Raw genomic sequence first — 107,964 nt, 5'->3', positions numbered from 1 at the left:
TTTTAAAAAAATATCAAATATCAAATATCAAAGAGCGAAGCTTATAAAGAGGAAGCACCAGATATATTGAAAAGCACTGAAAATTTGATCACAATTTTTTTTCTGAAATGGCCAAAGCCAAACATTTTCAACTGAACGAACGTTAGATACATAAACATGTTCATCAGCTAACTTTACCTGATAATATTTAAAAAATAATAAAAATAATTTGTTGTTCGAAACAATTCAGCTTTATCGATTGGTATTGTTCAACAAAAACAAGCATTTAAATTTCTCTACATCTTGTTTTACATAACTGTATAAAATAAGAAATGTCGGTGCTTGACCAAGCAGTATTCGATAGACCAAGTAAAGTTCGAGAAAATTTCTATATTCGAGAAAATTCTATATTGAACCAAACTCAATTACTGGAAACCTCAATATATATTTTTTTTTTGTAATATTTATCATCTAGACACGACTGCTGCGGACAACTTAAACAATTTCCAAAGAATTGCCCCGACCCTTTCTGTGTTTTTATCGCAAACCTAATTCAAGTGAATCCTCAGTTCTGCAAGACCTCGCGGACGTAATGCCGAGTCAATATCATTAATGGCTATGTCTAATGAGGAGTCTTATATCACTATTGATTAAGAGCAATGATGATGTATTTTTTTTTCACTGAAAACACCTAGTCCTGTTGTCCTGTTTTGGCTCATCTAAGACCTGACAGACGAAATGTAAATCTTGGCCAATACTTGGATATCAAAATGCAGGTCTTGATTTAGTGTTTTGCAAGATTTTTTGACGTTTTGACATTTTAAGGTAAAAATAGTGTTCAAGATCTTGATTATCATTCCACTGAAATTGGAGTCAATTTTTGGTCAAAATGTTTTTTTTGATAGAATCAAATGTTTTTCGGAAAGATATTTCGCGGGTGAGCGAAAAAAATCTAACGGTTTCAAATCGTTTCAGAGTTTTCAACGCACAAACGTAACTTGTCAAAAACCTGATCGTTACAGGAAAAAAAGCCAAAATTGTAAAAATCCGTATAATAACAAGCAAAAAAGACCCCAATTGGCTGAAGACGACTCAAAATAGCTTAAAAACCTAAAACTGTACATTTTTTGACACTGTGCTACTCATCCATTGTTTGTAACGGTTTTGGGTTCTTTCGCAAGATCTTCGGAAAATGGTAGAAAAATTTCTCAAAAAGTTGGCATGTTCCAAAACTATTTCGAAATTAAAATTTTTTGTTGAATATTTTTAAAATTTTTTACTGTCATCTGAATCAACTTATAACGTTTTTTGAGTCTTGATATTAACATGCGAGACCTTGATTTAGACTTGCCAAGTACTGAAAAACGATAGTCTGATTTGCAATTAGACGTTCCAAATACTTGCATTGATTCGAAGCAAGCTGCATGCGTGTTTTATAAAAAGAAAGATCAAAACAGTTTAAGCAGGGGTAACGGAATCCGCAGTCAACTTTTTCTGTGAGTTTTGACATTTGAGAGAAGTCAATACAAGAAAATCAAATTGTGAAAACTGAAAAATTAAAGTAATCTATTGTCTGCCTTGAACTGGTCCGATCTCAGGTTGAATTGGTCCGATCTCAAGTACTCAAATAAATTTTCCAAGAGCTTTGCTAATAGACCACTCAAATTTCAGCACTTATAATAATTTGGTTTTTATCATAGTGAAAGCTAAATTGTAAAAAAAAATGCACAAGGAATGGCTAAAAAAATATTTGCGAAACTCATTTAGATTGAATCTTTTTTATTAGTAGCTAAAGTTGCAGGTCCAATTGGGTCTCTTCACCCAGTTTCTTCACATTGCAAACATTTGTTGTCTATTCAAAGTGTACGTATATATTTCTCAACAAAATTTGGATCTATTTGTGCCGCAACCAACACCCCAAGCTTAATGGTTGCATTTTAACTGCACCGCCCAGGCGCACGTGCAATATTTTTACAGAATGCCATATAAGGACCCATGCTGTGTAACTGGAGGAACATACTGGGAGGGGGGACACAAACGGAAAAGATACAAAATATTTCAGAAAAAATCTTTACTTTCTTATTCGTATCATTAATTAAATTTTTTACTACAAAATTCGAAATTGAAAGTCGTAGTTGCCATGAAATCCATATTGATTGCTATAAAACTCTCCTTAATTTTCTCATAGGATTTTTACCCATTTTACCTCTCCTCTTTGCGAAGCTTTAAAGGTCATTTTTCTGTCAGGCTATAGATGATACTAATAAAAAACTTTAACGAAGCAAAAACGAAGCGAAAATCAAATGCATATAAGCCATATCTCATTAGAAACATATTTCACGAGTGTTCCTTTAAACTGAAAATAGAATTCTCCATTTCATTATAGAAGATGAAAACCAAAGAACAAAAAAAAAGTTTAGCACGCTCTCCCAATTGAGATAATATTCCATCAGAATATTTCATACAAATTTTATACAAATCAGGACTGAGAGCTATTGCAGCTTTGCATCGCACAAAATATTGCAAAGAAGGTTAGTGTTTATGCAAATAGCCCAGATATGAAAAATTATCCTGAAGGTTATGGGTTTTGAGGGAAGAGATTTGTGAAAATTGACCGTTCTCTGTGTTTTTCTCAGGAACAAACATGGCGGATAATTGTTTTGATTCATTTCCCAACAAAATTTAAATAACTTCCGTTTGTGCCCCCCAGCTTATACGCAAGCTCCCGCAGATGACCCCAGACTCATGTGTCGTGTTTTTACAAACACATTAACTGTGTAATGACACGTGCTCTGTAACTGGGTGAAATTCATAACAAACAGGGGGAACAAAAGAAAAAATACAAAAAGTTTTACAAAAGAAAAATAGAACGTAGAATAATTGATGAACGAAGGAAAAACATAAAATTAACTTAGGAAGCTTGAAGCGAGCTATCCGAGGTTGAACATTTCATAGGAAGGTAACAATTGAGCAGCGGACTCGGAAAAACAACTAGTTTAACGTAACGCAAGTAAATTAATACTGCCATGATCATCTGCTTCTATCAATCATCGTTCTCAAGATGGTGTTTGAGTCCCTAGTGTGATCTGTGTTGCCACGTCGAATCACTTGCCATGGCGTCTCAATACTTTTCGCTTAATGGCTACAAAAATTTTGTTTGTCTAATTGAGTTTTCACCAATATCCCATCCCCTACTATTAAGTTCAATTTCACGAGAACGTTTAAAAAATATTAAATCAGATTCAGAAGGTGCGTAACTGGGACACCATTGCAAGTGATGCCGCTACCCCTGCTGTTTGGTCATTCTCTTTATAATACATGAAAGCAGCTCGCTTCGAGCCAATGCAAGTATTTGGTACGTCTAATCGCAAGTTCGCCAAAGTTTTTCAGTGTTTGGCAAGTGTAAATAAAGGTGTTGCATGTTTGTACAAAGACTTATGTATTATTTATCTGCCTTATGTATCTGCATTTCTTGAAAATATAATTGATTTTGTAAACATTTATCATCTAGAAACAACTGCAGCGGGCAATTAAGCACTATATAGCGTCGGCTGGATTTCGGAGTACCGTCTTTAATGTTTTTTTTGGTGTTCGCCTAATTTCCTTAATACTTCCACAAAATTTTTTCTTCAGCTATTAGGTATTCGCCTAATAGCTAAAAACACGTGCTTGCCTAATCGAGTTTTTGCCTAATATCCCACGCCCCCTAATATTTTCAGAAATTTTCATCAGCCCGCGATTTTTATGCGTTTTGATCAGGCACAGGAACGAGTGTTACAAAACGCGGAAAATCAACAATTTTCTGTGACTCTTGACGCTTGAGAAAAGTCAACACATGGAATTCAAGTTGTGAAAACTGAAAATTAAGTTTATCCATTGTCTGCCTTATGTTGAATTGGTCAGATCTCTGCTAATAGAGCTGCTTTGCTCTATTATTAGAAAAGCTCTTTGTAAGGGCTTTGCTAATAGACCACTCAAATTTCAGCACTTATAATAATTTGGTTGTTAAGAAGGTGAATGCTTAATTGTAAAAAAACGCACAAGGAATGGCTAAAAAAATATTTGCGAAACTAATTTATATTGAATTCTTTTTATTAGTAGTTTAAGTTGCAGAACCCAACTGAGTTTCGCCTCCCAGTTTCTCTACATTTCAAACACGTGTTGTCTATTCAATGTGTACGTTTCTTCTCTCAACAAAATTTAGATCTATTTGTGCACCAACCACCCCCCCCCCCCTTCAGCTTAATAGTTGCATTTTAATAGCAACGCCCAGGCGCACGTGCAATATTTTTACAGAATGCCATATAAGGACCCATGCTGTGTAACTGGAGGAACATACTGGGAGGGGGGACACAAACGGAAGAGATACAAAATATTTCTGATCAAATCTTTACTTTCTTATTCGGATCATCAATTAAATTTTTTATTACAAAAACCGAAATTGAAAGTCGTAGTTGTCATGAAATCCATGTTGATTGCCATGAAAGTCTCTTTAATTTTTTAATAGCAGTTTATCCCATTAAAACATTTATTGATTTATCCCCTTTTTGCGAAGCTTTAAAGATCAATTTTCTGTCAAGCTACAGATAATACTAATAAAAAACATTCACTCAAAGTTATTGGGAATTCAAACGAAGTGAAAATCAAATGCATATAAGCTATAACTCATTAGAAATATATTTCACAAGTTTTCCTTCAAACCGAAAATAGAATTCTCCGTTTTTATATAGAAGATAAAAACCAAAAAACAAGAAAAAGTTGAGCACGCTCTCCCAATTGATATAATATTCCATCAGAATATTTCATACAAATTTTATACAAATCAGGACTGAGAGCTATCGCAGCTTTGCATCGCACAAAATATTGCAAAGAAGGTTAGTGTTTATGCAAATAGCCCAGATATGAAAAATTATCCTGAAGGTTATGGGTTTTGAGGGAAGAGATTTGTGAAAATTGACCGTTCTCTGTGTTTTTCTCAGGAACAAACATGGCGGATAGTTGTTTTGATTCATTTCCCAACAAAAATTTAATATTTCCGTTTGTGCCCCCCCCCCCAGCTTAGACGCAAGCTCCCCCAGATGACCCCAGACTCGTGTGTGATTAACTGTGCAATGACACGTGCTCTGTAACTGGGGGGATTTCAAAACAAACTGGGGTCACAGAAGAAAAAATACATAAAGTTTTACATAAGAAAAATAAAACGTAGAATAATTGATGAACGAAGGAAAAACATAAAAGTGGAAGCGAGCTATCCGAGATTGAAATTTTTATAGGAAGCAGCGGACTCAGAAAAACAAATAGATTAACGAAACGCAAGGGAAATAATACTGCCAAGATCACGTGCTTCTATCAATCATCGTTCCCAAGATGGTGGGTGAAACCCTAGTGTGATCTGATCAGACTGACCTTCGTCGTGTGGAGTACCAGACCAAGTCGTTCAAATATGTCTCTGAGCAGATCACCTTGAGTTCCACGGGGGTATCAGATCCGCTTGATTCAAGCACTGGGTTTGGGTGGATCACTGGCGGTGCCAGACCGAATTGAGGAGCGCAATGGGATTACCCCGTGCCCGTAACTATTGACAAACAGTATTCAATTTAGAATTCATTTACGTAATTTTATATATGATTTTTGAGTTATTGAGTATAAAATATTGGTTCCGAATGAAGAAAATTTCAGCTCAACAGCAATTAATAAAAAATTAGTCTGCAGTGTTTTTGATGGTCATCCTGTGAGATTTGGAAAGGTTCTCCAAAAAATGCAGTCCCCTTGTGGGTTAATTATCTCTGGAAAGAATTTTGTTCAGGTTACCCAGATCATACCAGAAAACAATCCAAAATCTGGACCACGCTATGATCGCACTGTCCACACCCTAAACGGTCCTCCAATTACATTTGATGGAGTCTAGGAAGTGCGTTGATCAGACCGAGCGACGTTTGGGCTCTGATCAGAGTTTTCAGGCCAAAGTTAGTCTGGCTAAACTCTGTGTAAGGGTCAAGGTTTACCCTTTGTGCGTGACCCTTGCCGACCCTGATGAGAGCTGTACGGAGTCACGCTTCCTGTTTTGATTTGTTAACATTATCAATATCTTGCAAGAAGGTGCAGAAAACTATAAACTATATTACAATCTGCCAAGTTTATAAAAAATCTTACAATACAAAATTCTGTGTCTCTCGTTTACATGTCCTCTTTGGGCTAAAAACACAGAATTAGATTGCAGAAATTGTGAATTTGTAAATCTCAAGAAATTGTGAAATAATAAATCTGATTTAAAGCAAATAAAAATGTTCAATAAAAGTGGCAAAAAGAAACTGTATCAATTAGTAATGGTACAGAATTACTCCGAAAATCGACCCCATTATTCTTGTCTAAATAAAGAGTATTATTCTGACCGTCAGAATTAACTTAGCATGTAGTATATTAATGTGGCAAAAATTGCAATTTCGATCTTCCTTTGCTCTATTTATCTTTAACTGAAAAAAAAACTAAGGAAACTTAGAGCTGCTGACATCGTATTCCGTGCGGTGGCAATGATTTCGGGAAAACACAAAAAAACTTTTTCATACAGGAGAAACAATTGAATTCATTATTTTTATATTGGCTTTAAAAATAAAATACTTATTTTTCCTTTTTTCAGCTTTTAAAAAAGGAATGAGCACTGGCGTTGCAAACAATCGTCTGCAAACGATATTTATATATTTAAGTCCCAACTGTATTTCTTTTTTAAATATTGTACTGTGGTGACGTTTTTGAGCTCAGTAAACTGAAAGAACATTAAAAAAACTGATAGTTTTCAAATAAAGAGCTGCGAATAAAGTTTTTTTAATAATTTTTGATTATGAAAACAATTAACGTCTCTCAAATGAAAGACTGGTGTAGTTTTTCTTTGTGAGAGATTGAATTGAAACTAATATTATACTGATTTTTGTTCTGAATAAACAAAACGCATAATCTTCTATGTACGTCTAAACAAAACCCTGCAGCAAGACACTGATTTTATTCAGCAGCTAAGGTTAGAGAATTAAGTGTGAAAATTGTCCGGCTCAAAAGCCTACCTTTAGGTTATCTTCACCTTTGAGTTTATATATATATATATATATATATATATATATATATAAATTAATATATAAATTCAATGATGAAGATGACCTAAAGGAAGGCTTTTGACCCGGACAATTTTTCACTCTTGATTCTCTAAACTTAGCTGCTAAATAAAATTAATGCCTTGATGCAGGCTCAAGGAAGACCAATGAAAACATGGTTGGCACCTAAATTCTAATTTTTTGGCTTAATCAGTTTAAGTTTCTTGCCTGACCTAGCTACCCCCAAGAGCAGGCATCATTTAAATTTTGACCTTTTCTCATCAGTCAAAAAAAGTGCCCTTGTACGCTTTTGGTTCCTTGAAAAATTCAAAACATAAATTGAAGTCCCCTGAAAACACGTATACGTTTTAGAATGCCAGAAATTTGCACTGCCAAAAATAAAATGCCAGAACTATTAATAATAATAAATAATAAATTGTTCGTAGTGCCATTCCCATAAAAAAGTAGCAAAAATTACATACATTGTATGTAATTTTTGCCTGGCCTTCCTATGTACCTGGCTAAACGTTGACTTCCTTTAACTTTCGACATTTTCAAACTTGCAAATTGCGTGTTTTAGTTAAAGGTGACTCTGTAGAAATCACTTCAAAATTCAGGCTTAACATCTCGAATAGCAACGCGGCTATTGGTGAAGGCTTGAATTTCTTAGTGACTTCAGGCAGAGTCACATAACACATACTTCAGACATTATACCTGACAATCTGGCCCTCTGGTCATCTCATACCAGGACATTATGTCCCTCGGGTGACTAAAATTCATGCTTAAACGAAAAGGTGACTCTCAAATAAACATTTTTCCTTACCAATTGACTTCTACACCAAGCACATAAAATATGCTTAAAAAGAGCAAAACAGAAAGAAAATTTCGTTGAATCTCATTTGCATTTACGAAAGTGAGTAATTGATTGATATTGGATTTATTTCGTTTTTTCTCCCTAAAACGTTCACTGCCCATAATATCAATAGAATGCTTGCGTAGTAATGTAAACAAATAACATGTGAACGTGGGGATTAACATTTAATGCCCACCAAACTGGAACACTGAAAGGGAAAAGATCCAACATTTCGACAGATATCATTTAAAGTCGCGTCAAGGTGAGTTAAATAGTCAATTCAGTGACAGTTATGTGTTTATTGTAAAAGAAAATAAGGGTCTTTCCCATTATAGCCCCCCCCCCCCCCAGCTTAGTGGTCAAGTAACCTATAGATAATTATTTCATAATGGGGGGCTGTAATTTCATGGGGGGGTGGCTATAATGGGAAAGACCCGAAAATGATATGCAGTTTTTGTGAAAAGTTTGAGTTTCATTTTTTCAATTTGTCATAACTCGATAATCTTTTGAAGAAGTATATAAAATAACTGAACAACTGAGAAAATTTAGATTCAATCTGTTTAATTGAACTCCCGAAAAATATCGGCTCAGTGTTTGTTGGTGTCAAATTGACAGCCTTGGTTTGTGAGCATAATTTGCTTAAGTTTCGTAAATTGAACTATCTATGATTGATCAAGTCTCAAAGCAAATTTCTAAATGTGCTCTAGTATTGGGCAAGTCTATTGTCAAGTCCCGCAAGTCTGTCAGGTCAGGTCCTCTGTGTATAGTTTGCGGATTGATTTCCAAGTGAAAAAAAAACTTTTCAAAAAAAAACAATTTTGTGTCTAGGCTTTGGGTAATAATTCTCCGACAGTTTCCCGGGACGTTTCTAAACTAACCCAGATCAAAACCAATCGTTGAAGTAACATCCCTAGTACAATTATTTGTTTTTACACTGGTGTCAGGACAATTTACCCAATTCCATTTTACCCAATGCCATTATACCCAATGCCAGGTGTCAGGACAATTTACCCAATTCCATTTTACCCAATGCCATTATACCCAATGCCATTTTACCCAACCTGCCATTTTACCCAATGCCAATTTACCCAATGCCAACTTACCCAATTTAACCCATTGCTAAATTAACCAGAACGACTATTTAGCCGACTAGAAAATAAATGGCCCTTGGGACTTGATGTGAAACTATCACAACCGAACATGAGATTATATTGTCCACGAACATTTTAAATCATCCCTCTAATAGCGATTGCTAATTTGTAATCGGATAATTGAAATTGGATAAAGATCAAAGAGCATTGGGTAAGTTGATATTGGTGAAATGGCATTGGGTAAAATGGAATTGGGTAAAATGGCATTGGGTGAAATGGAATGTTGGGTAAAATGGCGTAGGGTAAATTGGCATTGGGTAAAATGGAATTGGGTATATTGTCATGTAACTGTTGAAGTAAGATCCCTGGATTTTCCAACCTTTCTATTTTCGACCATCTTCGACGTTCATTAAAAATTTTTGACATTTCAAATTTTTTTTATGGGGCTTCACCAGTACTTAAAGTTAGAGGAGTAATTGTAACAGCTTTTTTAAAATTTTCCTAAAACTAACAATTTGTTTGTGTTAATGAGATTTAAAAGAACTGAAAATACAAATTTTTTAGTAGCATGACTAATATTAAATTTGCGTCCAATCCGTGTGGATACAATTGCAAATGGTCCGTGAAAACGGCAGAAGTAGAAACAAGAAATAAATAATTGAGAACAATTGAATAGGAGAGATTAGATTCAACTCTAGATAAAAATCTGAACAAGCAACAATAAAAACTTTTTAATTGAACTCTCAGAAAAGAATGACAACATTTAAACACGTGATAGAAATTTTGGAGCCACTACCCCCACATAATCAGAGCAGAGTAATTATGTTAAATGGGGGGGGGGGGTGGCTCTAATGGAGACTCCGGAGATAAGTATCTTTGAACGCACGAAAGACTGGGTCTAGATAATTTCCGTCATGGGCCGTCTGGACATAGACATGATCTGGCTGGTACGGTCTGACTTACCACATTCGATCTGGGCTTCCCCTATTCGAGACCAAAAATGTGAAAAGACTGTGCTCGACCGAAACTGGCCATGAAAAGAATTTGAATTGACTTTGGCGTGAGCCCCGACTGTATATGGACCCGATAAGGTCAACTTAGACAGCGTATTGACCCATAGAGCAAATCTTCACAATGAAACATTGTCTGGACCAGGTATCGAATCGACTTAAAAAGAAAGCTCGGGTCATGATAAGTTTCATAATGTTTTAATGCACGGTCTCTGCATGCTCAACAGGTATTTCTGGTATCTCTGGGTTAAACAGAGTTGATTTCTCACAGATACCTTCAAACTACTGAGTACCCCTTATTATATAACTATACGATATTTTTTTAAATTTCTTCAACGCTTCCCTTGTTTGTTCAGAGTCGATCAACGCAAAGTTTACAATGAAAAACGCTCCAGCACAACAAGCAACAACGGGCAAGGAGAACCAAATCACGACCTCAAACAACAACAGCATAAACAACAATAACGGCATGGATGACAGTGGTGTGAACAACATAATAACAAACAACAAGACTGACAGAAACGACTTAAATGTTATGAGGAAAAGAAAGGTGTTGCCTCCCTTCCATACAAGGAATATTTTTGACATAATCACAGATGGAATCAACAATCTGCCATCTCCCAGGAAGGGACAGCCTGATCGGAAAGGTTTTTTTAACAGATAAATTTTTTCCTGGCAAGATTATCTCTTTTTCGAAGTTATGCAAATTAATGCTGTATATTGAACATAAAGTTTGCGCATGGTTACAACTATAGTTTTACAAATTGGTCGTGAAAAAGCCAGACAAATTTTTAATTTTTGGACTTTGGCAACATAATGCGATATGCGTAATGCGTTCTATGACATTTGAAAAAAGAAACAGATATTCTAAGCAAACAAAAAGAAGGCACCAAACAGAGTGACTTGAAACGCTATCAATATTTGTCAGAATTGGACAATAGGGCTCGGAAATAGGTAATATAAAAAACCCTTAAAATAAAAATCTCAAAACAATCTGAGACCGGTCTCTTCTTCGAGTCTGAGAGGAGATGAAAAATGCAAAGCCATTTTTTGTGTAATTGAGATGAAAGTGATTTTTCAGGAGATGAAGCATTTTTAAAACCCACTGAGGTCGGACCTCACGAATTACAGAAGAGTCCAACGACAGTTGCCTTGATGCAACATCGTACAAACAGACGAACATCTCTACCTGTGCCCACATCAGCCTTGGGTCACGTGACACAACCGATCAGATCTACAGCTGAGGACGAGTTTCAAAAAACACGGTTCGTTTTTTCTTTTGGCTCTCCCAGGCTCACGCCCCGCACCAAAAGTCAGTAACTCAAGACCATGTTTTACGTTTGAAAATAACAACAACAAGGTTGAGATCCCAGACCAAAACGACCTCTAATAAGACCGTCCCAAACGAACTAATAAGGCAGACCCGATGTGAGCTCCTTTTACAGCCTTAAGGTATAAAGAGCTACCCGGGTCGAGGTGTCACCACTAAAAATCACTAAAAGATGTAAGATTTGCGGTGAATTTGAGTAAAAGTGTAAGATTTGCGTTCAATGCGATGAATGCGGTGAAAAAAAACTTTTAAGCGGTGAAAAATTTTTTTTCAGCGCTTAAGCGGTGAAAGAAAATTTTTCACCGCTACAAGCAGGATGCGGTGAAAGAAAATTTTTCACCGCTACCAGCAGAATGCGGTGAAAAAAACTTTTTCACCGCTAAAATTGCAAATCTTACAAAAATTCACCGCGCTAATTTCAACTCTTATCTTATATTCACAGGAAATAACATCGAAGTAAGTGACATATGGCGCAGTGGATTACAAAGTTGGTCACACGCATGAGGTAGAGGTTCGAACCCTTGAACGACAGTTTCTTCTTTGTAAGAATTCCGGTGAATGCGGTGAAAAAAAACTTTCACCGCAAAATTCAACGCTATTCTTACAAAAATTCACCGCTTTCAGCGCATTCAACGCTAAAAGATGCGGGCGTTTTGCGGTGAAAAAAGTTTTTTTTTCACCGCTATTCACCGCTAATCTTACATTATTTTTTGTCAAAACCTCGACCCGGGTAGGGCTACTTATTTAAGCGAGCGAAGTAGGCTTACCTATATCTCTCAGACTAAATGATTCAGTAAAACACTGAAGATAGACTTCAATTATAACGGTGGTAATAAAGTACAGCACCGGAGTCAAGAGTATACACATGGTGTATCTAACTAAGAGACTGAATATAGTTAGTGAAGTTCTCTCTATATAAAAGAGAATATTGTCTTCTCAGTCTCTGATTGGATGGAGGTGTACATCCAGTATTTCTACTGCTACACTAAATCCCATGATTACACTTTAACTGACCAAAATGACCTCTAATAAGATAAGTCTCAGACTATTGTCCAGACTATTCTGCGATCGAAACATTCCCTGATCACAACTTCTAGTATTTTCTTCTAACACCGTTAGAAGGATCAACACCGTTTCTTCTAACACCGTTTCTGATCAGGACTAGTATTAGGGCATTTGCTAAATAGAAAAATTTTAGAAAACCTGTCGTTTCAAGGAGCGGTTTAAATAGAGCCATATTTTAAGCAAAAATGGTCTTTCCAACTTTCAACATGAAGAAGGTTTAAATTGATTTTTTTAAGTTCTTTTGCTTGACTTTTCAAAAGCTAGGAAATTTTAGCCAATTATATGAAGCTTTGAAAACAACAAGAATGTTCCCTTTAACATTGCTGGAGAAATATTTATGTCGCATGTTTTTGACCAATGTCTCATGTATTTATTCCCCAAAATAGATGAGAAAACACCACTCCAAATTATTGGAAAAATTTAAAAAGTTGTTTGTCAGCAGCTTCTGGTATATCAAGCTAACATTGTTGATTCATGGTCGTTTTTTTTATTCAACGGTAGCATACCTTGGCGTTCTTTGGGATATAGGAGGTTCGTTTCCTGTTAGCTTAAACTCATTAGCAGAATATGGAGCTAGCTAATACCAAGTTAGTTAATACCGAGATAGCTAATATGGAGTTAGCTAATACCAAGTTAGTTAATACCGAGTTAGCTAATATGGAGTTAGCTAATACCAAGTTAGTTAATACCGAGTTCGCTATTATGGAGTTAGCTAACACCAAGTTAGTTAAAACCGAGTTAGCTAATATGGAGTTAGGTAATACCAAGTTAGTTAATACCGAGTTAGCTAATATGGAGTTAGCTAATACCAAGTTAGTTGATACCGAGTTAGCTAATATGGAGTTAGCTAATACCAAGTTAGTTAATACCGAGTTAGCTAATATGGAGTTAGCTGATACCAAGTTAGTTAATACCGATTTAGCTAATATGGAGTTAGCTAATACCAAGTTAGTTAATACCGAGTTAGCTAATATGAAGTTAGCTAATACCAAGTTAGTTAATACCGAGTTAGCTAATATGGAGTTAGCTAATACCAACATAGTTAATACCGAGTTAGCTAATATGGAGTTAGCTATTACCAAGTTAGTTAATACCGAGTTAGCTAATATGGAGTTAACTAATACCAAGTTGGTTAAAACCGAGTTAGCTAATATGGTGTTAGCTAATACCAAATTAGTTAATACCGAGTTAGCTAATATGGAGTTAGCTAATACCAAGTTAGTTAATACCGAGTTAGCTAATATGGAGTTAGCTAATACCAAGTTAGTTAATACCGAGTTAGCTAATATGGAGTTAGCTAATACCAAGTTAGTTTATACCGAGTTAGCTAATATGGAGTTAGCTAATACCAAGTTAGTTAATACCGAGATAGCTAATATGGAGTTAGCTAATACCAATTTAGTTAATACCGAGTTAGCTAATATGGAGTTAGCTAATAGCAAGTTAGTTAATACTGAGTTAGCTAAAATGGAGTTAGCTAATACCAAGTTAGTTAATACCGAGTTAGCTAATATGGAGTTAGCTAATACCAAGTTAGTTAATACCGAGTTAGCTAATATGGAGTTAGCTAATACCAAGTTAGTTGATACCGAGTTAGCTAATATGGAGTTAGCTAATACCAAGTTAGTTAATACCGAGTTAGCTAATATGGAGTTAGCTGATACCAAGTTAGTTAATACCGATTTAGCTAATATGGAGTTAGCTAATACCAAGTTAGTTAATACCGAGTTAGCTAATATGAAGTTAGCTAATACCAAGTTAGTTAATACCGATTTAGCTAATATGGAGTTAGCTAATACCAAGTTAGTTAATACCGAGCTGGCTAATATGAAGTTAGCTAATACCAAGTTAGTTAATACCGAGTTAGCTAATATGGAGTTAGCTAATACCAACTTAGTTAATACCGAGTTAGCTAATATGGAGTTAGCTATTACCAAGTTGGTTAATACCAAGTTAGCTAATATGGAGTTAACTAATACCAAGTTGGTTAAAACCGAGTTAGCTAATATGGTGTTAGCTAATACCAAATTAGTTAAAACCGAGTTAGCTAATATGGAGTTAGCTAATACCAAGTTAGTTAATACCGAGTTAGCTAATATGGAGTTAGCTAATACCAAGTTAGTTAATACCGAGTTAGCTAATATGGAGTTAGCTAATACCAAGTTAGTTAATACCGAGTTAGCTAATACGGAGTTAGCTAATACCAAGTTAGTTAATACCGAGATAGCTAATATGGAGTTAGCTAATACCAAGTTAGTTAATACCGAGTTAGCTAATATGGAGTTAGCTAATACCAAGTTAGTTAATACTGAGTTAGCTAAAATGGAGTTAGCTAATACCAAGTTAGTTGATACCGAGTTAGCTAATATGGAGTTAGCTAATACCAAGTTAGTTAATACCGAGTTAGCTAATATGGAGATAGCTAATACCAAGTTAGTTAATACCGAGTTAGCTAATATGGAGATAGCTAATACCAAGTTAGTTAATACCGAGTTAGCTAATATGGAGTTAGCTAAAACCAAGTTAGTTAATACCGAGTTAGCTAATATGGAGTTAGCTAATACCAAGTTAGTTGATACCGAGTTAGCTAATATGGAGTTTGCTAATACCAAATTAGTTAATACAGAGTTAGCTAATATGGAGTTAGCTAATACCAAGTTAGTTAATACTGAGTTAGCTAATATGGAGTTAGCTAATACCAAGTTAGTTAATACCGAATTAGCTAATATGGAGTTAGCTAATACCAAGTTAGTTAATACCGAGTTAGCTGATATGGAGTTAGCTAAAACCAAGTTAGTTAATAACGAGTTAGCTAATATGGAGTTAGCTAATACCAAGTTAGGTAATACCGAATTAGCTAATATGGAGTTAGCTAATACCAAGTTAGTTAATACCGAGTTAGCTAAAATGGAGTTAGCTAATACCAAGTTAGTTAATACCGAGTTAGCTAATATGGAGTTAGCTAATATCAAGTTAGTTAATACTGAGTTAGCTAATATGGAGTTAGCTAATACCAAGTTAATTAATACCGAGTTAGCTAATATGTAGTTAGCTAATACCAAGTTAGTTAATACCGAGTTAGCTAATATGGAGTTAGCTAATACCAAGTTAGTTAATACCGAGTTAGCTAATATGGAGTTAGTTAATACCAAGTTAGTTAATACCGAGTTAGCTAATATGGAGTTAGCTATTACCAAGTTAGTTAATACCGAGTTAGCTAATATGGAGTTAGCTAATACCAAGTCAGTTAATACCGAGTTAGCTAATATTGAGTTAGCTAATAGCAAGTTAGTTAATACCGAGTTAGCTAATATGGAGTTAGCTAATACCAAGTAAGTTAATACCGAGTTAGCTAATATGGAGTTAGCTAAAACCAAGTTAGTTAATACCGAGTTAGCTAATATGGAGTTAGCTAATACCAAGTTAGTTAATACCGAGTTAGCTAATATGGAGTTAGCTAATACCAAGTTAGTTAATACTGAGTTAGCTAATATGGAGTTAGCTAATACCAAGTTAATTAATACCGAGTTAGCTAATATGTAGTTAGCTAATACCAAGTTAGTTAATACCGAGTTAGCTAATATGGAGTTAGCTAATACCAAGTTAGTTAATACCGAGTTAGCTAATATGGAGTTAGCTAATACCAAGTTAGTTAATACCGAGTTAGCTAAAATGGAGTTAGCTATTACCAAGTTAGTTAATACCGAGTTAGCTAATATGGAGTTAGCTAATACCAAGTCAGTTAATACCGAGTTAGCTAATATAGAGTTAGCTAATACCAAGTTAGTTAATACCGAGTTAGCTAATATGGAGTTAGCTAATACCAAGTTAGTTAATACCGAGATAGCTAAAATGGAGTTAGCTAATACCAAGTTAGTTAATACCGAGTTAGCTAATATGGAGTTAGCTAATACCAAGTTAATTAATACCGAGTTAGCTAATATGGAGTTAGCTAATACCAAGTTAGTTAATACCGAGTTAGCTAATATGGAGTTAGCTAATACCAAGTTAATTAATACCGAGTTAGCTAATATGGAGTTAGCTAATACCAAGTTAGTTAATACCGAGTTAGCTAATATGGAGTTAGCTAATACCAAGTTAGTTAATACCGAGTTAGCTAATTTGGAGTTAGCTAATACCAAGTTAGTTATTACCGAGTTAGCTAATATGGAGTTAGCTAATACCAAGTTAGTTAATACCGAGTTAGCTAATATGGATTTAGCTATTACCAAGTTAGTTAATACCGAGTTAGCTAATATGGAGTTAGCTAATACCAAGTTAGTTAATACTGATTTAGCTAATATGGAGTTAGCTAATACCAAGTTAATTAATACCGAGTTAGCTAATATGTAGTTAGCTAATACCAAGTTAGTTAATACCGAGTTAGCTAATATGGAGTTAGCTAATACCAAGTTAGTTAATACCGAGTTAGCTAATATGGAGTTAGCTAATACCAAGTTAGTTAATACCGAGTTAGCTAATATGGAGTTAGCTATTACCAAGTTAGTTAATACCGAGTTAGCTAATATGGAGTTAGCTAATACCAAGTCAGTTATTACCGAGTTAGCTAATATGGAGTTAGCTAATACCAAGTTAGTTAATACCGAGTTAGCTAATATGGATTTAGCTATTACCAAGTTAGTTATTACCGAGTTAGCTAATATGGAGTTAGCTAATACCAAGTTAGTTAATACTGATTTAGCTAATATGGAGTTAGCTAATACCAAGTTAATTAATACCGAGTTAGCTAATATGTAGTTAGCTAATACCAAGTTAGTTAATACCGAGTTAGCTAATATGGAGTTAGCTAATACCAAGTTAGTTAATACCGAGTTAGCTAATATGGAGTTAGCTAATACCAAGTTAGTTAATACCGAGTTAGCTAATTTGGATTTAGCTATTACCAAGTTAGTTAATACCGAGTTAGCTAATATGGAGTTAGCTAATACCAAGTTAGTTAATACTGATTTAGCTAATATGGAGTTAGCTAATACCAAGTTAATTAATACCGAGTTAGCTAATATGTAGTTAGCTAATACCAAGTTAGTTAATACTGATTTAGCTAATATGGAGTTAGCTAATACCAAGTTAGTTAATACCGAGATAGCTAATATGGAGTTAGCTAATACCAAGTTAATTAATACCGAGTTAGCTAATATGGAGTTAGCTAATACCAAGTTAGTTAATACCGAGTTAGCTAATATGGAGTTAGCTAATACCAAGTTAGGTAATACCGAGTTAGCTAATTTGGAGTTAGCTAATACCAAGTTAGTTATTACCGAGTTAGCTAATATGGAGTTAGCTAATACCAAGTTAGATAATACCGAGTTAGCTAATATGGATTTAGCTATTACCAAGTTAGTTAATACCGAGTTAGCTAATATGGAGTTAGCTAATACCAAGTTAGTTAATACTGATTTAGCTAATATGGAGTTAGCTAATACCAAGTTATTTAATACCGAGTTAGCTAATATGTAGTTAGCTAATACCAAGTTAGTTAATACCGAGTTAGCTAATATGGAGTTAGCTAATACCAAGTTAGTTAATACCGAGTTAGCTAATATGGAGTTAGCTAATACCAAGTTAGTTAATACCGAGTTAGCTAATATGGAGTTAGCTATTACCAAGTTAGTTAATACCGAGTTAGCTAATATGGAGTTAGCTAATACCAAGTCAGTTAATACCGAGTTAGCTAATATGGATTTAGCTATTACCAAGTTAGTTAATACCGAGTTAGCTAATATGGAGTTAGCTAATACCAAGTTAGTTAATACTGATTTAGCTAATATGGAGTTAGCTAATACCAAGTTAGTTAATACTGATTTAGCTAATATGGAGTTAGCTAATACCAAGTTAATTAATACCGAGTTAGCTAATATGTAGTTAGCTAATACCAAGTTAGTTAATACCGAGTTAGCTAATATGGAGTTAGCTAATACCAAGTTAGTTAATACCGAGTTAGCTAATATGGAGTTAGCTAATACCAAGTTAGTTAATACCGAGTTAGCTAATATGGAGTTAGCTATTACCAAGTTAGTTAATACCGAGTTAGCTAATATGGAGTTAGCTAATACCAAGTCAGTTAATACCGAGTTAGCTAATATGGAGTTAGCTAATACCAAGTTAGTTAATACCGAGTTAGCTAATATGGATTTAGCTATTACCAAGTTAGTTAATACCGAGTTAGCTAATATGGAGTTAGCTAATACCAAGTTAGTTAATACTGATTTAGCTAATATGGAGTTAGCTAATACCAAGTTAATTAATACCGAGTTAGCTAATATGTAGTTAGCTAATACCAAGTTAGTTAATACCGAGTTAGCTAATATGGAGTTAGCTAATACCAAGTTAGTTAATACCGAGTTAGCTAATATGGAGTTAGCTAATACCAAGTTAGTTAATACCGAGTTAGCTAATATGGAGTTAGCTATTACCAAGTTAGTTAATACCGAGTTAGCTAATATGGAGTTAGCTAATACCAAGTCAGTTAATACCGAGTTAGCTAATATAGAGTTAGCTAATACCAAGTTAGTTAATACCGAGATAGCTAATATGGAGTTAGCTAATACCAAGTTAGTTAATACCGAGTTAGCTAATATGGAGTTAGCTAATACCAAGTTAATTAATACCGAGTTAGCTAATATGGATTTAGCTAATACCAAGTTAGTTAATACCGAGTTAGCTATTATAGAGTTAGCTAATACCAATTAGTTAATACCGAGTTAGCTAATATGGAGTTAGCTAATACAAAGTTAGTTAATACCGAGTTAGCTAATTTGGAGTTAGCTAATACCAAGTTAGTTATTACCGAGTTAGCTAATATGGAGTTAGCTAATACCAAGTTAGTTAATACCGAGTTAGCTAATATGGATTTAGCTATTACCAAGTTAGTTAATACCGAGTTAGCTAATATGGAGTTAGCTAATACCAAGTCAGTTAATACCGAGTTAGCTAATATGGAGTTAGCTAATACCAAGTTAGATAATACCGAGTTAGCTAATATGGAGTTAGCTAATACCAAGTTAGTTAATACCGAGATAGCTAATATGGAGTTAGCTAATACCAAGTTAGTTAATACCGAGTTAGCTAATATGGAGTTAGCTATTACCAAGTTAGTTAATACCGAGTTAGCTAATATGGAGTTAGCTAATACCAAGTCAGTTAATACCGAGTTAGCTAATATGGAGTTAGCTAATACCAAGTTAGTTAATACCGAGTTAGCTAATATGGAGTTAGCTAATACCAAGTTAGTTAATACCGAGGTAGCTAATATGGAGTTAGCTAATACCAAGTTAGTTAATACCGAGTTAGCTAATATGGAGTTCGCTAATACCAAGTTAGTTAATACCGAGTTAGCTAATATGGAGTTAGCTAAAACCAAGTTAGTTAATACCGAGTTAGCTAATATGGAGTTAGCTAATACCAAGTTAATTAATACCGAGTTAGCTAATATGGAGTTAGCTAATACCAAGTTAGTTAATACCGAGTTAGCTAATATGGAGTTAGCTAATACCAAGTTAGTTAATACCGAGTTAGCTAATATGGAGTTAGCTAATACCAAGTTAGTTAATACCGAGTTAGCTAATATGGAGTTAGCTAATACCAAGTTAGTTAATACCGAGGTAGCTAATATGGAGTTAGCTAATACCAAGTTAGTTAATACCGAGTTAGCTAATATGGAGTTCGCTAATACCAAGTTAGTTAATACCGAGTTAGCTAATATGGAGTTAGCTAAAACCAAGTTAGTTAATACCGAGTTAGCTAATATGGAGTTAGCTAATACCAAGTTAATTAATACCGAGTTAGCTAATATGGAGTTAGCTAATACCAAGTTAGTTAATACCGAGTTAGCTAATATGGAGTTAGCTAATACCAAGTTAGTTAATACCGAGTTAGCTAATATGGAGTTAGCTAATACCAAGTTAGTTAATACCGAGTTAGCTAATATGGAGTTAGCTATTACCAAGTTAGTTAATACCGAGTTAGCTAATATGGAGTTAGCTAATACCAAGTCAGTTAATACCGAGTTAGCTAATATAGAGTTAGCTAATACCAAGGTAGTTAATACCGAGTTAGCTAATATGGAGTTAGCTAATACCAAATTATTTAATACCGAGATAGCTAATATGGAGTTAGCTAATACCAAGTTAGTTAATACCGAGTTAGCTAATATGGAGTTAGCTAATACCAAGTTAATTAATACCGAGTTAGCTAATATGGAGTTAGCTAATACCAAGTTAGTTAATAGCGAGTTAGCTAATATGGAGTTAGCTAATACCAAGTTAGTTAATACCGAGTTAGCTAATATGGAGTTAGCTAATACCAAGTTAGTTAATACCGAGTTAGCTAATTTGGAGTTAGCTAATACCAAGTTAGTTATTACCGAGTTAGCTAATATGGAGTTAGCAAATACCAAGTTAGTTAATACCGAGTTAGCTAATATGGAGTTAGCTATTACCAAGTTAGTTAATACCGAGTTAGCTAATATGGAGTTAGCTAATACCAAGTCAGTTAATACCGAGTTAGCTAATATGGAGTTAGCTAATACCAAGTTAGTTAATACCGAGTTAGCTAATATGGAGTTAGCTAATACCAAGTTAGTTAATAGCGAGTTAGCTAATATGGAGTTAGCTAATACCAAATTAGTTAATACAGAGTTAGCTAATATGGAGTTAGCTAATACCAAGTTAGTTAATACTGAGTTAGCTAATATGGAGTTAGCTAATATCAAGTTAGTTAATACCGAGTTAGCTAATATGGAGTTAGCTAATACCAAGTTAGTTAATACCGAGTTAGCTGATATGGAGTTAGCTAATACCAAGTTAGTTAATACCGAGTTAGCTAATATGGAGTTAGCTATTACCAAGTTAGTTAATACCGAGTTAGCTAATATGGAGTTAGCTAATACCAAGTCAGTTAATACCGAGTTAGCTAATATGGAGTTAGCTAATACCAAGTTAGTTAATACCGAGTTAGCTAATATGGAGTTAGCTAATACCAAATTAGTTAATACAGAGTTAGCTGATATGGAGTTAGCTAATACCAAGTTAGTTAATACCGAGTTAGCTAATATGGAGTTAGCTATTACCAAGTTAGTTAATACCGAGTTAGCTAATATGGAGTTAGCTAATACCAAGTTAGTTAATACCGAGTTAGCTAATATGGAGTTAGCTAATACCAAGTTAGTTAATACCGAGTTAGCTAATATGGAGTTAGCTAATACCAAATTAGTTAATACAGAGTTAGCTAATATGGAGTTAGCTAATACCAAGTTAGTTAATACTGAGTTAGCTAATATGGAGTTAGCTAATACCAAGTTAGTTAATACCGAGTTAGCTAATATGGAGTTAGCTAATGCCAAGTTAGTTAATACCGAGTTAGCTGATATGGAGTTAGCTAATACCAAGTTAGTTAATACCGAGTTAGCTAATATGGAGTTAGCTAATACCAAGTTAGTTAATACAGAGTTAGCTAATTTGGAGTTATCTAATAGCAAGTTAGTTAAAACCGAGTTAGCTAATATGGAGTTAGCTAATACCAAGTAAGTTAATACCGAGTTAGCTAATATGGAGTTAGCTAATACCAAGTTAGTTAATACCGAGTTAGCTAATATGGAGTTAGCTAATACCAAGTTAGTTAATACCGAGTTAGCTATTATGGAGTTAGCTAATACCAAGTTAGTTAATACCGAGTTAGCTAATATGGAGTTAGCTGATAACAAGTTAGTTAATACCGATTTAGCTAATATGGAGTTAGCTAATACCAAGTTAGTTAATACAGAGTTAGCTAATATGGAGTTAGCTAATACCAAGTTAGTTAATACCGAGTTAGCTATTATGGAGTTAGCTATTACCAAGTTAGTTAATACCGAGTTAGCTGATGTGGAGTTAGCTAATACCAAGTTAGTTAATACTGAGTTAGGTAATATGGAGTTAGCTAATACCAAGTTAGTTAATACCGAGTTAGCTAATATGGAGTTAGCTGATAACAAGTTAGTTAATACCGATTTAGCTAATATGGAGTTAGCTAATACCAAGTTAGTTAATACAGAGTTAGCTAATATGGAGTTAGCTAATACCAAGTTAGTTAATACCGAGTTAGCTATTATGGAGTTAGCTAATACCAAGTTAGTTAATACCGAGTTAGCTGATGTGGAGTTAGCTAATACCAAGTTAGTTAATACTGAGTTAGGTAATATGGAGTTAGCTGATAACAAGTTAGTTAATACCGAGTTAGCTAATATGGAGTTAGCTATTACCAAGTTAGTTAATACCGAGTTAGCTAATATGGAGTTAGCTAATACCAAGTCAGTTAATACCGAGTTAGCTAATATGGAGTTAGCTAATACCAAGTTAGTTAATACCGAGTTAGCTAATATGGAGTTAGCTAATACCAAGTTAGTTAATACCGAGTTAGCTAATATGGAGTTAGCTAATACCAAATTAGTTAATACAGAGTTAGCTAAAATGGAGTTAGCTAATACCAAGTTAGTTAATACTGAGTTAGCTATTATGGAGTTAGCTAATACCAAGTTAGTTAATACCGAGTTAGCTAATATGGAGTTAGCTAATACCAAGTTAGTTAATACCGAGTTAGCTGATATGGAGTTAGCTAATACCAAGTTAGTTAATACCGAGTTAGCTAATATGGAGTTAGCTAATACCAAGTTAGTTAATACAGAGTTAGCTAATTTGGAGTTATCTAACAGCAAGTTAGTTAAAACCGAGTTAGCTAATATGGAGTTAGCTAATACCAAGTAAGTTAATACCGACTTAGCTAATATGGAGTTAGCTAATACCAAGTTAGTTAATACCGAGTTAGCTAATATGGAGTTAGCTAATACCAAGTTAGTTAATACCGAGTTAGCTATTATGGAGTTAGCTAATACCAAGTTAGTTAATACCGAGTTAGCTAATATGGAGTTAGCTGATAACAAGTTAGTTAATACCGATTTAGCTAATATGGAGTTAGCTAATACCAAGTTAGTTAATACAGAGTTAGCTAATATGGAGTTAGCTAATACCAAGTTAGTTAATACCGAGTTAGCTATTATGGAGTTAGCTAATACCAAGTTAGTCAATACCGAGTTAGCTGATGTGGAGTTAGCTAATACCAAGTTAGTTAATACTGAGTTAGGTAATATGGAGTTAGCTGATAACAAGTTAGTTAATACCGATTTAGCTAATAAGGAGTTAGCTAATACCAAGTTAGTTAATACCGAGTTAGCTAATATGGAGTTAGCTAATACCAAGTTAGTTAATACCGAGTTAGCTATTATGGAGTTAGCTAATACCAAGTTAGCTAATACCGAGTTAGCTAATATGGAGTTAGCTAATACCAAGTTAGTTAATTCCGAGTTAGCTAAAATGGAGTTAGCTAATACCAAGTTAGTTAATACCGAGTTAGCTAATATGGAGTTAGCTAATAGCAAGTTAGTTAATACCGAGTTAGCTAATATGGAGTTAGCTAATACCAAGTAAGTTAATACCGAGTTAGCTAATATGGAGTTAGCTAATACCAAGTTAGTTAATACCGAGTTAGCTAATATGGAGTTAGCTAATACCAAGTTAGTTAATACCGAGTTAGCTAATATGGAGTTAGCTAATACCAAGTTAGTTAATACCGAGTTAGCTAATATGGAGTTAGCTAATACCAAGTTAGTTAATACCAAGTTAGCTTATATGGAGTTAGCTGACACCAATTAGTTAATACCGATTTAGCTAATATGGAGTTAGCTAATACCAAGTTAGTTAAAACCAAGTTAGCTAATATGGAGTTAGCTAATACCAAGTTAGTTAATACCGAGTTAGCTAATATGAAGTTAGCTATGGGTTGTAGCAGTTAAACTGGTGAATTTTATGAATTATCTCTTGCTATCTTATTTATAATTTGATGCAGTTTTTTTGCCGTTGGCTCATAGTGACACTTTTTAGACGCTACTTAGCTATTTTAAAATTTTGATCTAAATCGCTTACAAGTACTATCGTGCGCTCAAAATCGGCTCTGATTAGACGTTCATGCGCTCTAACGTCACCTGTGATCAGATAATAGACCCGGTTCGAATGTCCTCCCGAAAATCCTCCCATTTTGATGTAAGAGTGGGGGGGGGGGGTAAATTGTCTAGGGGGGGGGGGGGCAAAATTGATGTTAGAGTGTGGGGGTTATTTTTTCAGAGGGGGTAAAATGATGTAAGATTTGGGCTACAATGGGAGGACTTTTGAGGAATTACCCCCTGACTGAAATTGCCATGTAAGAGTGGGCTGCAATGTGCAGCAATGGGAGGACTTTTCAGGAATTAACCCCCCTGACTGAAATTGCCATTTAAGAGTGGGCTGCAATCGGCTGCAATGGGAGGACGTTTCAGGTTTTACCCCCCTGACTGAAATTGCCATGTAGGAGTGGGCTGCAATGGGCTGCAATGGAAGGACTTTTGAGGAATTACCCCCCTGACTGAAATTGCCATGTAGGAGTGGGCTGCAATGGGAGGACTTTTGAGGAATTAACCCCCTAACTGAAATTGTCATGTAGGAGTGGGCTGCAATGGGCTGCAATGGGAGGACTTTTGAGGAGTTACCCCACTGATTCAAATTGCCATGTAAGAGTGGGCTGCAATGGGCTGCAATGGGAGGACTTTTCAGGAATTACCCCCCTGACTAAAATTGTCATGTAGGAGTGGGCTGCAATGGGCTGCAAAGGGAGGACTTTTGAGGAAATACCCCCTGATTCAAATTGCCATGTAAGAGTGGGCTGCAATGGGCTGCAATGGGAGGAACTTTCCGGAATTACCCCTCCCCCCTAACTGAAATTGCCATGTAAGAGTGGCTGCAGTGGGAGGACTTTTCAGGACTTACCCCCTGACTGAAATTGCCATGTAAGAGTGGGCTGCAGTCGGCTGCAATGGGAGGAATTTTCAGGTATTATCCCCCTGACTGAAATTGCCATGTAAGAATGGGCTGCAATGGGCTGCAATGGGAGGACTTTTGAGGAATTACCCCCCCCTGCCTGAAATTGTCATGTAGGAGTTGGCTGCAATGGGCTGCAATGGGAGGACTTTTGAGGAATTACCCCCTGATTCAAATTGCCATGTAAGAGTGGGCTGCAATGGGCTGCAATGGGAGGACTTTTCAGGAATTACCCCCCACCCCTGACTGAAATTGCCACGTAAGAGAGGGCTGCAATGGCGGTAAATTGGTGTAAGAGTGGGGCTGCCAATGGGGGTAAAATGGCGTAAGAGTAAGGGGGTAATTTATTCAGAGGGGGGTAAAATGATGTAAGAGTCGGGCTGCCAAGGAGGGTAAAATGGTGTAAGAGTGAGGGGGTAATTTGTCCAGAGGGGTAAAATGAAGTAAGAGTTGGGCTGCCAAGGGGGTAAATTATTGTAAGAGTGAGGGGTTAATTTGTCCAGAGGGGGTAACATGAGCTAAGATTTGAGCTGCCAAGGGGGGTAAAATGGTGTAAGAGTGAGGGAATAAGTTGTTCAGAGGTGTAAAATGATGTAAGAGTTGGGCTGCCAAGGGGGGTAAAATGGTGTAAGAGTGAGGGGTAATTTGTTCTGAGGGGGTAAAACGACGTAAGAGTGAGGGGGTAATTTGTTGAGATGGAACAATCCTAACAAGTATTATTCATAAATATATATATATATATATATATATATAAAATATATATATATATATATATATATATATATATATATATATATATGTATATATATATATATATATATATATATATATATATATATATAGACCGTCAAGGGTTGGACAAAATTTGATGCTCTGGAGGATAAGGCGACGCAGCTGAGGGTACAGAGGTTGTGGGTTCAAGACTGGCAGTCTTCAGGTATTGGGGCTAAAACAACGTAAGGTTGAGGGTGTAAAATGATGTAAAAGTTGGGCTTCCAAGGGGGGTAAAATGGTGTAAGAGTGAGGGGGTAAAAGACAAATTAACCCCCCACTCCTACATCTTTTTTGGTCTGCCAAGGGGGGTAAAATGGTGTAAGAGTGAGGGGGTAAAAGACAAATTACCCCCGAATTCTTACATCGTTTTACCCCATTTTGCAGACCAAAAAAAAGATGTAAGAGTGGGGGGTTAATTTGTCTTTCACCATTTTACCCCCCTTGGAAGCCCAATGCAGCCCAAAAAGACGCAAGAGTTTTGAGCTGCATTTTCCTAAAAAATCCTCCCATTGCAGCCCCACTCTTACATCATTTTGGGCGGAAAAATTCAACCCGGGGAGCATTCAAAACAGTCCCTGCGCCCAAAATTTGCTTCTATCAGAATGACTTGCACTCGATGGCCACCCCTGATCAGAATAGTTTGCCTTCGAACCCGCTTCTGATCAGACCATTTCACTTTGGCATGTGACCTCAAACTGGGTACTGACGATATTCTTATATTTAATAGCAAATAATAACGACAACATTGATGACAAAATGAAAGTTTTCGTTGTTGTACGATGATGCTGACTAGTTTTTGTCTAGAAATTGGAGAATTTCCAGCTAAGGCAAAGATGAACGCAGTTGATATTCGAAAGTACATATCCTGAAAACAAGCGTTTTGCTGCATAACTAGTCAAAGTTTTTAATATGACCTGTTGATTGAAAAATATTACCCGGCTTCAATTCCCAGACCACGAAAAAAACTTTCGTCCGATAATTCTTTGCCCAGAGTAAAAGGGTTTAATTTTTCAGTCTGGGCCTCGTTAGCATGAGTCAGTTTTGTTAATTGCTGAGCTTAGAAATGACTGGACAGTAACCCAAAGGTAGTTGCACCATTTCAGGGCTCAAATTCACACTACGCAGAAGTGTCGAGTTGACCACCAACTGAAGAAACACAATGCACATGAGAATCAAACAAAAGGTGATTTGAAATTGAACAGGAAATGGGTTTCAACAAGCCAATTAAACAACCGGAGGGAGAATGACGGGAGCAAGTTCAGTTACATACCAGCTGCGGGGAAAAAGAGCGACTTTTATGCAAATTAGAGTGGTTTCGCTCCGGGGGGCATAAAATAAACAGCTTATAAGGCGGTGTGATGAACAAGCATTTTTTCTTTTTTTGGCGGTTTAGCAATTCAACCGACGTTAGTCGGTTGTTTTTCAAAACCTTTTTTGCTTTCATTTGTGATTTTTTTGGGTGATCTGCTTACTAATCAACTTATAGTAAACTGTCTATTGGAACTCATTTACAATTTGTGGTCAATGAATGTATAAACAAAAACACGTTTCCTAATATTTTGAAAACAGCGCATGTTACACCTGTCTATAAGAAGGGAGACCGACTAGAACCAGAAAACTATCGACCCATATCAGTCACACCAACTCTAGCAAAAAATTATGAGCGATTACTACTTGAACAACTAACTCACCACCTAACTCTTAATGGTCTGATTAACAAGAATCAATTCGGCTTTCAAAAGCAAAAGTCCTGTCCCGATACTATCATTTCATTAACTGAAAAGATAAACCAATGCGTTGACGAAAACGAAATTGTTGTCACACTCTTTTTAGACTTAGCAAAGGCTTTCAACTCAATATATATAGATGTTTTTATGAACAAAATAAAAAGGTATGGAATTGGAGAAAATGCAAGAATCTTATTAAACTCTTTCCTTTGTGATAGAAAACAGTGTGTAAAAAATGGGATAGCAAAATCATTGGGTTGTCATAAATCACGGTGTTCCTCAGGGAACTGTCTTAGGGCCTCTAATTTTTATACTTTATGTCAACGATTTCAGTGAAGCTGTATCAACGAATTGTGATGTATTACAGTTTGCCGATGATACAGCAATTCTATGTCATGCAAAGAATGAAGCAAATTTGCAGCTAATAGCTGAAGATACATTAAACAAGACAGATCAATATATGAAACAAAACAGGTTAACTTTGAATGAGAAAAAAACGGAGTTAATGGTGTTCAGGAATGAAAAATTGCCGATCATTGAAACTGTCGATTTCAAGGGACACCGATTGGAAGCATCTGAAAAATGTAGATATTTAGGTGTAATAATTGATAGGGAACTGACATACCAAAATCAACTAAATAAGGTTATCAGTAAAATGGCTTCAGCAATCAGATCATTATATTTGGTTCGTTATCAGGTACCGCTAAAAACAAGAATAAATCTTTTTAAATCACTAGTTTTGTCTCATTTAGATTTTAGCGCATTTTTTTTTTCAAAATTTACCATCTTACTCTATTGACAGAATTAACAAACAGATAAACTGGGGAATAAAAGTTTGCTTTATGTAAACCAAATACGATACTGCCAGAGATCTACTTCTGGAGACTAAAATTCTTCCAGCAGAGGTCCAAATAACACGGGTGTCTTTAAATAGGTTTTTAAATATTCTCCAACAAACAAGAAATTGCTCTAATAAACATTTCAGATTTATAGAAAACGTGCCTATTTTTGTAAACAAACGAACCCATAACCTTTTCTTAGAACAAAAATGTAAGTCAAAATGGAGTAATGGTTCATGTGTTCGTAACTTTATTCGAAAATGGAACACACTTCCAATTACAATTAGAAAAGAAACGTCGAAGACCAAATTTAAACAAAAAGTTACAGCGGAAATGCTTAAACGACACGAAAGAGTTCCAATAGACAGAAGGGTTGCAGGATTTAAACATATTTTTTATTAAATTATTTTACGAAAACCGAACCTTAGTTTGTTATAAATTAGAAAACAAAAATGTTTGATTAATAAATAACTAACATGTAACATTAACCAAGTGGTTAGTTTAATTTACATGTTTGCAGATTTAAAAAAAATTAGAAACTCATTGAAACAAAATTGCCAGCCATAGCATGATTTTAAAGAATTTGCTAAATTTTTTCTTGGCCATTGTCATGCCTCTCAGTCGCTGTGGGATTTAAGCCCCGAGATGTTGGTGCCAGAGCAAATCAGCGCTGAATCAGTTTAGAGATATATTTTTTATAGGATGGCTAGTACTCTGTACATGCCACAATTTATACTGGCCAGTCTTGATTTTTGAGTAAAATTTTAAAAGTTGCTGCATGAAAAATAATATGTTGAGCGTAACTCCTGCCAACAAGGTTTGTTTTTTATGCGATTCGAACTTCGGCGTGATTACTTGTAATATTTAATTTGCGCAGCAAGTCGACACAACTAAGCTAAATGCGCTTTGTGGTAACATTCCACAAACTAATTTATGTATAAATAGTGTGTATTTTACTTCTCAATATTTTTGAAATTCGCTGTCATGAACAAAATCATTCAATGTCGGATTGGGTTGGATTGAATCGCAAAAAATAAGTTTGATGCATTCGGCTGAGTTATTTTCTTATGATGACCTTGACTTACATTAAATATCCTTCGGAAAAGTATATATACTTGCACTTGGCACTGTTTTAAGCGATGTAAGTCAATCGATTAACCGTATTTTGTAAAAAAAAAGGCTTCAAAATCATGAATTAATATTTTGAAAAAAACACGTAGTTCAAAGACTAATACATATTACAACTTACTTAAATGTGTGCTCGTGAGAATTTTTGCATCCTAATGGCATCATATAAATTTACGCGAAGCGATAGTGGCTAATATTCGGGACATCGTGTTTTTTACAATTCAAAGAATTTGAACTGCATTGGGGCGCTGTCTTTTTTTAAAGATCTGTTCACACATTTTCAAGATTTTTGAAGTCAAATTGGAGTAGTGATTTTGATCACGCCGAAACAGGAAATGGAGCGAAAAAGCGAGTGGTTTTGCGGCGTGAAATTTGTTCACTCTAATGTTAAAGTAGAGTTAGAAAACGGTGTTTGAACAAAAATTCGCCTTCTCGCTAGTGGTTTTTTGTTCACACGCGGCAATTGCAATTTACCTCACTTTCGAAATGACTCAAATGTTTTACCTCACTGAAAAATGACTTCCTCACTTTGAAACTGACTTGTCACTCTAACTGAAGGATATTTGAGAAGCAGCAGTAACTTATACGATTCTTAATCAAAATATAACATCTTACTTTTTATTTGAAGGATTAATTTTTGGTGTCTTTTTTACTGTTTTTTTTGGACTGTCTTTTTGACTGTTTTTAGACTGCAGATCTACGAGGCTAATGCGGCTGTTTTCTGGCGATCTGCTAGCACATTTGCATTATTTTTGAAGTCAAACTGGAGTAGCGATTTTGGTCACGCCAAAAAAAGGAAATGGAGCGAAGAAGCGAGTGGTTCTGCGGCGTGATATTTTTGCTCTTATTTTAAAGTAGGGTTAAAAAACTGTGTTTGAGCAAAAATTCGCATTCTCGTTTGTGGTTTTTTGTTCACATGCGGCACTTTCACTTTGGTTTTTACTTTTTTTCAGGTTTTTGGATCAATTTTTTTTTCTAAATGGTTTTCAGAATCCTTTCATAGTTCATTCTAGGCATAGATTTTAGTTGGAACCAAATTCCCATTTCTCATTAGTGGTTTTTTGTTCTCGATAGCGACATTTTGACATTGTTTTTCTCTTTTTTCTTTTTTTGAATTAATTTTTTTAGAAATGGATTTCCCAATTCACTCATAGTCCGTTCTATGTCTTGTTTTTTTATTAACCAATGAAAATTTTTTGAATTGTACGTCAGGATTTGCCCTGCTATGTTTTTTTTTCCTTTCGCGATTTTTGTTACAACCATATGACGTCACAACCACTTCAAATCTGCTTTTTGTTCATTCGTTCATGCAATTTCAACTGAATTGCATTTGTGATGCCATTTTTTGCTCTTAGTGGAGCGAGTTTTTTATCAATCGCGTGATTAAATTTTTGGTCGCACTTGACTTACCTCACTCTCAAAAATGACTTCCTCACTTTGAAATTGACTTTTCTCTACCTAAATTCAAAGAGATAAGGCCAACCCAGTGCTAGTCACTCTATCTGAAGGGTATTTGAGAAGCAGCAGTAACTTATACCGATTCTTAATCAAAATATAACATCTTACTTTTTATTTGAAGGATTAATTTTTGGTGTCTTTTTTACTGTTTTTTTTGGTCTGTCGTTTTTACTGTTTTTAGACTGAAGATCTACGAGGCTAATGCTTCTGTTTTCTGGCAATCTGCCAACTATGTTTTTAGGATCTGCTCGCATATTTGCATTACTTTTGAAGTCAAATTGGAGTAGTGATTTTGGTCACGCCAAAAAAAGGAAATGGAGCAAAAAAGCGAGTGGTTTTGCGGCGTGATATTTTTGCTCTTATTTTAAAGTAGGGTTAAAAAACTGTGTTTGAGCAAAAATTCGCATTCTCGGTTGTGGTTTTTTGTTCACATGCGGCACTTTCACTTTGGTTTTTACTTTTTTTCAGGTATTTGGATCAATTTTTTTCTAAATGGTTTTCAGAATCCTTTCATGGTTCATTCTAGGCCTAGATTTTAGTTGGAACCAAATTCTCATTTCTCATTAGTGGATTTTGTTCTCGATAGCGACATTTTGACATTGTTTTTCTCTTTTTTCTTTTTTTGAATTAATTTTTTTAGAAATGGTTTTCCCAATTCACTCATAGTCCGTTCTTTGTCTTGTTTTTTTATTAACCAATGAAAATTTTTTGAATTGTACGTCAGGAATTGCCCTGCTTTATTTTTTTTCTTTCGCGATTTTTGTTAGAACCATATGACGTCACAACCACTTCAAATCTGCTTTTTGTTCATTCGTTCATGCACTTTCAACTGAAATGCATTTGTGATGCCATTTTTTGCTCTTAGTGGAGCGAGTTTTTTATCAATCGCGTGATTAAATTTTTGGTCGCACTTGACTTACCTCACTCTCAAAAATGACTTCCTCACTTTGAAATTGACTTTTCTCTACCTAAATTCAAAGAGATAAGGCCAACCCAGTGCTAGTCACTCTATCTGAAGGGTATTTGAGAAGCAGCAGTAACTTATACCGATTCTTAATCAAAATATAACATCTTACTTTTTATTTGAAGGATTAATTTTGGTGTCTTTTTTACTGTTTTTTTTGGTCTGTCTTTTTTACTGTTTTTAGACTGCAGATCTACGAGGCTAATGCGGCTGTTTTCTGGCAATCTGCCAACTATGTTTTTAGGATCTGCTCGCACATTTGCATTATTTTTGAAGTCAAATTGGAGTAGTGATTTTGGTCACGCCAAAAAAAGGAAATGGAGCAAAAAAGCGAGTGGTTTTGCGGCGTGATATTTTTGCTCTTATTTTAAAGTAGGGTTAAAAAACCGTGTTTGAGCAAAAATTCGCATTCTCGGTTGTGGTTTTTTGTTCACATGCGGCACTTTCACTTTGGTTTTTACTTTTTTTCAGGTTTTTGGATCATTTTTTTTTCTAAATGGTTTTCAGAATCCTTTCATAGTTCATTCTAGGCATAGATTTTAGTTGGAACCAAATTCTCATTTCTCATTAGTGGTTTTTTGTTCTCGATAGCGACATTTGACATTGTTTTTCTCTTTTTTCTTTTTTTGAAAATGGTTTTCCCAATTCACTCATAGTCCGTTCTTTGTCTTGTTTTTTTTATTAGTAAAGGAAAATTTTTTGAATTGTACGTCAGGAATTGCCCTGCTATATTTTTTTTCTTTCGCGATTTTTGTTACAACCATATGACGTCACAACCACTTCAAATCTGCTTTTTGTTCATTCGTTCATGCACTTTCAACTGAAATGCATTTGTGATGCCATTTATTGCTCTTAGTGGAGGGAGTTTTTTTATTCATTCGCGTGATTAAATTTTTGGTCAAACTTGACTTACCTCACTCTCAAAAATGACTTCCTCTCTTTGAAATTGACTTTTCTCTACCTAAATTCAAAGAGATAAGGCCAACCCAGTGCTTGTCACTCCACCTGAAGGGTTTTTGAGAAGCAGCAATAACTTAAACCGATTCCTAATCAAAATATAACATCTCACTTTTTAGTTACAGGATTAATTTTTTGGTGTCTTTTGTACTGTTTTTTTTTGGGTTTGTCTTTTTTACTGTTTTTAGACTGCAGATCTACGAGGCTAATGCGGCTGTTTTCTGGCCATCTGCCAGCTATGTTTTTAAGATCTGTACGCACATTTGCATGATTTTTGAAGTCAAAATGGAGTAGTGATTTTGGTCACGCCAAAAAAAGAAATGGAGCGAAAAAGCGAGTGGTTTTGCGGCGTGATAGTTTCGCTCTTATTTTAAAGTAGGGTTAAAAAACTGTGTTTGAGCAAAAATTCGCATTCTCGGTTGTGGTTTTTTGTTAACATGCGGCACTTTCACTTTGGTTTTTACTTTTTTTCAGGTTTTTGGATCGATTTTTTTTCTAAATGGTTTTCAGAATCCATTCATAGTTCATTCTAGGCCTAGATTTTAGTTGGAACCAAATTCCCATTACTCATTAGTGGTTTTTTGTTCTCGATAGCGACATTTTGACATTTTTTTTCTCTTTTTTTGTTTTTCTGAATTAAATTTTTTAGAAATGGTTTTCCCAATTCACTCATATTCCGTTCTAGGTCTAGTTTTTTGATTAGTCATTGAAAATTCTTTGAATTTCACGTTAGGATTTGTCCTGCGAGGATTTCTAATTCATCGTCTCCGTCGATGATTATTGCGACCTGATTTCTTAGAATTGACTTTTTCAATTTCAGTGATTTCTACTGCTTTGCAGTTAAATTTTGTGTGCATGACGTCATTTGTTCTGTTTTTAGGTCAATTGCAGGGCTTACCTCACTCAAAAAATTGACTTCTGAACTCAATTAATGATCCTTAAATTCTTTGAACATTAACAGGTTAAAAGTCAACAGTGAGCATCCAAGTAGTGCCAAACGTTAATGCCCTAATTCTTGACTATTAGAGACTTGAGTTTTTGATTTCAAATAATAATTCTGAAAAAAATTCCATTAGTGCTTTTTAGTAGCCGCAGAGCGATAGCTGGGGCTATTATAGGCCTTCTCTTCATTTTTTTTAAAGTTCAAAATTGTATTAGAATTGTATTAGGGCGTTGTCTTTTTTAATGGCCGCACAGCGATAGCTGAGGCTATTATTGGCCTTTTCTTGGTTTTTTGATTTTGTTGTCGCGATGTTTGATACCACTATATGACGTCACAACCACTCCAAACCTTCTTTGTGTTAATTCTTTCATGTAATTTCAACTGAAGTGCATGTTTGTTCACGCGCAGCAATTTCAGTTTGATATTTAGTGTTTTTTCGATTTTTTGGATAGGATTTTTCTAAAATGATTTTTCCAATCCATTCATAATTCATTCTAAGCCTAGTGTTTTGTTTGAATAAAAACCTACATTTCTCGCTATTGGTTTTTTGTTCTCACTAGCGGCATTTTGATATTGATTTTCGCTTTTTTTGTTTTTGTTATATGATTTTTTAAAAGTGGTTTTCCCAATTCACCCATAGTCCATTCTTGGTCTAGTTTTTTTCTTTGGTCAACAAAAATTCTTTGAATTGTACCTCAGATTATGTCCTGCTATGTTTTTTTATTTCGTCGTCGCCATTTGTGTTACGACCAAATGACGTCACAACCACTTCAAATCTGCTTTTTGTTCATTCGTTCATGCAACTACAACTGAAGAGCGTGTGTGACGTCATTTTTTCTTCTTATTGAAGCGAGATTTTTTGTTCATTCGCGTGATTAAATTTTTGGTCACACTTGATTTACCTCACTCTCAAAATTGACTTCCTCACTTTGAAATCGACTCTTATTTACTTTAATTCTAAGAAATAAGGTCAAATGGGTGTGCGTCATTCTAAGTGAAGGTTATTTGAGAGCAGCTAAGAGAGTCAGCAAAAACTTATACAGATTTTAAATCAAAATATAACATATCAGCCTTCAATGAAAAGACGAATTTTTTCGGTCTGCCTTTTCTACTGTTTTTTTGCGACTACAGATCTACGAAGCTATTGCGGCTGTTTTCTGGCGATCTGCCAGCTATGTTTCCTTATAGAGCGTATAAGTCTCCTAAAAATGACAGTCAGAATCTAATGAAAAAAACCAGCTATCTATTGAAAGACTGGTGGTCAATCTGTCTATCTTATTTCTTTAGTTGTTTCAATTCATGAAGGCCACAAGCGTCCATCGCGGCTATTTTCCGGCAATCTGCCCACTATATTTAGCATTTTTGCTTAACGGAAGACCATATTCAAAATCAAGAGATCTTTATTAAACGGAAGAGAAATTCTTTATCTCTGTGAAAGCTCCTAAGCAGAAAATAAAGATAAATATTTTTATAATTTCAATTCAAATGAACCTATTTGTATTAATTCCTTTCCAAGACTTGCATGACATGACAGGGTCCGTTGGGTCCTTGATAAGTTGAAGTTTGCACAAGCAAATTATCAGGTACTTGACAAGATCTTAGCAAGGTTCCTGTGATTGGGGAAGAAAATTTTTTAAGGAGAACTATGGAGCAACTTAAGTTAACGGAATTCAGATTAAGGTGGTGATATATCAAATTTTCTTTTTTTTCGAAATATTTTGCATAGGTCGAAATTTCCACCAGTTCGTTTCCAGGAACTCGACAACTTCTTAACATGGTTCAATAAACGAAATTCTTTGTAACTTTAGAGCTTACCTCGGATCACATGGATAATAAAGAGAATGAACAACTCAGGTTAGTCAATAAAAACATGATTGACAATAGCAGACGATACACGCTCTGTGGTCCGTCAGGTGACAGCCAATCAGCTACTTTTAATTTCAACCAATTGGAGAGCAGCTATTCGAAGAATTTCAAACCGTGGAAAAATTTGAATTCTGAAGCGCCATTCGAGAGGTGAGATTACACCGAGTGCGTATTTCATTATTTGAGGTTTTAAGAAAAATTTTTTTTTGGTTCTATAAAATATGGTTCATATACTTCTGCATTGGAAATTCATCATGATTGTGAGAGTAAGAAATTAAGTTGGTTTTGTCTCGTTTTAAATTAGTTAGTGATTTTGTTCCGTTTATAACTTCTTCGGCAGTTTCAATCTACCCTGACCCGGGCTGGTAGTTAATCTCACAAGATCTTGCAAAATTCCTGCAAAAGTATGTTCCGCTTGTAAAATCTTAAAATACGATGTTAGTATACGATCTTAAAATACGATCTTAAAATAGATGTGTTTCAACATCATCTAATTTCATTCAGGTCGAGCTCTGTTTTCAATGGTTCTTCTTAGAGATCGTAAGTACGAATTATAGTTATGTGCGTTTTAAAAGATAAATTGAAACAAATTAATCGAATAAAAAACTACTTAATTTCTGTTAGCTAAGGATAAATCGTAACTGTTTCATTAAAAACTCTAACACAATTTAAGAATAACTTGAAAATTTGGAATTACTCCTTTGTATTGTAGGGATTCACACAAATAAATTTCAAATATATTTCTTTGACTTTTTGGCCCTTTGGATGCGCTTTGGTTGATATTCTTGCAAAGTTGAGTGCCAAACCCGACTCCTGTAGAAATAGCTGTTATATTTATATCAGAACAATATTCATATAAGGACCAAAGCGGTGAGAAAAAACCTCCCATTTTGGAAAAAAAATATATCTATTTTAAAAATGTCAGGTCTCTGAGCGGGAGGAGAGCAAGTTGCAGCCACTGTTACGATCCTAGGAGACTGAAACCCACAAACTGGCAGTTTACAATGGTACCCTCTTACAGACAACCAGAGTGCCATACAAGGATAATTGAACAACAGAACACTTCATCCTGTAACTACTTAGTTCATACTTTTTTTATAGCTGCGAAGCTGTAAGCTGAGTGAAGCTATATTGCGGTGCTCTTGGTTTTTTACAATTCAAAGAATTTGAATTTATTGGGGCTCTGTCTTCTTTTTTAAGATCTGTTCACACATTTTCATGATTTTTGAAGTCAAATTGGAGTAGTGATTTTGGTCACGCCGAAACAGGAAATGGAGCGAAAAAGCGAGTGGTTGTGCATTTTTTAACTCTAATTTTAAAGTAGAGTGAGAAATGGTTGTTTGAACAAAAATTCGCTTTCTCGCTAGTGGTTTTTTTTTGTTCAGATGCGGGAAATTCACTCTGATTTTTACCGTTTTGTGGAATTTTTGGATCGGATTTTTTTCTGATGGTTTTCCCAATCCATTCACAGCTCATTCTATGCCTAGTTTTTTGTTTGAGTTAAATTTTCATTTCTCGCTAGTGGTTTTTTGTTCACATGCGGCATTTTGACATTGATTTTCCGTTTTTTTTCTTATTTTTTGATATGATTTCTTAAATTGGTTTTCTCTATTAACTCATTGTGCATTCTAAGTCTAGTTTTTTTGTTTGGTCGTTGGAAAATTTTTGAATTGTGCGTCAGGACTTGTCCTGCTATGTTTTTTTAAGATCTGTTCACACATTTTCATGATTTTTCAAGTCAAATTGGAGTAGTGATTTTGGTCACGCCGAAACAGGATATGAGCGAAAAAGCGAGTGGTTTTGCGGCGTGAATATTTTTACTCTAATTTTAAAGTAAAGTAAGAAATCGGTGTTTGAACAAAAATTCGCTTTTCGCTAGTGGTTTTTTTGTTCACATGCGGCAATTTCACTTTAATTTTTTCTGTTTTTTCAAGTTTTTGGATCGGATTTTTTTCGAAAATAGTTTTCCAATCCATTCATAGTTCATTCCAGGCCTATTTTTTTGTTTGAACCAAAGTTCCGATTATCGCTAGAGGTTTTTTTGCGCACATGCGGCATTTCGACATTGATTTTTTATTTTCTTTTAAAAAATTTTTTGACCTGATTTTTTTGACATGGTTTTCTCAATTCACTCAAAGTCCGTTTTAGGTCTAGTCTTTTGTTTAGTCAATGAAAATTCTTTGAGTTGTACTTCAGGACTTGTCCTGCTATGTTTTTTTATGTTTCGTCGTCTGACGCTCTTTTTTTCGTTTTTTTTATTTGTTCACACAGCAAAGCTGAAAAAATCAAATTTGCTGAATGACTTCTTCCTCTCAGTAACGTCAATTCTCACTCGCTTTAGCAAATTTTTTAGGTTATTTGCGTGATTAGATTTTGATCATACGTGACTTACATCACTCAATAAAATGATTTTTGCACTTTAAAACTTAAGTTTAGTTTGAATTATTTTAAGCTCAAAGGAACTCATTTGTGCAGTAAAGGTCCCTAATAAGAGGCTACTGTGGAATGAATTTTAACAAGCTTTATTAATTTATCGCTAAAAGTTTTTACGTGGTTTTTGAGCGGCGTTGATTTTTTTTCAATTCAGATCTGTATCTGTCTCTATCTCTATTATATGGCACGCAGGTCTATTCTTTCGCAGCTATTCCGGCAATCAGCCGGTTATGTTTATCAACTTTTAGTGATAAGAACAGTTGCATAACTAGTCGGTAACAAGGTAACGCCCTAAAACTAAGAAATCTTCTGCGTCATTAGACTATCAATTTATCACAGTCTTTTATCATCACTGCTACAATATAAACAGTAGCGATACAGTGCGATAGATTGTGATAAAGAAACAGTTGCATAACACTGTGATAAAGTTAAGCAACTTTTTCAATAGCAACAAAAAATATTTAAATAATTACCACACCAATTTGCTCCCCTACGCTACAGGTTTAACCTCATAATCAAACTTGATCTAGCTGCTGTGCAAGTCAGCCGCTTGACCCTGCCAGTTGTCTGGCAACATTTCTTCAGAGCCATCCGTCCGCTGTAATTTTTGGCGCCTATTATACATTCTCATTATTAATAGCCGCTTCAGCAATTCCAGGCGGCTATTATAGCGCTCCTAATGTATATATGTATGTATGTATGTTTGTTTGTATGTATGTATGTATGTATGTATGTATGTATGTATGTATGTATGTATGTATGTATGTATGTATGTATGTATGTATGTATGTATGTATGTATGTATGTATGTATGTATGTATGTATGTATGTATGTATGTATGTATGTATGTATGTATGTATGTATGTATGTATGTATGTATGTATGTATGTATGTATGTATGTATGTATGTATGTATGTATGTATGTATGTATGTATGTATGTATGTATGTATGTATGTATGTATGTATGTATGTATGTATGTATGTATGTATGTATGTATGTATGTATGTATGTATGTATGTATGTATGTATGTATGTATGTATGTATGTATGTATGTATGAATGTATGTATGTATGTATGTATGTATGTATGTATGTATGTATGTATGTATGTATGTATGTATGTATGTATGTATGTATGTATGTATGTATGTATGTATGTATGTATGTATGTATGTATGTATGTATGTATGAATGTATGTATGTATGTATGTATGTATGTATGTATGTATGTATGCATGTATGTATGTATGTATGTATGTATGTATGTATGTATGTATGTATGTATGTATGTATGTATGTATGTATGTATGTATATATGTATGTATGTATGTATGTATGTATGTATGTATGTATGTATGTATGTATGTATGTATGTATGTATGTATGTATGTATGTATGTATGTATGTATGTATGTATGTATGTATGTATGTATGTATGTATGTATGTATGTATGTATGTATGTATGTATGTATGTATGTATGTATGTATGTATGTATGTATGTATGTATGTATGTATGTATGTATGTATGTATGTATGTATGTATGTATGTATGTATGTATGTATGTATGTATGTATGTATGAATGTATGTATGTATGTATGTATGTATGTATGTATGTATGTATGTATGTATGTATGTATGTATGTATGTATGTATGTATGTAGGTATGTATGTATGTATGTATGTATGTATGTATGAATGTATGTATGTATGTATGTATGTATGTATGTATGTATGTATGTATGTATGTATGTATGTATGTATGTATGTATGTATGTATGTATGTATGTATGTATGTATGTATGTATGTATGTATGTATGTATGTATGTATGTATGTATGTATGTATGTATGTATGTATGTATGTATGTATGTATGTATGTATGTATTTATGTATGTATGTATGTATGTATGTATATATGTATGTATGTATGTTTGTATGTATGTATGTATGTATGTATTTATGTATGTATGTATGTATGTATGTATGTATGTATGTATGTATGTATGTATGTATGTATGTATGTATGTATGTATGTATGTATGTATGTATGTATGTATGTATGTATGTATGTATGTATGTAGGTATGTATGTATGTATGTATGTATGTATGTATGTATGTATGTATGTATGTATGTATGTATGTATGTATGTATGTATGTATGTTTGTATGTATGCATGTATGTATGTATTTATGTATGTATGTATGCATAATTTTTTACATTTCAAAGAATTTGAATTGTATTGGGGCGCTGTGTTTTCTTTTAGGATTTGTCCACACATTTTTCAATGACATTTATGTATGTATGTATGCATAATTTTTTACATTTCAAAGAATTTGAATTGTATTGGGGCGCTGTGTTTTCTTTTAGGATTTGTTCACACATTTTTCAATGACATTGATCTTTCGAAACGGGATAAACAGGTAAAGCCCCGCGGGCATTAAGTTTCATTAGTGTTCCAAAGTGGGCTTCAGTATTCTTTCAAGCGCATAGAGTAATGCAGCTGCTGGGATGGCCTTAAGTTAAGGTTAAAAGGTCCTTTTTAAGAGTTTATGGGCTAAATTTGGTGCAATTTTTAATGCTTTTGTGATTTCTTTTGAGTTTTTTGTTTGATTAGTCTTAGGTTGAAGTTTTTAAAAGTTGATAAAGGCCTTTTGTGAGTCAATTTTACTTGTTATGGCCATTTTATGAGCTATATGTGTTGTTACTACAAACACAAACACGCAAAATGATACTAATTTTTGCATGGTTGTTAGTTTCAATGGATTTGTTTTCAACAACTTAACCTTTCGAATTTTAAGAAATTTTTTGATAATTTTTTCCAAAATATTTGTCTTTTTTTCAGTGTCGCCTGACGCAGTAGTCAAGTAACATCGGCCTATCGATCTTTGCCTATCGATTATTGCCTATCAAAAATTATTGCCGGTCGATCTTTGAGCCAATGATTTTTTTGAGGCTTGGAATTGGGTTACTGGATAGCCTCTAGAGACACAGAAATTATTCTGAAGATATTAATATCACGATTTTCAGCAAAATTAAAATTTGCAATTGATTTCATTTTTCCTAAAGTTTTTTGGTAATTTTCAAGTTAATCGATCTTCAAGAGCCTATTAAATTATTTCAGGTCTTGCAGATATTATACTGGACCGATTCCGTAAACAAAAATTGGTTTTGATTTCTTTTTTGAAATAGGTATAATTAAAGGCATCAAATTTTGTCTTATGGATAAAAACTTCATGAGCTTTAGCAATGAGTATATTTTTGTTTTGTTTGTTTGATTGTTTTGGTTTCTAAGTTTTTTGGTATATTTTTGTTTGTGTTTTGGCTGGCATTGTTCAATTGATCTGCTGGTACTTCTATGTTTTCCATTCATTTCTTTGAATTGTACTTCAGGACTTGTCCTGCTATGTTTTTTTACTTCATCTAACAGATTTTTGTTTCGTCTGACCCTAACATTCATGACTCTGATGACATTTCATAAATTTGAGCTTTCAAAACGGGATAAACAGGTAAAGCTCAGCGGGCAACTAGTTTCATTAAAGGCCCTTAGCCGCGTTTGGTAGTCCTTCAAGTACTTAGAGTGGTGAAGCTACTGGGAGCCTACATCACTTAAAAAGTAACTTGATGAACTTTAAATTTTTTGACAATTTATCAGTTAAAGATCAATAGTGTGCATCTATGTATTGCCAAACCCATTTTCCCTAATTTTTGAGTATTAGCGTCTTGAGTTCATGGTTTCGGATATTATTGTTGAAAAAGCTCCCTTAAGGCTTTTCCTTAAAGAGCGTATGTGACTCATAAAAATGACAGACCGGATCTAACCCAAAAAGTCTAGTGGTCTATTAATGGACTGGTGGTCAATCTGTCTATCTTTTTTCAGTTGCTTCAAATCCATGGAAGGCCTGAAGCATCCTTTCCGGCAGTCATAATTATAATCTGTTAGCCAGCACAATCCTGGAGAAATAAGATGTTGTTTTTTGTACGATAATTTTTTGGTTTGAAAACTCAAAACAGATCCTGAGATATTTTTGAACGAATAAGATAAACCTGGCTTGCCTTGGCTCCAAACATTGAAAAAATGGTTTGCATATTTTTACAGCTTTTGATTTCAAAGAAAAATTTGCTGTCATTGATGATTTTTGGAAAAAAAACACATTAAAAAATACAAAAAAAGCGAATTGTTCTCGCGCAAAACGATTCAAATCAAAAGCAGGACAAATAAAGGGGTGGCTTCTTTGTTACGTCAATATTAGTTCTTCAGAAGATAGATCAATTATTGTATCTTAACGACACCTTATTCAGGCTTCTCTCTTCATTGATGTATATCATGGCTTTAATAACGCCAAATGAAAAATTGAGTGAAAAGAGGGCACGATTACGCTAGGCCAAAAGTTTTTACTCCAAATTGGAAACTCAGCAAACGTGTTTGAAAAGAAACGCAGTGCCGCATTTATCTTCACTCACTGTTTCTCCTGACAAAAATTTTAGGTTTTTTAAACAAATGATGTAATATAAGAGTTACACTCCCGTTAGAAAAAGACAAATGACAAAAAATAGAAAAAGAGAATCCGATAAGGCACAGTCTGGAATCCTTTCTGTATTACCTGATCAAAGTATATTAAAGTAAATACAAAACAATATTGGGCATTTTTTGTGGACCAATTTAGCGTCTGTGTTCCGCAAAATGAGAGCAACTGTGGACTAGGTAGAGAAAAAATTGGGTTCTTCATTTTTTCTCTTATTTTTCATATGCCGGTCAATATATACCCAGACTGTACGTCAAATCTTAATCAGTACTGATCCTGTGAAATTGCATGTGTTGGATCAGTACAGTATCAGAGCTCTGAGCAAGACAATTTTTAGACTTGGCACGTCTTAAATCAAATCTTAAGTCTTGGCAAGTTTTGAGTAAAGTGTTGACCAAAACTTGACAGGTCCTGCACAAGTCTTGAGCAAGTCTTGGCCAAGAAATGACATGCCTTGGGTCAAGTATTGAGCAGAGTTCTTAACGTTGGTTGCTTCTGCTCCGTAATGAAAGGATGAGGCCGCCATTTACAGTGAAATGACAAAAATCTGATATCGCCCAAAGATACTATCCACGGCCATTTTTCCTGTCCATTGAAAAAAGGTTGGCTTCGAAGAAAAGATATGTGACATTTTAAGTTAGCATAAGCTCAATTCAGAATTAGCTTGGTTAGATTAGCAAATTTCTCATAGAAAATTAATTTTTAAACAATTTTTGCTAATTTTGAAATGCATTTATTATAAATAATGTCCTATTAAAACTTTTAAGATCCAGACTCCTAACTGCACAATGATCAAGACTTGATTAAGTCTTAAGAGTTTAGATAAGGCGTGATCAGTACTGATTTATCAAATCAAAACGTGTATTCCACTGGAGAAGTAGTGATCAAAACTCATTCCGGTATCCCAACATCGGTCACTGCGGTCGACGAAGGTCACTCTTAAAGAATCTGCTGTCTCCTTTTTCACTTTCATTGCACTTTTTGTACCTGTACATGCCTTGGTTAAATCAAGCTACATACGCAAAATTGTTTTCTTACTTTCCAACTTTACACGAAATCAGCGATGAAAGATTTCATGGAAATTAATATAAAAGTAGAAAAAATACGCCCCTTAAAGATTAAAATTAGAGTTATCTAGATAACCTGGATCAAGATGTCCTTGAGATCGGGAAAACGGCAACTGAGTTTGGAAATTCGTCTTCCTCCGTCATCAGCACAACACTGAGTGACGATTCGAGTGAGGCTGCCAACAAGACATTCATGTTGGCTAATTGTGACAAAATCACTTCTTACAATAATGGTAGGAAAGTTATGCTGGTTTGTTTCTTTTTTCTTTTTCAACATCTTATCAGCTTTTTGTTAGTTTGGCAATGATGAGAAATAGTTTGAGAAAAAGTGAAAAAGTGAGAGTAGCAATTTTTTTGTTTTGAGGAACTAAATCTAAAATCCAAATTTTAACCCCAGAATGTAGATGTCTTTTGATTGAGTCAAAATACAAGATGGTGTTGCATTTTCTGTTCTAGCCTCATCTTCAATTTTTCCCGATGATTTGAGAAAGTTATAATTAAGGGAACGAATTTTCAGTAAATAAGTCAATTTGGTCAACCGAAATATTGATTTTATCAGGGGAACGTACTGAACTAACCCAGTTGAAGAAAAAACTGCCCGTGTTCCACTACGACTGTCAGATTGAAAAAGTTGACAACTTTCTGAAGAAGTTTGACGACCCAAATCAGAGGAAGCGGGAACAGAATAGAGGAGGCCTAAATGCAACTGAGAACAAAGTGAAAGGGGCCGAGGATACGATTGACAAAGTCATGGCACAGAACCAACAGCAACAACAACAACAGCTTCAAATTGATGCAGGATCTGGTAAGACTAGTTTTACACCACCACTACAAGGAGAAGTTTTTGACAGGCCATAACTGTCTCTTAGAACATTTTAACTTCATATTATGGCGTCTATGAAAAGTTGTAGTCATAAAAATTTTATTGAATGATAGTTTTAAGAAATAGTTTAAAGTAATCCGAAAATGAGCAAAAACAAAACAAAAAATTTATTTGAAAAAATAGAGCAGATGAAATCAGAAAAAGGTCAATTTTTGGAGAAGTAGTCATAGAATTTCCATTTGTGACAAAGTTCTCAATTTTTATAATTATTTTTTAAAAAAATTTGATTATAGCTGTGGAGCTGTAAGCTGAGCGGAGCTATATTGCGGTGATATTGTTCGTTTTTACAGTCCAAAGAATTTGTATTGCATTGGTGCGCTGTCTTTGTTTAAGATGTGTTCCAACATGATTTTTGAAGTAATGTTTTTGGTCAAGCCGAATCAAGAAGTGGAGCAAAAAAGCGAGTGGTTCTGCTGCGTGGTTTTTTTCTCTAATTTTGAGGCAGAGTGAAAAACCGGTGTTGGAACAAAAATTCGCTTTCTCGCTTGTTTTTGGTCACATGCGACTTCAATTTTTGATTTTTTAAATGGGATTCTTGCAAATTCAATCATTTCTTAGTCAGTTCTATGTCTAATTTTCATTAAGCCCATGAAAATTCTTTGAGTTATTTCAGGACGTGTCACACTATTTTTCAGGAAAATGTTTTCACAACCCCTTTTGCCAAGACTTTTGAGCTTTTGTAACGGGATAAACATGCAACGCTCGGCAGTAGTTAGGTTACAATAGAAAACCTCAGCTGACTTTAGTTAAGCTTCAAACTTTTAGATCGCAACAGCTGCCGGGAAGGTCTTACTTGAAACTTAAAAAGTGGTTTAAAGGGTCTTCTCAATCACCTGTTTACTTTAACTTGCAAAATGATACTATTCTTTGCGATTATTGTCTATGTTTTTGAAAATCTTTGTCATTTGTGGAAGATTCTCAGCTTCAAGGGCTGGAGACATGCCTCTACAGTGTGATAGCAGCCGACTGCGCGGTTTTTGAGGGCTAAGGAAATGTATTTATAATTTTACAATCTTTGAAAACCTTCTGATAAAAACTCTTTTAAAACTCTTTCTGATAAAACTTGCAATTTTTTGTCAAATTTTTTTAATTAGCCGCCGTTAGATCCTCAACGGCTTATATGTAAGCGAGCTCTATCCCTTTTTCTTAAGTTTGTTGTTCACTAACAGTTAGCGCTTTAATTTTCTCAATTACTAGATCTTTGCCCTCGACTAGATCTGAGTTTCTTAATAGCTCAGACGGTGCAGCATTTCTTTTTTTTAAAGCTCTTTCAAATAGATATAAGTTTTTATCATTTGGATAGCTTTCAAAATTGTTACCATAGAAACTTTTATCATCGAAAGAATCTAAACCTCTTTTAGTTGTGTTGACTGCAACTATAACCCCGCGTATCATCTGTATTCTATTTTCAACTACAGTTCTTCTTTTATCATACATTAGCGCTTAGCGCATTTATTCATTTATTCTTCATGTTTAGCTCTTTTCTCTTTCTTTATTCTTTTCTCTTTAGCCAACGAAATCTGCTCATGGCATGCCAAACGATATGTTTTCGATAGTAATACAAAAAGAACTCATTATTAACTCTACTTCCAAATTCATGTTTGAATTTGCCAGGTAACCTATTATTAGTTTTGATATGGAGAATACTTAGATCCCTGTGCTTGTTAGAGACATTACCTTAAGTAAAGATTATTATTTAATATCAGTATCCATATAATGTAATTGTAATCTTTAAGCGATGGTTGTAGAACATTATTGAATACATCATACATGGGTAGTTTACTTAATTCTAATACAGTAGCACCTAGACGTATTGGCTGGTCATATTTTTTTTCTTTATTAAAAAACTTTACTATGGCTGCGTTCCTGAATCTAAATAAATCTTTAAGTGTTGTCTTAGAAACTGATTTAAGTATTTTATGTTCACCTGTTAATACTTTAGCTTCTATATGCTTTAGAGGGCCCTCACAGGTTTTACCAAATAGTGAAATCTTTTTTAATTTAAAGGTGTCTCTCTCAGGTTCGGTTTTGCTACTGCCCTCATTTCAGTTTAAAGATTAACATAGTCTCTAATTATGTAATCTTGTTAATAGCCGTCGTCTGCCTCTAAAAATGCTATTATTTAGGCGCCTTCCTTTTTGCTAATTTCAATTTGCCATTTGATCAAGTTTTTCGCTTTACGTAAGTCGCGATATTCATGCTTGACATCTCACTTACTTCAGCCAATTTTTCCCTGCTATATTTTTTGTTTCATCAACCGAACTTCAACTGAAAGTAATTTATTTTTTCAATCGTTTGAGAAAATGAGACAATTAGAAAATGATTCTGTCGAAATTAAGATTGTTTTAAACCCGTTTTGTCTCTTTCGTGTCACATGTATATATTGTATTACCTGTTTAATAGCCGCCGTCAGCCTCTCTAACGGCTATTATTAAGGCGCTCTCCTTTTAAAAAAATCGCTTTACCTTTTGATCAATTTTATCGTTTTACATAAGTCACGATTGTACGTTTGACTTCTGCCTTACAATAGAAAACCTCAGCTGACTTTAGTTAAGCTTCAAACTTTTAGATCGCAACAGCTGCCGGGAAGGTCTTACTTGAAACTTAAAAAGTGGTTTAAAGGGTCTTCTCAATCACCTGTTTACTTTAACTTGCAAAATGATACTATTCTTTGCGATTATTGTCTATGTTTTTGAAAATCTTTGTCATTTTTGGAAGATTCAAGGGCTGGAGACATGCCTCTACAGTGTGATAGCAGCCGACTGCGCGGTTTTTGAGGGCTAAGGAAATGTATTTATAATTTTACAATCTTTGAAAACCTTCTGATAAAAACTCTTTTAAAACTCTTTCTGATAAAACTTGCAATTTTTTGTCAAATTTTTTTAATTAGCCGCCGTTAGATCCTCAACGGCTTATATGTAAGCGAGCTCTATCCCTTTTTCTTAAGTTTGTGGTTCATTAACAGTTAGCGCTTTAATTTTCTCAATTACTAGATCTTTGCCCTCGACTAGATCTGAGTTTCTTAATAGCTCAGACGGTGCAGCATTTCTTTTTTTTAAAGCTCTTTCAAATAGATATAAGTTTTTATCATTTGGATAGCTTTCAAAATTGTTAGCATAGAAAATTTTATCATCGAAAGAATTAAAACCTCTTTTAGTTGTGTTGACTGCAACTATAACCCCGCGTATCATCTGTATTCTATTTTCAACTACAGTTCTTCTTTTATCATACATTAGCGCTTAGCGCATTTATTCATTTATTCTTCATGTTTAGCTCTTTTCTCTTTCTTTATTCTTTTCTCTTTAGCCAACGAAATCTGCTCATGGCATGCCAAACGATATGTTTTCGATAGTAATACAAAAAGAACTCATTATTAACTCTACTTCCAAATTCATGTTTGAATTTGCCAGGTAACCTATTATTAGTTTTGATATGGAGAGTACTTAGATCCCTGTGCTTGTTAGAGACATTACCTTAAGTAAAGATTATTATTTAAATATCAGTATCCATATAATGTAATTGTAATCTTTAAGCGATGGTTGTAGAACATTATTGAATACATCATACATGGGTAGTTTACTTAATTCTAATACAGTAGCACCTAGACGTATTGGCTGGTCATATTTTTTTTCTTTATTAAAAAACTTTACTATGGCTGCGTTCCTGAATCTAAATAAATCTTTAAGTGTTGTCTTAGAAACTGATTTAAGTATTTCATGTTCACCTGTTAATACTTTAGCTTCTATATGCTTTAGAGGGCCCTCACAGATTTTACCAAATAGTGAAATCTTTTTTAATTTAAAGGTGTCTCTCTCAGGTTCGGTTTTGCTACTGCCCTCATTTCAGTTTAAAGATTAACATAGTCTCTAATTATGTAATCTTGTTAATAGCCGTCGTCTGCCTCTAAAAATGCTATTATTTAGGCGCCTTCCTTTTTGCTAATTTCAATTTGCCATTTGATCAAGTTTTTCGCTTTACGTAAGTCGCGATATTCATGCTTGACATCTCACTTACTTCAGCCAATTTTTCCCTGCTATATTTTTTGTTTCATCAACCGAACTTCAACTGAAAGTAATTTATTTTTTCAATCGTTTGAGAAAATGAGACAATTAGAAAATGATTCTGTCGAAATTAAGATTGTTTTAAACCCGTTTTGTCTCTTTCGTGTCACATGTATATATTGTATTACCTGTTTAATAGCCGCCGTCAGCCTCTCTAACGGCTATTATTAAGGCGCTCTCCTTTTAAAAAAATCGCTTTACCTTTTGATCAATTTTATCGTTTTACATAAGTCACGACTTGTTCGTTTGACTTCTGCCTTACCTCACTCACCATTTCAACTGAATTGTTTTTGAAGTTAATTCTTTCCATGTGCAAGATAGTGAATGCAGTCAAAGTCAAAAGATCAAAATCAAAAGAGATGGGATGAACCGATAAAGCCCGGTCATTAAGTCATTGAGAATTAGGTTTTCAAAGTTCATTAGAGTGTTTGCTAGCTGAGATTGGTATTAAGCTTATTAGCTTTCTGTTCCAAAGCTGAATCAATTATAATTTTAGAATCCAACCAAAACTGCACTTGGAATTAGAACATTTTTTGACACTGAAAAAAATAAAAATTTGGTCAATTTATCTCTTCTTTTTCTTTTTCTGTTTCAATCCCGATGTGCATCAAGCGCGTCAAGGGCAGCTATTTTCCGGCAGTCTGCCGTCTATGTTTGTGCTTTTGTACTTCTACCTGTACTCCTTTTTGTTGATTACATTTTTTTGTTGCTTACAAATGGTGGAAAATCACAAAAGTTTGTTTTTATAAAAAAAAAAACAAGATATTTCTGTCATTTCTTTAACTTTTATCTGATAATCATGCTATCGTCGTCATCACTGTTCACAATTTTTTGCGACCAAAGCTGTTTCTGATCAGCCTATCATGCGGCCCGAAACCGTTTCTGTTCAGACACACTTTGGCATAAAAATGTCTCTGATCAGACTATCCTTTGCTCAAAGCTGTCTCTAATCAGACCACCCCGCATTTGAAGCTCATTTTGATCAGACTCAAACCTGTGTCTGATCTGACTCAAGTGCACTCGAAACTCTCTAATCAGACTGAAGTGCTCTCTTGAGTTCGAGAATGTAATTTCCAGCGCAGAATGCACATTTGTGCACTTAACTGAGTGTGATGAGATTTGATTTTGGTTTGCGACATCAGCCTTGGCTGCGCGCGAACTTTGATAGAGTCTTTTTCGTCCTCTGGATTTAAAAATTTCGAAGGCGAGGTCTAATCAATCCAGATGTCACTAGGTCCTATTTTTTAACCAACTAATGGCTTTTTGGACAAATTTTGTATCGTTTAAGGCGATGGAAGAGATACTTCAAACTCAAACAGCGCTCGGAATAGCTCTGCTTTGCAAATGGGAAGACCCCAATACTCTAACATGATCAATAACAATAATAATGGCAAGGGCTCTCTGGGACTGACAACAGGTGCACCCTTTCACTCTTCTCTCATCAGTATTGAGGAGGGAAGAGAGTTGGGACAGGTATGTAGGTCACTGATTCTGGTGTTTTTATCTAATATCTGATCAAATTCTGACAGTTTTTAATTGCTCTTGATTGAAGTTCATAGCAATTATTGTGAACGTGTTTATCATTTTTGTGCAGATTTTTCGCTTGACCTTTTTGCGCTTTTCTTCTAGAACATTCTTTGACTTCTCAAGTGACTTTTTCGCGTTATTCAGTTTTTTGAGTGATAGCTATTGCTCTCACTCCGAACTAAAGCTTGTTGCTAATCGCAAGTGGGATGCAGAATATCACAGTCGGCACTGCATAACGCTATGAAGGTGGAGGTCAGTTGTTCGAATCCCGGTGGGGTCAAATGTTTTTCCACCCGGCTGTCGTTCGAGAGCAATTCTTCCGACTTTAGTCGGTTTATGTTTTTTTAAATCTCACCGGCACTTCTTAGCAATCTCTAATTATAAAAAAACTACCCTCGATCGAAAAGTGACGAAGAGACCGTGCTCTAGCAAATAGCCTATGAAATGAGCTTCTGCTTGACTTTCGCGAATGAATTGTCTGATTAAGACTTCGAAGAAAAATGTGTCAGCTTTTGTCAGGTCCTAACCCTAGTGGGCATAGGTTTGAGAGTTGAAAAAAGGGAAGAGAGAGCTTAGGGTTGAGGATATATCGAGGAAGAGGGTGTTGGGTATAGCTACCCAGGTTGAGGTGCAGACCCAAATATAGTATAGCATAATACTATAGTATAGTATAATATAGTATACTTTAGTATACTATAACATAGTATAATATAGTATACTATAGCAAATATAGTATAGTATAATGCAGATTTTATGAAAGCGAGATCGGAACGATTCTTTTGAAAGATTGAAACTTATTGAATTTAACATTAAGAGCATTCACTTTGTGGACATTCTCTATAAAAGAAAAACACTACGAATTTTAACCTTAGTTGTTTCTATTTTTTGTTAAAGGAGGAAATAGCTTCTGAATCGACAATTGGAGAGAGCAGAGCCAAGACACAACAACATTATCACCATCATCACAATAGTCATCACCGTGAATTTGCGTCACATCCAGCAGTTGCATGTCAACAGGTAAAACAACTCTAATAGTTAAGCACAAAACGACCAGACGAACTTAGCTGAATGAATCTTCTGAAGGGCTTACCGGCAAAAAAATGTTTTGCCTTATTAGACTAAGCATGTGATTAACCGAAACTGTTTTGGAGACAGATTTTCATGGTGTGAAGGGTGAGTAATTGCTCTCGTAGAGAAGCAATTATTGTAAACGTGTATGTCTTTTTTATGCAAAATTTTCGCCTGACCGTTTTGACTTTTCGAGTGACTTTTACGCCCTTGACCTTTTGCGTTTCGCGTGATTTGAAATTCTCTCTCAATCACAATTTCAAGCAGCTGAACTCAATTGGCGGCAATTTAATACTAAAAGTCAATTGAAAATTGCGCCGAAACTGGTGCCGTTTTTCACTTTATATCTTGATAGTGGTATATTTTAACCTCTAATGTGGTTATTTGAAGTCCACTATTGAACTTTTTAGCCCATTTAGACCCCCGTCCTTCCCTCCCCACCCCCCCCCCCCCATTGAAGGAGGATGCAACTGATTAGAACTCCCACTGGTCGTTCGAACTACTGCGTCCTACCTCCCCTCCTCTCCCGTGGACGCCTCTCTCCGCCTAACCTGACCCCACTGCGCTCTCCGATCCACTTTAATTATGTTAAATTATCCTTCCTAAACCGTTGCTAGCTACTGAAGAAGCCAACCGCTCGCCAGTCCTTTGAGAGCATTTTACCCGACGTTAGTTAATAACATTAGCTATCTGCCATAAGTTATTGAGCAAACACTAGAAAACAAGATCCATTTTCTTTTTTATGTTCCATAAAACTTTTATAACTATAACTTCTAAGTTTCCCGATATTTTGAGACCATTTCAAGCTAATGCAAAAAAAAGCCAAAGGCTAATTTTCAGTCGAATTATTCTCATATTGATGATTTATTGCATCTGTAGAAAACAAAAGATAAAGTCAAGGAAAAAACTTTAAGTTTTCAGTTGACCAAAAGAACTTTGCAACTCGAAAACTGTCGAGAGATTTTCGCATTTTGAAATTTTTTTCTCTGCATGCATGCATCAAACTGAAGTTCAACAAAACACCTTATCGACGGCAATGTCGCTTCAAATTTTCATTTAATTGCAATCAAACAAATTTTTCAGCAATTAAATTAGTCCTGCAATCTTTCTAAATGCATTTTTTTGCATGAATAAATTCTCGTCTAACTCTGTCAACTCTTCGTTTCCAAAGATTGTATTACTCAGAGGGTAATAAGTTTTCTCAGGGCCTTACGCCTAACCAGTCTCTATAAATGCGATTCACAAAAACCTCCTGTTTTGAGAAGACAATTTTATTTTCTGAAGAGCGCTTCCTAATCTTGACGGATTGACCACCAAGTATTCCCCCTCACACTCATCCGTTGCAAATTTTGAGAAATTTTGTCCAATTCTGGTCAGTTACGTTTTTTTCTGATAATCTGGCGGTTTTCTTCAACACACCCAACGTCCTCTCTCTTCTACCTCGCGGTTTGTTCCTCCCCTCGTATAGAACAACCTTCCGAAGCCTACCCCCTCCTTAATCGCTGAACGCCCCTATCACTTTCCTCCAATTATTTCATTAAAACCAGTACCCCTGGTACCAGCATCTCTGAGCCACGGGTGGTTACAATCAAAATCAGTCGCTAGGCTGTTGTTCGAGAGCAATTCTCCCAAGTGTATTCGGGTATGCTTTTTCCGTTAGCTTTAAGAGTTTTTTTAGTTAGAACTTTTGACCTTTAATAGTAGATTTACGGCAAAATTCTGCTCAGCACCAAGATTTCCTGTTCGGATATCCATTTTTTTTGGTTTCACATCATTTTATTGTGCTTTTTTTCTGCAGTTTTTTTTTCACGAAAAACGGCAATTTTAAATATAGAATGAAACTTTCATCAACAAAATGTATACTGAAATTAAGGTCCTAAGATACATTCATCTTTGAGCCAGCATGCTTGACACACACCCCCGCAACCCGTGCGTCCCAACTCCCCTCGCCTCCCGTGGACGCCTCTCTCCACCTTATCCAACTCCACTGCGCTCTCCGATCCCATTCAATTAAGTTAAATTATCCTCCCAAAACCGTTGCTACCTACTCACAAAGCCAACCTCTCGCGAGTCGTTTGAGAGCATTTGACCCGATGTTAGTTGATAACATTAGCCTTCTATTGTAACTTACTGAGCAAACACAAGAGATCATCATGTTTTTTCAATTTTCTGTTTCTTAAAACTTTATTCTGACCATCACAAAACAAAGCGAACAAAGTCTAAAAGTTAATTTTCAGTCAAATTATTCTCATATTGATGATTTATTGCATCTAGAAAACAAAAGATAAAGTCAGAGAAAAAACTTTAAGTTTTTAGTTGACCCAAAAAAACTTTAAAAAAATTAAAAATCGTTGAAACCTAAAAATCGTTGACTTAAAAATCGTTAACCCAAAAAAAACTTAAAAAACTTAAAAATCGTTGACACTTAAAAATCGTTGACAGATTTTCGCTTTTTGCACTCTTTGTTCTCTGCAAGCATGCACCACAACTGAATATCAACAAAATTGTTATGAACATCATTTTTGATTAAAATTTCGGTTTAATTGCTATCAAACAAATTTTGTAGCAATTATATTAGTCCTGTGGTCCTTTTAATGCAATTTATTGCATGACCGATTTTTCGTCGAACTCTGTTGACTCTTCGTCTCCAAAATATGTATCGCTCGGCGGTAATTAGGCTCTCTCAGGGCCTTAGGCCCAACCAGTTTCTAAGAATGCGATTCACAAAACCTCCTGTTTTGAGGACAAAATTTTATATTGTGAAGGGCGCTTACTAATCTTGAAGGATCGACCACCAAGTATTCCCCCTCACACTCATCCACTGCCTTTTTTTAGAGAAACTTGTCCAACGTCTGTAAGATACGTTATTGTTTACTAATAATCTCGCTGTTTCCCTCAAAACGCCCACCATCCTCTCTCCTCTACCTCGCGGTTTGTTCCTCCGCTCGTACAGAACAACCCCTCCCAAGCCCACCCACTCCTTAATCGCTGGACGCCCTTATCACCCTCCACTGAACATTCCATTAAACCATTCCCCCTGGTACGAGCATCTCTGAGTCGGAGGTGAATGCAATCAAAGTCAGTCGCTCGGCGGTTGTTTGAGAGCAGTTCTCCCGAGTGTATTCGGGTATGTTTTTTTTTCCGTTAGCTTGAAGAGTATTTTTTGTAGTTAGAGCTTTTGACCCTGATTTAACAGCTAATTTTACGGCAAAATTCTGCTCAGCACCAACATTTCTTATTCGGATCTTCATTTCGTTTTGGTTTTACATCATTTTTTTGTTCTTTTTTTGAAAAATTGCAATATTAAATAAAGAATGAAATTTTCACTAACAAAATAACTGCTGAAATTAAAAATACTACGGTACATCGTTTTATACTCAAACTAACTGACCAATTTTCAATTTTTAAGATTAACATTATATAAAACTCATTCTTTATATAGTAAACAAAATTCGGTTTAAGCCTATGTCTATATAGGTAACTATTATTTTTGCTAATTGAACGTCAACATAAATGTTCCCCATTTAAAACTGAGGTTGTTGGATGAAGTGGGTAGATACGCATGTTGAAGGACCCAAGAAAACGGAGTAGTGATTTCGGTCACGTCGAAAAAGGAAGTGGAGCAAAATGCGAGTGGTTTTGCAGCGTGAATTTTTTTTCGCTCTTTTTAAAGTAGAGTTAGAAAACGGTGTTTGAACAAAAATTCGCTTTCTCGCTAGTGGTTTTTGGTTCACATGTGGCATTTTCACTTTGCTTTTTACCGTTTTTTTAAATTTTTTGTTTCCAGTTTCTGTTTAGTCAATGAAAATTCTTTGAATTGTACGTCAGGACTTGTCCTGCTATGTTTTTTAGTTCGTCGAATAAAAGTTTTCGTTTTACATCATTCTGCCGCCTCTTTGACATTTTGCGTCAAATCTTTTTGACTTATCTGAGCTAGTCTCACTCTTCTCTCATTCTGCTAAAAGTGTTTTTAGACAGCAGTTGCTCATTAAAGCAATTCAAAATGATCAGATTCAGTATAAAAAACAAATGAAAACGGGATAAAATCATAAAGCCCGATTTTTGATGCCGGTTACTCGAACTTTATTCTTAGTTACCATATCTAATGCTTATTGGTTTCATACTAATCCATGTGTGGTCTTAATGCGAAACAAGAGCATGTTCAGCTCCAAATTGACATCAAAATACTTCGCACTTTAAAATTGTTTATGCAAAATTCATTTTTTCACTTGTTTTCTCTTCTTCCAATCCCAATCTTGGTTATTGGAATCAACGGCGACTATTTTCCGGCAATCTGCTGGGTATGTTCAATTGCTCTTGAACGAAGTTCATTGCAATTATTTTAAACAAATGTGTCTTTTTTGTGCAAATTTTTGCTTGACAGTTTTGGGCTTTTCTTCTAGAACGTTCTTTGACTTCTCAAGTGACTTTTTACTTTTTCGTTCTTCTGTTTTGAGTGAGCTCTTTTGCTCCGAAGTAAAGCTTGTTGCTAATATAATATTGGTTGCAGCATAGCAGACGTACGTTGGTTATAGCGCAGTGGTAAGTGCGGGTTGCTATGGAGCGGGAGGTTATGGTTCGAATCCCATTAAAAAAAGGATCTAGGCTACAGTCCCTGAATTAAATTGTCTCGTCAGTTGTTCATGAGCGATTCTTCCGACATTTGTCGGTTTATGTTTAGTTTTTAATACATCATGTCTGTATATATTCGAAAAATATACCAGGGAAACTTTTTTTTAAAAAGGAGTACAAAAATGTTGAAAGATTCGGGAGGCTTTCAACACTGCAATTCGCTTCTATGATTCTTAACCGAATAAACGGTAAGCTAAAGTAACTGATGAATTTTTACTGCTGAACTTTGTTTTGTTTGTAAAAAAAAGACTTGATATAATTTTGTTTAAGAACTTAAGAACTGTTAAACTTAGACAACATTCTCGGATCTTCGATGCTGTAAATTAGTTTACCATACTTGTTTTTAGTTTTTTGCAGAAGTTACTCGAATCGGGCAAGAAGGCTAATTTCAAAATTGAGAGCCGTTTACAAAGATTGTATTGCTGTTAAACAATTTGTCAAAAGAAACATCGAACAATAAAATTATCAATAAAATGGACATTTTTATGCAATTGACCTCCTAGCATCCTGCGATACCAACAAATTTGACGAGTTTGTTTGGAAAAATAGGTTGCATTATGTTATAATAATTTAAATAAGTTTAGGTGAGTAGTTTTGGCGATGTTGACTCCAGACAACAAATGCCAAAGGAATCGGAAGATAAAAGAGCGAAGTCTGCTGCTGATCTCAATCTGTACAATAGAAGACATTCCCTAACGTCTTCTGAATTGGGTATGTACCAACTGAAGGGGTTACATTACGACGCAGAGGTATACCGATATCTTCACGGGCAAAATTGCCCGATCTGTGTATCTCTTGTTCGTTTTTCCTATGTTTATACATATAAATTGCAAAAATATTTAAGAAAATAGATACTTTAGTAGCAAAAACAGGCGAAAATGAAGGCAAACCGTGTTCGCAAAAGTGTCCAAATTTGAACCGCGAAATTGCGATGCAAGCTATGTATCCTATTTTTTGCTCGCTACGTATCAGGAATCAGCTCGATTTATGTATCTCTTTTCCGCTTTTGCATCTGCAATATGCAAATGGACCGAATTTAATGAGCGTTTCTTAATCTCTAAAAGTGGTTTAAAGCTTTCGTATTTGATAGGAATTAAGTGATTAAAAGTGGCTTACAGAATTAAAATATACCATATCGTACAAACTTCATGGTTTTTCAGGCTTTTACTTGAATTCAATCGTCAACGTTTTGAGACAATTCTATGAAAAATTTGAAATAAGTTTATTTCTGATAAGTCCCTCATTTTCAATTTAGAGAAATGGAAAATTAAAGTACCATCAACTGATACTCTTCAACGTCCTCTCATTTTTTCTTCATGGTTTTTCAGGCTTCTATTTGTATTCAAGCATTACTGTAAAACTAAGTTTAAATGAAAATGAAATTAACATCAATTGAGATTCTAACTGTCGCTCAACTACTTCCGTAAATTTTTCCATATATAAAACGATGGTTGTTCCTGTAGAAAGTTCATCACTCTTCTTTATAAAAAAAGATAAATTAGACAGAAGAAGATTTTGGTAAGAAACCACATGTGAAATGATTAAATTTTTCTTCCGGAATTTGATTTAATGAACGATTCCCAATTGCCTTCAGCAGATGAATATGTCAATATGAAATTTGTCAAAATTTTCTTGTCTGTTTACAGGTTTTCAAGTGTATAACAATTTTTTTTGTGCTAAATTCATCAATTCTGCGTCTGTTTTATATGTCAAATACTTATTTTTGAAAAATCCCTCCATTCAATGACTAAGTTTTGTGCTTATTCACAGGTTTACAGGTGTCTATTAATCTTTGAATCAGTATTATGTTGCGTCTATTTACAGGTTTATAGGTGTTTACTTACCTTTTCCGTCTATTTTCATGTCTAAAACTGTCTAAAAAATTTTTCCCATCTATTCTGATTTGCTATCCCCCCGTATTTTTTACGCCCCAAATAAAAATTATTTGTTGTTATGTAGCACGTTACCATGTACAAAAAAAGCACGTGCAACTGGGGTGCGTAAAAGATATAAGCCACTAAGCTGAAGCAGGGGGAAACAGAATAAATCCATTTTTTCTGGAAAATCTCATCATTTGCTCCCTCTCTCTCTATAAACAAATCTCAAAAACAAAAACTGAGAAGCGATACTTGCAGATGCTTACAGAATTTTAAATTAACGACAACATTTCAAAACAATTATATATTGTATCACTAATTCCACCCTTATAGCACTTCAAAGCTTTCAATAAATTATTGCATGCTCAAAAATTGGGCTTTAAATCATGTTTGCACGCTCAAAAGCTTGCGTTTATTTAGGCTAAGTTGCGGATTAGAGATACAATTAATACGAAATATAGATAAAAAGAAAACGAAAACCTGCTAAAAGACTGACTTTTCACCTATTTTGCAATTTTAATTCGCAAAACTGGCATATCCACTTTTGCGAAAAAAGATACGAAATTTGTCTCCTAATTTTATGCATCTATTTTTCGAGCAAATTTGACTAAGGGAGATTTTGAGGAATACCTCGGCGGCGTAATGAAATACCTCCAAATTTCTGAGCATGATATTTTTGCTGGTTGAGTGAAGACTGAGTGGAGATATCATGAGGGCGGTTCTAGATCAAGTTGGAGACTTCCGTTAACATGGACTACGATACTGGCTAACAAAGAGCTCTTATTAATTGTTCTTGAACGAAGATCATAGCAATTTCTGTAAACGTGTGGGTCTATTTTTTTTGGAAAAATTTCGCTTGACAAATTTGACTTTTCGAGTGAATTTTCGCCCTTGACTTTTTGCGTTTCGCGTGATCTAAAATTCTCTCCCAATCACAATTTCAAGCAGTTGAATTCAGCTGGTGGCAATTTAATACTGAAAGTCAAATGAAAAGCGCGCCGAAGCTGGTGCCATTTTTTACTTTAAATCTTAATAGTGATATATGTTAACCTCTAATATGGTTATTTAAAGCCCACTATTGAACTTCTTAGTCCCATTTAGGCTCCTTCTCCCTTCCTCCCCCCTCCCTCCCCCACCCCCCGTCTGAAGCAGGCTTCAATTGATTAGAGCTTCCACTATTGGTTCGAGAGCAATTCTTCCGACGTTTATTCGGTTATGTTCTTAGTTCAAATTCGCCCTTATTTTAGCCCTGTGGATTCATCTTACGGAAACTTGAGCTACACTCACACTAATCCCTCAGTGTTTTCCACAGGTTGCTTTTTGAGTGGTTTAGTGAAAAACACTGAACATGCAAAATGGCGTACACTTACAGAATTTTGACAGTGGAATTCGCAAAAAATGAGAAAACAATTCTACCTTATTTAATTCTAATGTCCTGTTTTACTCTAAAAGTCGGTATTCAAAAATTTTTATCATTGAGTAAATTTAAAAGTTTACTCAATTATTAAATACAAAATATCTACTCTCCTATAAGTGAGCTTCATTTTTTATACTCAAGGGCGATTAATTATGATTTCGACAAAAATGGCTCAAAATCTACAATTTGTACACATCCAATGCATTTGTTCATCGTTCCAACCGCGCTCCCGCCCCTCCTTAATTCAAGCTCTAACCCCGCTTCAATTGGGCTAAAGCTAGCCTGCCTAAACCATAGCTAGCACCTAATGAAGAAAACCGTTTGTCAGTCAATTGAGAAAATTTGCCCAACGTCAGAATATTTTTCTGCCTTCACCAGACTTATGTGCGTTCAACTCTAGTCTTTGTGCATTGACGTCGAGAGTTTCCTGCACTCTCCAGATTTTCTTGTGTTCATTGGAAAATCTTGCCGTCTTGTCCAAACTTTTGCTGGTTCACCAGAAAATTGTGTGTTCACAAGATTTTCGTGTTTTCATGTCCAGACTTTGAAGAGGACATGAAGAGGTCCTCTTCATATTTTTGTGTGCTCACCAGACTTTGGTGCGTTAATGTTCCGTTTCATTTGATTTTCAATAATTTCTCATTATGTAATTTTGAACGCACGATGTCTCCCTCGTGCATTCTTTTTCAGTCTGAACATACTTGACTTCATCTGGGACCTCATAACTTTTGGTTTCATAACTTTTGTTTGCCATTTTTCCGCAGAATTGAATCATTTCTGAATAATTTTGAGGAACGGCTACCTTCTCCGGCGTTAAACCAGCCGCCATTCTTAGTCATAAGGCTTTATTACAGATTAAATACTAACTTATGCGATGCTACACGTAACTATTCCGGAAACTAGAAAAACAACTTGATATTATCTGGTTGTCATCAAGGTCATATATGATTTAGATCTTTTCGTGGTAACCATTCGTACAAATTTTAAAAGACGCTCAAAAAAGTGTGACGACAATTATTTTTCTATTGAAAATAATGCATTGAGTGAATGACGCTCTAGAAAAAAAGGACAGTTAGAAGACTCGAATTCTAAGCAATTTTGAGTTGCCTCTATCAGACGACAATACAGGACTAACTTTTTCTGTTAAATTTAGCGCAGAGCGTTACAAAAGAAAGTTAAAGTAATTTAAGGTAATTTTACCTTAACAAAGTTAATGTAAATTTTTACCTAAACTCAAGTTAAGGTAAAGTTAAGGTAAACTTTACCTTAACTCTACCTTATCAACTGTTTACTTTAACTCCGTTAAGGTAAAATTACCTTAACTTTATTTATAGTGCAGGTTCACTCGCATAAAAAAATCGATTGTCGATTGTAATTTTTAATTGCTCTCAAACGAAGTTTGTAGCAATTATATTAGTCCTGTTGGTCTTTTTTTATGCGATTTTTCGCTTGACCGATTTTTCGTCTGACGCTTTTGACTTTTCGTCCTCAAAAACGGGATAAACAGGTAGCGCCCAGCGGGCATTAAGTGCTCTTAGAGCCTTTCAGCTCTGTTTCAGCTCAAACTGTTTTGGAGACTTATACTTATACTTATGGTGTGAAGGGCGGTTCTGAGAGGTTGAGAAACCCCCCCCCCCCCGTTGACCCCCATCCCCACCACGCTGTTGCCCCCCCCCCCAACCCAGTGTTGCCCCCATCAGCCCCCAGTGCACCCCCCCCCCCCCCCCCCGTGGCTAGCTACTGACGAAGCCAACCGCTCGCCGGTCGTTTGAGAGCAATTCGCCCGACGTTAGTCGGTTATGTTATAAATTCAGATCTTTCTTCATCGACAATTCTGACAGATTCAAATATACCCCATACTCATCAAGTCAACAACAGACCAATGAAGAAACAGCACTTCTCCTCTTCCTATTGGTGGGTAAAGAGTTCTTCAGGGGAGGATAACGACAACAATTACACCACAAACAAAAACAATGGATTTAAAGACGACAAAAGCAAAATTGACGGCAACTCAGCAGTTCATACAGCGCCGTCTTCACAGGGAAGTTTTTTTGCAAACACGTTTCTGTAGCAACGTTAGCTGGTCAGAACCGATATTTTCGATCAAAACTGAGAATTGATTTGGTTTAGACTGAGTTATGAAAAAAACGAACGGACTCGACCAAAATTTGCAATGGAAAGATTACTTCAAGACACAAATGATCTCTTGGAGTTCACTTAATTGCCGCAAAATTTGCAGCGCTTATTTTTTGCTTCACAATTATTATTTGGCTGTATTGATTGCTCTTGAACGAAGTTTCAAGCAATTACTGTAAACGTGTTGGTCTTTTACACCCCGATCGAACGTTGAAGCAATTTGTGAATATGTTTTTTTAATGGATAATTTTAACGCTTGATCTTTTTCCCTTTTGGAGTGAAATTAAGAACCTTGACTTTTTTAACTGAACTTAAACGACCTTTATAGCAATTATATCAGTCCACCCTCCTCTGCCTGCTGGCGATTCGAACCCCCTGTAACCCTTTAGCCAACTAACCCTACGCCCGCCCCGCCTTCAACGCTCCCCCCTCCCCCATTAATGCGACCCTCTCCACTAAACTCCCTAATGCCAGCATCCTTAAGCAGCAGCTGGCTACCACTGAAGCCAACCCCTCGCCGGTTGTTTGATTGGTAGCATTTCGCCCGATGATAGCCAGTTATATTCTTATTATTAAAAGCCGCCGTCAGCCTCTCAAACGGCTATTATTTAGGCGCTCTCCTTTTTGATTGAGGCGCTGTCTTTTTGTTTTTTTTTAAGATCTGTTCACACATATTCATGATTTTTGAAGTCAAATTGGAGTAGTGGTTTGGTCACGCCGAAACAGGAAATGGAGCCAAAAAGCGAGTGGTTTTGCGGAGTGATTTTTTTTGCTCCAATTTTGAAGTAGAGTGAGAAAACGGTGTTTGAATATTCGCCTTCTCGCTAGTGGTTTTTTTGCTCACATGCGGCAATTTCACTTTGGTTTTTACTCTTTTTTCGATTTTTTGGGTTGGATTTTTTTCTAAATGGTTTTCCCATTCCATTCATAGTTCATTCCAGATCTAGTTTTTTGTTTAGTCAATGAAAATTCTTTGAATTGTACGTCAGGACTTGTCCTGCTATGTTTTTTTAATTCGCTTTACTATTTGATCACGTTTTTCGTTTTATATAAGTCACGGCTTTCAAGTTTGACTTTTGACCTACTTCACTCACTGTTTCAACTGAATGGATTTTATATTCAAAGGTCACAGTCAAAACAGCAAAACCAAAAGAGACGGGATAAACCGACAAAAAGCGGTCATTAAGTCATTGAGAAATAGGTTATCAATGTCCTGTAGCATGTTTGTGAGCTGATATCGGTATTTAACTTTTTAGCTTTCAGTTTAGAAGCTGAATTAAGTATTATTTAGAATCTAACTGGAACTGCACGCCCAATCAGAAAACTTTTTGACACTAAAAGAAAACAGAAAAAATCTCAGTCAATTTGTCTCTGTTTTTTTTTAATTTTGTGTTTCAATCCCGATGTGCATCAAGAGCGTCAACTGCGGTTTTTTTCCGGCATTGTTTTTAATCATTTTTTTCTCGAAAGGCAACAATATGATTTGAATTCAATTAATAAAACAATGAACAGCAGTTCCAACAAAAGGTTTGCTTCCCCACGAAAATGTTTTACAATTATTTGTTTTTAAAAAATTATCTGTGGATCGGAATCGAAAACGCTTGAAATTGAGAATTCAATTCAGGCAATTCTTTCATATTTTGAAAAATTGTACCAAAATACACATTTTTTTATGTTCAAAAACCTAATCAAAGAATCTGTTGAGAAGCAGTGACTCAATTTAAAAAACTTACAAAAAATTGGTCATCTCAAAAATGTCTTTGAATTGAATCAGAAATATTTAGCAATTGAGCCACCAAGAAGTGTGGAAAAAGATCTTGAATTTTGATCATCCAAAAAGTGACTCCAGAATTTTGAGTTTTCCTTGATTTAATTCCTCACCTTCATCGGAATGCTATTCATCGTTTTCCACCCCTAAAAATATTAATTTTTGTTTTGTAAAAGGCCCGAAAGATCTATTAGTTGCTATATAGCAAAAATTCTTGACTGGGACCTCCAAGGAGCCAAGTAATTGATACTTATTGATGTCTTCAAAATCTGTTCGACAGGCAAAATCAACTTCAATTAGGGTCCTCTGTGATGTTCAATGTTAAATTTTTTGTAATTATGAGAGCTAAATTTTGGAAATATAAGTTTTCTAGGGTCGCCCATCGCCTGCAAGCTGCCCCTCTCCCATAGGTTCATTGAAGGAGACAAATTGTGCATCATTAGGAGAAAAGGAGGCCACTAAAACTAAAACACAAATGATGAAGAACAAGCACGGGAAAGAACGAAGAAGGGAAGCAGATTTTCAAAGGTTAGAGAAATTTGACATTATAAAATCCCTAATGTGAAGAAAATTTTATCCTGCCTTGATAACGCTTTAGTTTGCGCTAATAAGGAGCTGTATAATCTATAGAAGATGGTAGCAAGCTGCTAACGCAAATGATATTTGGCTGTGCTCCAGGCAAAGATCTTTCCTAAAAATATTAGGCAACTGTGTGGAAATCAAAAAATTATAAACAAAAACATGTATCAATAGCAAAACTCTCTTAGACACCAACGAAAATTATCTTAAATTTTAAAAAACTTATATTCAATCACAGATTTTTTCTTTTCACCTCGGAGTTTAAAAGCAGACAAATTTTAGTTGATTGTTTTTTGATTATTCACATTTAGAAGTTTATCTGTACTCTGAAACAGAATTTCAAGAATAAATTTGTTTTGTTCATTTAAGTTTTGTTGCCAAAAAGTGTGGTCAGACGGCACAATGTCAGAAATGTCAAATTTTCTTGATTTGATGAAATTACATTTAACTTCATATTTGTGTATGTTTCTTCGTATAGTTAATTTCCACTTTCCCGTACCGAACTCCAAGTGTAAATCAGTACTGAGCTATTGTAAATGCAAGTCTCCCAAGTAAGATATTTTAATCGCTTTCTCACTTGCAATTTGCTTCTCACAAGTGTATATTAACGGTGCAAAAGACAAACTTTCAACATTCATGGTGGTTCAGAAAGGAGAACAAACGTCTCGGGGGATGGAGATCCTGGGATTAATCCCCGCAGGGAACTTTTTTTTGCACTTGGCCCAAGTCTGACCAATGTAAAATCAGACTAAACGCAAGTCTGACCAGTCAAAAATGGCATGGATCAGTCTAAAATTCAGTAATGATGAGGAACTGCATTTATACTGGCCCAGTACTGAAAAACACTTGGAGTTAGGTACGGGTTTATAAAAGTCTTAAAGAGGTTTAACCATTTATTTAAACATTAAATCTCTCTGTGAGGCTCAATTGTTAAGACTAAAAAACCCGTAAGATACTGTTGCACTCTAAGACAAAGAAAAGAAATGTAGACCGTGAACATCCTTCAGAGACAAATTTTTGTCGAGAAAAAATATAGAAAAGTTATGTCAAAGAAAAAAGGAATTGAAATCAACTCTAGATAAGTGTTTTCAGAAGTTAATGCGAAGTGAACACCTATAATAATGAGATCGAAACGTGCTGTGTTTGCATTATCAAATCGACAACCGATAAGAATTAGTTTCTCTTTTTTATTTCAAAAAGCAGTTCAATTGTTCAGGAAGAACAACACAAAAGCGTACATAAACAAAAAGACATCCAAAAGAACGGATACAAAAAGATGCTCTGTACACTAATGTATCAAACTGGCATTTTGTAATCGGGGTACTACGATATTTTTACAGAAAAAAAGTTTTTTAAACCACATATAATCAGGATTCTTTTGATGCAACTCGCTGATTTAGAAAATTATCATTAATTATTTATAACGATCACTGTTAAACAGTTTTTAAGACTCAAAAAATTGAATTTCAATTCTATGAATATTTTTTGACTACAAAGGGTAAGGATATCAGCACGTTGAAAACTGACTTGTCTCTAGCAGTAAATTTCTTGTTGGTGACCTTAGAAAACTGTCAAATATACACAGATTTTTAGAAATAACTTCTGTTAAAACAATTTTGTGCGATTAAAGTATGAACTTCAAAACATGAACTAAAACAGTTACACCAATTACAATTTATGTGTTCTTACACAGAATGTTACAGTGTAAAAAATATCACGTGAGCCGAGCGGTGGCGAAAAAGTTATATGTCTAATGAGCCGGGGTCAGAAACAAAATAGAACCAAAAGTGAGTAAAATGGCTGAAAACTTCTCTAAAGCGTTTAAACATGTGTACAAAAATGAAATAGAATTGAGGTGGATTTTAATGATTCCTTATTTTTTTACTCAAAGTCGGATCTCTAAAAGACCATTTCCAGACGCAGAGTACTTTATAAACGATAAGACATACGTTACAATAGGACGCCTTCAAAAAGCTCGGAAGTTATTGCGACAAAAGCAAATGGGAGCTAACTTTATGATTCAGCATATATTTTTTAACCAAATGAAGTATTCATATGTTTGATTGTTTTACATAGAGCTCAGCCCGAAGCGAACGTCCAGTTAACTCAGGTCACAAAAAGCCTGCCCAACAGAGGTGCCACCAGTTCTGGCGTGTCGGATCGAACAATAAAGTTCAGTGGCCAGATGCCCACTCGAAAACTAAAAAGCAAATCGACAGAAGAGAGAAAAAAGTATAACAAAACTCCGTTGCCACATAAAACAGGTACAAAATTATTTCATTAATTTTTTCTAAGTTATTTATAGTTTATTCATTAGACATTTTAGCATAAACAAAACTATTTATCCTTCATTTGTCTAGAAGAAGGGAATCCATAGTGTGTTTGTAGTTTACAGAAATTGTAATTAGTTATGATGTTTACTAACCAACGTGAGGATGTCTAAAAAATAAACATTTTGATCACAATTATTAATAGCCGCCATCATTTTCTCAGCCGGCTATTATAGCGCTCCTATTTTTTACAAATCAAAGAATTTGAATTGTATTGGGGCGCTGTCTTTTTTTAAGATCTGTTCACACACATGATTTTTGAAGTCAAATTCGATTGTTGATTTTGGTCACGCCGAAACAGGAAGTGGAGCGAAACAGCAAGTGGTTTTGCGGCGTAAAATTTTTTCGCTCTAAATTTATAGTAGAGTGAGAAAACTGTGTTTGAACAAAAATTCGCTTTCTCCGTAGTGGTTTTTTGTTCAAATGCGGCAATTTCACTTGATTTTTACTGTTTTTTATAGCTGCGAAGCTGTAAGCTGAGCGTAGCTATATTGCGTTGCTCTTGGTTTTTTACAATTCAAAGAATTTGAATTGTATTGGGGCGCTGTCTTTTTTTAAAGATCTGTTCACACATTTTCATGATTTTTGAAGTCAAATTCGAGTGGTGATTTTGGTCACGCCGAAACTGGAAATTGGGCGAAAAAGCGAGTGGTTTTGCTGCGTGATTTTTTTCCGCTCTAATTTTAAAGTAGAGTGAGAAAACGGTGTTTGAACAAAAATTAGGTTTCTCGGTAGTGGTTTTTTGTTCACACGTGGCAATTTCACTCTCATTTTTATTGTTCTTTCATTTTTTTGGATCGGATTTTTTTCTAAATAGTTTTCCCAATCCATTCACAGCTCATTCTGGAACTAGTTTTTTGTTAGAATCAAAATTACATATCTCACTAGTGGTTTTTTTGTTCTCCCTAGCAGCATTGTGACATTTATTTTCCGTTTTTTTTGTTTTTTTCATCTGATTTTTCTAGAAATGGTTTTTCAATTTAGATCTGTATCTGTTTCTATCTCTATTATATGGCACGAAGGTCTATTCTTTCGCAGCTATTCCGGCAATCTGCCGGCTATGTTTTCATTTTTTTGGATCGCATTTTTTCCTAAATTGTTTCCCAATCCATTCATCGTCCGTTCTAGGTCTAGTTGTTTGTTAAGTCAATGAATATTCTTTGAATTGTACGTCAGGACTTGTCCTGCTGTTTTTTTGTTTCGTCGTCTGACGCTCTTTTTTCGTTTTACATTTGTTCACACAGCAAAGCTGAAAAAGTCAAATTTTCTGAATGACTTCTTCCTCTCACTAACGGCGTTTGCGAGCGTGACGTCATTTCTCACTCTCTTTAGCAAAAGTTTTTTGCGTGATTAGATTTTGATAACAAGTGACTTACCTCACTCAATAAAATGACTTTTGCAACTTAAAACTAAAGTTTAATTTGATCTTGTTTAAGGTCAAAGGAACTCATATGTGCAGTAAAGGTCCTTAATAAGAGGCCTCTGCGGAATGAATTTTAACAAGCTTTATTAATTTATCGCTAATTTTTTTACCTAACTTTTTGAGCGGCGTCGATTTTTTTTCAATTTAGATCTGTATCTGTTTCTATCTCTATTATATGGCACGAAGGTCTACTCTTTCGTAGATATTCCGGCAATCTGCCGGCTATGTTTCAATTTTTTGGATCGCATTTTTTCCTAAATGGTTTTCCCAATCCATTCATTGTCCGTTCTAGGTCTAGTTGTTTGTTGAGTCAATGAAAATTCTTTAAATTGTACGTCAGGACTCGTCCTGCTATGTTTTTTTGTTTCGTCGTCTGACGCTTTTTTTCGTTTTACATTTGTTCACACAGCAAAGCTGAAAAGTCAAAATTTCTGAATGACTTCTTCCTCTCACTAACGGCGTTTGCGCGCGTGACGTCAATTCTCACTCTCTTTAGCAAAAGTTTTCTGCGTCCAGGTTCAGCAAACATATAATTAGAACCTGCAATACCTCTTCAACAAAAACAACAAGTTGAACCAAAGCACCCGAATGTATTAAAATTCTCCAACAAACAGTCTTGATAAGCCGCCTGTCAGTTCTTGTCTTACCCCAAAAAAACGTAAATCTTGATCTTCTAAAGAAATTCAAACAATTCGAATCTTGTGCATTGCATTAGCTAAATCTTAGTAAATATCGGTAATGTCAATTAAACACTTGAATATGTATTTTGCGTTTCTGTTTGTCTCTTTTTTTTCTTGCTTAAAGGTTAAAAAAATATTTTTGGAAAAGACTAACAATTATTTTGTTTAAAAATCAACATGTTTTACAATTACAACTCAAAATTCTATCCAATAGAATTATATCTGTTAAATAAAGCACATTAAACAAAAAGAGCTTCTATTTTTTTATGTCTAAATCTGATAGCAGTAAAGATATAGGTTTTTTTCTGTTGAAGCGAATGGTGACAAAATTGAATGTACAATATCCAACCACTGGTTTAGTTTTTTCATGAATCAAACTCAATCTCAAACTATTTTCATGTGTCTGTTCTTTTAACATACAAGTATTGTGTTAAACTATAATAGCAAAACTACAATCTGCAGACTGTATTTCATGTGAACTTCTTCAGAGACTATTCATTGAAACTTGTCGGTCGATCGGTCATCCAATATAAAACGAAAAAGCAACTACCTAAGCGAAATTACTTTTGGTGACTACGGTGATTACCCATGGTATGCTTTTTTTTCAAAAACAGTTTAGTGGTTGAGAGTCTTCCAACTACAACAACATCAACAACAACACCAACACTAACAATTACAACAACAGTAGCAACAACAACAACAACGACAACCACAGAAACAACAACAAAAGCAACAAAAACAAAAACTGCACCAAAACAACAGCAATAGCCGCTCACCTACTCAATCAATTTCATATTTTTTCACATGCTTGATCAAGTAAAGGGTGAAAGGAAGTTTTGAGCAAACTGACCGATGGAAACGGAGTTGAGGAATGGAGCAAACACACAAGACTCTCTCTCTCAACTAATTTGTAAACCATGATTGATGAGCAGTATTCTGTTCAAATATTTGAAATAATCTGCTAACGTTGAAGCAATAAACATAATTAACGCTGAGGATCAGTTGATAAGCTCGGATCAACTCGGATAAGCTCTGATAAGCTTGGATCAACGCATAAAAAAATCTTAAAACAAATTTTTCATTTTCTTTTTCAAAATTTTTACTTCTTTTAATCGCGAGGCTCAACTGGACTAATGGCAATATTACCACCATGAAAATAACAACTTTTCTTCCCAACACACATCAAACAGCAATTCCTCTCACAAAAGAACATCGAACAAATTTTACAAAATTTGTCAAGCAAAGTGTATAACCAGGCACGCAATCACAGGAGGATATTTGGGTGTTACTGGGCTTGAAACAAAGAGACACGAAAATTTTCAATTTTTTAATTTCTCTCAAATGAAGTTTGTAGCAATTATATTAGTCCTGTGGGTTTTTTATGCGATTTTTTTCGCTTGACAGATTTTTCGTCTGACCCTTTTGAGTTTTCGTCTTCAAAAACGGGTTAAACAGCTCTTAGAGTTTTTCAACTCAAACGGTTTTGGAGACTTATACTTATGGGGTGAAGTGCGGTTCTCAGGGTTTGAAGACACCCCAACTGTTGACCCCCCCCCACAATTGATAAAACTTTCATTTTTCTCAAATTTTTTGAAAACTTTTGAGATTTTTTTAGGTTTCTCCAGCCTCAAGAGCCGACTGACCTCCTCTAGGGTTTGATTATAGGTTATTGCATAGCTTTTAGATGTAATGGATTGTTTTCCAAGATTTTAATATAAATCATTATCAAAAAAATATTTGCGATTCTTTCAAGATTTTTAAATGTTTTTGATTTTTCTAATAATTTTTTCCGGCACCAGGGTCCTAGAGACCTCCTCCAAGGTTTGATGATACACTGTCAAAGGATCTCCAGAGATAATGGATTGGTTATTAATATTTTAATTATTCCAGCATTAGCTTTTTCTTGACCTCCTCTAGGGTTTGATTATAGGTTATTGCATAGCTTTTAGATGTAATGGATTGTTTTCCAAGATTTTAATATAAATCATTATCAAAAAAATATTTGCGATTCTTTCAAGATTTTTAAATGTTTTTGATTTTTCTAATAATTTTTTCCGGCACCAGGGTCCTAGAGACCTCCTCCAAGGTTTGATGATACACTGTCAAAGGATCTCCAGAGATAATGGATTGGTTATTAATATTTTAATTATTCCAGCATTAGCTTTTTCTTGACAAAATTTAATTTTTTTTTCAAATTTTCGGAAAATTTTTAACTTGTTCCAAATTTATGGATCTTTATGAGCAAGTGAAACTATTTGAAGTTTGATATAGGGATACTGGATAGTCTCTCGAGACAATGAAAGGATTTTGAAGAATTCAATATCTTGAATTTTAGCAAGATATTGTTAGAATTTACTATTGTTTTCAAAATTTTTGAACATTTTTGTCCTCTTCTGAGTTTAACAATCATTACTGACCAAGGAAACTTTTCAATTCTTGCAGATGGGTTACTTGACATGACAGAGCTGCAGAGACAAAAAATAGTTTGGACATTTTCACTGTGAAATCTGGAAGCTTTTCTTTTAAATTTTGCAATATTATGCAAACTTTTAAAATATCCGTCTTTTATTTGATTTATTTACTAACAAGGCTAAATGACTAAAAGTTGCAGAGTCGAATCGAGCTAAAACTAGCCTCACCAAGCCTGTGGCTAGCTACTGACAAAGCTAACCGCTCGCTAGTCGTTTGAGAGCAATTCCCCCGACATTAGTCATTTATGTTTGTAGTTTTTTTCGGTTTTTCGCTTGGATCATATCCCCCCATTACAATCCCAGTGACACCCAATTGTTGTCCCAGGCCGCCTGCACAGTAAATCACCTTAACTTTCGTAGGGCACGACCATTGCCAACATGAAATGGTCAAATGCAAATCAGCAGCTCCTTAATTGTCGAGTGGGAGTCTTTTCCCTAAGGAATTTTCGTCCATGAGAGTCCTTAAAATCAAAATGAGGTGTATTTTCCCTAGGTTTTTGTCCGAAATCGATCATTTTCAAATCATGTTGCTATCATACTGAAACAAAAATCAACTACCAGGACCTGAACATTTTTTTACGAGGTTCTCCGGAAAGAGAAAATTGTTATAGTCCAGCAAGAGTATCAAAGTGAAGAATCGAAAACTGTGAAAAACATGGCCATACTTGTTGTTGCTTTCATTTTTCGTTGTCGGTAGTTGGATTTTTAGAGCCCACAGTATTTACATATTGGCAAAAATAATGATAAAGCTATTTTGGAACTTCATATTTTTGTTGGATTCTAAATCTTGTTGGATTCAATTTAAACTCGAATGTTGCAAAGATATTTGCAGCACTAATTGATGAATTCCTTGCAAAATATCTTCTAAAAAACTTGAACTTATGGTAATCGCGAAATCGCATAAAACTTCATTTTAACAAAAATGTTTGGATGGAAGTGGTTATTATTATTTGTCCACGTCAAAATTGAGAAAATTGGTTTTTATTTTGACCGAAACTTTTTGAGCAGATCGAGTGATGATTGGCAAAGACAAAATCAATAACAACGATAGTGGAGATAAATCATCATCTACTTTTAATTCGACTTCAAGATCAGCTAAGTTATCCCCCAGAGAAGGTCGATTTATCAACCTAAACAGCGCCGATCAGCAATCACTCATAAACAAAACTAACAACGAGGAGAACGCCCAGAGTAAACAAGATAAACAACCAGATATGAACAATCGAGGTGATAAAAAAGTGATGAGACGTCACTCAATTGGAACCCCGGTAATGTTGAACAGAGCAACTTCAGTTGATACACAAACCAAACTGATCAAGAGAGCTGATTTGAAAGAATCGGGTCTAGTCAAAAGTGACGGGAAAGATTTAATTGTCAGACCACAAGTTAGTAATAATTTAATCCCTTTAGAGCTCTAGACTTGTCTTTGTACGTGTTTGAAAATAGTTTTAACGTTGCGGTGAATTTTAATTTTACGGATAATGTTAATCGAATTTATATTAGGTTTTGTGAAAACTATATACACGTGAGAGGAGAATGTTCAAGGTTGAAGTCCTCGTTGACCATGACTTATAAAAATACCAGTCCAGGCCGTTTTTGCTTATGGAAATACCCGTCCAGTCCAAAATTGCCCATGATCCAGCCTGAGATACACTCCGCCAGTTTTTTTTCTCTGTAATCAGAACCCCTTTCAATCATTGCTCTCTAATTTGACCATTTTCAAAGTTTTTCCCTCAGAGCAGACATCGAAGTGACGATTGTCCAGAAATTACTGCAACCAGGAGCTTCTAGGTCATTGAAACTGTCAAAGCTGAACCCCTTTGCAGCCCATGATATAGTGCCCAATTTTAGGCCCCGACTTGGAAAATAGACCATCCTCATATTTTGCCCAGCCCTGCCCCCCTCCCCCTCCCTCAGTTTTAGATTTTTAAAGTACGTTTACTTTTCATAAGTCGAGGTTTTAACCAGGGTGGCCACGGACGACGACTAGAAAAAAAACTGGCAATAATGAGATTTTGAAGTTTGTTTAGCACGCACATGGTCCTAGAGGACGTTATGGTTTAATGCAAAACAAATCAGTTGACGCGAGTGAGTTGACGAGACAGTTGTTGCAATTGAAACTGGACAAAATCAAGGAATCCAACTATATTTTGCTGCAGAGGGCCACCGCCCACGCACAAAAAGAGGGAATCATTTGATTGAAAAGTAATCTGGAGAGAAAAAATGAAGACAAAATGATGCAATCTATGCATTGTTTGAAACCTTGTAAGCTGTACCCGCTGAATTGCCATTTGCGAAATAAAGGGAGAAAACGAAGGGAGAAATTCAACTTCAAAATGGACCCTAGTTTTAGTAATTTTTACAAAATTCTTAGTTTGAGGTTCCAGAACACTAAGACCTCTGACCAGATGATCCTTAAGCGCACAGGGTTTGTTCTTCAAATGAGATCGGGCCTGGAAGTAATGGATGTTTACGATTTGAGCAAGCGCCAAAAATTGTCATGTTTTCTAAAGTTTGATTGATAGCAGCCGTCAGCATCTCAAACGGCTAATATTTAGGAGCTCTATTTTTTTGATAGCCGCACAGCGATAGCTGGGGCTATTATTGACCTTCTCGTGGTTTTTTACAATTCAAAGAATTTGAATTGTATTGGGGCGCTGTCTTTTTTTACGACTAAGAGGAGTATTAGAGAAGTCCTTTTCTTAATCAATTTTATTGGAGTGATTTTTGAAGCGGGAAATGAAACGCGTGAAAGAATTTGGAGTGATTTTGGTGATGAACAAAGTGAAGAGCGGAACGAAAAGAGAGTGGTTTTTGTTCATACCGCTGTTTTTAAGAGTGCGAGAAATTGATGTGTGAAAAAATTTCTCTAAGCGAGCAAAATTTTTTTGTTCACGTGCGGCATTTTAAAGCAGTTTTCATTTATTTTGGTTAAGAGGTTTGGTTATGATTCTGTTTTAATTTTAGGCTGGTTTCAGTAGTAGTTTGAAGGTTTCTGGAAATTCATAGGTTTCATGATAATTCGGAGGTTTTCATTGTACTTTGCTGATTTTCGGGCTAATTTTTGCAGTTTTTTTATGATGATTTTGTTTTACTGCCTCAAATGGGTATTGAAGGAAGCCCTTCTACTTGAGAAAATTTATGATAACAATTGGTTGCAGTTTTGTGGGTAAGAATCATTTTTTTGTTGAGAAATATGACAAAAAAATGGTGAAAATTGGAAATAATTTTCTTAATTTTTTGCAGTTTTTCGTATTTTTTCTGTTTTTAGCTACGTTTCTTTGCCTATTATGACTTGCATATCTGGATACCCTATTGGCTGAAGTGAATTTTTCCTTGGATTTTTATGTTTTTTGAAATATTAAAAAATTTAGTAATTTTTTCCAGTTTTTCAGTAAAAGTTGTTTTTCAGAGCTTTTTTTTAGCCTGAAGTATTCTTTTTCAAAATTCACGTAAGTGGTTTTTTTAAGTACTAGATGTTTTGATGAAGTTATTTTGGCAGATATCGTTTTGTCGGGATCTCAACTTATAACAAAATCTGATCACATTTTTTATAATATTTGAACAGATTTGATTTTTTTTGTTTTTACTTTTTTGTTTCATGACTTTGTTGCAAGATAATCATAAATTAGTGAAGGCTCAATTTGTTTGATGAGTAGTTGCATGGCGTTCAAATGGATTTTCACTTCGAGTCGCTTCTGGAATTCTTCCGGCTATGTTTTTTTAAGATCTGTTCACACATTTTCATGATTTTTGAAGTCCAGTTGGAGTAGTGATTTTGGTCACGCCGAAACAGGAAATGGAGCGAAAAAGCGAGTAGATTTGCTGCGTGAAATTTTTAAACTCTAATTTTAAAGTAGAGTGAAAAAATGGTGTTTGAACAAAAATTCGCTTTCTCGCTAGTGGTTTTTTTGTTCAAACGCGGCGATTTCACTTCGGTTTTTAATAGCCGCCCTCAATTTCTCAGTCGGTTATTATAGCGCCCCTTTTTTTAACTTTGTCGAACAAAAAAATGTTTCGCTTTACCTCATTTTGCCGCTTTTTCAACATTTTGCGGGAAATCTTTTTGACTTCTCTAGTCTAGTTTCTCTCTTCTCTCATTCTGCTAAAAGTGATATTGAACATCAGTTGCTTTTCTCAATCCATTAGCAGTTCATTTTGGCCTATTTTTTGTTTGACCCAGATTTCTATTTCTCGCTAGTGGTTTTTTTTACATGCGGCAGTTTGACCTTGATTTTTTGTTTTTTTTTATTTTTACCTGATTTTTTTCAGAAATGGTTTTCCCAATTCAATCAAAGTCCGTTCTAGGTCTAAATGTTTGTCTAGTCAATAAAAATTCTTTGAATTGTACGTCACTACTTGTCCTGCAATGTTTTTTTACTTCGTCGAACACAAAAATGTTTTGCTCTACCTCATTTTGCAGCTTTTTCAACATTTTTCGAGAAATCTTTTAGACTTCTCTAGGCTAGCTTCTCTCTTCTCTCATTCTGCTAAAAATTATTAGCAAAGCAATTAAAAATGAACAGAGTCAGTCAGTATAAAAGTAGAAGTCAGAAATAGAAACGGGATAAACCCATAAAGACCAATTTGAGATGCCCGCTATTTGAACGTCGTTCCTATAAGTATTAGTTACCTCTCTCTAATGCATAATGGAATTTATAGTAGCCGCTGTAGCCTATCTCTAAGAAACAGAAGTATGTTCAACTACCAAATGCCATCAACATAAGTCGGACTTAAAAAATGTTTTTGTTCAAAAATCTTTTTTCAATATCTATTCTTTCAATTCCAATCATGCTTATTGGAATCAATGGCGGCTTTTTTCCGGCAATCTGCCGAGTATTAATACTGTTTTTATCAACTTTTGGATCGGAGTTTTCAATAAATGGTTTTTCAATCTATTTTTAGTTCATTTTCGATCTAGTTTTTCGTTTAAACTAAACTTCAGTTTCTTGCCGGTGTTTTTTTGTTCACATGCGGCATTGATTTTCAGTTTATTTTTTTAATCTTCTTTAACTTTTATATCTTAACTTTTTCAAATGAGCTTCCCATTCCATATAGTACATTATAGGTCTAGTTTTTCACTCTGTCAATGAATTTTTTTTAAATTGTACTTCGAGACTTGTCCTGCTATGTTTTTTTTTTTCAATCAATTTTGTTTGAGTGAATTTTGAAGCAGTAAAGGAAACACTAAAAAAATTTGGAGTGTTTTTGTTGCTGAAAAAATGAAGACTGGAGCAAAAATAGAGTGGTTTTTTGTTCATATCGCTGGTTTCTAGAGAATTAGAAGTTGAGGTGTGAAAAAAAATCTGTAAGCGAGCGAAATTTTATTGTTCACTTGCGGCATTTTAAAACAGGTTTTTTTCATTTTTTTTTTTGGATGAAGGGTTTGGTTATAATTTTTTTGGCTGGTTATGTTAGTGTTTTAAACATTTCTGAAAATACATATGAATTTTATGCTAATTCGCTGGGTTTTCATGTTTTTTTGCTGATATTTGGACTAATTTTTTTGATTTTTAACGATAGTTTTGTTTTACTGCCTCAAATGGTTATTGTAAAGACACCTGTTACTTGAGCAATTTTTAGATACCAAGTGGTTACAGTTTTGCTGATTTGAAGCTTTTTTTGTTGAGAAATGGGACAAAAATGGCAAAAAAAGAACAATCTTTCTTAATTTTTTGAAGTTTTACTTCTTTTCTGTTTTTTAGACAAGTTGTTTGCGAGCATCTTGATACTGCATTGGCTGAAAAGAGTTTTTCTTTGGATTTATATGGTATTTTAATTTAAAAAAATGTATTAAGTTTTTTTCTGTTATTTAGTGCAAGTTGTTTTAAGAGCCTTGTACTTCAGGACTTGTCCTGCTATGTTTTTTCAATCAGTTTTATTGAAGTGACTTTTGAAGCAGGATAGGAAACAGGTAGAAAAATTTGGAGTGATTATGTTGCTGAAAAAATGAAGAGCGGAGCAAAAAGTGAGCTTTTTTATTCATATCGCTGTTTTCTAGAGAGAGTCAGAAAATGAGATGTGAAAAAAAAATCTGTAAGCGAGCGAAAACTTTTGCTCACTTGCGACATTTTAAAACAGTTTTTTTAGTTTTTTTTGGTTTCAAGGGTTTGGTTATGATTTTGTTTCATTTTTGGCTCGTCTTGGTAGTGTTTTAAACGTTTCATATAAATTTCATTTATATCATATATATTTTAATGTAATTCGCAGGTTTAATGCTAAGTAAGCTTACGCTAATTCGCAGGATTTTCATGTATTTTGCTGATATTTGGGATAATTTTTGCGATTATTTAACGATAGTTTTGTACTACTGCCTCAAATGGTTTCTGCAAGGACAACTGTTATTTGAGCAATTTTTAGATTACAAGTGATTACAGTTTTGTGAATTTGAAGCCTTTATTGTTGAGAAATATGATAAAAATGGCAAAAAATGGAACAATCATTCTTATTTTTTGGAAGTTTAACGTTTAAATTTTTTTTCAGTTTTTTAGACAAGTTTCTCAGCCACTATGACCAGCCTGTCGAGTTGCGAGCATCTGGATACTATATTGGCTGAAAGGAGTTCTTCTTTGGATTTATCTGATATTGTAATATTAACAAATTAATTAAGGTTTTCCTGTTTTTTAGTGCAAGTTGTTTGAAGTAGCATTATTTTTCAGTAATTTTGCGTCATTTTTATAAAAAAAAATTCACAAAACTTGTTTTAGTAGATTCTAGATATTTTGATAAAGTAATTTTGACAGAGATATTTATTTCGTGATCTGAATTGGTGACAAAATTTGATAAGACTTTTGTATCTTATTTTAACAGATCTGAATTTCTTGTTTCAATTTTTTGTTTTATGGTTTTGATTCAAGATAATCATAAATTAATGGAGGTACGTTTTGTCTGATGAGTAATTGGATGGCGATTAAGTGGATTTTGACTCCGAGTTGTTTCCGGAATTCTTCCGGCTATGCGTTTTCAAGATCTATTCACACATTTTGAGGATTCTTGAAGTCAAATTGGAGTAGTGATTTAGTTCACACCGAAATAAGAAGTGGATCAAAAGAGCGAGGGGTTTTGAGGCGTGCAATTTTTTGCACTATTTCTAAAGTAGATTTAGAAAAAGGTGTTTGAACAAAAATTTGCTCTCTCGCTGGTAGTTTTTTCATAACATGCGGCAATTTCACTTTGATTTTTACTGTTTTTTTCAGTTTTTGCGATGCGAATGTTTTCTAAATGGCTTTTTCAATCAATTCATAGTTCATTCTAGGCCTAGTTTTTCGTTTGAACTAAATTTTAATTTCTCGCTAGTGTATTCTTGTCCAAACGCGGCATTTTGACATGGATATACTGTTTCTTCTTTAAACTTTTTTATCTGATTTTTTAGAAATGGTTTTCTTCATAATAATTCATTCATAATCCGTTCAGGGTCTCGTTTTTTATTTAGTCAGTGAAAATTCTTTGAATTGTTTGTCAGGACTTGTTCTGCTATGTTTTTTAATTCGCTTTACCTTTTGATCATTTTTTTCGTTTTACATAAGTCAGAACTTCAAGGTTTGAATTCTGATTTACCTTTCTGACTCTTTCAAGTGACTGATTAAGAATTAAGGTCAAAAGACCAAAATCAGAAGAAAAGTGATAAATCGATAAAGCCCCATCATTGAGAATTAGGATATCAATGTTCATTAGAGCGATTGCTAGCTGATTTTAGTATTAAGCTTAATGCCCTTCAGTTAAGAAACTGAAATAAGTATAGGTTTAGAATCTAACTGGATCTGAACACTGGATTAGAACAATTTTTGAAACTTAAGAGGATATTTGTAAATTTTTTCTCTAAGCATTAAAGGAAACACGTGAAAAAATTCAGAGTCTTTTTGTTGCTGAAAAAATGAAGACTGGAGCAAAAATAGAGTGGTTTTTTGTTCATATCGCTGGTTTCTAGAGAGTGAGAAGTTGAGGTGAGAAAAAAATCTGTAAGCGAGCGAAGTTTTTTTGTTCACTTGCGGCATTTTAAAACAGGTTCTTTTCTTTTTTTGGATGAATGGTTTGGTTATAATTTTTTTGGCTGGTTCTGGTAGTGTTTTAAACATTTCTAAAAATCCTTATGAATTTTGTGCTAATTCCGAGGGTCTTCACGTTTTTTGCCGACATTGGGACTAATTTTTTTGATTTTTAACGATAGTTTTGTTTTACTGCCTCAAATGGTTATTGAAAAGACACCTGTTACTTGAGCAATTTTTAGATACCAAGTGGTTACAGTTTTGCTGATTTGAAGCTTTTTTGTTGAGAAATGGGACAAAAATGGCCAAAAAAGAACCAGCTTTCTAAATTTTTTGAAGTTTTACATTTTCTCTGTTTTTTAGACAAGTTGTTTGCGAGCATCTTGATACTACATTGGCTGAAAAGAGTTTTTCTTCGGGTTTATATGCTATTTCAATTTTAAAAAATTTATTAAGTTTTTTTTTGTTTTTTAGTGCAAGTTGTTTTAAGAGCCTTGTACTTCAGGACTTGTCCTGCTATGTTTTTTCAATCAGTTTTATTGAAGTGAATTTTGAAGCAGGATAGGAAACACGTCGAAATATTTGGAGTGATTATGCTGCTGAAAATATGAAGAGTGGAGCAAAAAGTGAGCTTTTTTATTCATATCGCTGTTTTCTAGAGAGAGTCAGAAAATGAGATGTGAAAAAAAATCTGTAAGCGAGCGAAAACTTTTGCTCACTTGCGACATTTTAAAACAGTTTTTTTAGTTTTTTGGTTTCAAGGGTTTGGTTATGACTTTGTTTTATTTTTGGTTAGTCTTGGTAGTGTTCTAAACGTTTCATATAAATTTCATTTAATTCATATAAAATTTGAAGCTAATTCGCAGGTTTTAAGCTAATTAAGCTACGCTAATTCTCAGGGTTTTCATGTATTTTGCTGATATTTGGGATAATTTTTGCGATTATTTAACGATAGTTTTGTACTACTGCCTCAAATGGTTTCTGCAAAGACAACTGTTATTTGAGCAATTTTTAGATTACAAGTGATTACAGTTTTGTGAATTTGAAGCCTTTTTTGTTGAGAAATGTGATAAAAATGGCAAAAAATGGAACAATCTTTCTTATTTTTTGGAAGCTTAACGTTCAACTTTTTTTCAGTTTTTTTCACAAGCTTCTCAGCCAACTATGACTAGACTGTCGAGATGCGAGCATCTGGATACTAAATTGGCTGAAAGGAGTTTTTCTTTGGATTTATCTGATATTGTAAGATTAAAAAATTTATTAAGGTTTTCCTGTTTTTTAGTGCAAGTTGTTTGTAGGAGCATCATTTTTCAATAATTTTGCGTCAAGTATTTTTTGAAAAATCACAAAACTTGTTTTAGTGGATTCTAGATATTTTGATGAAGCAATTTTGACAGAGATAATTATTTCGTGATCTGAATTTGTGACAAAATTTGATCAGATTTTTGTATCATATTTTAACAGATCTGACTTTCTTGTTTCAATTTTTTTCTTTTATGGTTTTGATTCAAGATAATCATAAATTAATGGAGACACGTTTTGTCTGATGAGTAGTTGGATGGCGATTAAGTGGATTTTGACTCCGAGTTGTTTCCGGAATTCTTCCGGCTATGCTTTTTCGAGATCTAATCACACATCTTCAAGATTCTTGAAGTCAAATTGGAGCAGTGATTTAATTCACACCGAAACAAGAAGTGGAGCAAAAGAGAGAGGGGTTTTGCGGCGTGAATTTTTTTTGCACTATTTCTAAAGTAGGTTTAGAAAAAGGTGTTTGAACAAAATTTCGCTATTGTATTCTAAATTTTAATTTCTCGCTAATGTATTCTTGTCCAAATGCGGCATTTTGACCTGAATATACTGTTTCTTCTTAAAACTTTTTTATCTGATTTTATAGAAATGGTTTTTCCTCATAATAATTCATTAACAATCCGTTCAGGGTCTCGTTTTTTGTTTAGTCAGTGAAAATTCTTTGAATTATTTGTCAGGACTTGTCCTGCTATGTTTTTTTAAATCGCTTTAACTTTTGCTCATTTTTTTGCTTTACATAAGTCAGAACTTCCAGGTTTAACTTCTGATTTACCTTCTTTGGATTTATATGCTATTTCAATTTTAAAAAATTTATTAAATTTTTTCTGTTTTTTAGTGCAAGTTGTTTTAAGAGCCTTGTACTTCAGGACTTGTCCTGCTATGTTTTTTCAATCAGTTTTATTGAAGTGAATTTTGAAGCAGGATAGGAAACACGTCGAAAAATTTGGAGTTATTATGTTGCTGAAAATATGAAGAGTGGAGCAAAAAGAGAGCTTTTTTAATCATATCGCTGTTTTCTAGAGAGAGTCAGAAAATGAGGTGTGAAAAAAAAATCTGTAAGCGAGCGAAAACTTTTGCTCACTTGCGGCATTTTAAAACAGTTTTTTTAGTTTTTTTGGTTTCAAGGGTTTGGTTTTGACTTTGTTTTATTTTTGTCTAGTCTTGGTAGTGTTCTAAACGTTTCATATAAATTTCATTTAATTCATATAAAATTTTAAGCTAAGTCGCAGGTTTTAAGCTAATTAAGCTACACTAATTCGCAGGGTTTTCATGTATTTTGCTGATATTTGGGCTATTTTTTGCGATTATTTAACGATAGTTTTGTACTACTGCCTCAAATAGTTTTTGTAAAGACAACTGTTATTTGAGCAGTTTTTAGATAACAAATGGTTACAGTTTTGTGAACTTGAAGCCTTTTTTGTTGAGAAATGTGATAAAAATGGCAAAAAATGGAACAATCTTTCTTATTTTTTGGAAGTTTAACGTCCAACTTTTTTTCAGTTTTTTAGACAAGCTTCTCAGCCAACTATGACTAGACTGTCGAGATGCGAGCATCTGGACACTATATTGGCTGAAAGGAGTTTTTCTTTGGAATTATCTGATATAGTAAGATTAAAAAATTTATTAAGGTTTTCCTGTTTTTTTAGTGCAAGTTTTTTGTAGGAGCATCATTTTTCAATAATTTTGCGTCATTTTTATAAGAAAAATTCACAAAACTTGTTTTAGTAGATTCTAGATATTTTGATGAAGCAATTTTGACAGAGATAATTATTTCGTGATCTGAATTTGTGACAAAATTTGATCAGATTTTTGTATCATATTTTAACAGATCTGACTTTCTTCTTTCAATTTTTTCTTTTATGGTTTTGATTCAAGATAATCATAAATTAATGGAGTCACGTTTTGTCTGATGAGTAGTTGGATGGCGATTAAGTGGATTTTGACTCCGAGTTGTTTCCGGAATTCTTCCGGCTATGCTTTTTCAAGATCTATTCACACATCTTCAGGATTCTTGAAGTCAAATTGGAGCAGTGATTTAATTCACACCGAAACAAGAAGTGGAGCAAAAGAGAGAGGGGTTTTGCGGCGTGAATTTTTTTTTGCACTATTTCTAAAGTAGATTTAGAAAAAGGTGTTTGAACAAAATTTCGCTATTGTATTCTAAATTTTAATTTCTCGCTAGTGTATTCTTGTCCCAATGTGGCATTTTGACATGGATATACTGTTTCTTCTTTAAACTTTTTTATCTGATTTTATAGAAATGGTTTTTCCTCATAATAATTCATTAACAATCCGTTCAGGGTCTCGTTTTTTGTTTAGTCAGTGAAAATTCTTTGAATTATTTGTCAGGACCTGTCCTGCTATGTTTTTTTAAATCGCTTTAACTTTTGCTCGTTTTTTTGCTTTACATAAGTCAGAACTTCCAGGTTTAACTTCTGATTTACCTTTCTGACTCTTTCAACTGACTGACTAACAATCAAGGAAAAAAGTGCAAAATCAGAAGAAATGTGATAAACCGATAAAGCCCCATCATTGAGAATTAGGATATCAAAGTTCATTAGAGCGATTGCTATCTGATTTTAGTATTAGGCTTAAAACCCTTCAGTTTAGAAACTGAAATAATTACAGGTTTAGAATCTAACTGGATCTGAACACTGAATAAGAACAATTTTTGAAACTGAGAAGGATATTTGTCAATTTTTTTCTCTTCTTTTTTCTTTCAATGTTTCAGTGCCGATATGCGTCCAGCGCGTCAACAACAGCTTTTTACAATCTGTCGGCAATGTTTTGTTATGAGAACAACAATTAATTTTCACGAGTTTGTTTTGGGTTAGCTTGAATAAAGTTGTACGGATGTTAAGAATTAGTTTTCAAGGTTGTGGTTTTTACCCATATTCATTATCAAAGTAAAAAGTGGCAAGGTGAAACTCAATTTTGATATTGAAGCAAAAATTTGGCATCGAAAGTCAGGGAAAGTTGGCATATGAAAATCCACGATTGATAATGTGTACATAGAAAGAATTGTCGGTGGTTTTGAGCTTCGAAGTGAACCAAAGCCAATCATGACGCCAGCTGTGGTCACTGTGTTGCGGCTGCTCAAGAATCTCAGCGGAACCGATATATCACAGCATGGTTCTTGAGTTTTACGCCGGCCTGGTTCTTCACTGGGTTCGATTGACTAACAATCTCGCAGAAATAATTAGTCGCTCGGACGTATTTAAAGGACTGTAACTTTAATTGTGTTGATTGAAGTTAAGAAAATCCTTAGTGATAATCTATGTTCAATCTCGTGCTGAAGTTTGTCAGGCTTCAGCCAGCAGCTAGTATTGTTGCAAACTTCTCGTCAAGTGAGCTCAACTAACTTAGAACTCGCAAGATCTTAATTTCTGGCAAAACTTAACAAAAAGATTGAAGTTGTTAAAGAATCAAATTTTAGTCTATCTGAGAGCCAACTGCTCTTTGTAAAAGTTTCTAATGGTTCTAAATACAAAACGGTTTCACTAATCAAACAATTGGGCTAGAGTAAATAATCAAATATTTATCATTTATAACAAAATCATTACCTGTTTCTGATTGGTTAATCAAGAAAATGATTTAGGTAATTGTTTTCATAGTAAATGTCAAATTACTGCAATATTTGCTTTTGTTGACATAAGCACGGATGGTTATTACGTGGCTCTAAATGCCTCGAATGTACGGTATTTCGCTTTTAATGATCATCTAAAGTGTCATAAAATAAACAACTGAAGAAAATTAATAATAAGTAACAAAATATAGAAAAATGCCAATTTTGCACCATATAAGTGCTAATAGACACACTTGTGGGTCTGATGCAATAGCGTTCGTTGGGTCGATGAGTACTTTAGAGGTAATCCTAACCGTCTGCCATAACTTCGGGTTGCTCGGGTTTTGCCTTCCCAAAATCGGGGGTTGGACAAATTTTCGGTCCCAATTTGCATAATTTTTCAGTTTTGACCATTTTTGGGTTTTGACAAATTTCAAGTTTTTTCAGTTTCAAAGGTTATTTCTTGCTGTCTGATGGCTTTTGTAGCTCATTTGCAGTGGCACCAACATCGCCGGCCCTGTTTTCGATCTCGGAAACACCATCGTAAAATACTGGCGCTAACTACACGACTGGCCGGTTTAGCTCTCCATGTGCTATTTTGACTCTCACTGATCTCACAACTCCGTCGTTGCCAGTGAAGATCTCAATGATCCGTCCCAATTTTTATTCACAGCGTTTCACAGAGTCATCTACTAGCCAAACTAACTCGCCTTTTTCCAGGATTCGCACATGTTCTTTTGATCACTTCGATCTCGGGTTCCATTGTGGAAGATATTCACGAGTCCATCTTTTTCAGATCATCTCGGCATATGCTTGAGCCGTTTTGAAAGACTTTCTCACTTCATGGTAGCGTTCACTGGATGGCATTAATGGTGCACTCGCGTTCTCTCGTCCTAGCAAGAAATGATTAGGTGTGAGTGCTGTCAAATCTTCAGGGTCGTCACTTATTGCTGTCAGGGGTCTTGCGTTGAGAGTCTGCTCTACAAGACACATTGTTGTGCTGACAACCTCGTCGGTGAAACTTCTGTTTTCCAAGATTGCAATCATGAACTTCTCGAAACTTTGAACCAGTCTTTCCCAGATTCCACCAAAGTGAGGAGCTCCGGGAGGATTGAATTTCCAAACAATCTTTTTCTGTGCTAAGTCACTCTCAATCTTTGCTTTGTCCCACTCGTTCATAAATGATTTCAACTCATTGGCTGCTCCAACAAAATTTGTTCCGTTGTCACTGATGATGGTGCTTGGGTAGCCACGTCTTGCAATGAATCTTGTCACTGCAGCTAGAAATGACTCGGTGTCCAATGACTGTGCGACTTCGATGTGTACTGCTCTCGTTGTCAGGCAAGTGAAGAGGCAGCACCATCTCTTCAGGGTACGTCGTAGGAACTTGACTTCGAAGGGTCCGAAGTAGTCGACTCCGGTATGAGTGAATGGGAACACATGTTCATCAAGTCGTTCTCGGGGTAGGTCTGCCATCGGTGGGTGAATTGGATTGGCGTTCCTGTGTCTGCATTTGATACGTCTTGACTTGATTTTTCTTAATGCATTTCTCAGTCCGGTGATCCAGTATTCTTGTTGAAGCATGTTTCTTACGTATTCTTTGCCCTCATGTAGGTTGTCTCGATGTGCTTTCTCCAACAGAAGTTGTACAACTGGATGTTTTGCTGTTAACAATATTGGATGTTTTGCATTGTAATCAAGGTTTGAATGCTTCAGTCGGCCTTTTACTTTAATTGTTCCCTCTTCTTCTATGAGAGTGACAATTTGGCAATGTTTAATGTTTTGGAGATTTGTTTGCTGTTTGCTATAGACTTCGAAACATTCGGTAAGCTTTCGTTTTGAACAAATCGAAACAGTATTTGCTCTGCTTGATGAACTTCTTCTGCTTTGAGGGTACCCTTCGGCTTTGTCCTGAACCTCATGCAGTAGGCAGTGATGAAGTTTCTAATTCGGTTGAAGGAACTCTATCATCTCCAGTCAAATAATTGGTCTAGTTTAGTTTCTGTTGCTACAGTGCTCGTAACTTGCTCAAGTTCGAGTTCGTTATCTTGGCACCACGGCTTTGGCCATTTTTCTTCATCTGCCTGGAGCCATGCCGGGCCTTTTAGCCATACGGATTCCTTGAGTCCTTCGATGGACATTCCTCGGGTTCCGATGTCGGCAGTGTTTTTGACACCTTTGACGTGTCTCCATTGATCCATCGATGAGTTTTCCAGTATTTCCGCTGCTCTGTTCGCAACGAATACTTGTTGTTTCTTGTGCGCTGCCTGTAGCCACTGTAGCATTGTTGATGAGTCGGTCCAATGAAAGATTTTGTCAGTTTTGACATCATGTTCATTGAGTATCTGCTTTCTGAGCCGAACTCCGTAGATTGCGGCTTGAAGTTCTAACTTTGGTATTGCCATATGTCTGATGGGTGCCACACGGCATTTCCCTATTGCATATGTCAGTTTTAGCGTTGCTTCATCTTGCAGATATGCCACAATGCACATTGCTTCCTCTGATGCATCTGTAAAGATGTGAAGTCTCAGGTTTGTGCAACCGTTTTCAAAAAAAGTCGATTTATCAACATCGTACATATTTCTCTCAACTCAGAGCACCAATCACTGAACAGTTTTCAGTGTTCTGCTGACAACTCTTTGTCACTCACTTGTGCCATTGCTGCCCAAATGATTTTGAGTAGGAACGGCATTCTAATCGTGAAGGGTGAACATATCCCAAGTGGGTCAAACACTGCTGAGACAAAGGATAGGACCCTTCTCTGAGTTATTTTTGCTGGAACTTCTTGCTCAGTTCCACGACAGATAATGAGACTGTCTGTGTCCACATTCCAGTTAAGTCCTAGGATTGAAGATGAATGTGGTTCTGCTTCGAAAGTTTTCACAACTTTCGTTTGATCTGTCTGTCTCTGGGATCAGTGACTTGACTTCATCGTCACTTGTTATCCATTTCGTCAAATTGAATCCATTTTTGATGAGGATGTCTCTGATTTTCTGTTAGATGTCAATCGCTTCTTGCGGGGTTCTGACTGACTTGAGGAAGTTGTCCATGTAAAAGTTTCGCTGAACCGTTCTGACAACAATTTCGTTGTTGACTGCATTATCTTTCGCCACTTGATGCAAAGCGTAATTTGCGCATGTCGGCGAGCTTTTTGCCCCAAAAACGTGTCGTGTATACTCATAGACTTCTATTTTTTGCTCTGGATCTTCTCTCCATAAGAATTGTAAACATCGGCTGTCATCGTTTGGGACAGCTACCTGAAGAAACATTGCTTCTATGTCGGCTGATAAAGCTATTTGGTGTTCTCGGAAGCGAAATATGATTCCGATCAAACTCTGCAGCAGGTCTGGTCCAGGTAGAAGTTTGTCGTTCAGGGCTAACACCTTGATATTTTGCTGCTGCGTTGCATACTCTTGTGACTTTTTTCGGTTTATGCGGGTTTAAGACAGGATGTTGTGGTAAATACCATTGCAGTTTGTCTTTGGTTTCATTCAGTTCAGAATGAACTACTTTCCGAACGTATCCAGCGTTGACATCCGTGTCAATGGTTTCTTGGTAGCGCTTCTTTAAGGTTTCGTTTTTCTGCAGGCAACGTTCTAGAGACTTGAGTTGCGCCATTGCACAGGAGTCCTACTTCGTATCTTTCACCGTTGAATTGCGTTGTTTGCTCCAACGTCTTGATTGCTCGTTGCTCTTCCTTTGAATGTCCGGTGACATCGCAGTTTGAAGCGTAGGACTCGATATCCCACCACTTACTCAACTGGTTTGCTAGTTTATCATCTGCAATTGATGTTGCTGTTGTGGCAAGAGTTGCTGCCTGCTTCACTGGTAGCGGACCACTTAAGGCCCAGTCAATCATTTATTTCACTGCCAATGATGCAACTTTGTCTTCTGACTTCTTGAATTCAAAAGGGTGATGAATGTCGTAACAATCTTGTCCAAGAATCACTTGAACATCGTTTAGATTGTAGCTCTGATCTGGCAAATTCCTCAAATGTGGGTAGCGGTCATTCAACTCTTGCAGCTCCACAATCTGGTCACCCAACTTCAGTTTCTCGTGCACATACAATCGCACTGTTGTCAATGGTCGAAGCTTCTCATGTGCTGACACAGCTATCGGCACTATTTCATTCTTTACATCCTGTGATCCATGGATCCCTGCTACTGATAGAGATGCTTTTCGGCCTTGGAGTTGGAGTTTTGACACCAATGATTTGTCTACAAATGAGATTGAGTATCCCGAATCACACATTGCTAGTACATTTAGGCTTAAGTCTCTGTTCGTCAGCTTGATTCGTAACACTGGGAGTCCTCCTTGGGTGATGTTAGTTGCTACTGCCGTTGTAGCATCTGAGACATTCTTTGTAGTATCCTTCTTCGGTAGGTCGTTGTGCAAAAGCCTGTTGTGTCGCCTTCCACAGCTGGGTACACTACATGTCCTGCTTTTGCAGTCCTTCGACATGTGGCCTGGTTTCAAACAATTGATACACAGTCGTAACTTCTGGACATGCTCTCGTCCTTCATTTACTTTCAGTAATTTAAACTTTTCACAGGTCCAAAAATGATGTTGTCCGTCTTTGAAGGGACATTCAAAATTCTTGGATTTGCTTGGCTCTTCAGCGTTTGAGGCAAAGGTACTCGTCTTCGGTTTATCACGGCTTCGAAATTTGTTTCTGTCAAACGACGAGTTCGTCTGTGCTAACAAGTTCTCATGAATTACAGCTTTGGAGGCAAGCCACTCTTTGAAAACAATCAGGTTGCCTCTCAGTAGTCGACGATCTTGCGTGTACTGCAACCACTGTTCTCTCAGTAGCGGAGAAAGTTTTCTCGTTGTTGAACTTAGCCCTGCTTCTGCTTCTAGGTCTGATGTGTATCCCATTTGAGTCAAGGTGTTCACTACATTTGTAACCACATTTGCAAATCTGACGATGCTCAAGAAATTGTCGTGTCGAATTGGAGGATGAGTATGTATTTTCTTGAATTGAGCGTTGACTATGACATTTGATGTGCCATACTTCTCACAGAGTATATCCAAAGCATGATAGTATGATTGCGAGCAGAATCCCGTTCCCGATATTGCTGCTTTTGCTTGACCCGTGAGACTGGTCTTGAAGTTTTGCATCTTTTCTGTATCGCTGATTGGCTTTTGATGAAAAACAATATCAAAGAGACCTGACCACTCTGGCCACTCCAGAGGGTCTCCTGAAAACTCAGTCAGTTTTAGTTTTGGCAAGCCACTGGCACCACTGCTTCGTACTGGTTGGTAAATGACTTGGGGAGTGGTGTGATTCAATGTGCTTCTGTTCCTGCTCTCGGCAGACCTGTTTCGAAAGTTGTTAATGGGACTCTGACTCCTGTTTCTAGTTTCAACTGCTGACGTTCCCTGCTGCTGAAACGTCGTCCTTGTCAACGGCGGTGCTGGTGGGTTCATTACTCTAATTGATTTACGGACTTCTGGTTTCTTGAGAATGCTCGGTTCTGTCAGTTGCGTTGAGAAAAGTCTTTGGCCCGGTTGGAACAGTGGGGTAGTTTTCGGCTAGGTGCTGAAACGTTTGTCAGTTCTGTCCTTGGTGACATTCGCTGGAGGGTCGATAGAGACATTTGGAGATAGTGGCCGTCTATGGACAGACTGTTGAGCCACTGATTCTGCCCACCCTGCTGTTCTTTCGTGATTTCGTTTTGATCCAACACTTTCTATCTCATCTGCCACTGATCCAGATGCTCTTGAGCTTCCTTTGGTCAGCTCAAGTTTCATACGTCTTTTTTCTTCTTCTTCCTTTGATTTCTTTCTTTTGTTTTCAAGTGCTCGCTCATGCTGTCGAAGACGCAGTTCATCTTCTTGCTGTTGCATCTTTAGACGTAACCTTTGTTCTTGTTGCTGCTGTTGTTGCTGTTGTAAACGTAACTCTTCTTGCTGGCGACGAAGTTCTATTTCTTCACGCTCCTGCTCTAACTCCAACTGGTGCTCTCGCAGTCGTTGCTCTGTTTCTTTCTTTGCTCTTAGGTTTTCGAGCTCCATTTATTCGATCTCTCGCCTTCTCGACGATCGCGAGTTGGCGATACTGGGTTTTTTTCTGCTTCCATGTGTAGCAGAATGCTTGGAAGAGACCTCGGCGTTCTCCTCAACGTTTTCTATTTCTCCATTTCCTGTATCAATTACAGTTTCATCGTTTGTGTCTTTGTCACCAGTCGATGTAGTTGTCACTAACGATGTTTGGTTTCCACAATCCTTGCTGAGCCTGTACTGTTTGATCAAGTCTTGATAGTGACTCCTAGCATTACTGAAATTCGTAAACCCATAGTGACAAGCTTCTGTCTTCAATAATTGAAGACATTCTGGGAAAATTTCATCTAGCTTTTCTTATAATCGTTCCTCCTGACCACACATTATCTTTTTTTCGGATTCGCTTAAAATTTCTGCTTCCAATTTCTTTTCTAGCTCTAACAGTTCGTTCTCCATTAGAACAGAATCTTCCAATAAATTGTACCATCGCAATGTGTCTTTCCGGTAGTCAACAACTACTGCGCGACAATCTTCAATGTCTCGGAGATCTGGTACTCTGTCAACTACCCATCGCAAAACTTTACTCTTTTCTTCTAACATACGCTTGGTGTCATTGTCAAAGCTTTCAAAATACTTTGGTTTTAATAGTAACCTTTGCTGTTGTCGGTTGTCTTCCAAGTTGTCGTACGTCTCGAAGAAACATCGATAAGCACCTTCGGCCGTCATTGTTTTTTTTGTGTCAGGTAGCCTTTTAGCTCGTTGAGGTGTCTGGAGAAGGACTTGAGTAGGTCACCTTGCTCTTTCTCTAACGTCTTGAGTTGACCACTCGCCTTCCAATCAGCTGTCTTCTAGTGTCTGTTGTGACTTTTGCTGGCCATCGTTGCTGATTGTGTTTTGGTCCACCAGGTTGAATCGAGGATTCGTTGCTGTTCGTGTAACTGCTGTTGTTGTTGTCCGGGTCGGCGGACCAAATGTTGCGGCTGTCAAGAGTCTCAGCGGAACCGATATATCACAGCCTAGTTCTCGAGTTTTACGCCAGCCTGGTTCTTCACTGGGTTCGATTGACTAACAATCTCGCAGAAATAATTAGTCGCTCGGACGTTTTTAAAGGACTGTAACTTTAATTTTGTTGATTGAAGTTAAAAAAAATCCTTAGTGATAATCTATGTTCAATCTCGTGCTGAAGTTTGTAAGGCTTCAGCCAGCAGCTAGTATTGTTGCAAACTTCTCGTCAAGTCAGCTCAACTAACTTAGAACTGGCAAGATCTTGAGATCTGGCAAAACTTAACAAAAAGACTAAAGTTGTTAAAGAATCAAATTTTAGTCTATCTGAGAGCCAACTGCTCTTTGTAAAAGTTTCTAATGGTTCTAAATACAAAACGGTTTCACTAATCAAACAATTGGGCTAAAGTAAATAATCAAATATTTATCATTTATAACAAAACCATTACCTGTTTCTGATTGGTTAATCAAGAAAATGATTTAGGTAATTGTTTACATAGTAAATGTCAAATTACTGCAATATTTGCTTTTGTTGACATAAGCACGGATGGTTATTACGTGGCTCTAAACGCCTCGAATGTACGGTATTTCACCTTTAATGATCATCTAAAGTATCATAAAACAAACAACTTAAGAAAATTAAATACAAATAACAAAATATCGTAAAATGCCAAATTTGCACAATATAAGTGCTAATAGACACCCTTGTGGGTCTGATGCGATAGCGTTCGTTGGGTCAATGAGTAGCTTAGAGGTAACCCTTACCGTCTGCCATAACCTCGGGTTGCTTGGGGTTTTGCCTTCCCAAAAACGGGGGGTGGACAAATTTTCGGTCCCAACATGTAAAATTTTTCAGTTTTGACCATTTTTGAGTTTTGCCAAATTTCAAGATTTTTCAGTTTCAAAGGTTATTTTTTGCTGTCTGATGGCTTTTGTAGCTCATTTGCAGTGGCGCCAACACACTGTGTGCTGTCCATGTAGTTAAGCTAGAGGGAGAGTTCTCTTTTTGGGGTGCTCAAATTCGAATGAAGTAACCGTGGTTTTGTGTGTTGTGTCTATTATCATTTCCAACTATCCAAAATCCAAAATTACATATGTCTCTGTATTGAAATCTTCGTAAAAGAGTCATACTGATATTGACTGTAGCTTAACTAATAGTCTGACCCATCGAAGTTCTTGGTTTTTGCAACATATGTGGCTCTTTACTTGTTGAAATTGTACTGACCCGCCATTCAATCCGATGTTAGTTGTTAATTGAACTGAACAACAGGGGAAAGGGTTGAGGTGTTAAACGATTACGCACCGTTTACACATAAGATTGTATAATTTAGAAATTCTAGAAAAAATACTGGATATCGCTCGAAACGACATCAAAACGACAATCGAAACGACAATAAAACATCAAAACGACATTAAGATTCATCGAAACTTTAAAACTTAAATATTCCTGGAAATCGCTCCTAACAGAAATGACAAGTTAAAGGGTTTGAGTGAAAGGGAAAAATCGCTCGAGTCATCAAAATGACAAAAAATTCCAAAACATTAGCAAATTTCCATGAAATCTTCAAGATTTAATAAATCGTGCCATAGCATTCAAAATCCATGTGAAAAAATATATGGAAAAGTAATAGAGCGAGAACGATTAAAGTTGATTTTAACAAACTGCTTTTGAAGTACAGTACGTGAACACAAGTTTTATCTTCTTCTATAGAATAAAACTTTTCTAACCTCCTTTCATCGCTCTTCGAATGAAACGTGAATGAAAACTTAACCTATTTGACTCGCCTAAAAACCATGATTGATATAAATTAAAATCTTTTGATTGTAAAAAACAATGAGAGTTCAGCTGCTTTGTCTCTAATACTTTTTTTCTGAAAAACAGTATATCTCTGAATATAGGTGTGTTTTCATGTAGTGACCAGTTTGTAGTTTCTGATCTTGAGGGGTGGATATACAATTGGCTTGGGAAAAACATTTTTTTATTTTTTCCTTGAAGTCAACATTTTTTCCTTGAAGTCCAAATTCAATGGAGCGCTTTTCAACTTTACAGAGTAAGTAAAAAATGTCTTTAATGAAGTAAAAAGACAGTCTGGCTGATATTCCTAATCCACGCCTAATCTAGGCTCTACAAAACAGTCGGTAGATCATTGGACAATCACCTCGACAAATTAATGAACCTTTGTTAAACGACACGAGACCAAATTCAATTAATATATGGCTTGGTAAGGTAATCTAAGCCGACTTTATTAACTCATTGACATGCGCCATTAGTTATCAGTTTAAAGTCATAATCCAAGTTTGGAATCACAGCAACTCTCGGATTAATGACCCCTCGTCACTTGAATGACTTTACATTTAAAATTTTCTCCTAGGCAGATTTGTTCAACATAGTTTATCTGAACCATTTAATAATTGGGTAAACGTTGGGTACAATTTGTGTATTTTGGAAATGCTTTCTTTGTCCTGACACCGAGTATGACTTAATCCAGTCGCTCGGCTTTTTGTTTGCTAACTGTAATATTTGAATATCAAAAGTTATTTAGATTTTTGTTATTTAGTTATTTGATATGAATGATCTTGACGTCGAAAAATAAATCCATTGAAAATCACAAAAATATTACCAAAAAATTGTTAATTTTGTGCAATTGGAGTGGTATCATGGAGTGAACGTTACATAGATGGGTGCATTTAATTAGATCTAAAATCAAAATTTGGTCAAAATTTTCAATTTGCCTAGCTTTACAAACTATTTTTTTGGGCAATGAAGCAATACTGGCGCTCGTCAAACGAGTTCCACTTAGGTCTCAGTTTTATCCTCTCGCCCTTGAACTCAATCCGAGTAACGATTGAATTTGTTTCCCATTTGAATTTCAAGGGTAAAGTGTGATCACTTCCCGTCCTAGTACTGATCAGAACAGATTCGTCTTCACGGCACCAAATTATTACCATATTTGGGAATGCAGTTATACAACTGATTTTTCTATAAATGTTGCTGACAGGTATGACCCAAAATCTCCTGCTGCCAGCATCCGCAATTATAACTTCATAACTTGTGATAAAAATAAGTGAATACATGTTATAAATATCGTTTCTTCTAACTGTAGGAAGCGTGTCACTTTTAACTATGAAGTAATCTGATTGAGTTGACTTGATTCGTTTTTCGTATGCACTCCAGTAGCACCAATAAATCTGTTCTCTACTGCAAAAAGGGACCATATATGGGCACAAAAGGTGTTGTTGAGGAGGCAAACTTATTTTCCTTAATTGTACATTCTTGCTATTCCAATCGAAAGTATAAGCTGTTTTGCTCTCAGTTATCAGCAAAGCTATCGTTTCGTTACGAGAACGTTCAAAAACGAAGCACTGATCAATATTTTCGTTAAAACCAGTCAAACTGCACTGTTTTGTAAAAATCGGTTTAGTTTCTGTAAATTTAATCTTCTGGACAATTACCTGTCTGTTTCCAGTTGAAATTTTGAACCATTCATTGCCGCCCTTTCCACAAATATAAAACCCGTTTAAAGATTTGGCACACATATCATGACCCACCGTTGCTGTTGAAGAATTCAGAACTTTCTCGATTGATGTAGCAGATTCAAGATTTTTCTTTAAGTTTTCTGCAAGACCGTCGAATTTGCTGGTGATAAACTCTTTAGAACAAGAATTTGAAGTTAGGTTTTCTATTGAAAGAAGCGCTTCTCTGACGCATTTACTCTCGTGAAAGTCCTTCCTTGTTAGATCAAAATCCTTCATCAACTGAGAATTCGAAGTACCCAACAGGTCGCGAAATCGCTTCTGTAAATCAACTGATTTATCAACTTTTTCAGAAAAAATAGCCAAATCTGAATCAAGTTTTTGACAATTTTTATCAATAGTTTCCAAGCATGCATGACGGAGCTTCTCAATTTCCTTTTCTAAGTGCTGACGGAGGTCAAGTTGTTTCTTTTTCTGTTGTTCAACAGCTTTTGACATTTTTTCGACCGCGGCACGAAGCGGTTTTTCATCATTGTCAAGGTCGCTCAACATCTCGAATGTCTTGCCCTTTAATTCCGAGACTCGCTTTTCCAACGGTTCAAAGTCATGCTTTTTGTGTTTGTTCATACATTTGCTGCAAAACGTTTTATCGCAAGATCGACAGTATTCTTGATCCAAGACTTTGTGTTGCCGACAGGTTCATAGCCTTTTAAGTCAGTTATCGAGTGTCCTTGTTTTGTGTGAGGTCCTACGCAAATGTCGCACAAAAGTCGTCTTTTTAACTCAGAATCTTGATCAGAATCAGAGCACGTTTCGCAGTGAAATAATTGGTCAGAGTCGCCGGAGCATTGATCACATTTGAGATTATCGGAATCCGTGTTCATTTTAAAGTTAGTTAATTTGAAATGGCTAAGGAGTTTAGAAGGCTGTGTGCAGATTACTCTAGAGTTGTCTGATAAAGTGGGCAAAGATCGCCAAATCAAATACGAACCTCAAATAACAAAGTACTTGTAATGGTACGAGACAGTTATGATAATAACATTCAAAACAAACTATAATTGCGTAGCTCTAAACGTTTCATGTAAGAATTTTGGTACAGCAAAGATCTGGAAAAATTAGCAGCTTCTGTCCTTCGTAAGTTCTCCTAGCCTTTTTTATACCAGAATTCATAATGGTGAAAGAAAAAGCAGGAAAAAACAGCTGACAGACACAAAACTGGGCGAATATTGCCAAGTCAAACACGATTATTAGATAACGTGTTGCGTGCAATATAGTACGAGCCCATTTGTGATGATAACATTCAAAACAAACTATCATTGACTAATTTCAAAAGTTTCACAAGTCAGCGTTTTGGTACAGCAAAAAACTCTAGTAAAATTAGCAGCCATGGCCCTTAGTAATTTCTCCAAACTTCACGACATTAGAAAAACGAGGGAGTTCATCAAAACTTAGAATTTCACAATGCAAAACTAGTATAATTAACAGTTCATAAGAAGTTAAAAACAGCGAAAGATCTGTTCAACTACTAATCTCTCAGCAAACCCAATTTAAAAGAGAAAAAAAAACGGAACATATGAAGTTTTTTTAGTCAATGGAAATCAACTGGCGTTAGATTGGCATTATGTTGAATATGACAGCAAGATACCTCTTCTCAAACTGAATAAGTTACGTTAACTTTCAATACGAGAACTGAAGTCAATACAAATTGAGGAAAAACAGGAAGAAAAAGCCTGAACTCTAACTACTTGCTTTAGCAGGAACTTTCAGCTTAACAGCTTTGAACAAAACTTTTAGTCCCTAGCATGATCTTAAATGCTCATCAACTATAATTTTAAACAAACGGTCGTTTCGGAGTTTATTAGCACTTTTTTTTGGCTCAGACTTGGGTTTCCATGTTGGAGCTGCAGAGCAATCATTTTTTCCTTAGCTTAAAAACTAATTAAGTTCTGTGAATGGAAACAGTATTGGACATTAGAATAGAATTTGTGACATTTTTATGGAGCGAAGCAAAGAAAGCAATATTTTGGGGTGTATTTGAAAACTTCGTAGAGTGTACTAAAATCAATATTGAAATGGCAAATAAAACTTGTTATAAAATACAAAAATTCATTTTAGTTTGCTGTTGGATTTAGAAGAAATGTAGTTCTGGTTATATGTCCTATACAACATATACCCAGAACACACATCCGAAATGAAAAGAAAGCTTGACTGGAACACCAAAAAAAACAAACGTTTTTGATCTTTTAAAATATATTCTATAAGTATTCTTCGAATTATTTTTCTATTCACACTAACATGAAACAAATTTTTCCCATTGCTAAAAAGTCATAAAATGCCTCTCAAAAAGCGCGGGCAACTATATGATAAATTAAAATGTAGATTTAAACTTTGATTCAATTATTCTTGAAGTCATGACCAAAAATTATGTTTGGTTCATCAAGGTCAAACTTTTTTATCTAATTTTTCTTGATTCTTTTTACGGCTGCAATCAATTTTACAGGATAGGTTCCCATGAGATTTACTAATGAGGTTGGGAATGAAAAATGTTCGGTGTGAAAAATCTTTGACTGATAAATTTTCTCTGCCATTGGAAATCTGAGTTATTTACCTCAATTCGCTCTGGGCATTCTTCGCCGTTGCAGGGGTGCCTCAAATCATGTGTACTCCCTCGAAACCAGCACACCAACAACAGAACTATTCGAATTCTCAAAATTTTTAGACAACAATCGAAAGGAGATTTTAGCTCGAATTGTTAACGAAATCGTCAGCAACATTGCTTCTGTTCTAGCCTATTAGATTTAGTGGTCGGGACGTAAGGTTGTATCATCAGTTTTTCAGAGCCGCATACGTGTGCTCAGTATCTCCTTCAAGTGATTTCGCCTTTATTATCAAAAACAAGAGGTAACTGAAAGATCAAAATTTTGAAGCATCTACCACAGCTATGATCAATGTCACTTTTCGGAATGATATGAGAAATAGCGCCACTCAAACCAATCAAACTTTTCTAAGAGACAATACGGGATTGTAGCCAATCAGTATGTTCCAAAAGACGTTTGGCAGCGCCTAAGATCCCCAGTTCGGATGTACATATACCTCCAAACGAAATCCAAGTCAGCTACGAATAACCCCAAAGCTTTTTAGTGTAAAAAAAACGAAAGATAATTCCTGTTTTGTATATCTACCGATCTCGATGTATATGGTTTCAACCCTGATTTCAGTCTTTGAAGGGACAATGCCATATCAAAACATAATAGAGTGATTGAACAAATTGCAACTGCCTTTTGTTTTCAATTTAGCACCAACTGTTGAAGAAAAGAAATTTAATAGCAGAAAACAGGCTCCTAGGTATTCCTCACGCATCATGAAAACTGCCAACCCCAGAATTAGAAGATGTAAACGTGATTTCTCCCTTCAAATCAAACATTATAAGTGATTTGACACAGAAGTCAGGTTATGGAATTGGCCGAACAAATTGTTCTGATCAGCAAATTTTGCGTGTTACACTTGTTGTTGAAGCAATGTTTGTTCCATCATCAATTTTCAAAAAAAGCCTTGGAAAACAACCAAAAACTCACGCCGTAACATTTAATCTCAGGGATGCCCACTGGGTTTTGACCGATATTCCCAGTCGATGTCTTTTATATTCGTTCACGGATTGGCTACAATGCCTGCTACTTTCCGTTTTTTAAGCATGCAACTGGCGTGAGTAAAAAAGATTGCTCGCTCAACTAGATAAGAGCTCTGGTTATATTCCATCTCGTGCAATAAGAAAAACCTAATCGCAATCTCGCACTAGAAGTGTGGAGCAATTTAATATTTCATCTGACTTTAAGGGGACAAACTATCAATCTTTTTTAGTAACGTGATTGAAAATTATCTTGTCAGTAATAACACTAATCAGTATGCCCAACTGAATCAAAAATAGCTATAAAAAGTAAATCTCAATTGTTAATTCGGTTTACACGTACCCAATTTTTTTGTACAAGTGTGAACCATGTCCTCCTGGTTGTTTTTTTATCAAGCTATAAAGTTCAACCGTTTCCTTTTTTATATGTGAGTGAACAGTGAAATTTGTGTTCTGGTTTTAATACAAAGACTTGGTGGTTCCACCAGTTTTCTTCTTTCTTGTAGTCGGTCCCGATAATAACCCATTCATCATGATAGCACCAAAAAAACCAGCAAAACCTTGCATCAACCACTTTATTATGAGCCACAGCTGCTATGAAAGCCAAAGACAACATAATATATCTTGTCGCCTTCTGCAGCAGGATGTTTATTGCACCCAGTTTTTAATTGATCATCGCCGCCCTGGACCGGCTCTGATCGCACTGAATTGCGTCACGCACAAGGGGTACCAGACCACATAGATTCAAATCGGTTCTGATCAGACAAACTTGAGGCGCACGGGACGGGGTACCAGATCCAACGGAATTGCGCAATGGGTTACCAGAACCACATGGGTTGTGCACTGTAGGTGCCCGACTAATTTTGTGCTGACTGGTGGTTCCAGAGATGCATGGGTAACGCACTGGGATAGACCAACTGACAACATTAACCGTTGAATCAGCGGTAATTACTGACATAATGTATTATTGTAGATAAGAGACATCAATTTATATATATATATATATATATATATATATATATATATATGTTTTTTATGGATTTTTTCCGTGAGGTGTTATTGGGGAGCATGAAAGATACGGTTTTTGAGCTCTCCACTACAATGATAATAGTTCCAAACTCAGAAAATTTTTCAACTCGAAAGCCATTAGCGAGGTCTATGATGTTGATCAACTGCTGTTTGAAAAACTTGGTCGTTTATTATCTCAAATTAACTTGAGCGTTAACTGTCACAATCTCTTCAAATTATTCTACTCATAAAAAACCGCTAAAGTATTATCAAACAACTCAATCCTTTTCAGTTCAACGTCCTAAATTTAATGTGTGAACATAATACGATTTTAATGCCCATTTTAAATGCATTTTGTGCTAGCAGCCCAATCAAAACCTTATCTACACATTCAAGAAAGACTTAAAAAATTTTCTCTCTTTTTTTGACATTTTTCTGCTACAGGATGTAATAATTTTTACTCAACGCCCGAAGAAGTGTTCTTAGTTAAATTTCAACGAGCATAACAGATAAACTTGAAATATTAAAACAATTTTCTCTTGTAAAAAGCAGTTTGATAGCTTTTTAATTTCTGCGATACCTAATAGATAATAACAAAGTTAACAAAAGGTCTCTTTTTTAGAGAGAAGCCACTATTCAAATTGTTAAAATGAGAATTTGAGTGAAATCTTTCTACTACTCTGCGAGCCATCATGATGTTTTTAAAATAACTAGCTACCATTTCTTTTTTAATTCAAAAATCAGCTATGACCTGAGAAAGAAGAAACAATAATTAAGTCAATGAATTTAACAGATAAATAGTTTTCGTTGAAATTTACCATTAATTTCTCGATGTCGCTGCCGTTCTTCCGACGTGAAGCATTTCTGGCTTAAAACGAAAGATAATAGTTACCCACATAGACTCAGGCAATAATTCTATAGTTATGATCTTTTTTATTGTGAGTTACTTGCCACCTGTGTCTCGCTCAAACAAAATCTGAGGTCAAAGATCTTTTCTAAGAATTAACTAGTTCGTGAAATAAATGAATAATTTGCAGTTGAGTTTCAGTTGAATTCTTCAATTAAAAGAAGATTCCAGTGTTCATTTTGTTGACAAATTTAATCTTCCACATTATATAAATAGCTTTCAAAATCTATCAAAGCTTGTCGCAGTTCTGTCTCCATTAGCAAGAGTTTATAGCGTACTCTATCTAGCAATGCCAGGAATAAGTGTGTATCATATTTTCCATTTGAGTTTCACTATCCATGCATGAATTTTCATTTTCTCCGTCTGTCTCAACGGGAGTGAATAGTTATTTGCTGTCCAATTTGTGTCTTTCATTTCATTTATTTATAAAAGCACGGCTAGATTCTTTTTTACGAGACTAAGTAGTAAACAGTGGAAAGAAAAAAGTTTTCTTTATTTTTACCAACTGGTATTGTCCAATACTTCCTATTGGTAAGATCTGCAGAACTCATACTACTGCCAGCTGTCATAAAAATTTTGCTCTTGTAAAAAGCAGTTTGACAGCTTTTTTAATTTCTGAGATACCTAATAGATAATTACAAAGTTAACAAAACGGCTCTTTTTTAAAGAGAAATCACTAATCAAATTGTTAAAATGAGAATTTGAATGAAATCTTTCTTCTACTCTGCGAGCCATCATGATGTTTTTAAAAGAACTAGGTCAAAATTCTTTTTTAATTCAAAAGTCAGCTGTGACCTGACAAAGAAGAAACAATAATTAAGTCAGTGAATTTAACAGATAAATGGTTTTCGTTGAAGTTTACCATTAATTTCTCGATGTCGCTGCCGTTCTTCCGACGTGAAGCATTTCTGATTTGAAACGAAAGATAATAGTTACCCACTTAGACTCAGGCAATAATTCTATAGTTATGATTTTTTTATTGTGAGTTACTTGCCACATGTGTCTCGCACAAACAAAATCTGTGGTCAAAAATCTTTTCTAAGAATTAACTAGTTCGTGAAATAAATGAATAGTTTGCAGTTGAGTTTCAGTTGAATTCTTCAATTAAAAGAAGATTCCGGTGTTCATTTTGTTGACAAATTTAATCTTCCACAGTAGATAAATAGCTTTCAAAATCTATCAAAGCTTGTCGCAGTTCTGTCTCCATTAGCAAGAGTTTATAGCGTACTCTATCTAGCAATGCCAGGAATAAGTGTGTATCATATTTTCCATTTGAGTTTCACTATCCATGCATCAATTTTCATTTTCTCCGTCTGTCTCAACGGGAGTGAATAGTTATTTGCTGTCCAAATTGTGTCTTTCATTTCATTTATTTATAAAAGCACGGCTAGATTCTTTTTTACGAGACTAAGTAGTAAACAGTGGAAAGAAAAAAGTTTTCTTTATTTTTACCAACTGGTATTGTCCAATACTTCTTATTGGTAAGATCTGCAGAACTCATACTACTGCCAGCTGTCATAAAAATTTTGCTCTTGTAAAAAGCAGTTTGACAGCTTTTTCAATTTCTGAGATACCTAATAGATAATTACAAAGTTAACAAAACGGCTTTTTTTTAAAGAGAAGTCACTATTCAAATTGTTAAAATGAGAATTTGAATGAAATCTTTCTTCTACTCTGCGAGCCATCATGATGTTTTTAAAAGAACTAGCTCACAATTCTTTTTTAATTCAAAAGTCAGCTATGACCTGACAAAGAAGAAACAATAATTAAGTCAGTGAATTTAACAGATAAATGGTTTTCGTTGAAGTTTACCATTAATTTCTCGATGTCGCTGCCGTTCTTCCGACGTGAAGCATTTCTGACTTGAAACGAAAGATAATAGTTACCCACTTAGACTCAGGCAATAACTCTATAGTTATGATTTTTTTATTGTGAGTTACTTGCCACATGTGTCTCATACAAACAAAATCTGAGGTCAAAAATCTTTTCTAAGAATTAACTAGTTCGTGAAATAAATGATTAGTTTGCAGTTGAGTTTCAGTTGAATTCTTCAATTAAAAGAAGATTCCGGTGTTCATTTTGTTGACAAATTTAATCTTCCACAGTAGATAAATAGCTTTCAAAATCTATCAAAGCTTGTCGCAGTTCTGTCTCCATTAGCAAGAGTTTATAGCGTACTCTATCTAGCAATGCCAGGAATAAGTGTGTATCATATTTTCCATTTGAGTTTCACTAACCATGCATCAATTTTCATTTTCTCCGTCTGTCTCAACGGGAGTGAATAGCTATTTGCTGTCCAATTTGTGTCTTTCATTTCATTTATTTATAAAAGCACGGCTAGATTCTTTTTTACGAGACTAAGTAGTAAACAGTGGAAAGAAAAAAGTTTTCTTTATTTTTACCAACTGGTATTGTCCAATACTTCTTATTGGTAAGATCTGCAGAACTCATACTACTGCCAGCTGTCATAAAAATTTTGCTCTTGTAAAAAGCAGTTTGACAGCTTTTTTAATTTAGATAATTACAAAGTTAACAAAACGGCTCTTTTTTATAGAGAAGTCACTATTCAAATTGTTAAAATGAGAATTTGAATGAAATCTTTCTTCTACTCTGCGAGCCATCATGATGTTTTTAAAAGAACTAGCTCACAATTCTTTTTTAATTCAAAAGTCAGCTATGACCTGACAAAGAAGAAACAATAATTAAGTCAGTGATTTTAACAGATAAAAGGTTTTCGTTGAAGTTTACCATTAATTTCTCGATGTCGCTGCCGTTCTTCCGAGTGAAGCATTTCTGACTTGAAACGAAAGATAATAGTTACCCACTTAGACTCAGGCAATAATTCTATAGTTATGATTTTTTTAATGTGAGTTACTTGCCACATGTGTCTCGCTCAAACAAAATCTGAGGTCAAAAATCTTTTCCAAGAATTAACTAGTTCGTGAAATAAATGAATAGTTTGCAGTTGAATTCTTCAATTAAAAGAAGATTCCGGTGTTCATTTTGTTGACAAATTTAATCTTCCACAGTAGATAAATAGCTTTCAAAATCTATCAAAGCTTGTCGCAATTCTGTCTCCATTAGCAAGAGTTTATAGCGTACTCTATCTAGCAATGCCAGGAATAAGTGTGTATCATATTTTCCATTTGAGTTTCACTATCCATGCATCAATTTTCATTTTCTCTGTCTGTCTCAACGGGAGTGAATAGTTATTTGCTGTCCAATTTGTGTCTTTCATTTCATTTATTTATAAAAGCACGGCTAGATTCTTTTTTACGAGACTAAGTAGTAAACAGTGGAAAGAAAAAAGTTTTCTTTATTTTTACCAACTGGTATTGTCCAATACTTCTTATTGGTAAGATCTGCAGAACTCATACTACTGCCAGCTGTCATAAAAATTTTGCTCTTGTAAAAAGCAGTTTGACAGCTTTTTTAATTTCTGAGATACCTAATAGATAATTACAAAGTTAACAAAACGGCTCTTTTTTATAGAGAAGTCACTATTCAAATTGTTAAAATGAGAATTTGAATGAAATCTTTCTTCTACTCTGCGAGCCATCTTGATGTTTTTAAAAAAACTAGCTCACAATTCTTTTTTAATTCAAAAGTCAGCTATGAACTGACAAAGAAGAAACAATAATTAAGTCAGTGATTTTAACAGATAAATGGTTTTCGTTGAAGTTTACCATTAATTTCTCGATGTCGCTGCCGTTCTTCCGACGTGAAGCATTTCTGACTTGAAACGAAAGATAATAGTTACCCACTTAGACTCAGGCAATAATTCTATAGTTATGATTTTTTTATTGTGAGTTACTTGCCACATGTGTCTAGCTCAAACAAAATCTGTGGTCAAAAATCTTTTCTAAGAATTAACTAGTTCGTGAAATAAATGAATTGTTTGCAGTTGAATTCTTCAATTAAAAGAAGATTCCGGTGCTCATTTTGTTGACAAATGTAATCTTCCACAGTAGATAAATAGCTTTCAAAATCTGTCAAAGCTTGTCGCAGTTCTGTCTCCATTAGCAAGAGTTTATAGCGTACTCTATCTAGCAATGCCAGGAATAAGTGTGTATCATATTTTCCATTTGAGTTTCACTATCCATGCATCAATTTTCATTTTCTCCGTCTGTCTCAACGGGAGTGAATAGTTATTTGCTGTCCAAATTGTGTCTTTCATTTCATTTATTTATAAAAGCACGGCTAGATTCTTTTTTACGAGACTAAGTAGTAAACAGTGGAAAGAAAAAAGTTTTCTTTATTTTTACCAACTGGTATTGTCCAATACTTCTTATTGGTAAGATCTGCAGAACTCATACTACTGCCAGCTGTCATAAAAATTTTGCTCTTGTAAAAAGCAGTTTGACAGCTTTTTTAATTTCTGAGATACCTAATAGATAATTACAAAGTTAACAAAACGGCTCTTTTTTATAGAGAAGTCACTATTCAAATTGTTAAAATGAGAATTTGAATGAAATCTTTCTTCTACTCTGCGAGCCATCATGATGTTTTTAAAAGAACTAGCTCACAATTCTTTTTTAATTCAAAAATCAGCTATGACCTCAGAAAGAAGAAACAATAATTAAGTCAATGAATTTAACAGATAAATGGTTTTCGTTGAAAACACCATTAATTTCTCGAAGTTGCTGCCATTCTTCCGAAGTGAAGCAATTCTGGCTTTAAACAAATTAAAATATTTACCCATTTAGACTTAGCTTTCAGGCAATAATTCTATATTTATGATCATTTTCATTGTGAGTTACTTGCCACCTGCGTCTCGTTCAAACCAACCGTGAAGTCAAACATCTTTTCTAAGAATGAATTAGTTTGTGAAATGAATGAATAGTTTGCAGGTGAGTTTCAGTTGAAGTCTTCAATTAAAAGAAGATTTCGGTAATCATTTTGTTGACAAATTAAATCTTCCAAAGTAGATAGATAGCTTTTAAACTCTATCAAAGCTTGTCGCAGTTTTATCTCAAAGCTTGTCGTATCATTTTTTCGGTTTGAGTTTTACTATCAACGCATCAATTTTCATTTTCTCCGTCCGTCACAACGGGAGTGAATAGTAATTTGCTGTCCGATTTGTATCTTTCATTTCTTTTTTTAGAAAAGCACGGCTAGATTCTATACTACTTGAATCAGTAGTAGCCATAGTAACCCGAGGAAAGAATAGAGATTTCTTTAATTTTACTAACTGGAATTTTCCACTACTTCTTATTGGTAAAATCTGCAAAACTCATACTACTGCCAGCTGTCATAAAAATGAACGACGGGGCGTAACACGTGTTTCCTCTGACAGATAGAATTTTCTCAGACTTGATTGCAACTGCATGTTGTTCACTGAAACTATAAAAACTCATCTGAGTCCCAGTAATTCCAATGCACCTGCAGATTTTTCCAAATATTATTGGATGTGAGGGGTAATCTCTTGAAAACAAATTCGCAAAAAAGTTCAATTGAAATCATGGATCTATTTTGTTTCCCCCCCCACGTGTGTTTTACGCCCCCCCCCACTTACAAATTATATGTTGTTTTATAGCACCTCACTATGTAAGAAAATAGCACGTGCGCCTGGGGGCGTAAAAAATATAAGCTCACTAAGCTGAGGGGGGACAGAATAGATCCGAAATTATCTATGAACTGGGCAATCAAGAAGAGATGCTGTTGGTTATTTGGCCTTTAAACAATCCTTATGAATATCGATTGGTAGTGAATATAAGACTGTACATATTAGAGACATTTGTAGCGAAGTTATAGATTTTCTTCAAAACGTGTGCAGAGAATACTTTTCTGCAGCATACATTAAGGACACAACTAAATGAATGCCTCTGAAGAAAATTTGAATGTATTTATCTACATGGTTTTTTACTTATCTGAATATAGATACAAACAAATGATATATTTTTGGTTTTTTTGTATGTGTTGGGTGAATGATTATAAGGCAGACCCGATGTGGGCTGCTTTTACAGCCTTAAGGTATAAAGACCAACGGCTACTTATTTCTGCGCGCGAAGTATGCTTACCTATATCTCTAAGACTAACCGACTCTGTAAAACACGGAGAGTAAACTTCTATTATTACGGTGTATTAAAAGCATAGCACGGGAGTCAATGGTATACACATGGTGTATCAAACTAAACGACTGACTACAGTTAGTTCAGTTCTCTCATTTTACAAGAGATTAGTGTCTTCTCAGTCTCTGATTGGTTGAAGGTGCACATTCAGTATTTTCACTGCTACAATTAATTGACAATTTTTGTAACAATTGGCTGGTGTCCATCCAAGTTATTTTCAATACAGGACTACTTGTTGTGGTTTCCTGGAATTTCATTTCGGGATATGATGGTAGAGAAATGCACATGCGTCAACAAATAGACGGCGCCCATTAAATATCAGCAAAACTAGGAACCGAATATTGTATAGGGCGTTAAAAGTATCCCATTATTAAATATGATCAAGCACTTTGTTGTCAAAAATTACTGTCGCTTCCTATTACTATATGAAATATTTGCAAAAACATCATTTTGGGCCTATTATATAAAATCGAAAAGTTTTGATTTTTGGTTGTGAAAAGGGACCTCAAAAGAACAGTAAAAAGTAGTTTTTGTTGAAATATATACCTAAATTGTCGATATTGCTGCCGTTCTTCTGACGTGAAGCAAATCTGGCATGAAACAAAAGAAAAAAGTTACCCATTGAGACTTAGCTTTCAGGCAATAAATTGATAGTTAGGGTACATTTTATTGTAAATTACTTTGCAACATGTGTCTCATTCAAAGTAACTCTGAGTCTGAGATCAGAAATACTTTCTAGGAATGAACAACATTGTGAAGTGAACGAATATTTTGCCGTTGAGTTAAAGTTGAAATTAAACGGCTGCTCGTCACAGAAGATTCCGGCGTTCATTTTGTTGACAAACAAGGTCTGCCACATTAGATAGCGTTCAAAATCTATCAAAGCTTGTCGCAGTTTTATCTCAATTAAAAAGAGTTTATAACGTACTCTATTTAGCAATGGCAGGAAAAGGTGTGTACCATATTTTCGATTTGAGTTTCACTATCCACGCATCAATTTTAATTGTCACCGTCTGTCTCAACGGAAGTGAAAAGTAATTTGCTGTCTGATTTGTATCTTTCAATTCATTTTTTTCGTAAAACACGGCTACATTCTTTACTACGGGACTCAGTAGTATCCAGAGGAGAGAAAAAAAATTTCCTTATTCTTACCAACTGGTATTGTCCGTTATTTCTGATTGGTAAGATCTGCAAAATTCGTACTACTGCCAGCTGTCACAAAAATGAACGACGGGGCGTCACACGTGTTTCCTCTGACTGGTAGAATTTAATCACACTTGGTTGGACTGCATGTTGGTCACTGAATCTATATAAACTCATCTGAGTCCCAGTAAGCCCAATGCACCTGCGAATTTTTCCAAATATTATTGGATGTGAGGGGTAATCTCTGAAAAACAAATTCGCAAAAATTCAATTGAAAACATCTATCAACTGGGCAATCAAGAAGAGATGCTGTTGGTTATTTGGCCTTAAAACAATCCTTATGAATAGTGATCTGGTGGTGAATGAAAGACTGTACAGAAGATTAGAGACATTTGTAGCGAAGTTATAGATTTCCTTCAAAACGTGTGTAGAGAATACTTTTCTGCAGCATAGATTAAGGAGACAACTAATTGAATGCCTTCTAATTCTTTTCTCAAGAAAATTTGAATGTATTTATCTACACGGTTTTTTCTATTCTGAATCTAGATACAAACAAATGATATATTTGTGGTTTCTTTGGTGAATGATCAACTGAAAATTTTTGTAACAATTGGCTGGTGTAAATATTGGCTGGTTATTTTCAATAAAGGACTACTTGTTGTGGTTTCCTGGAATTTCATTTATGGAAATGATGGTAGAGAAATGTACATGCGTCAACAAATAGACGGCGCCCATTAAATATCAGCAAATTTAGGAACCGAATATTGTATAGGGCGTTAAAAGTATCCCATTATTAAATATGATCAAGCACATTTTTGTCAATTACTGTCGCTTCCTATTACTATATTAAATATTTGCAAAATCATCATTTTGGGCCCATTATTTAAAATTGAAGAGAGTTGATTTGAAGATGGAACCTCAGAATATCAGTTAAAGGTGCCTAACAACTAGCTGAACTTGCTTCGTCAAATAAATCAAATGTTCATCTTCTTGGTCTGCTCACCTTTTTAGGAAAGGCG

General features: G+C 35.1%; 1 protein-coding gene across 4 annotated transcripts; it reads left to right on the top strand.

Moving 5' to 3' along the window:
• Positions 1 to 7,886: 7,886 nt before the first annotated feature.
• On the top strand, positions 7,887 to 73,162 carry LOC142338715 (uncharacterized). 4 transcript variants are annotated; one of them, XM_075388595.1, is made up of 16 exons: positions 7,887 to 7,974; positions 10,372 to 10,662; positions 11,097 to 11,280; positions 27,190 to 27,269; positions 35,911 to 36,118; positions 36,894 to 37,039; positions 44,073 to 44,234; positions 44,561 to 44,806; positions 50,234 to 50,418; positions 51,367 to 51,489; positions 56,757 to 56,883; positions 61,281 to 61,509; positions 63,746 to 63,898; positions 66,026 to 66,213; positions 71,862 to 72,238; positions 72,884 to 73,162. In XM_075388595.1, exons 2-16 carry the CDS (start codon positions 10,395 to 10,397, stop codon positions 73,049 to 73,051), a joined length of 2,844 nt encoding a protein of 947 aa, XP_075244710.1. In that variant the 5' UTR covers positions 7,887 to 7,974; positions 10,372 to 10,394; the 3' UTR covers positions 73,052 to 73,162. The 4 variants fall into 4 exon arrangements, with proteins under 4 accessions (XP_075244710.1, XP_075244711.1, XP_075244709.1 ...); XM_075388596.1 differs by having other exon boundaries at positions 7,894 to 8,176; positions 35,911 to 35,956; XM_075388594.1 differs by having other exon boundaries at positions 7,894 to 8,176.
• Positions 73,163 to 107,964: the final 34,802 nt, after the last annotated feature.

This window comes from Convolutriloba macropyga, chromosome 4 (genome assembly GCF_964194025.1).
Source record: "Convolutriloba macropyga chromosome 4, txConMacr16.3, whole genome shotgun sequence".
In the NCBI taxonomy this organism is placed as follows: Eukaryota; Metazoa; Xenacoelomorpha; order Acoela; family Convolutidae; genus Convolutriloba; species Convolutriloba macropyga.
This window is presented reverse-complemented; position numbering and strand designations above follow the sequence as displayed.

Bases quoted from the DNA above. Each gene is read 5' to 3' on its own strand.
- LOC142338715 (XM_075388595.1), top strand. From the start codon at position 10,395: ATGAAAAACGCTCCAGCACAACAAGCAACAACGGGCAAGGAGAACCAA. The intron at 27,270-35,910 runs GTGATTTGAAAT...TTGTAACTTTAG, and splicing joins ACATGAGAATCAAACAAAAG to AGCTTACCTCGGATCACATG. The intron at 56,884-61,280 runs GTATGTACCAAC...TTATAAATTCAG, and splicing joins CCTAACGTCTTCTGAATTGG to ATCTTTCTTCATCGACAATT.